The 144,179-nt window shown below is 41.7% G+C and overlaps 3 protein-coding genes across 9 annotated transcripts in view; 2 read left to right on the plus strand and 1 right to left on the minus strand.

Moving 5' to 3' along the window:
• The window catches only part of LOC128690027 (transmembrane protein 242), a 6,073-nt gene extending 2,488 nt beyond the window's left edge, over positions 1–3,585 (plus strand). For both annotated transcript variants that reach the window (XM_053778541.2, XM_053778542.2), the window contains exons 2-3: positions 812–1,050; positions 2,066–3,585. In XM_053778541.2, the coding sequence (XP_053634516.2) occupies positions 812–1,050; positions 2,066–2,239 (413 nt within the window). In that variant the 3' untranslated portion in view covers positions 2,240–3,585. The remainder of the gene's footprint in view (positions 1–811; positions 1,051–2,065) is intronic.
• A 5,768-nt stretch (positions 3,586–9,353) lies between these two features.
• Positions 9,354–38,454, plus strand: myd (stromal cell derived factor mayday). Of its 2 annotated transcripts, none has more exons than XM_070088572.1 (8): positions 9,354–9,524; positions 14,998–15,197; positions 24,103–24,259; positions 26,203–26,342; positions 27,810–27,923; positions 28,628–28,777; positions 29,854–30,017; positions 32,261–38,454. In XM_070088572.1, exons 2-8 carry the CDS (start codon positions 15,032–15,034, stop codon positions 32,435–32,437), a joined length of 1,068 nt encoding a protein of 355 aa, XP_069944673.1. In that variant the 5' UTR covers positions 9,354–9,524; positions 14,998–15,031; the 3' UTR covers positions 32,438–38,454. The 2 variants fall into 2 exon arrangements, with proteins under 2 accessions (XP_069944673.1, XP_069944674.1); XM_070088573.1 differs by lacking the exon at positions 32,261–38,454 and adding an exon at positions 31,074–31,210.
• Positions 31,512–90,126, minus strand: LOC128690026 (uncharacterized). Of its 5 annotated transcripts, none has more exons than XM_070088576.1 (4): positions 89,806–90,126; positions 82,058–82,281; positions 51,736–51,916; positions 31,512–31,641 (listed from the first exon to the last, which is right to left on the minus strand). In XM_070088576.1, exons 2-3 carry the CDS (start codon positions 82,244–82,246, stop codon positions 51,788–51,790), a joined length of 318 nt encoding a protein of 105 aa, XP_069944677.1. In that variant the 5' UTR covers positions 82,247–82,281; positions 89,806–90,126; the 3' UTR covers positions 31,512–31,641; positions 51,736–51,787. The 5 variants fall into 5 exon arrangements, 3 of the variants coding, with proteins under 3 accessions (XP_069944677.1, XP_069944675.1, XP_069944676.1); XM_070088574.1 differs by lacking the exon at positions 31,512–31,641 and adding an exon at positions 43,932–44,395 and having other exon boundaries at positions 89,806–90,124; XM_070088575.1 differs by lacking the exon at positions 31,512–31,641 and adding an exon at positions 45,277–49,589 and having other exon boundaries at positions 89,806–90,125.
• Between the last annotated feature and the right edge of the window lie 54,053 nt (positions 90,127–144,179).

Genomic DNA, 144,179 nt, shown 5'->3' on the forward strand with positions numbered 1-144,179 from the left:
TAAAATAGTACTGTTCGAACCATTATTTGTTATACTGTTATGTGCAGCTACAAGATTCTTATTCTTATAAACCTCCACCTTTGATTACCTTGCATTAGTATTAGGATAAACAAACATTATTAAAAAGATAACCATTCTTATCTTGTCTAGACTTAAGTAGTTTTTAAGTTTTAGGATTAGTTTGGCCAAAATGCCCTGGCATGATAGTGGCTTTCTTTGTACTTAACAAATCAAAATTGTAATTATTCATTGTAAATGCAAAGAAATAAAATTTTTATCTTTATCTTTATATTTTGTTGCTGAAATCTGCCGAGGAGCAACATTCATTTATTATCAAACACAGTGATGGGTGAGTTGAGCATGGACCAATCGGTGTAACCATCTACTGGTGCCTTGGTCAGTGGCTCTTCATCCAAGGAATTGGAAGCTTTCTCCTTTTCCTTGGATCAAACCTAATTGCCAACAATCACCAAGGCATTATATGACCCAAATAGACTTAATCCTCCATGAAATTAATAATAATGTTGATGCTTTCACTGTTATCTACTTCCTGGTTACACAACCATTACACCTTCAAGGAATTAGTTGCCCTAACCATATTACTTCTTATTCCCCAGGCAATGTATTTCCCTTGCGGGTTTAGCGCCCCCACATAGGTTGTGTGGGCTATTCCAGGATTGAACCTGATCATCTCTCATTCCTCAGGCCTATGTGACCCTTACAGGTTTAACACTTTAAAAACTGAAATTAACATATAGCAATTTTATTTTTGGAACATATACATACTACTGTACCATATTTTCTTTTACAGCTGCAGCCTTCCTGACGGGAGTTGCTGGTGTGTCAATGTTGGGAGCATTTGGCATGACCTTGGGAATGGCTAAAAAGAAAGACCCAGAGATGTTTAACAAGGGCATCATGGGAACACGCGAGTTACGTGAAGCTGGTGGAGCACTGGCAATGAGAGCTCTTGGATGGGGCACACTGTATGCTGTCGCTGGATTTTCTATTTTCTGCTTTGGTGTCTGGAAACTTATGGGTGTTAAGGATGTGAGTACAGTATACTGAAATGGTTTATGCAAAATTTGTCAAAATCTTATAATCATTTCATTACAGTTATTTCCTCCAAATTCTTGAGGCTACATTCCTACTGTCAATGTAGCCCCATGTCTGTACAACAAATTTTGTTTTAAAGTACATTTTGTACTTCAGAAACCATATCTCTAATACAGTATATCACTGATTTGATTAATATTCTTTCTTTCTTTCAACACACCGGCCATATCCCACCGAGGCGGGGTGGCCCACAAGAAAAAACCAAAGTTTCTCCTTTCAAATTTAGTAATATATACAGGAGAAGGGGTTACTAGCCCCTTGCTCCCGGCATTTTAGTCGCCTCTTACAACACGCATGGCCTACGGAGGAAGAATTCTGTTCCACTTCCCCATGGAGATAAGAGGAAATAAACAAGAACAAGAAACTAGAAAGAAAATAGAAGAAAACCCAGAGGGGTATGTATATATACGCTTGTACATGCATGTGTAGTGTGACCTGAGTGTAAGTAGAAGTAGCAAGACGTACCTGAAATTTTGCATGTTCATGAGACAGAAAAAAGGACACCAGCAATCCTACCATCATGTAAAACAATTACAGGCTTTCGTTTTACACTCACTTGGCAGGACAGTAGTACCTCCCTGGGCGGTTGCTGTCTACCAACCTACTACCTAGGTTGATTAATATTGACATTCATAAAAAATAATGACCATAATATGAGATTTCATTGTGGGAAAGCCACTGAACAAGATAATTGTTGGATAATTAAAGTGTTTACCTCTTGCTTGTCAAAACAAAATTAATGAATTTAAGTTTGTAAATCAGGAGATAAAATAAGGAAATAAATGTATATACTGTATATAGTACAGTATATACATTTATTTTGTCCACAATAACTCTGATTTGAGAGATATCAAAATGGATTATACTCAGAAACTGGGGGATTGAAATGAGAAGAAATTGATGTAGTTTCATATTCAAAGACTTACTGAAAGAAACTTTTACTTTGCAGCTTCAAGAGTTTCGAATGAAGGCTGGACATATTTTACCTACAATTCCGAAGAACAATCCACCACAAAGCAGGACAGAGTTTGAAGGGCTTAATGACCTACTTCAATATATCATAGACGAAGATGAGAAAAAAAAGTGCAAGATGGCATCAAAATCACTTTCAGATCAAGAATAAGTGTATCTTCAAATTATGCTTCTCAGTTTTGTTGCACAAATAGCTTTTTGTAAATAGTATACGTATTTACTTAAATGAAAGTAAGCATTTGTGAGTTGGTGCAAATTATATCTCTGATATGAAATTCTATTAGATGATTTAACCCTTTCAGGGTCCAAGGCCCAAATCTGGAGTCACGCACCAGTGTCCAAGAATTTAAAAAAAAAAATTGTTATTTTTTCTTATGAAATCGTAGAGAATCTTTTTGTGAAGGTAATAAAACAAAAAGTACGAAATTTGGTGGAAAATTGACGAAATTATGCTCTCGCGAATTTTGATGTGTCAGCGATATTTACGAATCGGCGATTTTGCCGACTTTGACTCCCATTTTAGGCCAATTACATTATTCCAATCAACCAAATTCTTAGCTATTTCACTAGTATTACTTATATTCTATCGATTGAGCACAAGAAATCGCCAAGTCAACTGTTTCAACTACAAAATAAAGTGATCGGAAATTGTTAATTTGTCCAATTTAACACAAAGTTCAAAATATTCCAATTTCAAAATAGGGTCCAGAATGAACAATGTAGGCATTCCTGGCACTAAACTAACATTTCCTCTGTTCATTAGTTATGTTTTGAGGCTTTACAAATAAATTCCATTTTGATTTTTTATTCACATAATGAATTTTTATTCACACCAAAAAATAGAAGATTTACTGTTATGCAATACTGTAATAATTGTATAAATATCATCACCATATTTGTGAATGTATATTAGACCCACCAGCTGACGTTTATTAGACGTGTGAGGTCGTTTGTTTACTCTTGAATATCGGCAAAAATTTAACATTTCCGCTACTTTGAGCTCAGTTTCAAGCCATTTCCAATGCTAAAACCAATCAAAATCATCTCTATTTCTGTAATATGTCTTCCATTCTATCAAATGAGACCAAGAAATCGCAAATACAACTATAAAAAATACGAAAAAACACTGCAAAGTTGCTGTTTTAATCGAAAAATCATGATTTCATTTTTTTTCTCTCATTATACACAGTGTGCTGCAGGATCTGTTTTATGTGGTGCACACATACCACATAGATGTATTCTCTCATATCTAGGCCCAAATGTACCACTCACAGTTTATCAGAGTGAGCTGAGCTCATGGCGTAGATCTACGGTTTGGACCCTGAACGTAAAGCCATAGATCTACGGGACGGACCCTGAAAGGGTTAAGCCTTGTTTATTTTTTCTGTAGCTTTGATTGCCTGTTAGTTTTGTATATAGAGAAAAGAAAACTGATGTGTATTACAGGATTAATATCAAAGTATTTTATTTGTGAAACTAATAAAACTTGTGATTTTGTATCTTAATTTAATTTACTTAATTAAAAATGTCACTTGTAATTACTTCTCCATGGGGAAGTGGAACAGAATTCTTCCTCTGTAAGCCATGCGTGTCGTAAGAGGCGACTAAAATGCCGGGAGCAAGGGGCTAGTAACCCCTTCTCCTGTATATATTACTAAATGTAAAAGGAGAAACTTTCGTTTTTCCTTTTGGGCCACCCCGCCTCGGTGGGATACGGCCGGTGTGTTGAAAGAAAGAACTTGTAATTACTGTAAAAACACTACTCATTCACAAGCATCCAGTGTGTTCCAAGTGTTTGACTGAACAAATATAAAGCTGATAGAGGGGGATGATACACAGTACTTATCTGGTCAGCTATACTACACCAAAGCAGTACACGAAATACAGTATATATAAAGTTCCTGTCTCGCTACTGTATAATTAAATCTACAGTAATTTAATCCATATTTTTACAGTGAAGTTTTGAGATTTGAAAAGCATTTTGACCTGGTAAATCACTCTATGATCTTGGCAGTAAATAAATAAAAATACGTACATAATATCCAAGCTAAAGTTAAGTAACAAAAATAAAGTACAGTGTACTTGTATACTCAAAGTCATGGAGAGCGTATAAATCTGTAGTGGAAGGAAGGCGAGGTAGGATTTGACCTAGGAAAGGTTTTTAAGGGATGGGGTAAAGGAGGTTTTGTGTGTGAGAGGCCTGGACTTACACCAAGAGTGTGTGTTAGAAAGGAGCGAGTGGAAACAAATGATTTTTATGACTTGACATGCTGTTGGAATGTGAGCAAAGTAACATTTATGAAGGGATTCAAGGAAACTGGCAAACTGGACTTGAGTCCTGGAGGTGGGAAGTACCGTGCCTGCACTCTGCAGGAGGGGGTTGATGTTGCAGTTATTTAACTAGTGTAGGTGCACCTCTGTCAAGACAGGGATGGGGTGACTGGTGATGAAAGTGTTTCTTTTTGTTCGGGTCACCCTGCCTTGGTGGGAAATGGACAATATGTTAATAAAAAAAATAAAAAACCTGAACAAAATGCAAAACAAAAATAAGCAATGTTACACTGATTATTATATAAATGGTTTAGAAAACTGACAAGCTGATGAATGAAACTCTTGTTCAGCATTGGATATCCTAATTGTAGAAACATTTTGCCAACCAGTGGCTTTAGCATATCTTTATTGTTTCAACATTTTGCCAGACACTGGCTGGTGAAACTTTTCCACAATAAGGATAACCTAAGTTGCACAAGTCTTATTTATCCACTGTTATACTAACTTGTGCAGTGGGTGGTATTCATACTGATGGCAAGCTAGTCCTGATAGTTCCAGAACTGGCTCGCCATGGGTTTGAATCCCACCTATTTTGTGAGTTATTTAAAATTGTGCCATTATGATTTTGCAAGTCATTATTACATTAAAATAATTGCATTAGATAAAAAAACCATTGAATATGCTATGTATCAGACTAAACTTTCTAGGAATTAATATATGCTACAGCAAACTGTGGGTTTAATGCTTAAGTATGATTATAATAATTACAGCAACCGAGATTTCAACGCTAGTGAACACAAATGGTGTAAACAGTGAGTTATATGGGCACAAATGAATGCCATCTTGGTGGTGTCCCTGCACCTTTAACCTCTAGAGTATGTTTCATTTTACTGTGATTTTCACTTTACAGCAGTAGCCTGGAACCTAACCTGCTGTGTAAGCAGGACCCTTCTGTAATATAAACCAAGCACTAGTCCAAAAGTGATGTCACCGTGGTTGTTTAATATATTTATAGATGGGGTTGTAAGAGAAGTAAATGCGAGGGTCTTGGCAAGAGGCGTGGAGTTAAAAGATAAAGAATCACACACAAAGTGGGAGTTGTCACAGCTGCTCTTTGCTGATGACACTGTGCTCTTGGGAGATTCTGAAGAGAAGTTGCAGAGATTGGTGGATGAATTTGGTAGGGTGTGCAAAAGAAGAAAATTAAAGGTGAATACAGGAAAGAGTAAGGTTATGAGGATAACAAAAAGATTAGGTGATGAAAGATTGAATATCAGATTGGAGGGAGAGAGTATGGAGGAGGTGAACGTATTCAGATATTTGGGAGTGGACGTGTCAGCGGATGGGTCTATGAAAGATGAGGTGAATCATAGAATTGATGAGGGAAAAAGAGTGAGTGGTGCACTTAGGAGTCTGTGGAGACAAAGAACTTTGTCCTTGGAGGCAAAGAGGGGAATGTATGAGAGTATAGTTTTACCAACGCTCTTATATGGGTGTGAAGCGTGGGTGATGAATGTTGCAGCGAGGAGAAGGCTGGAGGCAGTGGAGATGTCATGTCTGAGGGCAATGTGTGGTGTGAATATAATGCAGAGAATTCGTAGTTTGGAAGTTAGGAGGAGGTGCGGGATTACCAAAACTGTTGTCCAGAGGGCTGAGGAAGGGTTGTTGAGGTGGTTCGGACATGTAGAGAGAATGGAGCGAAACAGAATGACTTCAAGAGTGTATCAGTCTGTAGTGGAAGGAAGGCGGGGTAGGGGTCGGCCTAGGAAGGGTTGGAGGGAGGGGGTAAAGGAGGTTTTGTGTGCGAGGGGCTTGGACTTCCAGCAGGCATGCGTGAGCGTGTTTGATAGGAGTGAATGGAGACAAATGGTTTTTAATACTTGACGTGCTGTTGGAGTGTGAGCAAAGTAACATTTATGAAGGGATTCAGGGAAACCGGCAGGCCGGACTTGAGTCCTGGAGATGGGAAGTACAGTGCCTGCACTCTGAAGGAGGGGTGTTAATGTTGCAGTTTAAAAACTGTAGTGTAAAGCACCCTTCTGGCAAGACAGTGATGGAGTGAATGATGGTGAAAGTTTTTCTTTTTCGGGCCACCCTGCCTTGGTGGGAATCGGCCGGTGTGATAAAAAAAAAAAAAAAATAGTCCAAAAGTCATGTCATATAGCACTGCAGGGTGGGATGTACATAATAAAGAAGGAATATGTGGAGGTCTGGCAGAAGTGTGAGAGTAAGGAGTAATTGGGGTAGTGGAAAGTGCTCTAGGTAAAATATGATAAAAGTTGGTGTAATAAGTTAGTTTCTGTTAAAAAGTCCCCCTCAAGGGGGGTTCCTTGATGCTGGTGAGGGGTTCTTGATCTAGGGAATTGGATCTGTGATTTGGTTCCTTGAATTGAGCCTGAATACCTTCCATCCCTCTCCACATGTGCTGTATAATCCTATGGGTTTAGTGCTCCCCTGTGATTATAATAATAATAAAAATAATAATAATAATAATAATAATAATGTTAAAAAGTCCAAAGTGGGACTTTCAGTGAGGAAGTCAAGTAGAGTAAGTACGTTGGGGCCAGTAGAGATGTTAGGAGTTCTGCATGCTTGCTGATGGACAGGACAGTCTGCCTATTAAGGGATGGTGAATGACTACGTTTCTTGGCAATCCTCATACAGCAGTGCTGGGCGTTTTTCCGTAATATGTACGTTTATTTAGGCACAGGTACACGTAAGTATAATTATCGTACATTGTGTAAATTACCTAGGATAACCTCAAAAAATCAAAGTGACTAATTTCCATTGGCAGAAAAGTGCAGTTTCCCAAACACAACTATGGTGGTAAGACTGCCAGGAAACATCTGTCTGCAGTATATAAGCACCATCTCTGCAAATATGATGCATTTGTATCAAAACTGATGGACCGAACACATCTACTTCAGGCTGAGGGACTGATTACTTCTAACTCATCCTCTTCTACTGTTTCTCTGCATTGGCCTCCCTTCAAGGGGAGGTCAATGCATTCCTTGTGCATTCCTTCTGGTTATTTTAATGGCTCCTCTGGGAAGGTTCCTTGTTGCTGGCAAGGAGCTCTTGATCTAGGGAATTGGATCTGTGCTCCAGTTCCTTGAACTGAGTCTGAATACCTTCCATCCCCCCACATGCACTGTATAATCCTATGGGTTTAGCACTCCTTATGATTATTATAATCTGCATTGGCCTGAAGAAGCCATTGATTGCCAAAACATTTCAAGAATAAAACTCACGTGTTGTGAAAGTGCCTTATTTATTAATAGTAAGCAGAAAATGGGTGGCACTAAGAACACATCCATGAGGGATGCCTTCAGCCTGGACAATCAGGGAAAAACATAGTAACCCGGACACCGGTATCTCTCCAACAAGAAATCTGTAAGGAAAAGTAGTAGATTGACATGAAGATCTAAGGAATAATAATAATATATTTACTACAAGTACATGTACAAGGTACACAGGCGTAGCTGACATCAACGACATACTCCTATATAGAAAGCCCCTTTTTATGCAGAGCATTTTGGGCAAATTAGGTCAAGCTTTGTCCCAGGATGCGACCCACACCAGTTAATCAACACCCAGGTACCCATTTTACTGATGAGTGAACACAGACAACCGGTGTAAGGAAACACACCCGATGTTTCCACCCCTTTGCCCATCAAGGAAGGTTCCTTGATGCTGGTGAGAGGCTCTTGATCTAGGGAATTGGATCTGTGCTCCAGTTCCCTGAATTAAGCCTGAATACCTAACACATCCCCCACAGGCGCTGTATAATCCAACGGGTTTAGCACTTCCCCCTTGATTATAATAATAATAATAATAATAATAATAATAATCCATCCCTTCACCGGGAATCGAACCTGGACCCTCACTGTGTGAAGCGAGATTATTATTATTATTATTATTATAATCAAGGGGAAGCGCTAAACCAGTAGGATTACACAGCGCCTGTGGCGGGATGTGGAAGGTATTCTGGCTTAATTCGGGGAACTGAAGCACAGATCCAATTCTTTAGATCAAGAGCCCCTCACCAGCATCAAGGAACTTTCCTTGAGGGGTGTAAAGCAAGAGCTTTTGCCACCTGGCCACGAGATCCAGACCACCCGGCCACGAGGTCCAGACCACCCGGCCACGAGATCCAGACCACCCGGCCACGAGGTCCAGACCACCCGGCCACGAGGTCCAGACCACCCGGCCACGAGGTTCAGACCACCCGGCCACGAGGTCCAAACCACCCGGCCACGAGGTCCAGACCACCCGGCCACGAGGTCCAGACCACCCGGCCACGAGGTCCAGACCACCCGGCCAATAGGTCCAGACCACCCGGCCACGAGGTCCAGACCACTCGGCCACGGGTCAGAGCCAAGAAGATCAAAGGAATGAGCCGAGGCCAAGATGTAGCACCATGGTGGTATAGAAGTGTTAAGATAAGATTTCGTTCGGATTTTTAACCCTGGAGGGTTAGCCACCCAGGATAACCCAAGAAAGTCAGTGCGTCATCGAGGACTGTCTAACTTATTTCTATTGGGGTCCTCAATCTTGTCCCCCAGGATGCGACCCACACCAGTCGACTAACACTCAGGTGCCTATTTGCTGCTAGGTGAACAGGACAACAGGTGTAAGGAAACGTGTCGAAATGTTTCTGCCCCGCCGGGAATCGAACCCGGGCCCTCCATGTGTGAAACGGGAGCTTTAGCCATCAGTAGTGGTAGTAGTAATAGTATTAATAGTAGTAGCAATAACATTGGCAATAGTAATAGTGGTAAGTAAGTTTATTCAGGTATAAATATACATAAATGCAATTACATAAATTATCATACATACCAGCACGTGTGTAGATTACCTACGATAAAAAAAAAGTCAAAGTGACGTATTTCCATTGGGGTCCTAGTAATAATAATAATAATAATAATAATAATAATAATTAATAATTGTAACAATACTACTACTCATAATAATAATAGGTGCGTAGATGGCGTCGTTACCATGGCGACGGCGGTGAGAGTGAAGGTGAAGATGCTCTTCACAGAGTGAAAGTGAAGAGTTACCGTCATGTGTGTCACTGTGAAGAATCACCATCATGTGTGTCACTGTGAGGGTTACTAGGTGCCAGCCAGTGTTGCAGTCCACCACACTACACTACAACACAGGTCACAACTCAAATGTTTTGCTTCTCTCTTCCCTCTAGGCCCCATAAGGGAGGTTCCTTGATAATAATAATAATAATATATTTATTTCTGCAGGTACATGTACAAGATATACAGTCCTAGCTGACATCAGTGAAATACTATAATACAGAAAGCTCCTTGTTATGCCAACTGTTTTCCCAGGCACTTTATGGCCCTTACAGGTTTAGCTTTTACCAGAGGAAAAAAAAATCTTCCCCTCGGTGAAGGTTCCGTGATCAAGGACCCCAATGGAAATGAGTTATTGTCATATTTTAGGGGTTTATCCCAGGTAATTTATGAATATATATCTTGGGATGGAAGACAAATGTTATCCGAAGCTTATGTAATTTGTACTTGTGAAAATTTTACCTAAATAAACTTAAAATTGGACCTATGCTCCCCTTACTTGGATTAAACCTTAAGATTTGTTGGGACTTTTTTAACCTTGAGGGTTAGCCACTCAGGAAAACCCATGAAAGTCAGTGTGCCACCGAGGACTGTCTGTCTTATTTCCATTGGGGTCCTTCTATCTTGTGCCCCAGGATGTGACCCACACCAGTTGGCTAACACTCGGGTACATACCTGGGTACTTGCAAGGTGAATGTGGACAGTAGGTGTAAAGAAACCCGCCCAGTGTTTCCACTGGCGGGGGACCGAACCACAGAGACTCGGTGTGTGAGGCGAGAATGTTGCCTACCAGGCCATGGAACACCATTATGGGAATTCTTTATAGAATGCCCCTCATTATGCAGAGCAATTTTAGCAGCCTTAGTTAATCTTGTCCCCTAGGATGCAACCCACAGCAGTTGGCTAACACCCAGGTACTTATTTATTGCTAGGTGAATAGGGCCAGCAGGTGTAATGAAAAATGGCAAACATTTCACCCATGACAGGGATTGATCTTAAACCCCTCAGAGTGTGAGCTGAGAATGCTGCCACCCAAGCCATGAACACTCGCAAAAGTTTTCACTTTTTTTTTTTTTTATTGTTTGGGACTGTAATCACTTAGGCCTAGATTTTTTGGGCTGACTTTTCACTGAATGTAACTATAAATTCTAAGTGTATACCTCAAAAGTGCAATGCTTTATATATGTAGCTTGATTTAATTTTGGTGAGTTATTTGGGAGGGTGGTACATTGGTGATATAATACTCAAAGCAAGGATGAAATGGGTTTGCGTTGTGAATTTTGTCATCTTTATTTCAGTTTTTTTTCCTTTTAACAGACTGGTTGTATCCCACCAAGGCAGGTATTTTTATTGTTTCATAATATTTAGACCAGAAACATTAGTGCTTCATCTCAATATGATGTCTTATTACAGATTGACGTAATCTAAGAGAGCAAATGCCAGATGCAAAAGACAGCAATGTAAAATGTGGAGTGTGTATTGATTGTGGCAGAAATTAGAATTAGACAGCAAGATAACAAATGCAAATTTCTTATTTAATGTTTTTAGGGCGATAGATCAGCTAGATAGTTTCATTCTCAGAGCTTCCTGTCAAAAATGCTAATAATATTGATTACACTGTAATACATCTATTCATTTGTATTGGTTCTTACATCTTTTGTATCATTTCTTATTTCTTTTTTCCTCTGTAAAAGCTATTGTTGAGTTTCTTTACATTTAAGCTCATTTTGTAGAAGGAAACTAAGTCACTCGAACATAGTTTGCATTTTCAGTACTGTGTGATTTAAATTAAAGTTTTCATTTACAAAAGAAGTCTGCTCATTACGATTAAGGCATGCAGGAACAGAATTAATTTCCATTGGTGGTACTCATTTCTGTTAAGGGGTGCCAGAGTGGAATTTATTTCCATTGGTGGTGCACATTTTCTTAATGGTAATGCATACCATGCATGCCTCAGACCTCTCACTAGGCATTAGACAATTCCATTGTCTTAGCGCTAAGGGGGAGGGTGTGAAGGAGGGTGACAGGATGTAAATGAGCAGCCTCCCACACAGGTCATTGTAACTGGATACACACCGTATGATTTTAATTCAGTGCACATTGCTCAGTTTTCCTTCTATTCATTGCCCCATCTCATGTCTGGATGTTTATCATGGCTTCCAAACAGTGCAAGTGACGCTGGAGAATCAATATGATTAAGTATAAAACAATGCCTGTTACAAAGAAACTGTAGGTAACTGACATGCATACATCATGGAGACAGTATGTGTGTTTTGTTTTAAAGAATCAACAATTTAGTCAATTCTAGACAGTGAGACAAATGTAAGAGCTTGTGCAGTTACTAATCCTCATTGTGACATGACGAAAAGAATGAGGAATAAGACAATACAGTTAAATAAGACAAAGTTTACTAAATATGTGGATTTAGAAAACCCTTGTACTATAAAACAGTGCTTGAGGAGGAAGGACAGCCTGAAAATGAGTGTTTGTTTATTATGGCTTAGACCCTGAGCACTCCACTGGAACAATCGACTACTGAAGCCTCAACATCACAAGAGTCCCAGTAAGTAAGTAAGTAAGTAAGTAAGTAAGCTTTCAGCATCACAAGAATCCCAGCCTTCAACATCACAAGAGCCCCAGCCTTCAACATCACAAGAGCCCCAGCCTTCAACATCACAAGAGCCCCAGCCTTCAACATCACAAGAGCCCCAGCCTTCAACATCACAAGAGCCCCAGCCTTCAACATCACAAGAGCCCCAGGCTTCAACATCACAAGAGCCCCAGGCTTCAACATCACAAGAGCCCCAGGCTTCAACATCACAAGAGCCCCAGCCTTCAACATCACAAGAGCCCCACCCTTCAACATCACAAGAGCCCCAGCCTTCAACATCACAAGAGCCCCAGCCTTCAACATCACAAGAGCCCCAGCCTTCAACATCACAAGAGCCCCAGCCTTCAACATCACAAGAGCCCCAGCCTTCAACATCACAAGAGCCCCAGCCTTCAACATCACAAGAGCCCCACCCTTCAACATCACTAGAGCCCCACCCTTCAACATCACAAGAGCCCCAGCCTTCAACATCACAAGAGCCCCAGCCTTCAACCTCACCCCAGTAGGGCAACATCCACCCTCTCCACTCACTTCAAGATGATAAGAATCCTGAACTTGACTTGAAGGCAGGTACCCAATAATGTACAGTATTGGAGTAACTTTTTTTTTTACTTAATATACTATTACTTTTAACTTTGAGCCTCACTATAGTTCACATATTTCACAGAGCAGTATCATCAACAGTATTAGGCAAGACAAACTATTACTCTTATGATATTAAAAAAAATTATTACAGCTCTCTGAGGTATGAGGAATGCAACCCTATTTTTTCCCTATGTTCTTCAGTCCATAAACTGATATGGATAGAACAGACACCTTCACCTTTGATGAGTTTTGAGTCTTTCTACTCCTGAAGGCTGGCCATGAGCCAGGCTCGACTCCTGAAATAGAAAAATCCTCTTGGTAAATTATACTTTAAACATTTATTTTTAATGGTTATTGCAGCATATCTGTAAATTGTGAGTACAGTACATATTAGGTGGAGTACAGTAGAGTACTTTAGTGCCTTTTTGACAAAATTTTTAACATTTTGATTTAATGGACACTTGGAGAATTGCCCCTATTAGTTTATTTTGTTGAATGTTTATTGCATCTACTCATTAGCAAACCTCTTGAAGCAGTCTCAGCCTTTCTACATGTTCACTAGTGAGCACTGTACTGCATAAAGGCAATCAGTCATCCAGTCATGACTTGAATCCTGCAGGTGGGCCTGCACTTTAACCCTTTCAGGGTCCGTGCCGTAGATCTACGGCTTTACGTTCAGGGTCCAAACCGTAGATCTACGCCATGAGCTCAGCTCACTCTGATAAGCTGAGAGTGGTAAATTTGGGCCTAGATATGAGAGAATACATCTATGTGGTATGTGTGCACCACATAAAACAAATCCTGCAGTGTATAATGAGAGAAAAAACTGAGACCGTGATTTTCGATTAAAACAGCGACTTTGCAGTGTTTTTTCGTATGTTTTTTTATAGTTGTAATTGCGATTTCTTGGTCTCATTTGATAGAATGGAAGACATATAACAGAAATAGAGATGATTTTGATTGGTTTTAGCACTGGAAATGGCGTGAAACTGAGCTCAAAGTATCGGAAATGTTAAATTTTTGCCGATGTTCAAGAGTAAACAAACGACCTCACACGTCTAATACACGCCAGCTGGTGGGTCTAATATATATTCACAAATGTGGTGATGATATTTGTACAATTATTACAATATTGCATAACAGTAAATCTTCTATTTTTTGATTTGAATAAATATTCATTATGTGAATAAAAAATCAAAATGGAATTTATTTGTAAAGCCTCAAAACATAACTAATGAACAGAGGAAATGTTAGTTTAGTGCCAGTAATACCTACATTGTTTATTCTGGACCCTATTTTGAAATTGGAATATTTTGAACTTTGTGTTAAATTGGCCAAATTACCAATTTCCGATCACTTTATTTTGTAGTTGAAACAGTTGACTTGGCGATTTCTTGTATTCAATCGATAGAATAGAAGTAATACTAGTGAAATAGCTAAGAATTTGGTCGACTGGAATAATGTAATTGGCCTAAAATGGGAGTCAAAGTCGGCAAAATTGCCAATTCATAAATATCGCTGACACATCAAAATTCTTGAGAGCATAATTTTGTCAATTTTCCATCAAATTTCGTACTTTTTGTTTTATTACCTTCAGAAAAAGATTCTCTACCATTTCATAAGAAAAATAACAAAATTTTTTTTTGAAAATTCTTGGACCCTGGTGTGCACTTCGAAATTTGGCCTCTGGACCCTGAAAGGGTTAAAGGAGGGGTTTGGGATATTTACTGTTTGGAGTGACATCTTAACTGTCGTGTCTGTGTGCCATTGCAAGGACAATGATTATGTGTGAATGATGGTGAAAGTGTTTCTATTCTGGGTCACCTTGCTCAGTGGGAGACTACCAGTTTGTTGAATTTTTTTTTTTTTTCAATCTCTTAGTTCATGGAGGGAAAGTTTCTAAGGGTAGTACCATATGTACAATTGAAAATAAAGATGAATTACTATTATAACCATCCCTCTTAAGTTCAAGGGCTTCCTTGTTTGTAGGTTTTCATTATCCAGTGACTTTTACTGATGGACAGTTAGCTAATAGATTCAAGTATCCACTGTTTTTCTGGCTCACTTGGTTTACCATGTTCAAGTATTTTAATTTTATTTTGGTTATTATTTGTTATAAATATAAGTATACTATGAACCAGATTAGAAAGTAGGCTCAAGAACTGTAATCTCTGAAATGCAAAATAAACCCAAATCTGAAAGAAAATTGGATGTAGACTTAATTTTGTATTCACTGTTTCCAGTTCCATGGGTCCTTTAGGAACTATATAACCCTCCATGAATTTTGAGGATGACTGTACTGTATTTCTCAAGCTGACTGCCTTGATAGCCTGTGAATAATTTTTTTTTCAGATGGTCTTTATTATTTATCACACTAACATTAAGAATGTCACCATTAATGGTAATACAAGCACTGGTGAGGAGTCTGTCAAGAATCTACAGCAATATGAGGTTACACATGCGACTCAGACTGTGGGTAGGCCTCGCCTTAGCGTATGTGCTTTTCATGGGATTTATACAACTTTTTCATGTCCCTCTGAGGTCCAATGCACGTAAGTTAAAAAGGATTTGAATTTTTTATTTTTATATCTATAAATTTTGTGCAACATTATCATTATTATTTTTATTATTAATATTTTTTAATACTGTATGTATAACAAATCAGCCAACCCCCAATGAGATAGAGTGGCCCCCCAATGCAAGAAATGCATTCACCATCAGTCACTCAGTCACTTATTTCCCAGAAGTGTGCTGACATCACAGTTTTGTTTTTACAAGTAATTTAACTCTGCCAGATTAAATAAGTCAGTTTCATTATGCAGTACTGTACTGAACTAAACAAATGAGAATTCTGTTAAAAATGCAATACTGAATTAAGTTAGAGCTAAGGTCCACTAAGGTACATAACATTTACATCTCTTCTCTCACTAGATAGTATAGCCGTAACATTCATATGCCATTAGGAGAAATGTATTGTACCATAGTGTGAATTCATGCCATTTAGAAATTTTATACATTACATACTTTTTGATTCTTTACTCAAAGCTCGTATTTTGAATGTTGGAGAATGTATTTTCTAAAATAACAATCTATACATTTTCTTTGTGTTTAGATTATATATTAAAGCAGTTTAGGCATCTTTCCAGCTTTAAGGATCTTCCCTGATAGATGGGGGTCAATGTCATTTACCCTTTCATTATCCAGTCCCCTGAAATTAAAAGTGCCCTTAGTGTCTCATATTTAAAAAAAAAAAAGTATATATATATATATATATATATATATATATATATATATATATATATATATATATATATATATATATATATATATATATATATATATGTGTATATATATATATATATGTTGTGTATCTCTATACGTATATGCTTCTAAACTGTTGTATTCTGGGCACCTCTGCAAAAGCAGTGATAATGTGTGAGTGTGGTGAAAGTGTTGAATGATGATGAAAGTATTTTCTTTTTGGGGATTTTCTTTCTTTTTTTGGGTCACCCTGCCTCGGTGGGAGACGACCGACTTGTTGAAAAAAATATATATATATATATATATATATATATATACTATATTATTATTTTTTATTATCACACCGGCCGATTCCCACCAAGGCAGGGTGGCCCGAAAAAGAAAAACTTTCACCATCATTCACTCCATCACTGTCTTGCCAGAAGGGTGCTTTACACTACAGTTTTTAAACTGCAACATTAACACCCCTCCTTCAGAGTGCAGGCACTGTACTTCCCATCTCCAGGACTCAAGTCCGGCCTGCCGGTTTCCCTGAATCCCTTCATAAATGTTACTTTGCTCACACTCCAACAGCACGTCAAGTATTAAAAACCATTTGTCTCCATTCACTCCTATCAAACACGCTCACGCATGCCTGCTGGAAGTCCAAGCCCCTCGCACACAAAACCTCCTTTACCCCCTCCCTCCAACCCTTCCTAGGCCGACCCCTACCCCGCCTTCCTTCCACTACAGACTGATACACTCTTGAAGTCATTCTGTTTCGCTCCATTCTCTCTACATGTCCGAACCACCTCAACAACCCTTCCTCAGCCCTCTGGACAACAGTTTTGGTAATCCCGCACCTCCTCCTAACTTCCAAACTACGAATTCTCTGCATTATATTCACACCACACATTGCCCTCAGACATGACATCTCCACTGCCTCCAGCCTTCTCCTCGCTGCAACATTCATCACCCACGCTTCACACCCATATAAGAGCGTTGGTAAAACTATACTCTCATACATTCCCCTCTTTGCCTCCAAGGACAAAGTTCTTTGTCTCCACAGACTCCTAAGTGCACCACTCACTCTTTTTCCCTCATCAATTCTATGATTCACCTCATCTTTCATAGACCCATCCGCTGACACGTCCACTCCCAAATATCTGAATACGTTCACCTCCTCCATACTCTCTCCCTCCAATCTGATATTCAATCTTTCATCACCTAATCTTTTTGTTATCCTCATAACCTTACTCTTTCCTGTATTCACCTTTAATTTTCTTCTTTTGCACACCCTACCAAATTCATCCACCAATCTCTGCAACTTCTCTTCAGAATCTCCCAAGAGCACAGTGTCATCAGCAAAGAGCAGCTGTGACAACTCCCACTTTGTGTGTGATTCTTTATCTTTTAACTCCACGCCTCTTGCCAAGACCCTCGCATTTACTTCTCTTACAACCCCATCTATAAATATATTAAACAACCACGGTGACATCACACATCCTTGTCTAAGGCCTACTTTTACTGGGAAAAAATTTCCCTCTTTCCTACATACTCTAACTTGAGCCTCACTATCCTCGTAAAAACTCTTCACTGCTTTCAGTAACCTACCTCCTACACCATACACTTGCAACATCTGCCACATTGCCCCCCTATCCACCCTGTCATACGCCTTTTCCAAATCCATAAATGCCACAAAGACCTCTTTAGCCTTATCTAAATACTGTTCACTTATATGTTTCACTGTAAACACCTGGTCCACACACCCCCTACCTTTCCTAAAGCCTCCTTGTTCATCTGCTATCCTATTCTCCGTCTTACTCTTAATTCTTTCAATTATAACTCTACCATACACTTTACCAGGTACACTCAACAGACTTATCCCCCTATAATTTTTGCACTCTCTTTTATCCCCTTTGCCTTTATACAAAGGAACTATGCATGCTCTCTGCCAATCCCTAGGTACCTTACCCTCTTCCATACATTTATTAAATAATTGCACCAACCACTCCAAAACTATATCCCCACCTGCTTTTAACATTTCTATCTTTATCCCATCAATCCCGGCTGCCTTACCCCCTTTCATTTTACCTACTGCCTCACGAACTTCCCCCACACTCACAACTGGCTCTTCCTCACTCCTACAAGATGTTATTCCTCCTTGCCCTATACACGAAATCACAGCTTCCCTATCTTCATCAACATTTAACAATTTCTCAAAATATTCCTTCCATCTTCCCAATACCTCTAACTCTCCATTTAATAACTCTCCTCTCCTATTTTTAACTGACAAATCCATTTTTTCTCTAGGCTTTCTTAACTTGTTAATCTCACTCCAAAACTTTTTCTTATTTTCAACAAAATTTGTTGATAACATCTCACCCACTCTCTCATTTGCTCTCTTTTTACATTGCTTCACCACTCTCTTAACTTCTCTCTTTTTCTCCATATACTCTTCCCTCCTTGCATCACTTCTACTTTGTAAAAACTTCTCATATGCTAACTTTTTCTCCCTTACTACTCTCTTTACATCATCATTCCACCAATCGCTCCTCTTCCCTCCTGCACCCACTTTCCTGTAACCACAAACTTCTGCTGAACACTCTAACACTACATTTTTAAACCTACCCCATACCTCTTCGACCCCATTGCCTATGCTCTCATTAGCCCATCTATCCTCCAATAGCTGTTTATATCTTACCCTAACTGCCTCCTCTTTTAGTTTATAAACCTTCACCTCTCTCTTCCCTGATGCTTCTATTCTCCTTGTATCCCATCTACCTTTTACTCTCAGTGTAGCTACAACTAGAAAGTGATCTGATATATCTGTGGCCCCTCTATAAACATGTACATCCTGAAGTCTACTCAACAGTCTTTTATCTACCAATACATAATCCAACAAACTACTGTCATTTCGCCCTACATCATATCGTGTATACTTATTTATCCTCTTTTTCTTAAAATATGTATTACCTATAACTAAACCCCTTTCTATACAAAGTTCAATCAAAGGGCTCCCATTATCATTTACACCTGGCACCCCAAACTTACCTACCACACCCTCTCTAAAAGTTTCTCCTACTTTAGCATTCAAGTCCCCTACCACAATTACTCTCTCACTTGGTTCAAAGGCTCCTATACATTCACTTAACATCTCCCAAAATCTCTCTCTCTCCTCTGCATTCCTCTCTTCTCCAGGTGCATACACGCTTATTATGACCCACTTCTCGCATCCAACCTTTACTTTAATCCACATAATTCTTGAATTTACACATTCATATTCTCTTTTCTCCTTCCATAACTGATCATTTAACATTACTGCTACCCCTTCCTTTGCTCTAACTCTCTCAGATACTCCAGATTTAATCCCATTTATTTCCCCCCACTGAAACTCTCCTACCCCCTTCAGCTTTGTTTCGCTTAGGGCCAGGACATCCAACTTCTTTTCATTCATAACATCAGCAATCATCTGTTTCTTGTCATCCGCACTACATCCACGCACATTTAAGCAACCCAGTTTTATAAAGTTTTTCTTCTTTTTTTTAGTAATTGTATACAGGAGAAGGGGTTACTAGCCCATTGCTCCCGGCATTTTAGTCGCCTCATACGACACGCATGGCTTACGGAGGAAAGATTCTTTTCCACTTCCCCATGGACAATAGAAGAAATAAAAAAGAACAAGAGCTATTTAGAAAAAGGAGAAAAACCTAGATGTATGTATATATATATATGCATGTGCGTGTCTGTGAAGTGTGACCAAAGTGTAAGTAGGAGTAGCAAGATATCCCTGTTATCTTAGCGTGTTTATGAGACAGAAAAAGAGACCAGCAATCCTACCCTCATGCAAAACAGTTACAGGTTTTTGTTTCACAGTCATCTGGCAGGACGGTAGTACTTCCCTGGGTGGTTGCTGTCTACCAACCTACTACCTACCTATATATATATATATATATATATATATATATAGATATAGATATACGTATATAGATATAAGCGACTGTTGGCAGAAAGGTGGGCTAGTGCAACGATGAGTAGTGGGGGGGGTTGAAGAGGGTTGGAATAGTTTTAAAAATGCAGTATTAGAATGTGGGGCAGAAGTTTGTGGTTATAGGAGGGTGGGGGCAGGTGGAAAGAGGAGTGATTGGTGGAATGATGAAGTAAAGGGTGTGATAAAAGAGAAAAAGTTAGCTTATGAGAGGTTTTTACAAAGCAGAAGTGTTATAAGAAAAGCAGAGTATATGGACAGTAAAAGAAAGGTGAAGAGAGTGGTGAGAGAGTGCAAAAGGAGAGCAGATGATAGAGTGGGAGAGGCACTGTCAAGAAATTTTAATGAAAATAAGAAAAAATTTTGGAAAGCCTAGGGAAAGTATGGATTTGTCAGTTAAAAACAGAGTAGGGGAGTTAGTAGATGGGGAGAGGGAGGTATTAGGTAGATGGCGAGAATATTTTGAGGAACTTTTAAATGTTGAGGAAGAAAGGGTGGTAATTTCATGCACTGGCCAGGGAGGTATACCATCTTTTAGGAGTGAAGAAGAGCAGAATGTAAGTGTGGTGGAGGTACGTGAGGCATTACGTAGAATGAAAGGGGGTAAAGCAGCTGGAACTGATGGGATCATGACAGAAATGTTAAAAGCAGGGGGGGATATAGTGTTGGAGTGGTTGGTACTTTTGTTTAATAAATGTATGAAAGGGGAAGGTACCTAGGGATTGGCGGAGAGCATGTATAGTCCCTTTATATAAAGGGAAAGGGGACAAAAGAGATTGTAAAAATTATAGAGGAATAAGTTTACTGAGTATACCAGGAAAAGTATACGGTAGAGTTATAATTGAAAGAATTAGAGGTAAGACAGAATGTAGAATTGCGGATGAGCAAGGAGGCTTCAGAGTGGGTAGGGGATGTGTAGATCAAGTGTTTACATTGAAGCATATATGTGAACAGTATTTAGATAAAGGTAGGGAAGTTTTTATTGCCTTTATAGATTTAGAGAAGGCATATGATAGAGTGGATAGAGGAGCAATGTGGCAGATGTTGCAAGTATATGGAATAGGTGGTAAGTTACTAAATGCTGTAAAGAGCTTTTATGAGGATAGTGAGGCTCAGGTTAGGATGTGTAGAAGAGAGGGAGAATACGTCCTGGTAAAAGTAGGTCTTAGACAGGGATGTGTAATGTCACCATGGTTGTTTAATATATTTATAGATGGGGTTGTAAAAGAAGTAAATGCTAGGGTGTTCGGGAGAGGGGTGGGATTAAATTATGGGGAATCAAATTCAAAATGGGTATTGACACAGTTACTTTTTGCTGATGATACTGTGCTTATGGGAGATTCTAAAGAAAAATTGCAAAGGTTAGTGGATGAGTTTGAGAATGTGTGTAAAGGTAGAAAGTTGAAAGTGAACATAGAAAAGAGTAAGGTGATGAGGGTATCAAATGATTTAGATAAAGAAAAATTGGATATCAAATTGGGAAGGAGGAGTATGGAAGAAGTAAATGTTTTCAGATACTTGGGAGTTGAAGTGTCGGCAGATGGATTTATGAAGGATGAGGTTAATCATAGAACTGATGAGGGAAAAAAGGTGAGTGGTGCATTGAGGTATAAGTGGAGTCAAAAAACGTTATCTATGGAGGCAAAGAAGGGAATGTATGAAAGTATAGTAGTACCAACACTCTTATATGGATGTGAAGCTTGGGTGGTAAATGCAGCAGCGAGGAGACGGTTGGAGGCAGTGGAGATGTCCTGTCTAAGGGCAATGTGTGGTGTAAATATTATGCAGAAAATTCAGAGTGTGGAAATTAGGAGAAGGTGTGGAGTTAATAAAAGCATTAGTCAGAGGGCAGAAGAGGGGTTGTTGAGGTGGTTTGGTCATTTAGAGAGAATGGATCAAAGTAGAATGACATGGAAAGCATATAAATCTATAGGGGAAGGAAAGAGGGGTAGGGGTCATCCTCAAAAGGGTTGGAAAAAGGGGGTAAAGGAGGTTTTGTGGGCGAGGGGCTTGGACTTCCAGCAAGCGTGCACGAGCGTGTTAGATAGGAGTGAATGGAGACGAATGATACTTGGGACCTGACGATCTGTTGGAGTGTGAGCAGGGTAATATTTAGTGAAGGGATTCAGGGAAACCGGTTATTTTCATATAGTCGGACTTGAGTCCTGGAAATGGGAAGTACAATGCCTGCACTTTAAAGGAGGGGTTTGGGATATTGGCAGTTTGGAGGGATATGTTGTGTATCTTTATACGTATATGCTTCTAAACTGTTGTATTCTGAGCACCTCTGCAAAAGCAGTGATAATGTGTGAGTGTGGTGAAAGTGTTGAATGATGATGAAAGTATTTTCTTTTTGGGGATTTTCTTTCTTTTTGGGGTCACCCTGCCTCGGTGGGAGACGACCGACTTGTTGAAAAAAAAAAAAAAATATATATATGTATATATATTATATTATATGTATATATATTATATATATTATATATGCATGTATATATATTATGTATATTATATATGCATGTATATATATTATATATATTATATATGCATGTATATTATATATATTATATATATAAATATGTATATATAAATATGTATATATAAATATCTATATATAAATATGTATATATAAATATATTCTTTCTTTCAACACACCGGCCGTATCCCACCGAGGTGGGGTGGCCCAAAAGGAAAAACGAAAGTTTCTCCTTTTACATTTAGTAATATATACAGGAGAAGAGGTTACTAGCCCCTTGCTCCCGGCATTTTAGTTGCCTCTTACAACACGCATGGCTTACGGAGGAAGAATTCTGTTCCACTTCCCCATGGAGATAAGAGGAAATAAACAAGAATAAGAACTAGAAAGAAAATAGAAGAAAACCCAGAGGGGTGTGTATATATGTGCTTGTACATGTATGTGTAGTGTGACCTAAGTGTAAGTAGAAGTAGCAAGACGTACCTGAAATCTTGCATGTTCATGAGACAGAAAAAAGGGCACCAGCAATCCTACCATCATGTAAAACAATTACAGGCTTTCGTTTTACACTCACTTGGCTGGACGGTAGTACTTCCCTGGGCGGTTGCTGTCTACCAACCTACTACCTAGGATATATATATATATATATATATATATATATATATATATATATATATATATATATATATATATATACACACACACACACGCACACGCACACACGCATGCACACACTTTTCCTCCTGAGATGGTAGAAAATCTTTTCCTGAAGGTAATGACACCAAAAATACGAAATTTGATAGAAAACTTTCGGAATTATGTAGGCATAAAGTTAAAGGACTGGGAGCATTTTATGCATCAAGATTTTGCTGACTTTTAGTCCTATTTTAAGCCAATTTCATTGCTCCATTTGACTATATTCCTAGCTTTTTCACTAGTATGCTCTCTGTTCTATCATGCCCCCATAAAGTGCACAGCATTCGGTAATTTAGCTAAATTTATGCAGTAGTTCACCCAACTACTATAATTCATTGTACAACTGTGTATCATGTCCAAAATATATTAAAAGAATTCATTTTAAAAACAGAGTCCAAAATAATTACTGTAGACATTCTAGGCACTAAAACATTTTCTCTATGCAATAATCATGTTCTCAAGACTTTCCTATATTACACTTGCCTTCCATTTTGAATTCATCATCACACAAAATTTTGAAGATTTACCCTATTTTTTGGATAATATACAGGAATGATTTTTCATGGTTTACAGCATCCCAGTAATTGAATTAGACATAGGAAAACCTATTAAACAAGACCACGGATGTAGGGAAGACCTTACTCATCCTAAAGAACATCAGCAAAAATTAAATATTTCCTCTGCTTTGAAATTGATTTCAAACTGTGTATGTACTTTCAATCCTGGAACCAACTAAAATCATCTTTATTTCAGTAGTATGTCTTCCATTCTGTTGAATGATACCAAGAAACAGTCAATAAAACAATTAAAAACCTTTGTAGAAAATACCTCAGTCGGTAGTTTAATTTTATAATCAAATAAAGCATTAAACCAACAAGGGTCATGTCGCTAGTTTAAACTAAACACAAGACCAGATTTGGTTCTCCCATCATGCACTGTGTGAGGCAGAATTTTTTTTTAATACTGTGAACACTCACCGTGCAAACCAATTCTTCACATGTCTAGATCATAAGTAAGCAAGTTTTGGTTAATCTCTTACACAAGTTATTTCTTGTTACAGTTCACTCTCACTATGACTTGTCAGCTGAAGGTGTTTTTGCAAAGCATCATGCAGTTGTGAAGAAGGAAGCAGAGAAGTATGCTAAAGCTGCTTTGAAAGATAGCACTGGCTTAGAGACTGCTCAACAGATATCCTTGCTGACAGAAACATTTAAAAAGTTTGTTACCATGTAATTTGTATTCATATGAATATTGTCTGTAGTAATGTACCTCAGTATAATTGGTATATTTTTTTTATTTTTTTCTTCTTAACACATCGGCCGTCTTCCACCAAGATAGGGTGACCTAAAAAAGAAAAACTTTAATCATCATTCACTGCATCACTGTCTTGCCAGAGACATGCTTACACTACAGTTATAAAACTGTAACATTAACACCCCTCCTTCAGAGTGCAGACACTGTACTTCCCATCTCCAGGAGTCAAGTTCGGGCTGCTGGTTTCCCTGAATCCCTTCATATATGTTACCTTGCTCACATTCCAACAGCACGTCAAGTCTTAGAAACCATTTGTCTACATTCGCTCCTATCTAACACACGCATGATTGCTGGAAGTCCAAGCATAACCTTTACCTTCCCCCCCCTCCATCCTTTCCTAGGCTGACCCCTACCCCGCCTTCCTCCACTACAGATTTATACACTCTCAAAGTCATTCTATTTTGTTCCATCCACTCTACATGTCCAAATCACCTCAACAACCCCTCCTCAGCCCTCTGGATAATAGTTTTGGTAATCCCGCACCTCCTCCTAATTTCCATACTACGAATTCTCTGCATTATATTTACACCACACATTGCCCTCAGACATGACGTTTCCACATTCCCCTCTTTGCTTCCATGGACAGAGTTCTTTGTCTCCAGACTCCTAAGTGCACCACTCACCTTTTTTCCCTCATCAGTTCTATGATTCACCTCATCTTTCATAGACCCATCTGCTGATACGTCCACTCCTAATTTTTTTTTTTCCAACAAGTCTGCCATCTCCCACCGAATATATTCATCTCCTCCATACTCTCTCCCTCCAATCTGATATCCAATCTTTCGTTACCTAATTTTTTTGTTATCCTCATCACCTTACCCTTTCCTATATTCACTTTTAATTTTCTTCTTTTACATACCCTACCAAACTCATCCACCAGCCTCTGCAACTTCTCTTCAGAATCTCCCAAAAGCAGAGTGTCATCAGTGTCAGGAATTTAATTTTTGTAATTATCCCAGAGTTCATTAAGACAATTTTCTTGTACTATATGACATATGGTAAAATAAATCTTAGAATGGATGGGGTTTGAACTCGTGGTAATCGTGTTATAATTTTGTGAGTCATGGTATGCCTGTTATGATTTTATGAGTTGTATACCAGGCTGGGGGTCAACGCCCCAGTATATGATGAGTTTGTAAATACTATGCAGTAAATTGTACTGTAATGAATAATTATGTTTGTGCATTCCTTCTGTTTATTTTAATGGCCCCTCAGGGAAGGTTCCTTGATGCTGGTGAGGGGCTCTTGATCAAGGGAATTGAATCTGTGCTTCATTTCCCTGAATTAGATAATACGAATACCACCTGGTGGTTCACACTTACACTCACTCACCCATTTGACCATAAACAGAAATATCAATCTCAATCTCAAAATAATGAATCTTAACTAGTCAAAAGTTGGCCTGTGATACTCCAATACTGAAACTATGTATAGTGCCAAAACAAAAGCATTCACATTGCTAAACTCACAACTAGTATTTAGTCACTTACCCATAATACCAACTTATCTCATAATTCTGTAACATTTTAAACCTAAGATTTAATATAATTCTGCCCGAAATGCCTAGCCATGCTAGGCGTTCTAGTGGTATACTCTGTAATTATTATTTTACTACATGTAAACCACACAATAACCAAATTCTGTAAACTCAGCATTGTAATACTTATAGAGAATAAAGTTTGAATTGAATTGAATTGAATTGAATACCTTCCATCACCCCCTCCCCCCACCCACAGGCACTGTATGATCCCTATGGGTTTAGTGCTCCCCTTGATAATAATAATTATATTAATGGTAATTTAGTAAATTAAATTTTTCAGTTGATTCAGTTTCTTCGTTTTATCAGGGCAGACAGCAACACTGATGGCTTTTTAGAGATGTCAGAGTTGTCTGTGTGGATCACTGCAAAGATCAAAGAACATCTCACCATGGCATTGAAAGAGAACTTCTTCATGTTCACAGCAATAGATCAAGACCCAAGGAATGGTAAGAAGTTTGTTTCTTTAGAGTGAAAGATAAGATATATAGATTATTAAAAAATGTATGCTTAGTATTGTCATGAATTAATTTCATACTTAAACAGTGTTGGTTAATCATATATACAGACAGTATAGGTTTTATTTGATATTAAAGAGTAAAGATATAAGTAGTATCATCACTTCTGCCATTTTCCATCAAGGTAGGGTAACACAAACAAGAAAACACATTTACTGTTCTGTGTGCTCTTAGTATTATTTCCTTCAACTGTACATTATGATCTAGAAACTGTATGATACATAATGTACTACACAATGAACCCTCAATATTATGCACTAAATTATGAAACTGAATTTCCATGATTGTAACAAATGGACAAGAGCCTGAAGAAGTAGACTTGGTCATTTGGATGCCTACACGACACACTACCATTACCTGACTAATCTTTAAAAAGTGGATATTGTCCATTGGATAAAGATACTACCGGACATATTAGGGACAACCTATAATACAGAACAGTAATTTAAAATAATGTGATGCAAAGGAGTTCAAAGTTTTGAACATGTGCGGTACAGGGATTTTCCTTATTTTGTGGTAGATAGTTAAGTTAAATCTTCATGGGGAAGTGGAGCAGAGTTGTTCCTCCGTAAACCATGCATGTCGTAAGAGGCGACTAAAGTGCTGGGATCAAGGGGCTAGTAATCCCTTCTCCTATATAAATTACTAAATTTAAAAAGAGATTTTCATTTTTCTTTTTTAGGTCACTTTGTCTCGGTAGGATATGGCCAGTTTGTTGAAAAGAAAAAAAAAAAAGTTAAATTATACTGTAAGCTTGTGGTATCCAGTGTTGGCTAAGAATAAATTTTAATGCTTGAAGTTCTACATCCATATGCCTTGCTATCCTAATAACCAAGTATATACTGTAAGCTTGTCTTTGATTTTTACAGATATCAGACATTGCTCCTGTACACACTTGCCACTGAGACACTAGTCTCCACCTTCCTCATTAGTTCAAGTTTCTGATTAACACCTCAGATTCACATGCTTCCTTTTGACACCACCACCTGTTATAGAGGCCATTTTTTATAGTGCTGTATGTAATATGTATGTTAATAAAGTAACAAAAAATACTGTAACTCCAGGGAAAAACTGACCTATTGATGACTACATGTGATTGTGAGCTGACAATGCAAACTGAAGTGATATAGGCTATGGTCTCCCTGGGAGCAATGAAAAGGACCAGGATCTGAATGGAGCCACAGTTGGCCATACAGAAATGCCAATGGACTTGGTTTGTTGGATGGGAAGACTTCTAGACACACTACTGCTAATGTACAAATGCATGCAGCTGACTTAGTCTGATAAATCAAGTCTTTGTCTAGCCAAATATTTTGTCTGTTGAATCTGACATCTGTTCAGTAGGGACCCATTAAATCGAGGGTTTACTGTACATGCATTTTCTCATGGTCTGTGTAGGTGTAGTGTCTTGGAATGAGTTCCAGCAGTACTTCCTAAAGCAGCATGGGTATGATGATAAATACATTGAGGAACACAAGAAAAATCATAAAGGAATGCCTAGAGAATTAAAAGGTAAGTGACATGCATTTTAAAGGTTAAGATTCTTATTACAGGACACAATTTAGCAAACCCTACTGAATGTTTGGGATTAGTTCCAAGAAATGTAAACGTGATAGGGGCATCGTTCAAGAAGATATTCGACTTGTGGGGGAAAAATTGCCACATTACCTAGTTATATCCCAACAAGGTGTCAGTTCTCCTTGAAAAATGAAAGTGTTGAAGTGAACTCCAGCATATTTAATACATTTATTGTATAACAAAAATTACATGCTCTAGAAGTCAAACAACAAATCATTGATTTAAGATCTATGGGTCTAAAGGATTAATAAAATGTGAAAGTGATTTATCACTTTCCAGTTAGCCAGTTGCATCTTGAGTAAGATATCATGATGTTGACAATTCATATGTTATAATTAAGCAGGTGGACATTTGGCAGAACAGATTGCCTCCTTGTCTGATTAAGAAGCAAGAGAAAGAAGCCACTTGAGTTGCATGACTTGTCTGAAGTTAAAATATACAAAGGCTTTACTACTTTGATTAATCTCGGGTTTAAAGTTCTGTGCATTGATACCAAACAAGTTTTTCTTAATGCAAAAATATTTTGAAAGGTTTTAATATAGGTTACTATATGCTACTGTTTATGCATATTTGATATTGTTAAACATTCATTACCTGTAGTTAAAATATATGTGGCTGTTTAAATTTCTTACCAACAGAGACCATTATGAGGGATAAGGCAATGTGGTCAGAAGCTGCCAGGGATAATCCTGATCAACTGACCATTGATGAATTTTTGGCATTCAGACATCCAGAATCATCTCATGCAACTATCTTGAGCATAGTTGAAGAAACTATTTCCAGATTGGGTAAGTGTGGCTTTGTAGTAATAATTCCACAATTACTGCATAGAAGATTTAGATAAACCTTCCCTTATTGGACTATGATGGATGGGGGAATAGAGAGCTGAAGATAATGAATATCATTGTATGCACATTATTCATAATTCTTCTTTATCATCTTCAACTTTGCAAGGCCAATTTTGCAGATCACCATTGTGATACTCCGCATCTGCAGTGCTCCTTCTTTTGCTCTGCAAGAGAACGAGATGTACCCAAGCATAGTTGCCAAATATACATTCAACAACTATGAGTTCCAGCCTTCTAAGTATTTTTAAATTAGGGTTAGTTGGAAATTCCTCATATATGTGTATCCCCCCATACTCTTGTTTAGTGACAGCCTTACCTGTCAGTGATGTCAACTGAACAGAGGGAAAGTTCATCTTTTTATTTCTTTTAACTCCTTGAATCTCTTTTAACACCTGGCAGTCTCCCAGCAAGGCTTCATGATCCAAAAACAAGGAGGACACACATTTAGTCAATTATTCAATCGCTGTCTTGCCAGAAGTGTACTGACGTTGAAGTTGAGATGGCCCTCTGAAATGCAACATCCTTACTGCACAGTAGTGTCTCCTTGAAAATATAATTGCTTTTACTGAGTTTATACGATGAAAAACTGTTTGATTTAAATTATAATACTGTACAATAAAGTTATTTTTCATAACTGATTAATATATTTCAGTTAGTCGTAACGAAATGGTTTGATGCCACAAGCGAGATACTGAACAAAGTTAATTTTGTTTTAATTATTTTAATAAGTGTTATTCATTTTCCAATTGATTAAATTTTATATTTTGCTAATTTGTTAACTAATTGCTTGTATTGTTTTGGATATATTTGAGATGCAAACTCTTATTTTCTTCCAGTGTTTTCCATGCTTTAACAGCAAGTTCGCTCCCATAAAACTGAAAAGCAGGGTGTTCGATATGTGCTTAATTTTATTATTAATGGATAATAGACATTTATTGAAAACATTTTACAATTTTACTCAAAATACAGTCAACTCCTTGTTACTAAGTGCAATAAATTATTTTTTTTTTTTACAGATATTGATGGAGACAACAAATTAAGCGAAGATGAATTTTCAGATCCAGATATGAATGAAGTTCCCGATGACTTGACAGTAGAGCAGTACAGGAATGATCGCCAAAGAGAATTTAAAATTGCTGATGAAGACAACAGTGGCAAATTAGATAGAAGAGAACTGTTGGTATGTTATAGTTAACATTAGTTGCTCAGTATTAACCACTACTGCAGTGGTAAATGTTGTTCTGTAGAATGTGTAGTTTTTCTGAGATAAAATGTTAAATTTTTTATATTTCATTTAAGATAAAATAGCTGATGTGCTAACAGATATAATCACTGTGATTCTTGCTGTCATTGTTTCCTTTCATTTTCTCCTTTCCCTTTTTTCATCATTCTGTAGTCTTTCTTATTGTCTCTTCTCTTTCATCATTAGATGTAGATCCATTATGTGTTAAATAACAAAAAAAGGCACAATACCGTGACTGGAACGATACACAAATAACCCGCACATAAAAGAGAGAAGCTTACAACGACGTTTCGGTCCGACTTGGACCATTGACAAAGTCACACTAACCAGAAGTGGAGCAGGACGGCTATATATAGGCAGGAAGAGGTGGTGGTAGTAGTAGTAGTAGTACAAGAATGGTATATAATACCGACAAGATGAAATTAAGACACGCGCAACACCCGGACATCTCTAACGCAGACGTTTCGCCATCCAGCCTATATATAGCCGTCCTGCTCCACTTCTGGTTAGTGTGACTTTGTCAATGGTCCAAGTCGGACTGAAACGTCGTCGTAAGCTTTTCTCTTTTATGTGCGGGTTATTTGTGCATTATGTGTTAAGTTATAAATTTCAAGTATATTCCACAGTTCAGTAATTTGATAAAGAGGTTAAAAATTCTTGTGTAAGTATAACAGAGCCCAAAGCAAATTTTTGCTTGTTTTTATTATACAGTAGTGTGCATATTAATTGGTAGTGATGAAATAGAACATTTATTTGGAATATTAATGTTTATTTGAAAAATACATGGCAATATGACAGATAATTGATTTAATAAGAGATGTGACTACCCTTTGCTTTTATAAGCATTGCTACATGCTTTGGAATAGAATCGACCAATGTTGAACACATTTTGGTAAGTTCTTCATAGCAGCACCAGGTCCTAATAGCAGCATTTAGCTTCTGAACAGTTGTACAGTTCTGTTTTCTAATCCTGCATTTGGTTTTTGCCCATAGATTCTCAATCGGGTTGAAGTTAGGAGAGTTTCCAGGCCAATTTAGAACACCTAGCCCACTCTTTGAAGAATGTCAGCATTTTTCTTTAAGTGTGGCATGGAGCAAGATTCTGCTGGAAAATGCCTTCTCAATCAGGAAAGTCTATCCACAGTGGGAAACAAATGAGTTTCCTTGCTTGCCTTGTATTTGTCACTGTTCATCATTCCCTCAACAATAACAAGCTATTCAGGAGTTTATCAGTAAAACTACCCTAAAACTTCTTAGGTGGATGTTTTGGCGCTTGTTGAATGTGTTCATTCTGAAGAGGTTCTTCTCTGATCCATCTCACTACCACTGATTTGTATCCATGTGCTTCAAAATGTGCCTCATCTGAAAATATAACTTTTCTCTGTTCATCTGTTGTCCATCGCTTGTAATAGAGTACCCACCGCGGCCATTTTTTCTTCATATCAGAAGTCAATAATTTTCTTTACTGCTTTCTGGCAGAACAACAGTTGTTGTAGCACTGACTAGAGTCGCAGGGTAACACCACAGTTGGATGGTTGCTAGAAGTCGGTAGCAAGTTCTTCTGAAAAGAAAAGAACCTAAACTACATTAATTAAGCCAGAGACTAAGACATATTATGAGATGATCACAAAATTTACTTTTTTTTTTTTTTTTTTTTCAACAAGTCGGCCGTCTCCCACTGAGGCAGGGTGACCCAAAAAAGAAAGAAAATCCCCAAAAAGAAAATACTTTCATCATCATTCAACACTTTCACCACACTCGCACATTATCACTGTTTTTGCAGAGGTGCTCAGAATACAACAGTCTAGAAGCATACACATATAAAGATACACAACATATCCCTCCAAACTGCCAATATCCCAAACCCCTCCTTTAAAGTGCAGGCATTGTACTTGTCCCAATTAATTTGCATACTACTGTACTAGTGTATCTTTGTACTGTATTTAGTATGTGTACGGCACTGGCTTTTTCCAGTTTCTTGAATAGTGCTTGAACTCGGCTTATTTGGTACAATATCTATTTCACTTAAAGCTGTTCTTTTGAAATTCATGCACTCTTCATGTTCTTACAAAGCAATTTTATAAGACCTCTAGTCAAAATATAAATCCGTCAGCATCTTTACTGTATATTGTACATGTTTTCCTCTTACAATATTTTAATGATCACCATTGTTCCAACAGCGGTACATTGATCCACGAAACATCCACCATGCAGAGAAAGAGGCTGTCAATCTCTTTAGTGCAGCTGATGCCAACCAAGATGGAGTTTTAACGCTTGTTGAGGTTCTTGCTGAGAGAGAGTTATTCATGAGGAGCAAGATGGTTGACGCTGCTAAAAGCTTCCATGATGAGTTCTAATTGCCTTTTCTTTTACATAAAAACAGTGCAGTAAACCCTCAATTTAATGGGCTAATTGGTGAGGAACCAGTGGCCAGTAATCGCGGTTTAGCAGATAGTAATGAGGTTGCTCTGCTTTGATTGTTACAACTGTGGACACTTTTTTAACCAACAGTGGATTTTGTCCCATATTTCTGAAGTCTGTTAGATTGAGGGTTGACTGTAACTAATGTTGAAAATGTAAATACTGTATTATGCATAGATTTTATGTATATGTACATGTATATATGTATGTATGCAATAAGATCACAGTAAACAAGTGATATTATAATATGCAGAACAACCACTGTGAAAAAGTAGTAAACTTCCAAGCACTTTCATGATTTCTTACGTTATCAAGAAACTGTGATAATGCGAGAAATCACGAAAGCACCTTGAGGTTCACTATTTTCTCACTGGTGCTTCTGCTTATATACGTATATACATTCAGTATTACTTTGTACTTATCGGGTGAATTCCCACTTTTTCCAATACAGCACAGTGTACTTATGCTTGGCTTTAGAGCATTCCATGACTTGTTATAGTTTTATATATAAAAGTTGTTAAATAGCAAATTTTTTTTTTTTTTTTTTTTTTTTTTTTTCAACAAGTCGGCCGTCTCCCACCGAGGCAGGGTGACCCAAAAAAGAAAGAAAATCCCCAAAAAGAAAATACTTTCATCATCATTCAACACTTTCACCACACTCGCACATTATCACTGTTTTTGCAGAGGTGCTCAGAATACAACAGTCTAGAAGCATACACATATAAAGATACACAACATATCCCTCCAAACTGCCAATATCCCAAACCCCTCCTTTAAAGTGCAGGCATTGTACTTCCCATTTCCAGGACTCAAGTCTGACTATATGAAAATAGCAAATATTTTTTTATAATATAAAATATTATTTTGTATGTTTATTGCCCTCCTCACTTGGGGGTTTATGCAGAACCTGCAGACAGCATTATTCCATTACATTATTCTGTATTGATAATAGATTTGGATTAAAAAACCACATATTTTTTTTTTTTCCCCCCAACAAGTCGGCCGTCTCCCACCTCACTCACACATAATCACTGTTTTTGCAGAGGTGCTCAGAACACAACAGTTTAGAAGCATATACGTATAAAGATACACAACATATCCCTCCAAACTGCTAATATCCCGAAACCCCTCCTTTAGAGTGCAGGCATTATACTTCCCATTTCCAGGACTCAAGTCCGGCTATATAAAAATAACCGGTTTCCATGAATCCCTTCACTAAATATTATATATAAGTTATCAAGGTATATACATGTACACCACATTGTTAGTATAAGAAATTAGTATCATATTTTAGCTTTTACTACAAATTTTATTACTGCATAACCTTTAATATGCAGGATGATTATTGTTTCAGGAAAATGTTCATTATATTTAATTGTGCAACTCACTTTTACATATAGTAGGTGAATCAATCATGCTTTATAAAAATATGGTATAGGTTTTGTGTTATACATTATTATTATTATATTATTATTATAATCAAAAAGAAGCGCTAAGCCACAAGGGCTATACAGCTTTGTGTTATACAAAATACATAACATACCCAGTATGGTTAACATTCCTTGTATAATTATTTTATATTTGTTTCGCCGGCTTTATATGTGAGGAGTGTGTTTATGAATGTGCGCAAATGTGACAGCATCAGCCCTTCTCTGTAAGTCTTATTTTTGCTTCCACTATGTGGAGGCTAATTCTCATGGTATTATAATATTGAAATTACACATAATTAATTTTTGTCACTTGTATTGTGTATATCTAGAGCAGATGTTACAAACTCAGAGTATTAAGTGCACAACTGAGTTGTAACTTGTAAACAGATCAATTATATGAAAATGTTATTTTCACTAGTTTGGTCAGGTTTAATGCTTGTTTCCGAATCTAATGAAAATTCACCAGTTTTGGTAGGTAATCCCCAAAAGCTCCCTGATGGAAGGTCCTTTACATGCCTAGTGGGCAACTTTTTGCTGTGGGGGTTTCAGCTCGCTCAGGATGGCCATAACATGTAAAGATCAAACTGTACACTGTCGTTAGCATTTTCTATGCACAGGAACCTGTAAACCTGTTGTCTCTTGCCTGGGATTTGAGCCTGCTGTGGAGCTGCATCCCTCGGGTAGGCAAAAAACTTCAGTAAGGGCATAGGTCAAAAAAAAGAGGTTCATTTCTCACCCTGCTTGAGTCAGTTAGCAGGTCTTGCATCCCTTTCCACTATCTGGTGGGGTAATGTATTCAGCTAGAGGGAGTGTACATCAGTGCACTGGCATTATTTTGGTCCTGTGGCTGCCATTTAGCTAGCTGTTGTTTGCTCCTGTATCTGTTAGCCTGGGGTCATTTTAGTACACAGGTAAACCTTCTCTTATTGGACTATGATGGATGGGGAAATAGAGAGTTGAAGATTATTATTTAGCAGGTAAGTGATTTTACCTACTTTTCAACAATGCCATAAGTGCTATTGTTTTGGACATCCTGCTCTATTTTGTCATTCATATGAAGATTGCCTTAACAGTGCCTTGCTGGTTAATAGTCTTAATAATCATTTCAGGCATTCATTAAGAGGCACCATTAGCATGCATGTTTAATCCAGAGTTTATCTTGCGGTGTACAGGGACAGGGCTCTGGTGGATAAAGCTCTCGCTTCACATGGCGAGGGTCTGGGTTCAGTTCCCAGCTAGGGTAGAAACATTGGGCATGTTTCTTTACACCTGCTGTGTGTTCATCCATCAGGAAAATGGATTACCTTGGTGTTAGTCGACTGGTGTGGGTCACATCCTGGGACACTGACCTAATTTGCCCGAAATGCTGAGCATAACGAGGGGCTTTCTATATAGTAGTGTCATTGATGTCAGCTAGGCCTGTATACCATGTACATGTAGTAAATAGATATTATTATTATAATAATAATAATTACTGCAGTCCAGGACCTGTCCATCTCTTCCAAGGATGTATACCCTATTCAGACTACTGGTGTTGTCCAAGAGCATTTAGGATTAATGGTAATTTCATTGGTCCAAGTTAGAGGACAACAAGCTGCTCTTGATCAAATCTCAGTTGGATTTTTTTGCCTTCTTTTCACTGCTGTTGCATTTGAGAAATAGCTTTTGTACAACTGCATGTTGGCCACAAGAGACTTGCACATAGTTGTCACATGGAGAGGCACCTAGCACTTCCCTATGCAGTTTGTCAGGCCCTGCTGACAGACACCTTTTGATTAATTGTGTGAACACATGGAATTCATGTCCTGTCTGTGGTTCAGCACCTAAGAACTCTCACATTACCTGCTCACTTTTCAGAAACCCTTACTTTAGGTTCAGACGCACTATAAATTTTGGTTGAAAGAGGCTCATTATGCCAACTTCGACTTTCCATGTTAGCTCATAGATTCATTAGTCACGCTGCTCCCTTTTTCCCAGTAGCTTCCTTCAGCCTCATTTGTGAATATTACAATAATAATTAAGAGTGTATAATTTTTATAAAAGGCTATACAGGAGGGCCCCATTTTTTTTTGGTGGTTAGGTTCCTGACCCCTGCCAATAAGCAAAAATTGCTTATTAGCAGGGGTCATTAAAAATGCCTGATAATATATGATAGTAGTGTAAACATGTTAAGTTCTCAAAACAGCTAGGCCTAAAAAGAACAATATGAAAGTAAAGTGAATATACAGTACGTACAATACTCACCTTAAAATATGGTGCCAGACGCCTCTCCCTGATGCAGCTGTTGTGCAAAAATGGTGGAAAAAGTGCTGAACATAATGAACACTGGCTCAGTTGACTTCTGCCAAAATAGTGGGACACTGAAACATGGGGCCTTCCTGTACTGTTTCATGCATGTGAATATTCATTATAAAATGCTATGCAAATCACTCATTTATTGCTTCATTCATAAAATCTCAGCTAACCACAAGTCTTATTTTGTGGGTTGTGCTTCAGGAAGCTGAATAGAAGTACACTGTATATATAAGTATGTATAGCTGTACAGAAGTATTTTGGTATAAAACATTTATACAGTAATTGGCTAAGAGGATATCATGAGGGAGTGAACTGTAAATAATGCTACCCTAATTCCCTTCTCTTAAGTGACTAGCCAGGAGCATGTGCTAGTGGTCCTTTTGCTACTGTATTTCAGGAGTGATATGCATTTTGTTTCTTAGTGTTAGTTTTTGTTTGTCAGTAGGGTAGGAACTAGGCAAGTGTGGTCAGTAGCATGTCTCAGGCTTAGTGGATGGAGGATCAAGTATGTACCACTCCTTGTTTTGATTAGTACCACAGACTTTGATGATTTGTACTGTATCCATGAAGCCTGTGTGATATCTTTAGTATACGTATATCACACAGGCTTCATGGTACATACTTGATCCTTCATCCACTAAGCCTGAGACACGCTACTGACTGCACTTGCCTACTTCCTACCCTACTGACAAACAAATGGCATAGTGAATGCACAAATGGTAGTTTTTTTGCATAATTTGCCACTTTAATTTGATTTAGATACAATTTTTCAGGTTTTTATCATTTTACCCAAATTTGTAAATAACTTGCATATATGTTTCATTTACACAATTTTTAGGCATTTATTTTAAAAATATAAATAACCTATTGGGTTTTCACACATTCTATAAAGCAAACAAAAGCGTTGGTTTTGCATTTCACAGTCCTGGAGTGCAAATTGTTCATGTAAAAGTAGTATTAACTTCTGAAAATGATAGGTACAGGTGCAATATATATGTGATGACATTCAAAACAGTATCAATTCTTAGAACATGTTTAAGCAGAAAATGTGTTGAGAACTATTACCTTCATGGTGGTCAGTATGTGCATGAAAACATGAATAAAATATATTGTTTTATCTATAAAACTTAGCTTTTAATCGTGAATTTGGTCATGCCATAGTATAGTACTTCATTTGGACTGTGTAATGATTAATAATAAGAGAGAATTGTTTTGGGGGGATTTGAGTGTGAGCAAGATAAAGTCTGAAGGAATGAACCATTTGATCTTCATGGGTTTAGTGTTCAGTTTAGTGAAAGTATTGTTTCCACTTATAATAGTTCCATATGCCTAAATATAACCATTTGAATGTAGACAGAATTAAATTAAATATGATAAAGATAGCCATCAATTTTCAAAATCTTAATTATGTACTGAAACTTTAATATACTTAAGGCTTAAAGTCCAGGCACTGTATGACCCTTGTCAGTTTGGCGCTTTCTTTAATTATAATAATAATAATTAGAAGTCCAATTGCTTACTGCCATTTTTATTTTTATCAAAAGATGCTGTACATAAAAACTGTCATTCATTCAGATGTTTATCTGTAAGAGCTATGAACAAGTTACTTATTTTTGTACTTGGGAAATACTTTAAATGAAATTTTGTAAACCTTAACAGCGCTGTATGACCCTGGTGGTTTAGCGCTTAGTTTTAATTATAATAAAAATAATAGTGTAAACCTTAAGGTTTAAGAGGTAATACAGTTTATTAAAGGTTTAGAAACTTATAAATACATTAAAGGTTGATTCTGTATCATCAGTACTCACTAAATCTCAAGTGCAGTAGCGTATGGGACTGGAAATTATGTACCTCAGCATGATTCTTATTTGTTTGTACTATTTGTCTTCAAGAATATTCAAAATTACAACTTAAAACTATGTATACATGTACCTTTCCTCAGTAATGTGAATGTGGAGTATTTTATTCATTGTACTTTATAAAATGTTTTCCACGTACTTCCGTGAGTGATATTAAAAGCATTACTATTTATATTACGAATAGTTTGTTTAAAACAGTTGATCTAAAAGTTTTTTAGTCACTGAATCAAAAGTTGAGATTTTTTTCTGAATGTATTTGACACCTTCTGTGATAAACTACAGTTAAGAAAAAATTATTATATTTGCTGTGATGCAGAGATTATGGAATTACGAATGTAACCTGAATCAATTAAAATATTCAATATCAAGTGTTTGTAGTTACTTTATGTAAATATATTTATCCCTTGAGAATAAAAAAAGCTTTACTTCTTGGTGGGGGGAGCTGCCGTCCAGTACACAAGTTATCCAGTCATCATTAAGTGTAAATTTTCTGCTTAGCACGTGTGTTTTGAGTCCTATTGCTATGCAAGCAAATCTCTAACTGAAGATAGATGCTTTTCCCTAAATGTTATACTGTAATATAATATAGAACTTTCTCAGATATACAGTATTATAATTTATAAAAGTAGCTTTAAGCATTTACTCTTTAAATATGGGAGTCTGAACTGGATATCAAGACAACTTTAAACTTGTATAATGAAAAGAAGTGGGGTTATAATATAAAGCCATGCTGTCCTGCTGAAGTTGGGGTAAAGGAAGAAAGAGGGGTCAGTAAGAGAAAATGGGGGTAATTTCCTCAATGTAACCTACCATCAACTCCTCTTGGTAGTAATAAATTATTATTCTTTCTTTCTTTCAATTCACCAGCTGTATCCTACCAAGGCAGTGTGGCCCAAAAAGAAAAACAAAAGTTCTCTTTAACTTTAGTAATGTATACAGAAGGGATTACTGGCCCCTTGCTTCCAGCATGTTAGTCGCCTCTTGCTTAGCGCTTCTTTTTGACTATAATAATAATAGTCGCCTCTTACAACACGCATGGCTTATGGAGGAAGATTCTGTTCCACTTACCCATGGAGATAGGAAACAAACAGGAACAAGAACTAATAAGAAAATGGAAGAAAACCCAGTGGGGTGTGTGTATATATATATACAGTGGACCCCCGGTTAACGATATTTTTTCACTCCAGAAGTATGTTCAGGTGCCAGTACTGACCGAATATGTTCCCATAAGAAATATTGTGAAGTAGATTAGTCCATTTCAGACCCCCAAACATACACATACAAACGCACTTACATAAATACACTTACATAATTGAGCGTGTTTGATAGGAGTGAATGGAGACAAATGGTTTTTAATACTTGACGTGCTGTTGGAGTGTGAGCAAAGTAACATTTATGAAGGGATTCAGGGAAACCGGCAGGCCGGACTTGAGTCCTGGAGATGGGAAGTACAGTGCCTGCACTCTGAAGGAGGGGTGTTAATGTTGCAGTTTAAAAACTGTAGTGTAAAGCACCCTTCTGGCAAGACAGTGATGGAGTGAATGATGGTGAAAGTTTTTCTTTTTCGGGCCACCCTGCCTTGGTGGGAATCGGCCGGTGTGATAATAAAATAATAAAATAAAATAATTGGTCACATTCGGAGGTAATCGTTATGCGGGGGTCCACTGTACTTGTACATGCATGTGTAGTGTGACCCAAGTGTAAGTAGTAGTAGCAATCCTACCATCATGTTAAACAATTACAGGTTTCCATTTTACACTCAAAATGAAGTGCTAAAAATACAAGGGTAATAAATTAAAAAAAAGAATCTAGCAGAAGGAAGAGACATGACTGGGCTAGATCAAGAAAGACCAATAAGACTTTTAGGCTACAAAGATACTAGTTAAGATAAGGTAAGATTTCGTTTGGATTTTTAACCCCGGAGGGTTAGCCACCCAGGATAAGCCAAGAAAGTCAGTGCGTCATCAAGGACTAACTTATTTCCATTGGGGTCCTCAATCTTGTCCCCCAGGATGCGACCCACACCAGTCAACTAACACCCAGGTATCTATTTGCTGCTAGGTGAACAGGACAACAGGTGTAAGGAAACGTGTCAAAATGTTTCCACCCGTCGGGAATCGAACCCGGGCCCTCCGTGTGTGAAGCGGAAGCTTTAGCCATCAGGCCACCGGGCCTGGCCCTTAGGAAGGAGGAGGCTGGTGGTAGGAGGAAGCACCATATCAGATATCAACTTTTCCCCAATTAAATGATATAGCCTCCCTATATAGCAAATGACCATCTCCACAGATCCTATATGGCTCAAGGGTGAATGAAAAAAGTGCTACAATTTTTACAATTTAAAGAAAAAACTGCTGTATAGCCCTTGTGGCTTAGCGCTTCTTTTTGATTATATTTTTTTTTTTTTTTTATTATCACACCGGCCGATTCCCACCAAGGCAGGGTGGCCCGAAAAAGAAAAACTTTCACCATCATTCACTCCATCACTGTCTTGCCAGAAGGGTGCTTTACACTACAGTTTTTAAACTGCAACATTAACACCCCTCCTTCAGAGTGCAGGCACTGTACTTCCCATCTCCAGGACTCAAGTCCGGCCTGCCGGTTTCCCTGAATCCCTTCATAAATGTTACTTTGCTCACACTCCAACAGCACGTCAAGTATTAAAAACCATTTGTCTCCATTCACTCCTATCAAACACGCTCACGCATGCCTGCTGGAAGTCCAAGCCCCTCGCACACAAAACCTCCTTTACCCCCTCCCTCCAACCCTTCCTAGGCCGACCCCTACCCCGCCTTCCTTCCACTACAGACTGATATACTCTTGAAGTCATTCTGTTTCGCTCCATTCTCTCTACATGTCCGAACCACCTCAACAACCCTTCCTCAGCCCTCTGGACAACAGTTTTGGTAATCCCGCACCTCCTCCTAACTTCCAAACTACGAATTCTCTGCATTATATTCACACCACACATTGCTCTCAGACATGACATCTCCACTGCCTCCAGCCTTCTCCTCGCTGCAACATTCATCACCCACGCTTCACACCCATATAAGAGCGTTGGTAAAACTATACTCTCATACATTCCCCTCTTTGCCTCCAAGGACAAAGTTCTTTGTCTCCACAGACTCCTAAGTGCACCACTCACTCTTTTTCCCTCATCAATTCTATGATTCACCTCATCTTTCATAGATATAATAAAGAAAAAACTCAACATTAAGGGTTAAATTTGGCACGCACACACACACACACACGCAGATGATGTGAAGTTAATGAGGAGAATTAAATCAGAATTTAATCCTGCCAAATGCAAAGTCATGAAGATAGGGGAAGGGCACAGAAGACCACAGACAGAGTATAGGCTAGGTGGCCAAAGACTGCAAACCTCACTCAAGGAGAAAGATCTTGGGGTGAGTATAACACTGAGCATGTCTCCGGAAGCACACATCAATCAGATAACTGCTGCAGCATATGGGCGCCTGGCAAACCTGAGAACAGCATTCCAATACCTTAGTAAGGAATCGTTCAAGACACTGTACACCGTGTATGTCAGGCCCATACTGGAGTATGCAGCACCTGTTTGGAACCCGCAATTGATAAAGCACGTCAAGAAACTAGAGAAAGTACAAAGGTTTGTGACAAGGTTAGTTCCAGAGCTAAGGGGAATGTCCTATGAAGAAAGATTAAGGGAAATCGGCCTGACGACACTGGAGGACAGGAGGGTCAGGGGAGACATGATAACGACATATAAAATTCTGCGTGGAATAGACAAGGTGGACAAAGACAGGATGTTCCAGGGAGGGGACACAGAAACAAGAGGCCACAATTGGAAGTTGAAGACAAATGAGTCAGAGATATATTAGGAAGTATTTCTTCAGTCAGAGTTGTCAGGCAGTGGAATAGCCTAGAAAATGACGTAGTGGAGGCAGGAACCATACACAGTTTTAAGACGAGGTTTGATAAAGCTCATGGAGCGGGGAGAGAGAGGGCCCAGTAGCAACCGGTGAAGAGGCGGGGCCAGGAGCTAAGACTCGACCCCTGCAACCACAAATAGGTGAGTACAAATAGGGGAGTACACACACACAAAAAAAGTAAAAGAATTAATCACAAAGCCATATTCCACCTTGCTAGGTTATATAATCACCTGCATTATACTCCTTAATTCAGCAATGAGAAAATAATTTAAGTCATACAAGGACACAGGGTTAAACACTGACATGTAATATATTAGTCAACCAGTTAGAACATTGTATAAAATCACACCAGAAACCATTTAAAAAACTATAACTCCTCTCTTGACATCAGCTAATACGTTTACCTGGAGTTTACCTGGAGAGAGTTCCGGGGGTCAACACCCCCGCGGCCCGGTCTGTGACCAGGCCTCCTGGTGGATCAGAGCCTGATCAACCAGGCTGTTGCTGCTGGCTGCACGCAAACCAACGTACGAGCCACAGCCCGGCTGATCAGGAACTGACTTTAGGTGCTTGTCCAGTGCCAGCTTGAAGACTGCCAGGGGTCAGTTGGTAATCCCCCTTATGTGTGCTGGGAGGCAGTTGAACAGTCTCGGGCCCCTGACACTTATTGTATGGTCTCTTAACGTGCTAGTGACACCCCTGCTCTTCATTGGGGGGATGGTGCATCGTCTGCCAAGTCTTTTGCTTTCGTAGTGAGTGATTTTTGTGTGCAAGTTCGGTACTAGTCCCTCTAGGATTTTCCAGGTGTATATAATCATGTATCTCTCCCTCCTGCGTTCCAGGGAATACAGGTTTAGGAACCTCAAGCGCTCCCAGTAATTGAGGCGTTTTATCTCCGTTATGCGCGCCGTGAAAGTTCTCTGTACATTTTCTAGGTCGGCAATTTCACCTGCCTTGAAAGGTGCTGTTAGTGTGCAGCAATATTCCAGCCTAGATAGAACAAGTGACCTGAAGAGTGTCATCATGGGCTTGGCCTCCCTAGTTTTGAAGGTTCTCATTATCCATCCTGTCATTTTTCTAGCAGATGCGATTGATACAATGTTATGGTCCTTGAAGGTGAGATCCTCCGACATGATCACTCCCTGGTCTTTGACGTTGGTGTTTCGCTCTATTTTGTGGCCAGAATTTGTTTTGTACTCTGATGAAGATTTAATTTCCTCATGTTTACCATATCTGAGTAATTGAAATTTCTCATCGTTGAACTTCATATTGTTTTCTGCAGCCCACTGAAAGATTTGGTTGATGTCCGCCTGGAGCCTTGCAGTGTCTGCAATGGAAGACACTGTCATGCAGATTCGGGTGTCATCTGCAAAGGAAGACACGGTGCTGTGGCTGACATCCTTGTCTATGTCGGATATGAGGATGAGGAACAAGATGGGAGCGAGTACTGTGCCTTGTGGAACAGAGCTTTTCACCGTAGCTGCCTCGGACTTTACTCTGTTGACGACTACTCTCTGTGTTCTGTTAGTGAGGAAATTATAGATCCATCGACCGACTTTTCCTGTTATTCCTTTAGCACGCATTTTGTGCGCTATTACGCCATGGTCACACTTGTCGAAGGCTTTTGCAAAGTCTGTATATATAACATCTGCATTCTTTTTGTCTTCTAGTGCATTTAGGACCTTGTCGTAGTGATCCAATAGTTGAGACAGACAGGAGCGACCTGTTCTAAACCCATGTTGCCCTGGGTTGTGTAACTGATGGGTTTCTAGATGGGTGGTGATCTTGCTTCTTAGGACCCTTTCAAAGATTTTTATGATATGGGATGTTAGTGCTATTGGTCTGTAGTTCTTTGCTGTTGCTTTACTGCCCCCTTTGTGGAGTGGGGCTATGTCTGTTGTTTTTAGTAACTGTGGGACGACCCCCGTGACCATACGTACTGTATGGTCTCTCACGAGAATTTATCACAAACTTTGGGGTACTTCCCTGACATCCAGTCAACACCAAAGTTCCTTCTGAGTGAGCATCCCCTCGACAATGGTGCTACATCTTCATTCCTGAATGTTACTTGCTCATTTCTCTCATACTTTAAACTCCACATAAACAATTTAATTTCTGGCAGTGCTCCCCTCAAGGAAGGTTCCTTGATGTTGGTGAAGGGCTCTTGATTTAGGGAATTGGATCTGTGCTCCAGTTCCCCAAATTAAGCCTGAATGCCTTCCACATCACCCCCCCCCCCAGGCGCTGTATAATCCTCCGGGTTTAGCGCTTCCCCCTTGATTGTAATAATAATAATAATCTGGCAGTGCTGTAGCTCTCATGAGGAAAACTCCATGAATGCAGCTGGTTTTTTCTTAACACATCACTGACATTTCCCTGGGGCACATAGCTACTGCTAAACCCTAAAAAAAAAAAAAAAAGAAAAAAAAGAAAAAAAAAAAAAAAAAAAAAGGCTGGTTTAGCTACAAAATTCATACCACTACTCAAAACAAATATACCAGATAAAAAAATCTTAACAAGATAAGGTAAGCATATAAATGAGAAAAGACTCTGGTAACACAATTATCAGATACAATATAAAAATGAACATATCAGAGTTAAGTAACATGAAAAATTAGGCAAATATATGAAAAGAAAATACATACATTAGCATGAAAAGGACAAAGGAACAGAAAGACAATTCTCTAATATAGGAAAACAGGTACCAAGTGAGGTTATGTTATCAGACAAATTATGATACACAATGAAAAAAAAAATACAGCAAAAAGTCTAAGGGACTAATGGTAACAGTATTAACATGAAAGATAAGGTATACGTTAGAAATAGAAGGACATACGCTAGAAATTAACAAACAAGTTTACTACACATACTGGGTCATACTACAAATCTAGCAAGACATTAAAAAACACAGATTTAAAGATATCTAGGCTAAGATAGGCTAGACTAAACAAAGTCACTTTGTTAAAAGATAAATGTCCTTTTACATCCTCAAATATTACTTAAGAAGAATTGGTGCTAAATGTAAGATAAAAATTGCTGACTGTATTATATTAACATGAATACACTAAAAGACAACACAATAAGTGTCAGGGGCCCAAGATTGTTCAACGGCCTCCCAGCATACATAAGGGGGATTACCAATAGACCCCTGGCTGTCCTCAATAAGGCGTTGAACAGGCACCTAAAGTCAGTACCTGACCAGCAGGGCTGTGGTTCGTACGTCAGTTTGCGTGCGACCAGCAGTAGCAGCCTGGTTGATCAGGCTCTGATCCACTGCGAGGCCTGGTCAGAGACCGGGCAGCGGGGGTGTTGGCCCACGAAACCCTCTCCAGGTATACACACGTCACATATATTTAACACACACCAATTACTATGTATGATAATTATACTTAGTGTATCTGTGCCTAAATAAACTTAATTACTGAACCAACACTTCAAGTTTTTTTTGTGTGTGTGTGGGACTGGCACACGGGTTAATAGGGTTATTAAAGCTTATTCTTTGGGTAGTAAAAATTTATTTAGACACAGACAATTATCATATATAGTGTAAATTACCTAGGATAACCCAAAAAAAAGTCAGACAAAACGACATAGTAACACTGAGGTTGGGCAAATATTTTTGTTAGTGGATTTGATAAGATAGTATGGGCCAATAGGCCTGCTGCACTGTTCCTCCTTTCTTCTGCTGTTATTACAGTTCATACAGTAATCGGAGGAGCAGAACCTCTCTAAGCAAATTTTACCTACTTACTAGCTGAATTAAAATAAAATATACAGCATATGCCCCCCCAATACGTAGTCAACAATTTTCTCTAAATGTATATTTCGTCCGTTTTCTTCGCTTTACATTACTTTGAGTGATTAGAATAGTAAAGTAATTTTTTTTCAGGTATACACAAATACAGTTACACAGATTATCATACATAGCAGCATATGTGTAGTGGAGCTAGGATAACCCAATAAAGTGAAAGTGACTTTCTATTGGGGTCCCGAGTACCGTCATAGAAGCTAAGACGTTGTGTAGTTTTAAAAATAGGTTAGATAAATACATGAGTGGGCGTGGGTGGGTGTGAGTTGGACCTGACTAGAGACTCTCTGACCGCGGGTTCAATCCCGGCCGGGGTATGGTTTGTTTGCAATCGTGTCATTACGATTTCGTGAGTCATCCTGACTAGCTGATGCTACTGGGTCAGATGCCGTGCTCCTTCCTTAAGTGAAGGTGACCTGACTGGGTGGGCCATTGGTCTAAGCCGGGGGTTGACATGGACGTGCTCCGCATGGGCCAGTAGTCCTGCTGCAGTGTTCCTTCTTTCTTATATTCTTATGTTGATAACTAAACAGAACACACAGCCATAATACGAGACAAACCACTCTTCGGTGTCCCTCGTGTCCATCTCTCCCTATGCAAAAATGCTATGCACGTAAGATAAGATTTCGTTCGGATTTTTAACCCCGGAGGGTTAGCCACCCAGGATAACCCAAGAAAGTCAGTGCGTCATCGAGGACTGTCTAACTTATTTCCATTGGGGTCCTCAATCTTGTCCCCCAGGATGCGACCCACGCCAGTCGACTAACACCCAGGTACCTATTTGCTGCTAGGTGAACAGGACAATAGGTGTAAGGAAACGTGTCGAAATGTTTCCACCCGCCGCGAATCGAACCCGGGCCCTCCGTGTGTGAAGCGGGAGCTTTAGCCACCAGGCCACCGGGCCCGAAGATCTGGAAGTCATTGCCAGAACACACTAAAGGACCACTGTCTCCAAATCAGTTTAAGGCCCTAATAAGAAATCACCTAATCACCCAAAACTAACCAGACAAACTGTACCTAATCACTACCAGCTACTCAAATGCTACTCATATTGTGCTGAGGATTTCTCAACCACTTACTACGACAAAATTAGGATGTCTGTTTTTTTTCATTGTTTTAAATAGTAGTATATTATAATACAGTACATCATAATGTAAAATGTTTCATTGTAATGCCAAATTTCATTGTTTTAAATAATACTAAAGTGTAATACATCATACTGTAAATTGTTTTAAATTGTTACATTGTAATACTGTAATCTTCATTAAATAATTCAGTAGTGTAATAAGTCTCTACTAGACTTATTAAAACCATGTAGCATTACCTAATATAATATGTATGTATTATTGCCTCGCTACGATACTATGTACCGCAAACTGCCCTTCTCACACTATACCATTCACTTACATATCCATACCTCACCTATGCTATCTGTGCTTGGGGTTCAACTGCAGCAACACACCTAAAGCCAATAATAACCCAACAAAAAGCCGCAGTAAGAATAATCACTAAATCCCATCCCTGGCAACACACCCCACTCTTCATAGATCTAAACATCCACACTTACTACTGTGCAATCTATATCTACAGGACCTTAAATTCCAATATTAACCTTGACCTAAAACGCTTTCTTGATAGTTGTGACAGGATCCACAGGCATAACACCAGACACAAACATCTCTATGACATTCCCCGTGTTCGACTAAACCTTTACAAAAATTCAATGTATTTCAAAGGACCTAAAATCTGGAACACCCTACCTGAAAACTCTAGAACTGCAGACACATTCATCACTTTCAAAACTACAGTTAGAAAACATCTTATCTCCCTGATACACCCCGACAACTAGCTACATGATAACCACCTGGTGGTTCACAATTACACTCACTCACCCACTGACTATAAACCCAGAAATACTAATCTTAAAATAATAAATCCTAACTAGTCATAAGTTTGCTTATGATACTCCAATATAGACACTTTGTATTGTGCCAAAACAAAAGCATTCACATTGCTAAACTCACAAATTATGATGTAGTCACTTAGCCTTAATACCATAATCTGTAAGGATTTAATGTTAAGATTTAATCTAAGTCTGCGCGAAATGCCTAACCATGCTAGGTGTCCTAGTGGCCCCCTCTGTAATTAGTATTTCATAACATGTAAACCACACAATACCCAAAACCTGTAAACCCCACATTGTAACCCTTATAGAGAATAAACTTGAATTGAATTGAACTAAAAGTTTGCCAGAAATGCTCTGCATACTATGGGGGTTTTGGTATGTACGCCCAACTATTATATTCCTCTGTACAACCATGTAATTTATCAAAATAAAAATCTTAATCTTAAGTACCAGCTACTAAGTATACATATATTCAGTTATTAACGTTTAAGGCGTCATCGTGAAAATTAAGGATCCAAGTGGAACCAAGTCGGATTTTGGTTCACATCTGAATGTTCTGGGTTCGATTCCAGCACAAATGACATCATTGGGTATGTTTCCTTACACCTGATTTCCCTGTCCACCCAACAGTAAGTAGGTACTTGGGGATGAGCCGACTGTTGTAGGTTGCATCTTGACCGGAAACAGGTCGACTTAGGTGGCTTCTGAATTTGATCTAGATTAACCCCCTCTTAATTTGGAAAAACCTAAATTTGTACAATGGTTCTTAAGACATAGATGTCTGCATAATTTACATATATACGCACAATAAATATTACGCATATTATATATTACAGACACCCACCCCAATACCCACACATGTAATTGGTCATTTAAATGAAGCCAGGTGTGAGGAAGTACTTGCTCTATTTCCAGACGAATAAGCACACACACACACACAACGGTCAATGAAGAGGCGGGGCCAGGAGCTAAGTCTCGACCCCTGCAACCACAAATAGGAGAATAAAAAATAGGCGAGTACACACACACACACGTATGTGTAATAGGATCACAAGATGCAATTTACCCACAGTGAGAAGCAGTAGTATTGTAACGCCTTTCGTGATCTCTCACATTGTCAAGACACAGTTCCTTGATGATGTGAGAGCTCACGAAAGCACTTGAAATAAAAACACTCCACTGTAGTTATATTTCATATTAGATTGTCACTTACTTCCTGTGATTTTAGTGCATGTGTGTATTCAAGACTTACATTCACAACGAGTCTATCAACTGAGGATTATATACATTAAGGAATATTTGGGATTATCGTGTGCTATCTACGAGTATAAAAGGATAAAAAGTAGAAGGCGCTCTTCCTATCCTCCACTTCCTCCAGCCTCTGACGGCGTGAATAACTGAGAAATATATACAGCACCATATAGAAACATATGGAGTGGAATTTACATGAGTGATGGAGCTGGATGAGAGACGCAGATTGAAACTGCTTCAACTGAAGCAATATTATCTATCTTACGCTTATTTTACTGCCATTCACAGCTGTGTGTACCAGTAGTTCCCCTTACCTGAAGAGGATTTCGGGGGTCAGTGCCTCCGCGGCCCGATCTGTGACCAGGCCTCAGGGTGATCAGGGCCTGATCAACCAGGCTGTTATTGTTGGCCGTACGCAACCCGACGTACGAACCACTGCTAGTTGTCTTGCTATCTGTTGACTTTATATTATCTCTGTTGTTCCCCTATGCCATCTGCTTTTGTTTTGGCCATCAATCTTCGACGTTTCGGTCCTTCTTAGTCCAAGACGGACAGAAACGTCGTAAGTTTTTCTCTTCCCTATAGTACCAGTCACGATATTGTGCCCTTTTTGTCCTTTGTCGAAGACCTTCTGTAAATCCAAATATATTACATCTGTTTGGATTTTCATCCCAATGACTTGTTAGAAGCACAAGGTACGTAACACTTAATAAGGACTAAAGCAAAGTAATGAGAACTCTCAACACTTTTATACAACACTGGCACGTATACCAGTATATGCAACACTGGCACGTACACCAGTATATACAATGGCACATATATCAGTATATACAACACTGGCACGTACACCAGTATATGCAACACTGGCACGTACACCAGTATATACAATGGCACATATATCAGTATATACAACACTGGCACGTACACCAGTATATACAACACTGGCACGTACACCAGTATATACAATGGCACATACATCAGTATATACAACACTGGCACGTACACCAGTATATACAACACTGGCACGTACACCAGTATATACAACACTGGCACGTACACCAGTATATACAACACTGGCACGTACACCAGTATATACAACACTGGCACGTACACCAGTATATGCAACACTGGCACGTACACCAGTATATGCAACACTGGCACGTACACCAGTATATGCAACACTGGCACGTACACCAGTATATACAACACTGGCACGTACACCAGTATATACAACACTGGCACGTACACCAGTATATACAACACTGGCACGTACACCAGTATATGCAACACTGGCACGTACACCAGTATATGCAACACTGGCACGTACACCAGTATAAACAACACTGGCACGTACACCAGTATATACAACACTGGCACGTACACCAGTATATACAACACTGGCACGTACACCAGTATATACAACACTGGCACGTACACCAGTATATACAACACTGGCACGTACACCAGTATATACAACACTGGCACGTACACCAGTATATACAACACTGGCACGTACACTAGTATATACAACACTGGCACGTACACTAGTGTATACAACACTGGCACGTACACAAGTATATACAACACTGGCACGTACACCAGTATATACAACACTGGCACGTACACTAGTATATATAACACTGGCACGTACACTAGTGTATACAACACTGGCACGTACAAGTATATACAACACTGGCACGTACACCAGTATATACAACACTGGCACGTACATCAGTATATACAACACTGGCACGTACACCAGTATATACAACACTGGCACGTACACTAGTATATACAACACTGGCACGTACACTAGTGTATACAACACTGGCACGTACAAGTATATACAACACTGGCACGTACACCAGTATATACAACACTGGCACGTACATCAGTATATACAACACTGGCACGTACACCAGTATATACAACACTGGCACGTACATCAGTATATACAACACTGGCACGTATACAACACTGGAATCAAGGTTCACTGAACTATGAACTTTAATTTTAAGGCCTTAATCGTATTCTGCTAATTAAAAAGAATTTTGATGCTAACTTGATAAAAGTCGGAATAATTACTAAGTGATGATATAGGCATCATTATACTAATAACACTTATATATACAAATATTAGTCGTGCCGTATAGGTAAAAACTTGCCATTTTGGCTTAAACAGCAACGCTCTTTTTGCCGAATAAAGCAAGCAAAAATTTGTGTATGCAATAATTTCGCAAAAATCATTCTGAAACTAACGAAAACAATATATTTCACTGTGTTTGTTTATTAAATTATTGCAAACGTATCTAAAATATATTTAGTTGGATTAGGCTAAATTAAATTACACTTTATAAGGTTAGGCAAGTTTTCTAAGATTCTTTTGGTACAAAATTAAAATTTTTTGCACTAACATTAATGAAAAAAAATATATCTTTAAACGTATAAGAGAAAATTTTAGAAAGGACTTAATTTTAAATGAATTCTTGTTAATTGACCAGTTTTACCTATTAGGCACGACAATATATATATATATATATATATATATATATATATATATATATATATATATATATATATATATATATAATATAATATATAATTATTTGTATATACACTGAATACTGGAGAATTTACATAACCTAATTTTAAGGTGAATAACTCTAATGGGAAACCACTGAGATCCTGCCTTTATCTGCTTGTTGTACAGCACCTAATTGCCATAATAAGTGAATACCCAACATCTACATTCCATCTGAAATCCCAATTTAACATACCAATAACTGTGGCCCCAGCAGCAGAACTCCCTAGTCGCGTTTCTTTGTACTTTTAGAGTGACTCGTCTTCAGTGTCCTTGTTCAACATCTCCAACGTCCTCTCTGGTGGGGGTTTGTAGTTTGTTAGTTCATCCTCTTCAGTCACTGGCTCAATTTCCACATCTTCGTCCTCGGCCATTGTCTGTTAAGGGTGTAACTTTAATTTCAGAATTTCCAAAAACTAACATTATAGGTACAATATTTATTAGTGAATATTAAATGGAGAACAGTAATACACCGATAAACAATAGGTTTATATAAAACTAGGAGGGTGTGTAAATCTGGGATGGAAGGAAGGAGGGTTAAGGGTCATCCCAGAAAAGGTTGGGAGTAAAAGTGGTTTTGAGTGCTAGGGGCTTGGACATCCAACAAGTTTGGATTTTCAACTGTATGGGGGGGGGGGGGACAGCGGCAACTAGTTTCCTGCTTCTCCATATTTCCCTTCCACCACTTAGTAGGCCATCACAGCGTGATGGCCTACTTGTATATACTTGTGATGTATATACTTGTAATGACACGATTGCAAACAAACCATACCCCCGGCCGGGATTGAACCCGCGACGGGCTGGAGTTTTGAGACTATGACCGCGGGTTCAATCCCGGCCGGGGGTATGGTTTGTTTGCAATCGTGTCATTACGATTTCTTGAGTCATGTTGACGGCAGTGAAGGGACTTGAGCTAGAGTTCGTCACGGCCACGCTAGCTGGAGATTCGTCTGTAAAAACTTGCATTTGTGGTCACAGAGGTGCCTGTGCTAACCTTCCTATGGTGTAGAAATATACCTAGTTGGATGAATCTTATTGTGGCTAGCTGGTCTAGTGGCTAACACGACGGGCTGGAGTTTTGAGACTATGACCGCGGGTTCAATCCCGGCCGGGGGTATGGTTTGAAGACACCATATAGTCATGTGTAAAAGTCAATATGATAATGTTGATGATAATGATAATGTTGACAATCCTGACACAACAGTAGCTAATGTAAAAATTGCTACTAATGTTAATAATGATGGTTTTGCTGAAGTAGCCTTACCTGTGTTACAGGTAAAAATTGATGATAAAAGGCATAAATCAAAAAATGTAACTGCATTATTGGACCAGGGATCCCAGCGTACTTTCATAAAACGTAAATGTCTTGATGGTATGAAAGTAAAGATGGGAGATCCCACAACTTTAAAATTATCTGGTTTTCTCTCGGACAAAAGGGCTCAACTGTATGACACTGTTTATGTAACTGTCAGGTTGGGCAATGAGAAAAAACGTGTTAATGCAGTAATTGTAGATAGACTTCCAGAGAAAATATCTACAGTAGGGCTTAGTAAAGCTACAGAAAGACTCTCACATAATGTAAATTTAGCACCTTCTGGTGTAAGTGATGATTCTGTAGGTCCAATAAATATTTTGATAGGTAGTGACTATTATGCCTCCTTTGTAAAGGGTATGGTAAAGAAATGTGGTGTCACCCTTTTGAAGACTGCAGGAGGCCATGTAATGTATGGTAGGATTCCTCGTAATAATAATTCATGACTAGAGGAAACTACATATACCATAACTGTGTGTCTTACTCATGAAATCGTACCCCAGTATAATTCTTTCATAGAGGATGGTGTTGAGCCAGTGCATAAATTGTGGGAATTAGACAGCATTGGAATAAATGTAAATGAAGAAAGTCCAGACGATTCTTTTACTCAGGAGCAATACCTGAGAGATGTAAAATTTGAATCTGGACAATACTGGGTACGACTTCCGTGAAGACTGAACCATCCAGAATTGCCCACTAATTACAGAATGGCATATGGGCAGTTAAAGGCTCAGCTCCGCGAACTGAATAAGACACCAGAATTGTTAACTGCCTATAATGATATAATTGCTGAGCAGTTAATTAATAAATTTATAGAAGAGGTACCTCCTGAGCAAGCCAAAATTTATGGTCACTATTTGCCACATCACGGAGTGAAGAAGGATTCTAAGACCACTCCTCTGAGGATTGTGTTTAATTGTAGTGCCAGGAATAACAAAAATGTACCTAGTTTAAATGACTGTTTGATGACAGGTCCGTCGTTGACGGAAAAATTAGGAGATATCTTATTAAATTTCAGGATGAAAAATTATGCCTTTACGGCTGACATAAGTAAAGCTTTCCTAAGAGTGGGTTTACAAGAGGCTGACTGGGATTGTACCTGCTTCTTATGGCCTGAGAATCCTAGTGACCCACTTAGCCCTCTGAAAACCTTTCACTTTAGGAGCGTATTATTTGGTGCTACATCCAGTCCGTTCCTACTTCAAGCGACGATAAATGCACACCTTAAACGTATGGAAAGTCCATTGAGTAAAGTAATGAGCAAACAATTTTATGTGGACAATTTCCTGGGTGTGACGTCAACTGAAGAGGAACTGTTAATGACTTATGGAGAGGCTAATAAAATAATGCAAAGTGCAAATATGCCTCTGAGGGAATGGAATAGTAATTCGTCCAAATTAAAGGACAAAATAAGTAAAGATTACCCTGGAGATGAAATGCCAAAATGTAGTAATGTATTGGGTTTAACTTGGGATACTGAGAGAGATTTGTTAATGTTAAAACCTAACATTTACAGTATGCCCAATAAGTTAACAGAGAGTTTTACTTGAAGTTTCCAAATGTTTTGATCCACTAAGTTTAGTGTCACCCCTTACTATAAGAGGGAAATTATTAATTCAGGGAGCATGGAAACTTAAATGTGCTTGGGATGAAATTCTACCTGAGGAATTCATTAACAGGTGGGATGAATTAATTGGTGATTATGAAAAAATTCCAATGTTGGAGTTCCCACACCAGGTGGCCAATCCAAATGGGAAAAATGTACTCCACATTTTTTGTGATGCTTCAAAATTGGCATATGGAGCAGTTGCTTACCTTCAATGTAATATTGTTATTTCTCTTGTTATGTCTAAGGCTAAAGTGTCTCCAATTAAATCACGTACCTTGCCTCAGTTGGAATTAACAGCCATTTATGTAGGTGTCAAATTAGCTAATTATATAAGAAATAAGTTGCAGGAGATAAACATTAGCGACACTGTAATTTGGTCTGATAATGAGGTATCCTTACAATGGATTCGTAATGGAAACAGTAAAATTGTGTACGTACAAAACAGAGTCGCTGAAATTAATCATATGCAAGAGAAGTATAATAGTTTGGGTCAGCATGTGTTAACATTTAATCATATACCTGGTGAGGAGAATCCAGCTGATTTCTTGTCTCGAGGTTTACCTCATGCTAAATTTATAAATGCTGTATAATGGTTTAAAGGACTGAGCTGGTTGGTAAATAAAGCTAATTGGCCTGTACAAAAGGCGTATATTGCTTCTGTTGAAATTACCGTGACCACCACTCCAATAGTTTGTCCTTCCTTAGCCATTGACATAAATAGGTATTCTTCTTTGCCCAAACTAATCAATGTAACTAAGTTGGTGTTTAAATTTCTAAAGAAGATGAATATTTCATATAAGTTTTCACATCCTCTTGAATATTGGATAAAGAGGGTACAAGAAGAAATCTATGGAAATGAGATTAAATTGATGATGGAAAGAAAAATTGTGAAAGGTTCCATAATAGAGAAATTGGGGCTGTATTTAGAGAACAATGTAATTAGGTGCAGAGGTAGGTTACAAAATGATGAATTGGGTGATTATGCTAAACACCCTATCTTACTGCCCAAAACTCATCATCTAACAAATTTGATTGTTCTAAATGCCCATAAAAATGTAATGCATGGTGGGGTACAAGATACCTTAAATTGTATTAGGGAAACTTTGTGGATTCCACAAGGACGGCAAAGTGTAAAAAGGGTGATTAAATCTTGTGTAATATGTCGCCGTGTGGATGCCAGATCCTATATGTACCCAGATCCTCCATTGCCAAAGTAGCATGTACAATCAGTGAAACCATTTGATGTAACAGGTGTAGACTATAGTGGTCCAATAATTTTAACAGGTACTTCAGATGGTGTTCCACTGAAAGTGTATGTTTGTTTGTTCACCTGTACTGCTACTAGGGCAGTTCATTTAGAAGTGGCACAGGACTTGTCTGCAGAACAGTTTATACAGCTGTTTCGAAAATTTGCAGCTAGGAGATCCTGTCCGCGATTGATGATTTCGGATAATGCCACAAATTTTGTAGCAGGTGCTCAACATTTGATAGAATTAAATAACAGTAACGATGTTCAATCTCTGTTATCCCAACGAGGGTGTACCTGGAAATTTATTACTCCTAGAGCCCCTTGGCAGGGAACGCTGTACGAAAGACTGATAGGCACAGTGAAGAGGTGTCTCCGTAAAGTACTACACCGGAAGAGAATTAATTTAGAAGAATTCCGTGCAGTGTTAGTGGAGGCGGAGAATCGTATAAATAATAGGCCTCTCTCGTACATGAGTGACACACCTGATGCAGATGTATTAACACCTCACCTAATATGTGGAAGGAAATTGGAAGCTGCCCCTGTCTATAGAGATAATCCAGAAGAAAGTGATGAAGATTACAATGATGCGGCAGTGTTGTGTAATAAATTTAAAATGTTAAATAAAGTAATTGATCATTGGTCTAATGTGTGGCATAAGGAATATTTTCATACACTACGTGAACACTTATGGTGCGACAGAGGCAGTAAATCGACAGACCATTCAACCAGGTGACATTGTGTTAATTGACACTGAACAACATCGAACATTGTGGCCTCTGGGCAAAGTATTGACATTGTACCCAGATGCACAAGGTGTTGTCAGGAATGTCAGTGTTGTGTCGTGGCCAGGAAAGTTTACGCACAATTAATAAATTGATTCCCTTGGAATTAGGTGTTCAATCAAACGTAAATGAAAATCTGAGGGAAAGTGACACGAGTGATAAGGAAGATAACGCAGACCAAGTGATGCTGGAAGATGAAATCGTAGTAAGACCTACTAGGAGAACAGCCACTTAAGCCAGAACCGGCTGGAATCGTCTCCTAAAGGAAGGAGTAATTTGAGTCGTTTAGCAACGAACTCCGGACGGCCGCAGTGTGGAAAATACCGTATATATTTTCCAGAAATACAGTAGTTATATGTAAATAGATGGCCATACTGTATTTAATAAAATTTATGTCATTAAAAATGGGAAATTTTCTGCACCTGGGCAGAAGGAGGGTCGCCATTGTTAATTTGAATTGGATACAACGTTAGTGTAATGGGAAGGAATTTTCGTGCTCTAGAGGTTAAAATTGGGTTGACACCTCTCAAATAGGAGGCGAAATTGTTGGATGTGCATTCCTGCATAACTTGAGATATCAGGCGACTGGACAAGGCAGCTCCAGGAACCCCAGCTAAGTCATGTCTATATTATGTTTATAGTTCTGGCCAGTATTATTATCATGAATGTAGACAGGGTGGTTTTCTGAGTATGATACACCTTAATCTCCAGTCAAATTGGTGAGTGATATTAAGATATATTTTCCTTCTGTTATGTAATTGTGTATATATATAACTATTTATTTTTAATATACAGTCAAATTTATATATTTGCCAGTATTCCTGGTGATGTATTTTTCATTTATAATAGGTCCAGAGCAACTTATGGATATGACAGTGGTAGGTATCGAAGGGGGACATTTTTTGCGACCTAGGTGTCCCAAATTCCTACTTGTCTAAATGATAAATAATAATTATCTTTATTCATTTACTGTTATGTACATAATGATACATTCAGATAAATGCAATTTTCCACAGTATGAATTAATAACAATAATGTGTAAATAGTTTGAGTTTAGCTAGGCACAGTTAGGCCAATGTGGTTAGTTACATAAATAATCCTAATCTAACTTATAATTGTTGCCTTAAATTGGCCTATAATTCGCTGTATATAGTTGAATTTACAAGCTAACTAGCCTACCTGGCCTGCCTGTAAATCACTGGTACGTCACTGTGGTCTAAGACCTGTCTACTACTGCTGTTGTAGCACATCTGGGTTCTGAAGGATCAATATGAAAATTCCTGTACGAACTGCCTTTAGGTAAGCGGCAAACGTAGCCGGTGCTGCTAATTACTGTATCTACATGTCATGGACTCTGCGCGATACGGGTGCTCTGGAATTAATTCACACGATGGCTGGGACGTTTTATAGGACAAAATGCAGAAATCGTATGGTCATGGGTGCGAAATGGGACGCGAGTTTTACGAGATTTGCGCGTTTTGATGGCAGGGAGTGATATGTAGGCTGGAAACCTTAGGAGGGTGTGTGTTTTTGTGTGCAGTGTTTGGAATGCATGAGTTGTGTGCGGATGGTGTGCATGTCTATAAGGAATCAGTCACGGAACTTTTGTGGTATGGTCTTGGTGTTCAGGATGTTTAATGCTGCAATACTTTGTAGTTGTGCGTGATGCGTGTGGTTGCTGGATGTGGTTTTCTTTTTATCTGACCATATTTGTATGGTATACCTGGTGCTTCGGGTATACCAGTGCCGTCTTTTGTGTACTGCTGCAGGTGCATTCATATACTATGTAGTGTGTGTGTGTGTGTGTGTGTGTGTGTGTGTGTGTGTGTTGTTTTCGTGAGCCTAGAGCTGTGTTCTGTTTACAATACTACTTTATATTTTTGAGGCAAATGTACAGTTCTTGAAACATGTTTCGTGTGTATAACGGGAGATGATTGATATTGTCTTGTTGAGTTATCCTGGCGTACCATGTACCTGCATGGTGATGGCAATTATACATTATGACGCCTTTCAAGTGTGCGCGTGGGTGTGGTGGGTGTATAGTGTGACTGATACTATTGGAAAAAAAAAATTGGCGCTATTTACGTGTAATATGTATAGCTGGATATTCAACCTGTATATTTCTGGCTTTGAAGTGTGACACATACGGACCGACTTTTGTTAGTCATCCTGTTATTTAGAGACTAATGGTGCCATGTATATTTTTTTTTGTTCTTCTGCCTCTGTGATGAAGGGGCGCTTATGTTTGTATGTTTTGTGTACTAAGCCTTTGTTTTAAAAAAATAACCCACACCTAGGTACCTGCTTACTGCTAGGTGAGCAAGGGTAGCATGTGTAACATGCCCAACGTTTCCACTCGTCCGGGGATTGAATCCCAAGTCCCGTGTACAAGCTTAATCCTCTACCAATTGAACCACGAGCATCCTTATGTACACCTTGTGCTTCTTTTGGGTGTGTAATTTACCATCATGGCCCCTTGTTCCTTTGTTCTTACTGCTTTTCTGGTAACGAGGTTACCCTTGTCTACTGGAGTACCACAAGGAAGTGTCCTTGGTCCTTTGCTCTTCCTCTTATACATCAATGATCCACCTACTGTTTCACAACACCTGACGATACAACATATGTCATCTCCCACCCTAATCTTGCCACACTTAACACTATGGTTAATGAAGAACCAGTAAAAATATCGACCTGGATGACTGCTAATACTGTTGCATATAGTTGCATATACTGGTGTACGTGCCAGTGTTGCATATACTGGTGTACGTGCCAGTGTTGCATATACTGGTGTATGTGCCGGTGTTGTATATACTGGTGTACGTGCCAGTGTTGTATATACTGGTGTATGTGCCAGTGTTGTATATACTGGTGTACGTGCCAGTGTTGTATATACTGGTGTATGTGCCAGTGTTGTATATACTGGTGTACGTGCCAGTGTTGTATATACTGGTGTATGTGCCGGTGTTGTATATACTGGTGTATGTGCCGGTGTTGTATATACTGGTGTACGTGCCAGTGTTGTATATACTGGTGTATGTGCCAGTGTTGTATATACTGGTGTACGTGCCAGTGTTGTATATACTGGTGTATGTGCCAGTGTTGTATATACTGGTGTACGTGCCAATGTTGTATATACTGGTGTACGTGCCAGTGTTGTATATACTGATATATGTGCCAGTGTTGTATATACTGGTGTACGTGCCAGTGTTGCATATACTGGTGTACGTGCCAGTGGTGTTGCATAAAAGTGTTGAGAGTTCTCATTACTTTGCTATAGTCCTTATTAAGTGTTACGTACCTTGTGCCTCTAACACAAGTCATTGGGATGAAAATCCAAACAGATGTAATATATTTGGATTTACAGAAGGTCTTCGACAAAGGACAAAAAGGGCACAATATCGTGACTGGTATTATAGAGAAGAGAAAAACTTACGACGTTTCTGTCCGTCTTGGACTAAGAAGGACCGAAACGTCGAAGATTGATGGCCAAAACAAAAGCTGATGGCATAGGGGAACAACAAGGATAATATAAAGTCAACAGATAGCAAGACAACTAGCAGTGGTTCGTTCGTCGGGTTGCGTACGGCCAACAATAACAGCCTGTCTGATCAGGCCCTGATCACCCTGAGGCCTGGTCACAGACCGGGCCGCGGAGGCACTGACCCCCGAAATCCTTTTCAGGTAAGGGGAACTACTGGTACACACAGCTGTGAATGGCAGTAAAATAAGCGTAAGATAGATACTATTGCTTCAGTAGAAGCAGTTTCAGTCTGCGTCTCTCATCCAGCTTCACCACTCATGTAAATTCCACTCCATATGTTTCTATATGGTGCTGTATACATTTCTCGGTTCACGCCGTCAGAGGCTGGAGGAAGTGGAGGATAGGAAGAGCGCCTTCTACTTTTTATCCTTTTATACTCGTAGATAACACACGATAATCCCAAATATTCCTTAATGTATATAATCCTCAGTTGATAGACTCAGTGTGAATGTCAGTCCTGAATTTTCAGAGATAATGATTTTTCATCTAAAAAAAATCACTGGACTAGAGTTCAGCATTTTTATCCATTTTGGGGCAGATTTTCAAAATTGCTAAAAAAATCACGCCAGGGATAGTTTTGTATACTGATTAATAATATACATTAGCATTATCTATTAGTGTTTCACAAAATTACAATGCCTCATATCATGTTAAAATTCTATGATTTTAACTAAGTATATTTTTAGTACCCCTGGCGCTTTTTTAATGAATTTTGAATATCCGCCCCAAAATTATTAAAAATGGAGAAGTATAGCCCAGTTATTTTTTTAGGTGAAAAGTCTTTCTCTCTGAAAATGGAAATTAGGCATGATAAAACAGTTGGTTGGATTAATTCCCACAAATGTTAAAAAATCCTGTATATATAGCTTTCGTGTAAGGTTACAAAAGGGGTTTCAGAAATCGAAGAAACCCAATGGAAAAAACAGCCTTGTATTATATTAAAACTGTCTTTGTATGTTTTAAATTATGTGAGGAAGAGATAAGGTTTACGTGGAGAGGGTTTCGAGGATCAACGCCCCCGTGGCTCTATCTGAGACCAGGTCTCATGGTGGATCATTGTCTGATCAACCAGAGTGTTACTGCCGGCCGCATGCAAACTGACGTACGAACCACAGCCCGGTTGGTCAGGTACTGACTTTATAGGTGCCTATCCATTGCCTTGAAGACAACCAGGGGTCTATTGGTAATCCCTCTTATATATGCTGGGAGGCAGTTGAACAGTCTTGGGCCCCGGACACTTATTGTGTTCTCTCAAAGTACTCGTGGCACTCCTGCTTTTCATCGGGGGAATGTTGCATCTTCTGCCGAGTCTTTTGCTTTGATATGGAGTGAATTTCGTCTGCAGGTTTGGTACCAATCCCTCCAGGACCTTCCAAGTGTATATTATCATGTATCTCTCTCGCCTGAGTTCCAGAGAATACCGTTCAAGGACCTTCAACCGTTCCCAGTAATTTAGGTGCATTATTGCACTTGTGTACTGTGAAAGTCCTTTGTACGCTCTCCAGGTCTGCAATGTCGCCAACCTTGAAGGGGGCCGTTAATGTACAGCAGTATTCCAGCCTAGAGAGAACAAGCGATTTGAATAGTGTCATCATGGGCTTGGCGTCCCTAGTTTTGAAGGTCCTTATTATCCATCCTATCATTTTCCTAGCCGATGAGGTTGATACATTGTTGTGGTCTTTGAAGGCGAGATCCTCTGACATTATCACTCCCAGGTCCTTTTTTTTTCCACTGTATTGTATGGTTAGAATTTGTCGTATACTCTGATACATTTTTAATTTCCTCAAGTTTTCCATATCTGAGTAATTGAAATTTCTCTTCGTTGAACTTCAATTGTTTTGCGTGGCCGTTTGAAGATTTGGTTGATGTCCGCTTGGAATCCTGCAGTGTTTTCGATGGAGGTCACTGCCACGGCAATCCGGGTGTCTCACGAAATCGTAATGACACGATTGTAAACAAACCATACGCGACGGTCTGGAGTTTTGAGGCTCTCTGACCGCGGGTTCAATCCCGCCCGTGGTATGGTTTAATCCGGGTGTCATCTGCAAAGGAAGACACGGAGCTATGGCTGACATCTGTCTATGTCAGAAGAAAACCTAGAAGACAGGTCAGAGAGAGAGAACATGGACTAAAAACTCATTTGTGGTTCTCTGAAAATTATGGGTTATGTGTGAATTGCTCCATAAATGATATAATAAATTTTGTCAAAGTTAATTTAATTATTGCATTATGGACTGAATTGCAGAACCAGAAATTTAAGTATAACAATAGTCCAGTTACTCTTTTTACCGTTTTGTTCAACTTACGAGCAGAATAAGTAATATGACCCATATAAAAAAAAAATTGTACAGTAGGACCCCCGTATCCGTGGGGAATACGTTCCAAGGACCTGCCGTAGATACAGAAACTGTGGATAGTGGCAAACCCTATATACAAGTCCTATACGTACCCATTATAAAGTTTAATTGATAAATTATGCATTTTTTCAGTGATGGGAAGCTCCTGGGGAGAGAGTGTGGAGGAAGTGAATGTATTCAGATATTTGGGAGTGAACGTGTCAGCAGATGGGTCTATGAAGTGAATCACAGAATTGATGAGGGGGAAACGTGAGTGGTACACTTAGGAGTCTCTGGAGATAAAGAACTTTGTCCAGGGAAGCAAAGAGGGAAATGTAAGAGAGTATAGTTATAACAACGCTTTTAATATGTGTGAAACATGGGTGGTGTATGTTGTAACAAGGAGAAGGTTGGAGACAGTGGAGATGACATGTCTAAAGGCAATGTGTGGTGTGAATGTAGTTTGGAAATTAGGAGATGCGGAATTACGGCTTTGTCAAGCCGTAACGGCTTGATAAAGCTCCTGGAGAGCGAAACGTTGCCACAATAAAATGTTACATTTGTGTCCTTTTACTTAACATGTTGTCGGCAATTCGACCAATATTGATACAACGTATTTCCTCCTGGAAAGTGGTTATAGATTGCCAGTTTATAGTTCATGTCTTGAGTACCAGATTATAACTAGTACCCCTCGACCAGTACCCCTCGACCAGTACCCCTCGACCAGTACACCTCGACCAGTACCCCTCGACCAGTACCCCTCGACCAGTACCCCTCGACCAGTACACCTCGACCAGTACCCCTCGACCAGTACCCCTCGACCAGTACCCCTCGACCAGTACACCTCGACCAGTACCCCTCGACCAGTACCCCTCGACCAATACCCCTCGACCAGTACCCCTCGACCAGTACACCTCGACCAGTACACCTCGACCAGTACCCCTCGACCAGTACCCCTCGACCAGTACCCCTCGACCAGTACCCCTCGACCAGTACACCTCGACCAGTACCCCTCGACCAGTACCCCTCGACCAGTACACCTCGACCAGTACACCTCGACCAGTACACCTCGACCAGTACACCTCGACCAGTACACCTCGACCAGTACACCTCGACCAGTACCCCTCGACCAGTACCCCTCGACCAGTACACCTCGACCAGTACACCTCGACCAGTACACCTCGACCAGTACACCTCGCCCTCACCAGATCAATAGTTTTGTCTCCTAGTAAAGACTAATACCAGCTAAAGGTCATTAAGACAATTTACGTATTACGTGTTAAGTTAACCCGTGTAATTTTTACATTAAACTTGAAAGGGATACAAAACTTCTCGTCTTTTAAGCAAAAAAAACAAAAATATTAATGACTGCAGAAATGGAATTACTTTTAGGTAGAGCCAAGTATTATAAATTATTTGAGAGAAATTGTCCCACTCAAGAGAAGTATTGCTATAAATGGAAGGGACTCCAAATTTGTGATGGCACGGGATGAGGCTCTCATATCTGCACTCACCACATGTTAAATCCCATTACAGCCTCCAGATCCGTCCCGTTGCTAGGAGACCGACGATTCGTCCTAATGTTGGCATTGGCTTTGGCTTACGAGTTATGTATGAATTTTCATCGAGAAAGAACTTAATGTGCTTTCTGCAGATTATTTATACACCGATAACTTATTTATTCAAGAATTTCTCGCTGTTACTTGTAAGAAATTTGTTATACCTTACTAATTTACTGAGGTTCAGTAACTGCATGCGGACAATATTGGAAACAAAAGACAATCGGTTGGAAGTAACTGGATTAGATTACGTCTGAAGAGTTTTGAAAGAAGTTGCGATGCACGTAAGGCGATCAGAACCTCTCAATCAGCGCGAGAACTCTATGATCCCACTTACCTCGGACAATATTTCGTATCTGCTGAGGACAGAAATTGAGTTATGTCAGATCCGCTGCCAACCCGTAGATAATGAGACGCAGCGGCGCGACGGATCCTGAGGAAGATGGCGATTTTGTGGTAATTTGGGAGGGTTTATATTTGGGGATAAAATTTACTGTCCGTGCACCTGTAACTTAGTGACACTTGATACCACTTCACACACACACATTCTTCAGATACCAATGGTAAAGGTATATAAGACTAACAAAAAATATACATTACTTACATGAACGTTATTGGTGTTTAACAAGAGTCTCTTCATATACGATAACATATGGCAAATAATGCAGCAATAGGTATATTGAAGGTAGCGAGAATCACCTAATACGCGCTTCAAAACATGTACGCGCGCGCGCACATAAAACAGGCCAAGTGTCTATCAATATGTGCCTTTGACAACTAGTAACTACACATGCAGACGAGAACTGGACAAATCATACAAGTGGTGAAGGTATGTACGATAGTTCCTCTTGGCTACAAGCCTGTCAGGTGGCAAGAAGCCGGGCCAGGAGCCGAGAATCCATCCCGGCAAATGCAAATAAGATACTACACAAACACACCAAATGTATATATACTCGGTAGACACGTCCTAAAAATGATCACTAATTATTAACAGCATCTCATGGAAATATGAAGAGTAACTCCTGGCATCTTTAGCCAAGCATCAAATGTTGCTTAAAATATAAGCAGGAAAAATTTAGTGTGTGTGTGTGTGTGTGTGTGTGTGTGTGTGTGTGTGTGTGTGTGTGTGTGTGTGTGTGTGTGTGTGTGTGTGTGTGTGTGTCGCTTAGTAATAGTGACTATTGTAATAAAAAAGAAGCGCTAAACGGCAAGGGTTATACAGGGCTTAGTAATAGTGAATAAAATAATTTAAACAAATATGTCAGAGAGAGAGAGAGAGAGAGAGAGAGAGAGAGAGAGAGAGAGAGAGAGAGAATTATGGAGTTACCTTTTGGCCAGAACTATAAAGGCTTGGCAGAGCAACACACTGAGCTGGAAAACACCAGTCACTAGATGCATTAAGGTCCAACAGGAGGCAACAAGGACTCACTCCACAAGATGACTGGGAACTCGTAAAAGATCGGCAGTAAGACTCTGATTCTCCCCCAATGGAAATAACTAAGAATCCCAATGGAAATAAGTCACTGACTTTTCTAGGTTATCTCCTAGGTTCTGTACACATATGCTGCTATGTATGATAATTTATGTAACTGTATTTGTGTATACCTGAATAAACTAACTTACTATTCCAGCATCTTGCAGTAGTAGTAGTAGTTATTGTGGCAGTGGTGACATTTACGTGGGAACACTTCGACCAGTACTTGCCACAGTGACCTAAATCATGGGGAGATTACGTAAATCAACCGAGCTAGCACATGACACCAACAGAACCAGTACATCACACCAACAGACCAGCAAGTAGACGAACGAACAGTTGGGGAGGGGGTGCCACTGAGAGTGCCGGTGCCTCCACCTCTCATATACACCAGGAAAAAGAAATTTATCGTCATACCCTCGAGGAAGCGCTATACCCACCAGGGGGGTCATAAAGCGCACTGGAAATTGGACGTCAATCGGGTTTGACCCGACAAACTGGAGTATAGCACCGGTTCCTTCACCAGCATCAACGCATCTCCCCTCCTTGAAGGACCAACACAGAACTCGTCTCAGAGTGAGCAGCTCGGCCCTATGCGTCTTCACCTTTTGTTGACACTTACACAGAATTAATCCTGCTGACGCAGCTCCACGGGTGCAGTCTGCGTCTGCTCTCAGGGCAGCTATTTCCATGGCGCAGCTGCGGGATATCGACCTACCTGTCAGGGGAAAGTTAGCTTCCTCTTGCACCCTGCTACTTAATTGGCCGAGGTACACTACATTGGCCCGGGGAGGAAATTCTTTTTAATCCCATTTGAAGGGGGGAAAAATAAAGGAAAAAAAAATGTGATCTGCTCTTTGCATACCTTTCATGCGACGGTCGTGGGCCGGGCAGGCATACTGGAACCAGTTCTGATACTCCTACTAGATATGATAAAAAACAAGGTCTACTTCATTCTCTAAATATTCACTCACTCCTACTCCTGGGAAGCATCCCAATTATTAGCTAACTAATACGCAAAGTGACGAAGGCCACTGATACTCGTCCGCCGGGATAACTTTAAGTCAGGCAAGTTGTGGTCCAGATACAGTTTTCATTAAAGTTATGATCAAACAAACCGGGGAGACTTGAAACATTCTTTGATGTTGGAGCGGCGCGCCGGCTCGGATGGTCGAAAATTAATAGCCATTACACCTAACCCAGTGAAGCGATGCGCCCAGTTGGGAGGCAGCCAACGACATTTCAGAACGGCTGTCAATTTGCGTTCTGATTGGTTATTAAGCTAGTTGGTTTTGACGGGGCTACACTGCGCGTTTAAAGAACCAAAGCGGCTATACTGATGACTGGCTTGTGTCCGCTAATGGACCAATGGAACACTTTTTTTTTACGGGATAACATTTGTAGTTACGCGGTGAGTAATGCTTTACTGATGTAGTTTATATTGAATACATGTTGCAGGGTTTAATGTATATGTACAGGAGAGGCACGTACTGCGTGTATGTACTCACCTAATTGTGGTTGCAGGGGTCGAGACAGCTCCTGGCCTCGCCTCTTCACTGATCGCTACTAGGTCCTCTCTCTCCCTGCTCCGTGTGGGTGTATGTGTGTGTGTGTGTGTGTGTGTGTGAAGGATCCTTATACAGTGCAAATTATGAAGACAATCTCTGAGAAATAAATAAAGTGACTAAAACTAAAGATTTCTCCTAGAACGTTTCATTATTTTTTCCATCTACTTCCACCTCATTACTTCAGGCATAATAAAAGTTTTGCTGAGAACGTCACAGAAACACGCACATATATATATATATATATTACCAAGGATGCAGCAGGCATTCCTCCTCTGGATCGCCACTATCGTGCTGGTAGAGGAAGGTAGCTATCCAAGTATCTAGTAGTTTCTATGAGCTTGTAATCTAGTTCTTTCAGGAAAATTTTGACACTCCCCCGTCTCCCCAGGGACAATGGGTCTCCGATCAGGTTGAGAGAAAACATTACTGTGTTAATGCGACAAGTCTCCATACTTGCTGAGCTTGTGACGGTCCTTGGGATCAGAAGCACCACCCAGTAACTGTACCTAGGCTTTTCAGTCAGTTCAATCTAAACTTTGGTTTAGCTTATTATAATCAAAACCAAGCGTTAAACCCACAAGGGTCATGGTTTAAATTATGGCAGTGTTATTTTCAATACATCAGATACACAAATTTACACAAACAGAATATTGTAATTAAATGGCGACTAAAACTGTATTAATTATATGGACTAGAAAGAATGAGAGGATAAAATACATTTTTTAAGACAATTAACAGATCAGTTACAGAGGGTTCTGCTAATATTCGAAGGGACCGGGGTTCAATTACCAGCTGAACGAAGGTAGAGACAGGTATCCTTTAACGATCTAGCCCTTTGACCTGCAAGTAACTAGGTACCTGGGTATTAGTCGACTGTTGTGGAAGGCATCCTGAGGCGTGGTAGCATACTTGACCAAAAGTATTTAAGATGAACCGAGGCAAGATAACAGATCTAAGCTTGTAAATTAAACTATTAAACATAATTTAGTAGTACCGCTTTAGGAAAAGTCTGCGGTCACCGTCGCCAGGATTTCACTACAGGGTTCAGAACAGACACTGAGACGGGAAGGTGGCTCGCGTGTCCTGCTCCTAGCGAACGGAGGCTGGAGCCTTCACCATTCCCTGTGCAGAGTAACCCGGACGGGTCTTGCTAATACACACCTAGAGGCACACTGTTGAATTCACTACCACCATCTACCCACCCCTCTCATAAATGGTTAATCCAAGTGCCTGCTTCAATACTGACGCTATGCTCAACCTTCTCCCTCTCCTTTGCTCTCTCTGCTAATGGTGTTTGGCTTGATTTTATATTCCTGTAGGATCTGCTCTACTCCCACTCTGTCTAGGTTTGCCCTTCACTTAGCCTGGGTCTTCCAGATCCTACCCAACCGCCGGAGTCTCACCCTCTCAAAACCAACTTTTCCCATTAAGGAATCGCAAGGACCTGAAAGCCAGGAGAGTTAAAGTCTCCTCAATAGTGCAGTTAGGAAAGTGGATAACAGAAGTCAGTATACATAAGGCACAACTTGGTAAAATATAATGACGTTTATATACCATACAAAGCAGTGTGTGTGTGTGTGTGTGTGTGTGTGTGTGTGTGTGTGTGTGTGTGTGTGTGTGTGTGTGTGTGTAAGGAGAGAGAATTGTTCCGAATGTTGAATGCGTAGAGAATCTTTTCAAGGTGACGATTCCTACTGAAAGAGGAAGGCTCAACTGGCTATCCATATCAATTCCCCGAGCTGATTAGAGTAAAACAGGCCAAAAGTTATCAATATAGCGTCCTTCGCACTGGCTTCATTAGCCGGGACCCATAGTCCAGGTACTATGAAAACCGCAGGTCCTCACTGGTGTAGTAGTAGTGCTGCAATGATGCTGTGGGCGGGAAGTAGTGGGTTCGATTGGCAGAGGGGGAGGGGGTAATGGTGGGGGTGATGGCGGGAGGTGATGGTGGGAGGTGATGGTAATTAGGGGTTATGGTGGTGAGACAGGAGTTATGGTGCAGTTGGTTTCTGCAATATACGCAATCACTCTTAGAATTTTTTATCCTCTGAGCAACAGAATTTCACTCGAGAAAGGCTTACATTACTGCGACTGGATGTGGCTGCAAAAATCCCCCCATGTTGCTGTGGGTAGACGCAGGCGGGCGTAAATGTCTGTGGGTTGCAATGGGTGGCCGTGAATAGCCGTGGGTAGCCATGGGCGGCCGTGCGTAAAGTGACAGAACAAGCGACACTGAGCTCCTGCGAGACAGCAGTAATGTGTTGCCAGGAGAGACTTAAGTAATTTTGGCGTTTCGAATATATTAAGCCCAACACACACATCTAGTCGAAAGTTCTCTCAAATCAAGAAAACACCGAAAACAACTAAGAAATTCTAATGTTATACGCTGTTAGACATGCATACAACTTTATATCTATTGGTTTTAACATGTCGACTGTTTCGTACTAATGAAGGGTGACTTCAAAGAAGAGAATACAGTCACCATCACTCGCTCCTTAACTGTCTTGCCAAAAGTGCAGGGACAGGTATTCCAGCGACCCTCTGAAGCGTTTCAAGCCACCAATCCTTGAGAGTGCAAGCAATACACTTCCCACCTCCACAACGGCGTTCCCACTACTGTGAGCACAAGTATCGTGTTCCCCCTCCCACTCCAAGAGAGAGATACTCAACCATGTAACAGAAAGCAGACATTCTACTTTCCACCTCCAGAAGAGTCCTGCTGACATATTAATAATAAAATATACTATAACAGATTAAAAAATAATACCTCCAGGCTAGTAAAATATACTGGAAACACCTCTCGTTTCTAACCTTTGAAAGAGAAAATACTTTGCCGTAATCAATCGAAGTTTTTGCTAGACCTAATATACAGTAATGTGTGATTATAAAGGGATTTATGAATATTATTACAGATATAAAGTGTTTGGTGTATTATTATAATCAAAAGTAAGTGCTGAACTCACAAGGGTCTGGTGGTAGGTGTAGAACACTCAGGTACTCAAAATGCAAGAAAGGGAAGATGAACATATTGAGAAAATGAAAAATTACAGAAAACGACAAGGGAGAAGAATACAAGAAAAAGAATGCGAGGATGAATATAAAAGATGTAAATGTTGATGTACGAGTCTCTCAAACTGTTGTTGTTGTGGTTCCCGCGGCTGTTATTGAAGCTATTGTTACCGAGGCTGTTATCGCTGTGTCTGCTGGATGCTGTCTTTCTTGCCTGTCTGCTGTTTGGCCACTGCTTCAGCAGCTGGGTTTGGCCCATACGTCACCCCTAAAACTTCATGGGTGGCGTAGGGCCCCCAACCAGCTGCTGAAGGGTTGATTCCTTCCTGTAGCTCTCAACCCCCTCCCCTCCTTTCCCCTCAGCCTTAAGCCCCTTCCCCTCATCCTGTACCCCTTCCACCCTTCACCCCCTCACCCTTTCCATTATTACAAACCAAACAGTGGCTACATGCGTCATTTTTACAGATCACATGCATTTTTAAACTCTCATCAAGGAAGTCGTAATTAACTAATGGTACAGCAAGAAACGCCTGGGCATATTTCTTCATTGCCTTGCATCTGTGGGCGTGCGCAGGCCGGCGCCCACCGGGGTAACACAGGCGTATGTGGCCCCTCAACTCTCCCACCTTCCTTGGCAGGCCAACACTGAGGCTTAAGATACCTACCTGTCGCCTGTGGTTAAACCACCTCGTACCAAGAACTGCAGCCAGGCACCCTTGGAATACTGCCATGGTTCTTGCGTTTGTTACAAGAGCCTAGCAGGGACGTGGTTATAATAAGAGTGGGACTCTTTGAAGAGTGTTGGGAGGTGGTGTTTAAGGCTCTTTAACCACCTCTCACTCTGCTGTCGTTTACGCCCTTCCTGCTACCGGTGTCGTGGGGTACTTATAAAAACTTAATATTCACAAAATGCAAATGAGTCTAGTCTCCGTGTCCCAAGCGATTACTCTGAGGCAGCGTTCCTCAACCCACTCCCAGCGAAATTAGGTTATAAAAATGAGACTGCCTGTTTTAATAATGCGGCGAGCGGTGGTGTTCGCCCGCCGCTACTCTCAGCCCGAGGCGCTGCTGACGGAGAGGCCAAAGTCGCTGCCATGGAAGGCAGCACCGTCTGTCTCTCTTGCTCGGGCGGTGCAGATGAGTCGCTAGAGTAGGACGCGGTTAAAAATTACAACCATCGCGGCGTGTACCAGTGTCGCCCCGGATGAATATTCAAGCCAGGCGTAATCACGAGTAAAATAACGTCCGTTCAGCCCGCCCGGAAAAAAATTACTCATCTTGAAATATCGCTAAGCGGGCCTCCTGTGGTGGTGCGTAGGCCTAGCTACGGCCTACGTCAGGATTCCACCCCCCCCACACCTACCTCCAACACAACAATGCCTTGCTCGCTACCTAGGAAAGTAATCACGTTTGCATTCGGTATGATAACGTCAAAGTGAAAAAAAAATAGAATGTTGTTGGAAGTGAGTTTAGGGAGTGATCCGGGGCTTAACGAGGGGCCAGGAGAATGATTTTCTTGCTGGGATTTAATGTATGCTCGAGTGGGCCAGCTGTGGTGGTGACTGTGCTCACGCTGGGCAGGAGGGAGGGGAAGAAGGTTTAATGTTGCATGATATTAAGGTAGCCTGGCAGCAGCACTCTTGTCTTACTCTCCCCACGCATCTTCCTCCTAAGTTTCCACTTCAGGTTTTTCGCCTCCAAATAAAGACAATGTTGCTGTTCGGTGGGTCATGTGAACTGTGATATCGGCTCACTTCTGGCATGACAGCTATTGAATGAATAATGGTGAATGAGTTGTTTTTTTTGTGGTCTCCCTGCCTCGGTCAGCAACCACCCAGGGAGGTACTACCGTCCTGTGGTTGTAGGTTGGTAGACAGCAACCACCCAGGGAGGTACTACCGTCCTGTGGTAGTAGGTTGGTAGACAGCAGCCACCCAGGGAGGTACTACCGTCCTGTGGTAGTAGGTTGGTAGACAGCAACCACCCAGGGTGGTACTACCGTCCTGTGGTAGTAGGTTGGTAGACAGCAGCCACCCAGGGAGGTACTACCGTCCTGTGGTAGTAGGTTGGTAGACAGCAGCCACCCAGGGAGGTACTACCGTCCTGTGGTAGTAGGTTGGTAGACAGCAGCCACCCAGGGAGGTACTACCGTCCTGTGGTAGTAGGTTGGTATAGTAGGTTGGTTAATATAGCAACAAAAGCTGCAAAGGTCGCTTATATTACACATTTAAGGTGAAATTACCACTTCAGAATATTAAATTTGTATGTCTGAAGATGGAATAAGAGATACACATATCAATAAGTGAAGAGGATGACTGTGGAAAAAATCATGAACAAAGCTTTTAAATTAAATGCATTGTCCACAATTACGTTAAAAGGACTTTGGAAAATAAATGATTTAGCTGTGTGTAGATACACGTGGCACTTATTAGAGCAGGTGTTAGTGCAGATGCTGTTGTTAGGGTGAGTGATAGTGCAGGTATTTTTTTTGTTTACTTTTAATAATGTTAAGAGCTAAACCCATGTGGGTCAGTCAGCGCAATAGGTGGTGGAGGTTTGACCCTCCGTCTACTGAACACCGGACAGACGAGCTTCCTCTTTGTACTCACGTTGTACGTGATGGTATACTGCAGGTGTTGATGTATTTTAGATGTGTGTGTTACTGCACATGTATTAAAAAAAGAATCAAGATGAATGGGATTGTGGAGGAGGATTGAGGAGGCGGAAGGCCACTACTAAGTCTCCATCACCCAGGATTAGTGAGGGGGGAGGGACGGTGACACACACAGACGACACTTTCACACCCACCGCCAGCAGTCCCTCTTGCTGCAGTAAACAGGAGAAGAGTTCTCCGTACCGGCATTCCCCTACCACTTCCACAGACGCCACTCTGTGCCCCTCGATGATTTTTAACCAGATGTTATAATTAACTTTATTACAGTATGCCATACAGATTGCGGAGGTAAACACTGCGTGGTCTATGCCATCAGGAGAAGAGTGTGGGTGGTCAGGTAGTAGGTGATGATTGTGCGGTACGTTGGCCACCACACGCGCCGTCGGCAAATGACTTTTTACCAACTTAACCTCCCTGACAGCCAGTGGGCCGAATGCTGGGTTGACAACCACTGTAGAAGCCAGCTGCTCATCATCGACCAATGTCACATAAGGGTGCCGAGAGAGGGCATCTTTTAGGAAATGTGAGCTGGGTTCCTCCTTCACGGCCACCGTCACCGTTTTATTGATGCCGTAATGTTGACTTTTACCTTCAGCCGCGGCCACGCTCTCAGGAGAGAACTTTTCCCACAATTCTTCTGAATCAGATTTCAAGAGAATCAATGTAGTGTTCTCGGGAATCATATCGCGATGGAACAACTTAGTCTGGTTATCTGACAAGTACCCTAGGAGAAGCTCTCCGTGCTCGTAATAGCATTCCTTGGCTGCAGTGATGTAATCTAATTCTGGGTGCTCACCAGCTGAGCACACCAGTTCATAACTCTCACCCCTTGTATATAAAATGTCAAGCTTCTGGGACGTGTGGAGGGAGCCGGACTTGGTGTTGAAGGGAAGAGCGATGTTGGCTAGAATAGAAGCAGCACCAGGTGCCACTGTCTCCTGCACCAGGAGATCTGCACTGATCTCCTGCATGCACACTGCACAGTCATCGGGTGTCCATTCATCAACACATTTCATCGCCCACTGGTACTCCTCCGACATCGCCCAGACGATGACCCTGGCGTAAGGGACCACCATCTTGGCTCTGAAGAGTAATAGAAAACCGAGATCTGGAGTCTCGACCGACAGATTGTTTCCCAGAATGAGGAGGACATCGTCACGGGAAGGCTCAGGTAACAATTGCTGTAAATCACTTTCCAGATTTAATGTAGGAACCACGAATATATTTAGACCCATGACAATTTTTTTAACATTCCTTAATACCGATTTGTCAACCAGTAGGATCACCTGAGACTTGTCGAACTTTGTTTTGTTTTTCTGAAAGTCCGAAATGAAATGTTCCATCGTGTGGAGGCAATGGTCACCGAGGATGATGAGCCGTTGACGTGAGGTGAGTGGAGGGAGGAACCGCATACCGAACAGCAGACCTCTCAACCACTGGCTGACTTCCGTCGCTAGAGTAACGAAGTATATCATACATGTAACGCAAGTGAAGAGTGCTAATAAGCGTCCGGCGTAGGTGGTGGGCACCAGGTCCCCGAAGCCAACGGTCGAGATACTTACTACCATCATGTACACATATTGCCAGAACCCACGGGATGGTTGCAGTTGCCCGTGAATGTCCGGATGCCGGCCGTTTATGGTTTCCCACTCTTCTGCCGTCTGCATTGCCCCCGCTGCCAGAGCCGCAAACACCAGTAACGCGCACAGTCTCCCGTACCAAGTGCGCAGGAATAGTCGCCATTCTGGGTAAAGGAACCGCAGAAAAGTTAGAAACTTGAAACCGTGGAATCCGGCGCCTGAGGCTAAGGAGAAGACGGCCTGGGTGAAGAGGCTGCCATCGACGAGGCATACTAAGAGGGACGGGCGATAGGTGGCCAGGAACAACACAGACATTCTTAACAGGAACGTGAGGTTGACCACAAACTCTATGACCAACAGCCAGCCAGGAGAGTAAGTGACCAAGCTGGAACCCAGCCTGGTGGCCTCCACCATGAACACGAAGACGGCCCACAGCATGGCCCCTACGGTCACCATCCAACACTTAACGTAGTAGTAGTTCTCACAAAAAACGGGTTGGACCCTACGGTGTTGCAGGAGCTTTCCCACCAACACGAGACCCACATACGCCAGCAACCCAACCCCCAACGACATCAAGCAGGCATGCTGGCTCGCAGTGCGCATCTCTTCCAGCGTTTCCTCCATAATTTTCTTATTTTTTTCAATCGAATTATATTATTAAATTAAACTCTTTTACAATTAACTACTGCAAGTGTAATTGTTGCTTTACTGCAGTTGTTGAGCTGCAGGTGCTGCGCTTCAGGTGTTGTTGTGCAGAACTGAAAGTGTAGTATCTCCCCCCCCCCCTTTAAGGGAGGTGCGTTTATGCCGGCGAGGGGCTCTTGATCCATCGAATTAGATTCAGCCTCCCCCTTCTTTGTATTAAACCTGAATACCTATTCCCCAGGTGTCAGACGACTCTTACGGGCTTGGTGCTTCCTCCAAATTGAAATAGTGGCGTTGGCATTGTGTTCAAGATGTGATGGAAGTGTTCTTATTGCAGATGTTCTGGTGCACACACTGACCTTCCAGCCTTCACACTGTACTATGATGGAGGTAGTGCTAGGTTGCAAGTGCTGAGATGCCATTGAAATACTGCTACTATTGTCAAGTTGCTGCGGGTATGTTGAAAGTGCTGTTACTGGTGTGTGTGTGTTGCACCGTGGCTGCCGAGGCACTTGCGCTACATATGCTGTTGAAATGAAGCTGAGAAGCATTGAGATGTTTCTGGTGTTGTGTATCCAGGTGAGAGGTAGGTGAAGTAGCCAGGTGAGGGAGGGGGATGGGGGGTAAGGGGTAGGCGAGGAAGCAATAAGTAGATGGTGGTGGAATCGGTAAGAAAGTCTACGGTTCCTGCCAAAATGATTTCAGTACCTTGAGTCCCTGTCAAACATCTGAGAAGACAGGACTGTGATACCACCGTACATATCCGAGGACAACAACGGCAGCGTGTTGCTATATTAATTTAGTCAGGGGGAAGCTCTAAACACACAGGGGTGATACAGATTTTGTGTAATGGCTTATAGTCACAAGGAAAAGTACCGAATGACGTCATGTATATCTCTTGTTATTATCAGACTAAATATTCAATGTTTACTTAATCTATTAATGTAGTCAGCACCATCCATTACCATGGGTCAGCGAATCGTCTGAACAAACAATTAGAAATATAAACAAACTCGGTAAGTGTTATAAAAATAAAATTATATTCACGGGGAAGCTCTTAAATATGTACGAGTTATGTATGGATTAAAACAAATAAATTTTGAGAACCCATGAGTCAATCTCCAATGAAAGAAAGCAAAAATATAGAAAAGGAAAAGCATGGAACATTTGTATAAAGAACAGAATATAGGAAATTTAAAACTATGGACATTGTAATTGTACAGTTGAGCTCCTAGAGAACAGGTTGTGTTCTATTGTAATATAATTAAGCGCTAAACTCTAACGTTATATAACAAGTTTACACTATCAATACCAAGTTGCTGCTGACGTGACCATTTCACTCATATCACAGATAATCACAGCTCAAGTTAAGCTACTTACACTATTTCTTATACATTCCACAATCTATGTCCGTTAAACATTCCGCGTCATTGGCCAAGTGTGAGCAAATTAAGACGAAGGGGGAAATAACCCCCCCCCACCCCATTTATGCCAAAAGAGATGCTGGGTGGTTAGGCAAGCATCCTGTGCAGAGGCTGCACCTGTCTCAGAACACCCCTTCCCCAGCACTCTTAAAAAGTGGGAGGGGTAAAATTAGCAACTTTGGTGATGTCGGAATCAGAGATCAACCTTTTCACACAAGTGGGCCACATTTAATGGTTACATGTGTGTTTAGGTCCGGAAGGTTTTGTTGACACTCTGCAGTGTCGAACCTACGTAAAAGTGAATTCATAATTTCATGCGAGGGCAGCAGGTTGGGGAACCCTGGCCAGAAATGTTTGATTTTCGTACTGAAAGCCCAGAAAAAAAAAGCCAAAGGATCGTATCCTAGAAGTTTAATGAAGATTGCCTTAAAAATAAGATGAAAGCAGATATAAATAAGACGACATTTACGACGTACTGAAGCAAAGTTGGCAATAACAAAAGTGTTTTAGGCGAGAGTACAGGATGACCTGAAGAGTCTTCTTCCAGAATCTAGATCCAGCTTTCGAGTGTTACATTGCTATCGTACATAAACATTTTGGTTTATTACCAACTGTTAAATTTTCAATCCTGGTTAACTATAATTAGGAAAAGTTTCATGGGGGAAAAATTAGCAGGGTGAAGTGCTCTCTGCTCGATTCTATATTAACAATTCCCACTTTTGGTTTCTAGGCGATAAATTTAAAAATCCTCCTCTGATCAGCTTTTAAAGTTCCACCTCTGATATATTTTTTGATAAAAGTTGCTAATGACAGTGGAGTAGACGCCATGTTGCCAATGTTCATTTTTCCAAGTATTATTATTTTGACTTAAATAACTAGAGTTTGTCTTCATGTTGGTGTGGGAGTCTCTTGATCCAAGGAACTAGACTTCTCCTCCTCTTTGACAGAACGTAAATGACAGACGAGTTCAGTGCTTGTCTAAAAAAAAAAAAAAAAAAAAAAAAAAAAAAAAAAAAAAAAAATGGCTGATGTACCATATTATAACAACTAAGCGCTAAACCCACAAGCGTTATATAACTCTGATGTACCATATGAAATGGATGAAACTGGTTTAGACTGAAGGTGAAAAATTCCTTAGTAACATAGTTAATAAAACTGTATTAGAGAATTTTACGCAATAACTGGAGAATGCATCTTTTGGTCGGCTTGAAACTTTAAGTGCTTATGTGTTATGTTCAAGTAAGCTTTCCCGTGATCTTAAGTCTCGTCAATGTGAGGGAAACCTTTAAACTTATTTTGTCCCGGGTGGGTCTCAATCGGGAGAAATCGGGATACCAGTTTTATCGCGATAATATCTAATAACTTGATAATGTAGTTTCAGAGAGGCTTCAAACTTAATATGCTGGCTGTGTTTTAGAATATCGATCTGAGGCAAGAGAATGTCTCAGACTCTCAGCTTTCAAAGATCACCTTTTTTTTTTCCCTGAAGAATTTGGAAGATTAGTTGCCCTGGGAAAGCTTGTGCTTCCCTTTTCTGTTCTGCTTCGGATCTTAGTGCTAATACTCAAATGCATTAGAAAATTATACGGCACTCTGCACTATTCCTTTCGCACGGATTGAGGTACAGGGGACTGGGGTTGTGCAATACTGGGATGCTTTTCTTGCATCGTGCAGCGACCGAAATACATCTTTTATTTATTTATTTATTTAGTAATTTTAGCATACATACAGAGGTACAAAAAAATACAGGTAAGAGCAGCATGCCAAAGTCACTTATATGCATAGCATTACGGGCTGGCTTAAAATTAACTTAAAATTAACTAAGCAATGATGTAATCAGTGATAATTATTATTATTATTATTACAATCAAGGGGAAGCGCTAAACCCGGAGGATTATACAGCGCCTGGGGGGGGATGTGGAAGGCATTCAGGCTTAATTTAGGGAACTGGAGCACAGATCCAATTCCCTAAATCAAGAGCCCCTCACCAACATCAAGGAACCTTCCTTGAGGGGCTAATCAGTGATAAAACATTAATTGTAAACAGATAACAAAGCACAAATGAGTATTACAAAGACAGGTCATATGGTTGCATGCATTGCTGTACATTCAGTAGAATGGAGTATTCTGTTAGGTAGTGTATTTAAAAAAAAGTTAGATTGGGTCCTAGGTTTAACATTTGTGTGATATAATTGTGAGTAACATTTAGGATATACAATTTATATGGTTCAGTTATTCAGTATTTATTTGGTTTTGAGTGAGTAAGTGATCTTTGAGAAGAGACTTGAATTTATAAACAGGTAGTGTTTCTTTTATATTTACAGGTAATGAATTCCAGATTTTAGGGCCTTTTATGTGCATTGAGTTTTTGCATAGCGTGAGATGGACACGAGGAACATCAAAAGAGTGATCTGTGCCTTGTGTTATGGTCATGTGTTCTGTTGAGGTTGGCAAGGAGATGTTTGAGGAGAGGGTTAATATCAGAGTTAAGTGTTCTATGTATGTAATAGGTGCAGTAATAAGTATGGATGTTTTGTATGGTGAGTAGGTTGAGTGTTTTGAATATTGGTGGAGTGTGCTGCCTGTAGTGAGAATTTGTTATTCTAACTGCAGCCTTTTGTTGGGTAATTAGTGGTCTGAGATGGTTAATTGTTGTTGAGCCCCATGCACAAATTCCATAGGTGAGATAGGTGTAAATAAGAGAGTGATATAGGGCCAGGAGGGCTGACTGTGGAACATAGTACCGTATCTTCGATAGTATGCCTACAGTCTTGGAAATTTTCTTAGAAATTTGTTATATATGTGTATGAAATTTGAGTCTATTATCAAGGTGGATTCCTAAGAATTTTCCCTCTGTTAGCTTTGTGATAGGTGATCCGTTTATCGTTATGTTAAGAGGTACATCTGTAGCTCTGCTACCAAACTGAATGAAGTAGGTTTTGTCAATGTTTAGTGTAAGTTTGTTAGTCCTCATCCAGGTAGATATTTTCTGTAATTCGGTATTTACAGTATTGGCTAGCGTGACTGGGCTCGGGTGAGAGAAGACGTATGTAGTGTCATCTGCAAAAAGTGTGGGTTTGAGTAATTGGGAAGCATTTGGTAGGTCATTTATGTATAGGAGAAAGAGAAGAGGGCCAAGGACACTTCCCTGTGGGACACCAACTGTAATGGTTTAGCGGAAGAGCTTGCCCCATTTGCGTACACATATTGGCTTCTGTTGCTGAGGTATGACTTGAGGTAGTTGAGGGAGTGCCCTCTCATACCATAGTGTGACAATTTTACGTGGAGCAAGTCATCGTCAACTGTATCAAAAGCTTTACGTAAGTCAATGAAGATCCCCAGTGGAACTTCTTTTTTCTCTATTGCAGTGTATATATGTTCTAGCGTGTGTATAATAGCATCATTAGTATTTTTATTAGGCCTGAATCCAAATTGGCAGGGGTTGAGAATGTTTTGGGAGATGAGGTAGGAGTAGATTCGTTTATGAATTAATTTTTCGAAGATTTTTGAGGGTGTAAATTGGATATTGGCCTATAGTTATTCAACTCTGTTTGGTCTCCTCCTTTATGGATCGGGGTGACTCTTGCTATTTTGAGAGCTGTAGGGAAGGTGGAGGATTCAATGGATTTGTTAAAGAGTGTTGCAATGATTGGTGATAGTACTTGTGACACTTTTTTGTATATAAAGGGTGGTAAGGTATTTAAATCTCCTGCCTTGTTTTTTAGTGCGTTGATAATAAGGGAGACTTCGTATGGGTTAGTCGGAGCTAGGAACAGTGTGTTCGGGTAGTTGCCAGTGAGGTAGTCATTTGGTGGGGTATCTGAGCTTGGGATTTTATTGGCAAGGTTTTGTCCTATAGTGGAGAAGAAATCATTGAGTCTGTTTGCTGTTTCTGTTGGTGGGAGTTGGGGTTCATCTGATTTTGCTAATTTTATTTCGCTATTTCGTGATATCTTTTTTGTTCCCAGAATTTCTGATAGGATCTTCCAGGTCTTTTTTATATCACCTCGTAAGTTGGATAATCTGTTCTCATAATACAATTTTTTTGCCCTTCTTATCAAGCTGGTTAGGATTGACGAGTAACGTTTTGTTTGGTCTCTGGTTATGTGACCCATTCTGTACTGTTTTTCATATCGGTGTTTTGTATTTATGGATTTGAGAATGCTGGGTGTTAGCCAGGGACTATTCAGTCTCTTAGCTGTCATCTGTTTAGTTTTTTTAGGGCAGTGCTTGTTATAGAGGTATTGGGTCTTTTTCAGAAAATTATTAAAACATTCGTCAATATCTGTATAGATTTCTAGCTCAGTGTGCCAGTCAATGTTTGTTACTGCTGTTAAGTTATTAATGGCTGCTTCATTGTGAAGTCTGAAGGTGACTTCACTAGTGTCTTGGGGTATTTTACCAAGAGTTGTTATGAGGAAAGTAGGGTAGTGGTCTGTGGTATTATCTGTAATTATGCCTGATTTTAAAGGGGATATGGTGTTGGTCCAGATGTGGTCAAGTAGGGAAACACTAGTCTCTAACTCTTGTAGGTTTTGTTACTGTTGGTAGTAACATACAGTTACTCATTGTGTTTGTGAATTCAGATTTATGTTTCCACAAACGAACAAAAGAGTAATAGATGAGATAAATAAAATAGGACAATCAATTACTGAAACGACTCAAGAGGCGGCGAGGGTCGTGATGGTAGTTGGTACCCAAGACAGCAGACCCAGATGGAACACGAATTTTAAGAGGATCAGAAGAACTTTTCAAGGCACTCTGATCTTTAACACTATTTCTTAGACATTAGTTGTGTACAGCCTTCACTTCTAAAGTCATCCTCTTCAAGAAACAGAAAACTATTGTTCAAATGTCTTCTGGATTTATTTTTCAAATAATTTGCAAGCGACGCTTGCTACTGACGCTGGTCTGTAGTTTTGCACTTCTTTCCTCTCACCTTCTTCCTTGATTATTATAACTTTTGGTAATATTCAAGCAAGAAGGTGAGAGGCAGGAAGACCTCAACCAAAGACTCGTGTTTCTAACAAGCGTAACATGTAAATTATTGGAAAAAAATCGAGACATTTGAATATACAGAAGAGTACTAAGTTACACAAGGATGACCTCAGAAATGAAGGTTATGCTTAACTAACCTCTTTTTTGAGATAAATTATTTCTTAACAGAGGTACTTCAGTTAGGAAAGAGGGACGGGTGGACTGCATGTTCCTAGACTTCAAGAAGACTTTGGATGCAGAGCTACATAGGAGATTTAGAACACTGGAAAAGGCGGGTAAAAAGGCAAAGCATAAACTGAATAGGGAAATATGCAGTAGAAAACGGTCATGTAAATTCTCGTGTAATTACAAATGAGTCACTACAGCACCTTTCTGATGGTATTGTTGGCTCTCTTGTCCTCGTCTCCACTGTGTTATTCTCATCAACTCTTTTTTTTCTGTGTTGTAATTTGTTGCCTTTAAGAATGAATAATTTAAGAGTAGCTCTCAAGAATAACAAAATGACGTATAAACGTATATGGTTTATTTGCAATCGTGTCATTATGATTTCTTGAGTCAAAATGACGTATACTGGGCAGTGAATCATATATGTCAGGAGCATCTTGGAGTATGAATCACCAGCTTGGAGCCCCCACCTGATGAAGTACATTAAGAAACTGGATAAAGTCCAGAGATATGTAACGAGACTAGTCTCACTGCTTAGGGATATAACAGAACAGAACCAGGGTAGACTTGATAATTTCATACAAAATACTTACAGGACTTAGTATGGTGGAAAGGGACAGACTGTTTGAGAAGCGGGAAATAGGAACAAGAGGGGCACAGTAGGAAGTCAAACGGATGTCACAAAGTATTTCTTCAGCCTCCGAGTTGTCAGGAAGTGGATTAGAAGCACTGGAGGCAGGCTCCATAAGAGGCCAAGATGATGAAAGTTTGGCAAGCGGCATGTTAGAGGCAGGACCAAGAGCTGAGACCTCGACCCCTGCAACCAGAAATAGGACATTACAAATAGATGAGCGCAGTACACACACACACACACACACACACACACACACACACACACACACACACACACACACAGTAGGTACAGTTCAGTCTGCGGGACATAAGGTAGTCATTGCAGTGACGTATAAGCTGTCATAGAACTGCAGGAGGCCAAGAGAAGAATATGAAGAGAGCAAGAGAACAATGGTGGACACTGGCTGAGGTACCCAGAAGAGCTCACACGGGTGGAGCAAAGTTACTAGTTATGGACGATTTCAATCACATGGAAAATGATTGGGAAAAGCTGGAGCCATATGGGGGTCCCGAAACATGGAAAGCCAAGATGAAGGATGGATGTAGTATTGGAAAAACCTCGTGCATCAACATGTTAGGGACACTACCAGAGAAAGAGGTGAGGATGAACCAGGAAGACTGGACCTCGCGTTCACCCTGAGTAGCTCGGACGTTGACATCACATATGAAAGGCCCCTTGGAGCTAGTGATCACGTGGTTCTGAGCTTTGAATGCAAATAGAGTTACAAGTAGAGAGAGTAAAATGAATAGGATGGGAAAAGCCAAACTACAAAGGGGGGGGGATTACACATGTATGAGGAACTTCCTGTGGGAGGTTCAGTGGGAACGAGAATTGGTAGGAAAGTCGGTAAATGAAATGGACTATGTAACAACAAAATGCAAGGAGGCAGCGGGAAGGTTTGTTCCCAAGAGCAACAGAAATAAGGGGAAGACCAGAACGAGCCCTTCGTTTACCCAAATGAGTAGGGAGGCAAAAACTAAGTGCACTAGAGAATGGAAAAAGTACAGAAGACAAAGGACCCAGGAAAACAGAGAGAGATTAGTCGAAGAGCCAGAAACGAGTATGCACAGATAAAGAGGGAGGCCCAGCGACAGTACGAAAACGACAAAGCATCGAAAGTCAAGTCTGACCTGACGCTGTTGTGTAGCCACATCAGGAGGAAGACAACAGTTAAGGACCAGGTAATCAGGCTGAGGAAAGATGTGGATCTCACAAGAAACGACAAAGAATTATGCGAGGAACTCAACATGAAATTTAAGGAAGTATTTACAGTGGAGAAGTCAGAACAGAGGGTGGGGGGTACACCAACAAAGGATATACACACCCAGAAAGGTGAAGCTGCTTAGTGATCTTGATACCTCAAAGGCGGCGGGACCGGACATCATCTCTCCGTGGGTCCTTAGAGAGGGGGCAGAGATGCTGTGTGTGTGTGTGCCACTAACAACAATTTTCAACACATCCATTGAAACTGGGCAACTACCTGAGGAATGGAAGATGGCAAATGTAGTCCCCATTTTTAAGTAAGGAGACAGACACGAGACACTAAGCTACAGACCAGCGTCACTGACATGTATAGTATACAAAGTCATGGAGAAGATTATCAGGAAGAGAGTGGTGGAGCACCTAGAACGGAACAAGTGTATAAACGACAACCAGCACGATTCATGGAAGACAAATCCTGTGTCACAAACCTATTGGAGTTTTATGACAAGGTAACGGAAGACACGAGAGAGAGGGGTGGGTAGATTGCATTTTCTTGGACTGAAAGAAGGCTTTCGACAGTTCCTAACAAGAGATTATTGCAAAAGCTAGAGGATCAGGCACATATAACAGGAAGGGCACTGCACTGGATAAGAGAATATCTGACAGTGAGGCAATTAGTCATGGTACATGACAAGGTATCAGAGTGGGCGTCTGTGACAAGTGGGGTTCCATAGGGGTCAGTCCTAGGACCAATGCTATTTTTGGTATATGTGAAAGACATGACGGAAGGGATAGACTCAGAAGTGACCCTGTTTGCAGAAGATGTGAAGTTAATGAGAATTAAATCGGATGAAGATCAGGCAGGACTACAAAGAGCCCTGGACAGGCTGGAAGCTTGGTCCAGCAACTGGCTCCTCGAATTTAACCCCGCCAAATGCAAAGGTCATGAAGATCGGGGAAGGGCAAAGAAGGTCGCAGACAGAGTATAGGCTAGGTGGCCAAAAGCTGTAAACCTCACTGAAGGAAAAGGATCTTGGAGCTAGTATAATACCGAGCACATCTGAGGCGCACGTCAACCAGCTAACTGCTGCAGCATATGGGCGCATGGCAAACCTGAGAAGAGCGTTCCGATACCTCAGTAAGGAATCGTTCAAGACTCCGTACACCGTGTACATCAGGCTCATACTGGAGTACGCAGCACTAGTTTGGAACCCACACGTCAAGAAAGTGCAAAGATATGTAACAAGGATAGTTCCAGAGCTAAAGGGAATGTCCTACGAAGAAAGGTTAAAGGAAATCGGCCTGACGACACTGGAGGACAGGGGGTTAGGGGAGACATGATAATGACATACAAAATATTGCGAGGAATTGACAAAGTGGACAGACAGTATGTTCCAGAGATGGGACACAGAACCATGGGGTCAGAATTGGAAGCCGAAAACTCAGACGAGTCAAAGAGATGTTAGGAAGTATTTCCTTAGAGTTGTCAGGAAGTGGAATAGTCTGGCAAGTGGGGTACTGGAGGCAGGAGACCATAGTTTTAAGACGAGGTATGATAAAGCTCACGGAGCAGGGAAAGAGGACCTAGTAGCGATCAGTGAAGTGTTGGGGCCAGAAGCTATGTCTCGACCCCTGCAACCATAAATAGGCGAGTACACACACACACACACACACACACACACACACACACACACACACACACACACACACACAACCATGCAAGAACAGACGTCCAGGCATTCATAAGGTTCTTGTACTGGCACTCTAGCATGCTGCAAGTGTGTCAAACATGCACTTCTCTCCACTCGCAGCCATACACACACCAGGATAAAAAAAAAAGAAAAAAAATGTGTTGAGAACACGCCAAACACGCACATAAGACGAAGGAGCGCAGCCACACCACCTCCTCCGCCACCATAAACAGCACTAAGACAAAGCTAAGCCCCCAGGATGAGGGTGTAGCAGTGCTAGCGGCCCCAGCAAGAGCTCGGGGCTTCCCTTAAAACCCCTAAAATGTTGATCTTGGAGCGCGGGTAAGTTGGCTCCTACACCACTGAGAATGACACGCAGTTCTGTGGCTAAACTTATGGTCACTGCCCGCACTCCGCTATACAGGCGCAAGTTCACCTCTGAGAGCACGCCACTAGTGCCACTACCAGCTAGTTACCCAAGGAGCAAAACTGCATGCATCCCAGGAGGTGGAGTGACACTAATGATTCCGGATGATTTTTTGCCCTGCCAGTTCGTAAAGGAGAGGACTCTGGGGGTTCAGGCACTCAGGGTTCGTCCTTGCGTCAGGGATGATCAAGGGTCATAGTGGTACGCTGGTGCTGGGCGGCTTGTGACTCTTCCAGCGAGAGGGATTTTTATCACTGATCCTTTTAGCTGCCTCCGAAGTGGGCATGTTTATGATGCTGACAAAACTCTTCTCTTTCCTCCACCAATTTTATTATTTCTTCATTTCCAGAAGCATTAATTAGTGGGGCTGACTTTCCCGTAATTGATAAAGTGAACCTCTAACGCATTATTATCACGATAAAGATTATATATATATATATATATATATATATATATATATATATATATATATATATATATATATATATATATATATATATAAACAATGGTAAACCAATAGAATTATGAATGCAGTTTTAGCAGTAATGAACTAATTCCTATGAGAAAAAGAAAGGTGTTAGAGGTGCAGGTCTCGCACTGTACTAACGAGTCACAGTGTCACAGTGAATATTCCTGCCACAGTAAATCACCGTGGCTGAGTGGCACAGTGTAGAGCCTGTTACCTGCAGGACCTCTGTTCGATCCCTCTATTTTTTCTGATAAATCGTATATTTCGTTCTTTTCTCTGGTTTTATTCACAATACAGCTTTCAAATGAGCTGATGTAGGTAACAGCTCTTAGCTTGTCAACAAAGTTAGGAATCCTTAACCTGTAAATAGCTTGTCAATAAAACTAGGGATCCTTAACCTTGTCAAACCCTGTGTAAAAAAAACAATCTACCCTTGCTTCCTTATGCTCTTTTTATAGTTCTTAGTAACGTTAGCTTTCTAGTTTTCTCGGGAAAATAGGCTAAGAGTTTCGTTGTCCTGAGCGACGTAGAAGGGACTTAACGGCTGCTTGTCCCCTTTTTTTCAGAATGAAAAAGTTGGGGTGATTAAATATCCGCAGATGTAGTGAGAATACTAAAAACCGGGTCTTAAGAGTAGGAGAGTACGAATGGTAGGACTGGCGAGGAGTGTCTCGTATATACTAAGTCAGGTACTGACAGTGTCTTAGTACATACCAGGTAAGTCAGGTACGTCGGAGAATGAGAGCTAAACGAATAGCAACAACAGGAAATGACCAATCGTGTACCGGAAGATGTGGGGAAATTTATGTAAATTAAAGATTGTGTGATATATGAACCCGGGTTATTAGAGGTTTTAGCTCGGCAAGTCTTCAAATACCTGGAAATGACGGGTTGGGGGGAGGGGGAATGTAGAGAGGTTGTAGAGATCTTGAGCAAGGTGAAGGGTGTTTTAATCTGCAGTAGATGGGAACAGGTGCAGTGGACTTCCCGGGGAGGTGTGAAGGAGGTTTAGATAGAAGTGGGCTTGAGCATCCTTCACGTATGCGTCACAATGTCGCACTGAAGCGAATGGAAACAAATGATTTGTGATTTGATATACTGTTGAAGTCTGATAATGGTAATATCTAAGATTAATTGAAACTAGTTATTCGGGCCACTTAGCTATTAACAAGTAAATTAACCTAAGGCAGGATAATAGCTCTTAAAAAGTAAAATGAAGTGAAGGAGCTCTTACCTAGTAACTCTTTAAAGCTCGAGAGAGAGAGAGAGAGAGAGAGAGAGAGAGAGAGGGGGGGGGACTAAAGCGGAGTTGGTGATTCAGTACTGGAACGAGGAAGCTAGCCAGACCCTATATTTAAGCGAGGCTCGTCCTTTGTTAAACGAGCATGCTCCAGTGTTTAACGAGCCAGTGCTAGGGCTCAGTGGGTCATGTCCTGTGGTATATGAACCAGGACCTGCGTTAAGCGAGCCACGGCCTGCGTTAAGCGAATCCGGGTTTTCGTTAAGCGAACCAAATCCCGCGATGAACGAAGCAGACTGTGTTAAACGCGGTAAACAATGGCCAAAAACCATCAAGTGGAAATAAAAGTCGTTTCGCTCAAAGACTGGACTTCATCGAAGTATGATCTGGCCCATCCTTGGGCGAAACGTGTCATTAAAATGAGGAATATCAAACTATAACTGAATACTAGCCAACGTGAAATATTTTTGTATGTAAACTCTATAACCACCGACCCCCCACCCTTGAGGCTAGTGAATGGCTCTTGATCCAAGGAACTTGAGCTACCCCTCTAATTCCTCAGATCAAGTCCCCTTCACTACCATCAAGGTGGGACCCCTTCCCTCCCTCACCACAACCTTCCCGAAGTCACAGAAGGGTCTAAAGGATTGAAATTTAGGGTCGTATTCCCCCTATAATTATATAATTATCACCAGTAATTGCCGATATCTATAAGTACATGCAGGTCTCCTATAATTAGCCGTCTCATATTTACCTATATCTTCTATAATGACCGATATCTATAATTGCTTACATCTCCTATAATTATATAAATTATGTATATCCTCCATAATTACCTATAATTATCTCAATTACCTATATCTTCTATAATTACTATCCATAATTACACGTTTTCTATAATTATACTGAAGCTCAGTTGTTTACTGAAAAGAAGCAATGCATTTATTATTATTACTAATTATCATGTGGAGGCTCTAAACCCGTAATAATCATGCAACGTCTGGGAAGCGAAAGATAATCTGGTTTGATCCTAGGAAGGAAAGGTTCCTCTTGCGTGGTGGTGTTACCCTGGCTGGTGTTGGTCAGGGGGGACGGGTTAACCTCCTCGTCCTCCTCTCTTCCTTACTAAATATTTCAGAGAGAGAAAGAGAGAGAGAATAAGCCCGGGTGGCTTGGCTTGTGGCACCCCAAGAGCGACGCCGGCGCACCACAGGTCGGCAGTAGTGCCACTTGCCCGCTCTGGAAGTATCTCTCACACGCGGCACTGAGAGGGGGGCGCTGGCCCCCTTACCTCACTACTGCCAGACGTACAAAGCACAAGAAATTACTTTTAAAATGCACCGTAACACGTTTTTTAAAAAACCGTACTTCACCCTGTACATCCAAAGCATTATCGACCACCGTCACCTGCTGGTTGTAAACAAATACTTTACGTAATTAAAACACACACACAGAGGAGCAAGGAGAGCGCAGTATTAAACATTTAGACTGTGGGAGGTGGTATGTTTGTATGTGTTGATGAAGAGGTCACTAGCTGAGGTAATGTTCTGTAATATCGTAGCTCCCTCAGGTATGCTTCTCATTCCTCCCGTTCTTATTGCACTAGGAATTATCATTGGTAAAATTTTACGATGAAAAATTGTTGAATAGTAATGGAATACAGAATTCTTGCTCTTTAGATAATGTAATGATAGTCAGAATTACTTCACTTTAGATTTCCGTATGTGTATGAATTTGCATCGCTGTGTGTATAAACGACCAAACTGAGGTAAGTGTAGGGGTGTAAGGGAGGTTGGTGTATGTGTGTATGTGTGTGCGGTATTACATATATCATTCTACTCGACTCACGAAATCGTAATGACAATTGCAAACAAACCATACTACGGGCGGGATTTGAACCCGCGGTCTAGAGTTTTGAGACTCTCTGACCGCGGGTTCAAATCCCGCCCGTGGTATGGATCATTCTACTCCCCCACAGGAGGAGTAGGCCTTTCGTGTTGCAATTAACACATCAGGAGCTTGCAAAATTGCAGAAAAGAGGATGATGTCCAAGCAAGTACGTTCCCAGACGACCGTCTTTACTGGAGTGAACTGAAAAAAAAAAAAAAACCGTACGGTCTTCTCTAGAAAGCTAACTCCTCAACGCGGAAAGCACGGTTTTCTCTCACAATTCCCCCTCTTAATTATATTTTGCAGAGAGAACGTAGCTATCAGAAGAGAAGCAAGTTATTCCGAGAGTGATAGACGCAAGGCGAGCCTCTGACCTCGCTTGTATTTATAGTGTCATTTCAATCTACTCACATTACTATCACACGATAACAACCAACACGCCCAATATAACTCCTCTCAGAAAATTCATTAATCCAACATACCAACACAAGTTCCACAAGATTAAAAATTAGGCAGCGAGCACAACTTGGCTCAAATGTTTTATCTGATGAATATAAAGCGAATATCAATGAGGCAAAGTTAAAAAAAAGAATAATATAATTATAACGCAAACTATACAAATGTATAATAAAAGATTATTCTCCGTCATTCCCGGTCAAGCGCATGGATGACTTCACAAAAAAAAAAAGTTACACTGGTACTTGTAGAATGGTAATTTCAAAGATGGTTTAAAATTACCACTTGTCGGCTTAGGCTATCGTCTTAGAGTATATACGCTGTTACTTACAGTTATTGCTGGCCAAGTGCACGGATGGCTATTGACAATAATATTCCTTATACTGAGATAATAACGGTTGAGTACTGCCTCCAGTGAGGACGATGACTGCAGCTGCCTCCAGTGAGGACGATGACTGCAGCTGCCTCCAGTGAGGACGATGACTGAAACTGCCTCCAGTGAGGACGATGACTGCAGCATAACAACATGAAGTGTCAGTACTCCCACGCTGACTACCTCTTCAACAACTTATCACAACTGGCTAAAAAAAATGTATTTAAAAATACCATTGAAATTATCTATAATGTGTTAGAAATGATCGTGTGTTGCGTTAATAAAGCTTGCGTAAGCATACACTTTGTATACACACCTATGTTTTATTCATACAAGAAGGAATATTGTTATTCCCTGGTGTTGTAAACAGCGCGTGATAACTCAGCTATGTTGAGAGCTACGCCATCTAGGAGCTAGAGGAAACATCTACTACCCGTCAGGATACTTGGAAGAGACTGGGTATACATACACTGCCAAGTATGTCTCTCAGCGTATATATGATGAGAGCTTACTTTAATCCTTATTGTAAGGTTTAATGTATTTCTGACTGATGGTGAGCAGGTGACACGCAGCCTTCATGACTCCAGGAACTCTCTCTGGTACTACTCGTCTTCATGGTCCCAGGAACTCTCTCTGGTACAACTCGTCTTCATGACCCCAGGAACTCTCTCTGGTACAACTCGTCTTCATGACCCCAGGAACTCTCTCTGGTACAACTCGTCTTCATGACCCCAGGAACTCTCTCTGGTACAACTCGTCTTTATGACCCCAGGAAATCTCTCTGGTACATCGCGTCTTCATGACCCCAGGAACTCTGGTACAACGCGTCTTCATGACCCCAGGAACTCTCTCTGGTACAACTCGTCTTCATGACCCCAGGAACTCTCTCTGGTACAACTCGTCTTCATGACCCCAGGAACTCTCTCTGGTACAACTCGTCTTCATGACCCCAGGAACTCTCTCTGGTACAACTCGTCTTCATGACCCCCAGGAACTCTCTCTGGTACAACTCGTCTTCATGACCCCAGGAACTCTCTCTGGTACAACTCGTCTTCATGACCCCAGGAACTCTCTCTGGTACAACTCGTCTTTATGACCCCAGGAAATCTCTCTGGTACATCGCGTCTTCATGACCCCAGGAACTCTGGTACAACGCGTCTTCATGACCCCAGGAACTCTGGTACATCGCGTCTTCATGACCCCAGGAACTCTGGTACAACGCGTCTTCATGACCCCAGGAACTCTGGTACATCGCGTCTTCATGACCCCAGGAACTCTGGTACAACGCGTCTTCATGACCCCAGGAACTCTGGTACATCGCGTCTTCATGACCCCAGGAACTCTGGTACAACTCGTCTTCATGACCCCAGGAACTCTGGTACAACGCGTCTTCATGACCCCAGGAACTCTGGTACAACGCGTCTTCATGACCCCAGGAACTCTGGTACATCGCGTCTTCATGACCCCAGGAACTCTGGTACAACGCGTCTTCATGACCCCAGGAACTCTGGTACAACGCGTCTTCATGACCCCAGGAACTCTGGTACAACTCGTCTTCATGACCCCAGGAACTCTGGTACATCGCGTCTTCATGACCCCAGGAACTCTGGTACAACTCGTCTTCATGGCCCCAGGAACTCTGGTACAACGCGTCTTCATGACCCCAGGAACTCTGGTACAACGCGTCTTCATGACCCCAGGAACTCTGGTACATCGCGTCTTCATGACCCCAGGAACTCTGGTACATCGCGTCTTCATGACCCCAGGAACTCTGGTACAACGCGTCTTCATGACCCCAGGAACTCTGGTACAACGCGTCTTCATGACCCCAGGAACTCTGGTACATCGCGTCTTCATGACCCCAGGAACTCTGGTACAACGCGTCTTCATGACCCCAGGAACTCTGGTACAACGCGTCTTCATGACCCCAGGAACTTTCTCTGGTACAACTTTGTGATTTACCATATTCCATTTCATATTTGGGAGGTTGAAATCTTCGCAGAGAATATTATTTAGTGTGGGCTTTTCGTACTTATCTGGTCCGTGAATTCCTCAGCCGTTGCTAAAGGTGTTGGTATACAAAGACATTAAAATATTATAAAAATGTGCTGCCAACATCTGTAGGCATGTATTGCTAACACATGTAAGCATGTGCTCCCAACATATGTAAGCGTGTTTCCAACACATTCACGCATGTGCTTCCAAAGCTACACAGACAATTATATATATATATATATATATATATATATATATATATATATATATATATATATATATATATATATATATATATATTTCAACAAGTCGGCCGTCTCCCACCGAGGCAGGGTGACCCAAAAAAGAAAGAAAATCCCCAAAAAGAAAATACTTTCATCATCATTCAACACTTTCACCACACTCGCACATTATCACTGTTTTTGCAGAGGTGCTCAGAATACAACAGCTTAGAAGCATACACATATAAAGATACACAACATATCCCTCCAAACTGCCAACATCCCAAACCCCTCCTTTAAAGTGCAGGCATTGTACTTCCCATTTCCAGGACTCAAGTCCGACTATATGAAAATAACCGGTTTCCCTGAATCCCTTCACTAAATATTACCCTGCTCACACTCCAACAGATCGTCAGGTCCCAAGTACCATTCGTCTCAATTCATTCCTATCTAACACGCTCACACACGCTTGCTGGAAGTCCAAGCCCCTTGCCCACAAAACCTCTTTTACCCCCTCTCTCCAACCCTTTCGAGGACTACCCCTACCCCGCCTTCCTTCCCCTATAGATTTATATGCTTTCCATGTCATTCTACTTTGATCCATTCTCTCTAAATGACCAAACCACCTCAACAACCCCTCTTCTGCCCTCTGACTAATACTTTTATTAACTCCACACCTTTTCCTAATTTCCACGCTCCGAATTTTCTGCATAATATTTACATCACACATTGCCCTTAAACAGGACATCTCCACTGCCTCCAACCGTCTCCTCGCTGCTGCATTTACCACCCAAGCTTCACACCCATATAAGAGTGTTGGTACTACTATACTTTCATACATTCCCTTCTTTGCCTCCATAGATAACGTTTTTTGACTCCACATATACCTCAACGCACCACTCACCTTTTTTCCCTCATCAATTCTATGATTAACCTCATCCTTCATAAATCCATCCGCCGACACGTCAACTCCCAAGTATCTGAAAACATTCACTTCTTCCATACTCCTCCTCCCCAATTTGATATCCAATTTTTCTTTATCTAAATCATTTGACACCCTCATCACCTTACTCTTTTCTATGTTCACTTTCAACTTTCTACCTTTACACACATTCCTAAACTCATCCACTAATCTTTGCAATTTTTCTTTAGAATCTCCCATAAGCACAGTATCATCAGCAAAAAGCAACTGTGTCAATTCCCATTTTGAATTTGATTCCCCAAAATTTAATCCCACCCCTCTCCCGAACACCCTAGCATTTACTTCCTTTACAACCCCATCTATAAATATATTAAACAACCATGGTGACATTACACATCCCTGTCTAAGACCTACTTTTACCGGGAAGTATTCTCCCTCTCTTCTACACACCCTAACCTGAGCCTCACTATCCTCATAAAAGCTCTTTACAGCATTTAGTAACTTACCACCTATTCCATATACTTGCAACATCTGCCACATTGCTCCTCTATCCACTCTATCATATGCCTTTTCTAAATCCATAAATGCAATAAAAACTTCCCTACCTTTATCTAAACACTGTTCACATATATGCTTCAATGTAAACACTTGATCTACACATCCCTCACCCACTCTGAAACCTCCTTGCTCATCCGCAATCCTACATTCTGTCTTACCTCTAATTCTTTCAATTATAACCCTTCCGTACACTTTTCCTGGTATACTCAGTAAACTTATTCCTCTATAATTTTTACAGTCTCTTTTGTCCCCTTTCCCTTTATATAAAGGGACTATACATGCTCTCCGCCAATCCCTAGGTACCTTCCCCTCTTTCATACATTTATTAAACAAAAGTACCAACCACTCCAACACTATATCCCACCCTGCTTTTAACATTTCTGTCATGATCCCATCAGTTCCAGCTGCTTTACCCCCTTTCATTTTACGTAATGCCTCACGTACCTCCACCACACTTACATTCTGCTCTTCTTCACTCCTAAAAGATGTTATACCTCCCTGACCAGTGCATGAAATTACTGCCTCTGTTTCTTCCTTAACATTTAAAAGTTCCTCAAAATATTCTCGCCATCTACCTAATACCTCCCTCTCCCCATCTACTAACTCCCCTACTCTGTTTTTAACTGACAAATCCATACTTTCCCTAGGCTTTCTTAACTTGTTTAACTCACTCCAAAATTTTTTCTTATTTTCATTAAAATTTCTTGACAGTGCCTCTCCCACTCTATCATCTGCTCTCCTTTTGCACTCTCTCACCACTCTCTTTACCTTTCTTTTACTCTCCATATACTCTGCTCTTCTTATAACACTTCTGCTTTGTAAAAACCTCTCATAAGCTACCTTTATATATATATATATATATATATATATATATATATATATATATATATATATATATATATATATATATATATATATATATAGATATTGGACGCGGCACATAAAAATCATGGCGTTTTCTTGGTCGGCCATTTTGTTGCCTACTAATTGGCCCCAAAGGTCGAGCCCAGCAATAGGCATGCGAGGGTGAAGGTTGTCGAATAGCCTACTCATTTGCATATACCATCTGGAGGTGTTGAACTTCTCCTGAGTGACACACAGGCCAGCACTCAGCTACCCACCTCTCCCACTTGCCTCGTCTCTGTGTTACACCAACCAGCGTTTACCAACAACAGTAATATTACGGCTAAATCATTGATCGGGATCGTCAGCATTGCAGTAGAGGTCGTGGGATCGATAGACCTTTTCACCTCAGCCACTCAGAGGTCGCTACGGCCGTGACGTCACCAGTGTGGGTTAGGGTGCCACCCACAGCTATCAAGATATGGTGGGCCAGCGCTCCCTCCCGTCCCACTAGTGGCCCCACCCATTGTCGAAACTATATGGGAAAGGCATAGTTTCTCAAAACGGTTACAGAAATGCCAAAAATACTTACGAAATCCGTCAAATTGGACTTGAAGTTTAAATGAGAGGATAGAGTAACATTATCCAGGCTGTGGTGAAAATTACTCTGGAATGGTGGATATCGTAGCTCTGATGGGGGATATACTGGTAAACCTCAGTGTCACCGCCTTTGTCTCTCTTATGTGTGTTCCCCTGAGCTTATCTATGTGGATACTTCAAAAATATTCGTATGAATGTTGAGACTTACTATAAGACATTTTCCAGCACAAGACGAAAACCATGCTGGTGGCTCCCCGTCTTCAGTAAGTAACATGGTACATCTAAAAACCGTAGTAGATGTAGCATATACAACTTCCCCATGATCCTGTTTGCCATTTGTAAATATTTAGTTTCTAATAACCATCAGGCAAAGTGGTTTTTTTTTTTTTTTACTGAAATTTCAGCCTTTCTTGATAACTCATGTGTCATAACCCTGGCAGCCATTTTGTATCGTGTCTTAGGAATGATGTTCCTTTGGATCTTATGTTTGGTAGGAACGCAACACTACAGCTGCATATTGCAAGTTTGTTCTAACTTATGTTGCTAAAAATTTTGGCATCATGCCACCATTCATGTATACATGAACTCTTATGTGCAACACTTGGGTGTCTTTGCTGAGGAAACGTTTGGCCAGTCAGAGGCTGATGGACTGAACACGTCAGACTTTTCTACGCTGAGAGAAGGATTACCCCAGACTCCCTCTTTACATCTCCCTACGTTTCTCTCTCTCTGTATTGTATCCATACAGCCACTAACTGGCGATACGTTCCCACAATAAAGATACACAAATGTCTGACAAGTGTCTGACAAGTGTCTAACAAGTGTCTCGCAAGTGTCTCGTGCCTCTACTTGTCTTCTTTCCAATGTTTACACAAACACTCAGATAATCACGTGTGGAGAGACTTTCCAATTATATCTGGTCTCTTCATGTACAGAAAATCATAATGACATTACTAAATATCCAACCCCTGGGTGTACAGAAACCGTACTAACATACAAGGAAATATCCAACACCTAGGTGTACAGAGACCGTACTAACATATATGGAAATATCCAACACCTAGGAGTCCAGAAACCGTACTAACATATAAGAAAATATCCAACACCTAGGTGTACAGAGACCGTACTAACATACAAGGAAATATCCAACACCTAGGTGTACAGAAACCAGGATGTCTGTTTCTCTATTGAGAAAATTTAGCTAAGATATATGCATATAAATAACAGTAGTGATGTTATAATTTACATTAATTTAGGTAGTTTACGCTATTTTTTTCACTATCATAATAATTTTCAACGTTTTTGTCCGTATATTGACAGATATTACTAATATACTAACAATCCATTTTATCCATACGTCAGTAATGTTCTTGAAAGTTATCTATGTCTAAATATACGAAGGAGAACCCCAGGTAAGTCGTAATGTTCTGTCAAATACATAAACAGAAGAATGGACTGACTTGAACCTTGGTACTGGGCCTACCACACCCATGAACTGGTTTGGATTTTACGACTCGCTTGCCGTGAGTTCGATCCATTCGTGTTATTACAATTTCGTGAGGCATGAACGACGATTCGAATTCCCGTCACCCTCACGTTTATTCGTGGGGAGTAAAGAGTGCTTATAAATAACAAAAAATGATGTTATGCTTGTAGAAACATGTTTTATAATAATTTTAAGACAAGTTTCCGCTCCAAACGGTATTTCAAGGAGAAATTTTTATTAAAATCTTAATATTCATACTGTGTGAAGACAACTTGGCACTGACACCAGGTTTTAGCATGGCACAACACGAGGAGCAACACGTCTACCAGCGGTGCTAAACTCTCTCTCGTACCGTGTGCAGAGAAACGCTTCTCCGTGCTGTGAGGACCGTAAGTGGCACCCTTCTCCCCGTGCTCCGTGGACCGGAATTGGCACTCACGTGTTCCGTGGATCGGGAATGATCCTCGGCTCTCTCTGGATCCTGGACCAGTCTCATCCAAGAGCTATAAAATATTTTATACCTCTTGGGCAAAGAGGTCGAGAAGGGAGGTTTATTACCTATATCAAGGAGGTAAGGAGGCAGCATGATGAAGTGAGGGGAGCGGCAGTATGAGGTGAGGGGAGCGGCAAGAAAGCCCTTCAGCACCAGCACTGCCCTTCCTTACGTTTGAAGGGCCATACAACACTCTGAAGACGACCATACACTCACATACTGAAAGTGTATAATATATCTATTAGTGTGTGTGTGTGTGTGTGTGTGTGTGTGTGTGTGTGTGTGTGTGTGTATGCTTGTGTGCGCGCGCGCGTGTGTGTGTTGATCCTACACTTTGACCTCTTGACCCTGAAGGCTACATTAGGATTGACAACTTTATTCCTGGTAATATCTACAAGTTTCCTCTCATGTGTGTGTAGTCCAGCTGATATACCACTGAGCTTCTCTCTTGCAGGAGTGGGTGTTGTTGGTCTTGCAGGCGCACACAGCACATGCATTGTTGCATGTCCTGCATTTAATTTTATGATGGTGCCCAAATTTCTGGCAAGGGAACATACAACTTCAACTCGAAGTCACACTAACGAAGGTCGGTAGTTATAGAAAGTTCTGATATGTCAAAAGCAAGGACTAAAGAAGTTGCTCAAAGAATGCCCTTCGACGTCCTCTTAATCCACGGAGAAAGCACAGTTTTAACCTTTCGTGTTCATGAAGTCAGCGAGTCACGACCTTAGCACTTACTGAGGTCTTGTGCTGAAGTAATGTCACAACCAGCTCCACCCAGGACATCAACTCTGTCTTTATTCACCAGATTTCCATTGGCGGTCCTCCAGATAAGCCTTTGAACAGTGCCATAGCCCTATACCAGTTAGTACGTGAGAATTATCAATTTTGTATCCTGTCGTGTTAGTGACTATACGGCTATCGTAATGGAAAAAAGAAGATACAGTTTACTGGGATTCTTTATTGACAACGTTTCGTCCACACAGTGGGCAAAAAGTTGCCAATAAAGACTTACATTAAACTGCACTGGTGTTTCTTTTTTCCATTATGGGAACCGTATAGTCACTCAAATGACAGGACAGTATGTTGCTAATGACAGCAAGGCGATAACTTATTTTGTGTTCTATAAAGTTGCTGGGAAGAGGAACTCCAATGTGAGGGAAAGAAGCCAGAAACAGAGTAAAGATCCGAAACGTCGATGGCACGATGATAAACAGTATGATTCAGATTGCTTTGAAGTGTATGAGTCTTGCAAAATATAAGCATATATATATATATATACCATTAATGCAGTGAAACAAATGGCTACTGGAACTGAACTCCATCAAAAGGGATGCGATCAGGCTTGATCCTAGGAAGAGAAGGTTTAGTTCCTTGAATCAAGAGGCCTTCGCCGGCATCAAGATGCCCCTTGAACGACGGCGATTTCAAAAGCTCGAATGCCATTGACTCGGGCCGGAGATGGATCCTCCCTGCGGGAATACCACCATCCCTCTTTCTAGCCTAAAAATCCCGCATCAAAATTACAAATTGCATTATGCGCTTTTCCGCCCGGAACGCCCCGACAGTCGCTGCCACTTTTGCCACGAAATCATTCCCCGCTGAATCTGAATTTCAAATTCGTCGCCAGAAGCAAACGTTGCGAGACAAGGAGGCGGCGCTGAAGCGTCTCTAGAGAGCAGAGGAGCAGCACTGCCGTACTTCCCTCCGTCAGGCGTTACGATGACCTCCTGATGTATTGGAGATTATACAGCAGGAATGGTCGTCATGCGAGGGTCATTTTGTGGGTTTATGGAGGAGGCCCGAGAGGTTATGTCGAGCGAGGTCGGTCATGGGGGGGAGGAGAGGTACTGGTGGAAAGGGTAGAGGGAGGAGAAAGGAACGGCGCTGGTGGAAGGGAAGAGAGGAAGGAGAAACGTCGGTAGAAGAGTAAAAGAAAAAGGGATGGAACGAAACTGGTAAAGAGTAGCGAGAGGAGAAAAAAGGACCGATGCTCTAGGGAAGAATAACGAGACAAGGCGAGGGAAATGAGATAAGGAAGAGGAATGAGCAGAGGAGGAATGAGATGAGAAGGATAAATGAGAAGTGTATTGAGAATGAGAAGGGCTGAGCGGCGCTGGTGGGAAGGCTAGAGCAAGTGGATAAAAAAGAGCGGCGTTGATGGAAGGAGAGTGAGAGGAGAGAAGAAGAAAGCTTCTGAACTGCTACTTCCACAGCTTTATAGACAGACAGAAAAACCTTCACATACAATAACGAGACTATCAGTGCATTAAAAAATGTAATGCTTTCAGAGAATAAAATATGGAGTACCAACAGAAACAAGTGAGTATCTTTTCCTGATGATCCAATACCTTGAGAAAGTGGTTCTGAAATACATCATATATATATATATATATATATATATATATATATATATATATATATATATATATATATATATATATATATATATATATATATATATATATATATATATATATATATATATATATATCAGCGTTATTAACGATTGTTTTTATTACAGAATATCTGGAACTTGTGTGGAACTCCAGGGATGTGTGGAACCCAGAGTGAGGAGCACCGTCTTAGAGCGAGGGAGAGAGAGCGAAGTTCGAAAGCGATGTAGCAGCCAAAACAAACACAAAGGCAAAGCTAATACACAGCTCCATCTATAGAAGAAAAGACATTAAGATGCCATGTGATAAGGAGGAAGATGTTGTGGGATTTACAGTGTGCTGGTGCACACACACACACACACACACACACACACACACACACACACACACACACACACACACACATTTGTAATATAGTGTGCAGGTGAACTGTAAAAGTTCCAAGGGTTAATATGCAAAGTGCAACGAAGTTAATGACATGACTAATTTGCGTCACAGACGAGCACCAGCTGAGGAAGAATCTTGAGACATACCTGAAGGACGTTTTCCGGGTTCACTACCTCTGCAGCAGGCTACTGTTGTGGGACTATTGGTGTATATCTACGTTGGTCAATACTTACGTTCATTTTAGCGCGTATCACAAGGGCTGCGTTGCCGAAAATAGGAAAAAACTAAATGTAGCGCGTATAGCGCACCTGAGTCATAAGTATCACTTCCCCCTAGAAGCTGGACAAGATCCACAATGAGAAGGAGTTTGAGGCTATCAGTCCCTTAGCCCTGACTCCGCCTCCTGTTGCTTCAACTCACCTGGCTACAGTATACAAGACACTTTACAAGTATATGCTGTACTTTTCTCAAGATCGATGGACTGAACACATAGACTCAAGGCTGAGGGACTTGTTACCTCAACCTCCTTCTCACTTCAACCATTCATCTCAGAGCCACAGTCCATAATATATTTTAACAGTAAATGAATGTAACAGCTCAGTAGAGTGTCGAGTCGCTAACCTGCGCTCTGGCGGTCCTCAGATTAGCAGACCAATGTTGTACCACTGGCCTACAGACCAGTTCTGTACCACTAACCTACATACCAGTGCTGTACCACTGACCTACATACCAGTGCTGTACCACTGACCTACATACCAGTGCTGTACCACTGACCTACAAAGGTTCTTAAATAGTATTTAGACCAGGAAGGTGTTTTACCCTGGAGAGGTCGGTGTCAGCCACACCTAGTACTCGAAACACGGGGATCGGTGGAGTGTTACTCGACTTCACTAGCGGATAGTGATGGCTCTAGCTCCTGTCGCTTTTAAGGCGATAGCTAATTCCTTGCTAGATTTCGTCCCAGTCATTGCCATTAGCAACCATCAGTGGCGCATGGTAGTGCACTTACAGCAGAGCAGCCATCATTTTGTGTAGCGTTTCTCTCATAGGTAAGTGAAACCTGTGTTTCCTGCGCCACCAAATCTGTAGGCATCTTTTGCGCCTTTCAAATCAACCATCAACCCGACCATTACCACCTCACCTTCCCCAGTGAACTTCCCCAACTACAAGCAACCCCACAACCACCACCATCAGCCCCACCACCAAAAAGCCCCCTCCCGCACCACCTACTTTTCTATGCGAGGAAACACAACAAAGACTATATATTTTTCCATTTACTAAACTGAACCCAGACAAAGAGGAAAGAGACGCGAGGCTTCTGCCGGATATAAGATGACTCCAGCGCTGCCAAGATACGACAGGACTCCGGCTTCTGCCAGATATGAGAGGACTCTAGCCCCTGTGGGTCTGGCTTTAAGACCTCAGATGTTCTGTGGGTGGCGGGCAGCCAAGGTCAGCTGAGAGAAGAGTTAGTATTCACCTCATGGCCAAGGAGGTCAGCTAGGGGTGAGGACGATGCTGAGATCATGCAGTGGAGGAGCAGGAGGAGGAGGAGGAGGAAGAGGAGGAGCAGGAGGAGGAGGAGGAGGAGGAGGAAGAGGAGGACTGTCATACCGGGGGCGAACCAGCGTGACACCCACCTACAGAAGAGTTAGCTAGCAGATAAAACTTGATATTCAACTTAGCCATCTTCATTTAAGTGGCCACTTTCAGACTGACACTTAAATTACCAAGGAATGGGAAAAAAACCTCCTTACCACTTAGTAATCATACAGATTTCCGCTTACAATTAAGCCTTTCTTTGGAATAACTCCAAACCACAATAAAAGAGAATTAAAAAATATTTATTGATACCAAGATTCACGTGAATTTAGTACCCAAATTATATAGTCTTACTTAATATTGGGTACTTGGATATCAACCCTAAAGTAATCTATGAGTGGGAAAACTTGGTTGATCACTGAGTACGAAGAAATGCACTTACAAGGTTATGTTGATTCACCAAGTGATGAAATACTCTGCCACAGGTCTCTGGGTTTCTGTTTCTTTATTTCGCACCAAGAGATGTGCATGAGTTGTGTTGCTGTGGTGGTGAAATAGGACAGAACCGCAGTGGTGAAGGGCCAGATGTCTTGAATCGTGAAGGAGTGCTACCCACTGGAGATGGGTTCCAAAGATAATTCAGCCTCTGCAAGAGACTGCGGTCCCAATGTTTACTTAGCGATGGGTAGACCAGTTTCTGGTAACCCACTTCTAGTAAGAGAGGAACCTGGAATTGGGGAGAGTTTTAGATTAACCTTAGGAAGCTAGCTTAAGGAGGTGCTGATTTCTAGAGTAACTTAACGAAGAATTAGACACATGTGCAATATCTGGAGTATCTATTTGTAGACGTTTCATCCAGTGGCTTTATCGATACAAATTTAAGGGTATAACGGGAAGAGTATAATACAAAAGATGAGGTAATCAGTGTCTCAGCCCTGGAACTGGTGAAGAGCACTGTAGTCTTCAGAGCTACGTTACTCTTCAACAACTCCAAGACTGAGGGACTGACTACCTGTCCTTGAATTTGCACTGATAAACCCACTGGATAGTGAAACGTCTATATATAAAGATATCCAGATGTTTCACATGTGTCTAATTCTTCATGTTGTCGGTATTGTATACCAGTGATGCACAACCAGAGTACCCTGTCTGCTGCCTCCCTTGTGTTGTCCTTCGGCTGTTGAGGCTACTGGTGGCCTCTTGTGTTGAAGGAGCTGGCAGATGGGCGTATGTGTGTGTACGAGACTTGGGGGATTGGAAAGAGAATTTTATGTATCAGGGAATAGAAAAGAATATTGAGTGAAGAAAGGAGACAATGTTTAGATAAATATTGATCAGGAAGACGAATTATTTTATTTTTTGTAATGGAATAAAATGAGATGGAAGGTAATTTTAATTCATATATTTTTCAAAGTTTAAAGCTTAGTAATCTTTGCTGTATATTTAGAATTTTCTAGTTATGCTTTTCCAAATAGTGACTAGTGAATTATTTACAAAGATTTTTTTATTCCATATATTGTTTATTTCTGAATTTCATATTTTAAATGTGTATGTTTAGAGTCGTTGAAATGTTATGGGCAAAACGTAGTGAAAATTTAGGATAATTGTAACCATTGAAATACCACTATCGGTGTTTAAATGGTCATAACAAAGTGAAAATGATAATGAAATTGGAGTGGATACTGGAAATAAAGGTTAGGACTGGTTAGTGTGGTCATGCATGAAGATATTGATGGGCAATCTGGCCCTGTATGGCCCAGTAGGCTTGCTGCAGTGTTCCTTCATTCTCGTGTTCTTATGTTTTGTGATACCAAGCGACCCCAGGAAGGTTCATACGAAGCCTAGTCTCACTAATCTTAAGAGTACTTAAGTCCAGTGGGTCTACCTGCCTGGAGTATACGTGGAGGGTATTCCGGGGATCAACGCCCCCGCGGCCTGGTCCATGACCAGGCCTCCCGGTGGATCAGGGCTTAATCAACGAGACTGTTACTGCTGGCCACACGTAGTCCAACGAACGAACGACAGCCCGGCTGATCCGGCACTGACTTTAGGTATCTGTCCAACTCCCTCCTGAAGACAGCCAGGGGTCTATTGGTTATTCCCCTTATGGCTGGTGGGAGGCTATTGAACAATCTTGGGCCCCGGACACTTATTGTGTTTTCTCTTAGTGTACTAATGGCGCCCCTACTTTTCACTGGAGGTATGTCGCATCGCCTGCCAAGTCTTTTGCTTTCGTAGGGAGCGATTTCTGTGTGCTGATTAAGGACCAGTCCCTCCAGAATCTTCCAGGTGTAGATTATGATGTATCTCTCTCGCCTGCGCTCCAGTGAGTACAAGTAAAATGCTTTCAAGCGTTTCCAGTAGTTAAGGTGTTTGATGGAACTTATATGTTCAGTAAAGGTTCTTTATACATTCTCTAGATTTGCAATTTTACCTGCCTTGTCCTTTAACTTGAACTCAATATTTTCCACTTCTCTGGTTAGCACTTCCTTCCTTGTTTCAGATAATGTAGCATTCCTGAGGAGCTCAGTGATTCTTCGCCTTCTACTGTAGAGGGAGCGTCTCTCTCTCTCCAGTTTAATTCTTCTCTTCTTGTTTCATAGTGGAATATGCCTTGAACTTACTTAAGCTACCAGAAAGTTGATCTTCTCAAGGCACTGGTTAGGGTCCATGATATTTAAGATATCTTCCCAACATGTTTCATTTACGGCATAGTTTACCTGGTCCCAGTTGATGTTCTTGTTTTCGAAATTGAATTTGGCGAAGGTACCCTCATGGCTGCACGTATTTTGCTGATCAGGACCCATGTGCGTGTAAGTCTGGACTTCTATTAGACTTTGACCAGAATTAGTTGTTGTTGATGTTATGTTTCTTACCAGGTCCTCATTATTTGTGTGAGGTGGACCTGCCTAGCACGGGCCAGTAGGCTCCATGCAGTGCTCCTCAGTTATTGGAAAAAATCTGCGGTGCTGGAGTCATGGTGTCAACACTTCTCTGAGTCAAGTCAGAGTTCTGGTCACTATAAAAAAAAAAAAAATCCCAGAGTTCCAGTTATCACTGTGGGTGACTTCCGCAAACCCACCACATCCACTCTCACACCCACCACATCCACTATCTCACCCACTACATCCATTATCTCACCCACCACATCCACTCTCACACCCACCACATCCACTTTCTCACCAACAACATCCACTCTCTCACCCATCACATCCACTCACCCACCACATCCACTCTCTCACCCACCACATCCATTCTCTCACCCACCACATCCACTCTCACACCCACCACATCCACTCACCCACCCCATCCACTATCTCACCCACCCCATCCACTATCTCACCCACCCCATCCACTATCTCACCCACCCCATCCACTGTCTCACCCACCACATCCACTCATCCACCCCATCCACTATCTCACCCACCCCATCCACTGTCTCACCCACTACATACACTCTCTCACCCACTACATACACTGCCTCACCCACTACATACACTGCCTCACCCACTACATACACTGTCTCACCCACTACATACACTGCCTCACCCACTACATACACTGCCTCACCCACCCTATCCACTATCTCACCCACCACATCCACACTCTCACCCACCCCATCCACTATCTCACCCACTACATTCACTAACTCACCCACCACATCCACTATCTCACCCACCCTATCCACTATCTCACCCACCACATCCACACTCTCACCCACCCCATCCACTATCTCACCCACCACATCCACTATCTCACCCACCACATCCACTATCACACCCACCACATCCACTATCTAACCCACCACATCTGCACTCACCCACCACATCCACTATCACACCCACCACATCCACTATCTAACCCACCACATCTGCACTCACCCACCACATCCACTATCTCACCCACCACATCCACACTCACACACCACATCCACACTCTCACCCACCACATCCACTATCACCCACCTCATCCACTATCTCACCCACCACATCCACACTCACCCACCACATCCAGTATCTCACCCACAACATCCACTATCTCACCCACCACATCCACTATCTCACCCACCACATCCACTATCTCACCCACAACATCCACTATCTCACCCACAACATCCACTATCTCACCCACAACATCCACTATCTCACCCACCACATCCACTATCTCACCCACCACATCCACTATCTCACCCACCACATCCACTATCTCACCCACCACATCCACTATCTCACCCACAACATCCACTATCTCACCCACAACATCCACTATCTCACCCACCACATCCACTATCTCACCCACCACATCCACTATCTCACCCACCACATCCACTATCTCACCCACAACATCCACTATCTCACCCACAACATCCACTATCTCACCCACAACATCCACTATCTCACCCACAACATCCACTATCTCACCCACAACATCCACTATCTCACCCACAACATCCACTATCTCACCCACCACATCCACTATCTCACCCACCACATCCACTATCTCACCCACAACATCCACTATCTCACCCACAACATCCACTATCTCACCCACAACATCCACTATCTCACCCACAACATCCACTATCTCACCCACCACATCCACTATCTCACCCACCACATCCACTATCTCACCCACCACATCCACTATCTCACCCACCACATCCACTATCTCACCCACCATATCCACTATCTCACCCACCACATCCACTATCTCACCCACAACATCCACTATCTCACCCACCACATCCACTATCTCACCCACCACATCCACTATCTCACCCACCACATCCACTATCTCACCAACCACATCCACTATCTCACCCACAACATCCACTATCTCACCCACCACATCCACTATCTCACCCACAACATCCACTATCTCACCCACAACATCCACTATCTCACCCACAACATCCACTATCTCACCCACAACATCCACTATCTCACCCACCACATCCACTATCTCACCCACAACATCCACTATCTCACCCACCACATCCACTATCTCACCCACCACATCCACTATCTCACCCACAACATCCACTATCTCACCCACCACATCCACTATCTCACCCACCACATCCACTATCTCACCCACCACATCCACTATCTCACCCACCACATCCACTATCTCACCCACCACATCCACTATCTCACCCACAACATCCACTATCTCACCCACCACATCCACTATCTCACCCACCACATCCACTATCTCACCCACCACATCCACTATCTCACCCACCACATCCACTATCTCACCCACCACATCCACTATCTCACCCACAACATCCACTATCTCACCCACAACATCCACTATCTCACCCACAACATCCACTATCTCACCCACCACATCCACTATCTCACCCACCACATCCACTATCTCACCCACAACATCCACTATCTCACCCACAACATCCACTATCTCACCCACCACATCCACTATCTCACCCACCACATCCACTATCTCACCCACCACATCCACTATCTCACCCACAACATCCACTATCTCACCCACCACATCCACTATCTCACCCACAACATCCACTATCTCACCCACCACATCCACTATCTCACCCACCACATCCACTATCTCACCCACCACATCCACTATCTCACCCACAACATCCACTATCTCACCCACCACATCCACTATCTCACCCACCACATCCACTATCTCACCCACCACATCCACTATCTCACCCACTACATCCACTATCTCACCCACAACATCCACACTCTCACCCACCCCATCCACTATCTCACCCACAACATCCACTATCTCACCCACCACATCCACTATCTCACCCACAACATCCACTATCTCACCCACAACATCCACTATCTCACCCACAACATCCACTATCTCACCCACCACATCCACTATCTCACCCACAACATCCACTATCTCACCCACAACATCCACTATCTCACCCACAACATCCACTATCTCACCCACAACATCCACTATCTCACCCACCACATCCACTATCTCACCCACCACATCCACTATCTCACCCACAACATCCACTATCTCACCCACAACATCCACTATCTCACCCACAACATCCACTATCTCACCCACAACATCCACTATCTCACCCACCACATCCACTATCTCACCCACCACATCCACTATCTCACCCACAACATCCACTATCTCACCCACAACATCCACTATCTCACCCACAACATCCACTATCTCACCCACCACATCCACTATCTCACCCACAACATCCACTATCTCACCCACAACATCCACTATCTCACCCACAACATCCACTATCTCACCCACCACATCCACTATCTCACCCACAACATCCACTATCTCACCCACAACATCCACTATCTCACCCACAACATCCACTATCTCACCCACAACATCCACTATCTCACCCACAACATCCACTATCTCACCCACAACATCCACTATCTCACCCACAACATCCACTATCTCACCCACAACATCCACTATCTCACCCACAACATCCACTATCTCACCCACAACATCCACTATCTCACCCACAACATCCACTATCTCACCCACCACATCCACTATCTCACCCACAACATCCACTATCTCACCCACAACATCCACTATCTCACCCACCACATCCACTATCTCACCCACAACATCCACTATCTCACCCACAACATCCACTATCTCACCCACAACATCCACTATCTCACCCACAACATCCACTATCTCACCCACAACATCCACTATCTCACCCACAACATCCACTATCTCACCCACCACATCCACTATCTCACCCACAACATCCACTATCTCACCCACAACATCCACTATCTCACCCACCACATCCACTATCTCACCCACAACATCCACTATCTCACCCACAACATCCACTATCTCACCCACAACATCCACTATCTCACCCACAACATCCACTATCTCACCCACAACATCCACTATCTCACCCACCACATCCACTATCTCACCCACCACATCCACTATCTCACCCACAACATCCACTATCTCACCCACAACATCCACTATCTCACCCACCACATCCACTATCTCACCCACCACATCCACACTCTTTTGAATAAGAGTTTCTGTGTTGTGAACAAAAGACACACCCAGCGGTACCAGCTTTTGTTAAGACAATGTATCGCTGTGCTGAGCTACATCAAGTTACATCAAGATACATCAAGATACATCAAGATACATCAGGATACATCAGGATGTGGTATGGTTGTACACAACACAGGACGTATCTTATCATAGTTATTACCGGCAGTAAGATACACACAGAAGAATCTGTGATCTTAAATTTCCCGTCTCTGTATATTGTGTTGAACTCAATCTTTTACAATGCTATTCTATTTTTCTGCACATCTGGCGATATGTTGGGTGTGATGTTCACTCCCAGATCCTTCTCCTTGACCGATAGTTACATTTTCTTTTCACTCTGACCGTATTCCGTATCTGGTCGACTTCCTCTGTCGTTTAAAAAAAAAAAAAGAGAGATTTGTTATCGCATATTCAATACTGTGGAGGGCAGCGGTATGATCCAGTGATCTATCACTTCTGGCAAAGAGCATATATAAACACCTGAATGACATATTTTTCGTAATCTATTCAAGATTTTTTGAGAGTCCAAACAGTCATTATTCCAACGTTTACTGATAATCTGTTTTCATATCGTACTTTCATATATATATATATATATATATATATATATATATATATATATATATATATATATATATATATATATATATATATATATATATATATATATATATATAGAATACATGTGTATAGAGAACAGAGGTGAAAAATTTCATCATGGCGTGAGAGCAATTTTTTTTGGGGGGGGAAGAATGAACATGAAACAAAAAAGTTTTATGGAAATGTTAAGCGTAGGGAGAGAGGGAGGGAGGGTGGGAGGGAGGGAGGGTGGGAGGGAGGGTGGGAGGGAGGGAGGGTGGAGGTGGATGGCAACTCCCTCTCCTGCATGACCTCTGACCTCCAGGGCGTCGTCGACACTACAGTACGCTCGTTGACCAAGTACCAGGTAGGTGTAGTTCCCAGGTAGGTGCACCTCACAGCCACCTGTACCTCCCAGCCACTTGTACCTTTCAGCTACTTGTACCTTCCAGCCACTTATACCTTCCAGCCACTTGTACCTTCCAGCTACTTGTACCTTCCAGCCACTTGTACCTTCCAGCTACTTGTACCTTCCAGCCACTTGTACCTTCCAGCCACTTGTACCTTCCAGCCACTTGTACCTTCCAGCCACTTATACCTTCCAGCCACTTGTACCTTCCAGCCACTTGTACCTTCCAGCCACTTGTACCTTCCAGCCACTTGTACCTCTCACCACTTACACTTCACTTCCTTGAACTGGATGAAAAGCTGGCCGATGAATGATACAAACGGAGATTTAAGAATAGGTATGATATGCCTCACGAAGCTAGGAATGATTTTTCTCAGCTAAGTGGTGTGGTTTGTACCTAAGACAACTACAAATAGGTGAAAACAAAGTAAACACACACACACACACACACACACACACACACACACACACACACACACACACACACACACACACACACACACACACACACACACACACACAGGGCTTATAAACAACGATAAAATATAAGAAATACTGAGAATCTTATTCCCTAAGAATAGAGGACAGTATAGCCTACATCAAGCCAGTCACCCAGCCAGCCAGCCAGCCAGTCAGTCAGTCAGTCACCCAGCCAGCCAGCCAGCCAGTCAGTCAGTCACCCAGCCAGCCAGCCAGCCAGTCAGTCAGTCACCCAGCCAGCCAGCCAGTCAGTCAGTCACCCAGCCAGCCAGCCAGCCAGTCAGTCAGCCAGCCAGCCAGCCAGTCAGCCAGCCAGCCACTCAGTCAGCCAGCCAGCCAGCCAGCCAGCCAGCCAGTCAGCCAGCCAGCCACTCAGTCAGCCAGCCAGTCAGCCAGCCAGCCAGCCAACCAATCAGCTTCCTAGTAAACCAGCCAGAAATCCGGTCAGCCTGCCAGCCAAGCAGCCAATCAGCCAGACAGCCAGTCAGTCGGTCTACCAATCGGTCTGCCAGTCATCCAGACAAGAGGCATCAAAGACAAGTTAGGCTGCAGTTCCTCGAGACTCCGAGATAAACTCTCTCAATTCTGCTCTCCTCACTTAAGGGAATTGTTGGCCTCGCTTCATGGGGTCGTTAAAATTGTCGGAGTTGTATGTGAAGTCTGCGTCCCTTGCTGCCATCGTCCCTTGGTGCCAGGCGTCCCTTGCTGCCAGCGTCCCTTGGTGCCAGGCGTCCCTTGCTGCTAGCGTTCCTTGCTGCCAGCGTCCCTTAATGCCAGCGTCCTTTGCCAGCAGGCCGCAAGACAGACGTAGAGACAAGGAGAAGAGGGAAAAAAAAGAGATGGCAGACAGTGAATGATTGGTAAGAGAGAGATGTTAGAGGAGCCAGAACTTCATTCATCCGTCAGGCATCCACCACTTCACTATTCATCTTCCAGCATCCACCACGCCGCTATTCAGCCCTCCAACATCCACCCCTGTACCATTATCCCCTTCCACCATCCACACTGCCCCCTCCCCTTCCACCTCCCCTGCAACCACCCCTGCCACCTCCCCTGCCACATCCCCTGCTACCTCCCCTGTCACCACCCCTTCCACCACCACCCCTGCCACCTCCCCTTCCACCTCTCCTTCCATCTCCCCTGCCACTTTCCCTGCCCACACGGCATCAGTTCCAGTTGTGAGCCATCTGGCCCCGTGGCCTCGCAAATCATCCATCATCAAATATCCATTACTGCCAACTTTCTGCATATACTGCCTCGTGTGATCCATCTTTTCTTCAGATATAATATAACTATTTTCTGGTGATACACATTTCAACCTCAAATATATAATATATATATATATATATATATATATATATATATATATATATATATATATATATATATATATATATATATATATATATATATATATATATAATGTCGTGCCGAATATGTAAAACTGGTCAATTAGCAAGAACTCATTTAAAATTAAGTCCGTTCTAAAATTTTCTCTTATACGTTTAAAGATATATTTTTTTCATTAATGTTAATGTAAAAAAATTTAATTTTGGACCAAAAAATATCTTAGAAAACTTACCTAACCTTATTATAACAAGAACAATTTATTTTAGCCTAACCCAACTAAATATATTTTAGATTTGTTTACAGTAATTTAATACTAAACAAACACAGTGAAATATATTTTTTTCGTTAGGTTCAGAAAGATTTTGGCGAAATTATTGCATACACAAATTTTCACTTGTCCTATATGGCAAGATGAGCGTTGCTATTTAAGCCAAGATCGCAAGTTCTGCCTATTCGGCACGACATTATATATATATATATATATATATATATATATATATATATATATATATATATATATATATATATATATATATATATATATATATATATATATATATATACATGTTTATTTTATTTACATAAAAGTCTTATTTTAAGCAATATATTGCCAATAACTGAGACCTAAGTCATTATATGGTACGGATATCTTTACTCTCAAGAAAGATGGTGGGTTATCCTTCCTGGATACACACGCAATTATGGAAATTCCATTATATGGATTTACTGTGTACATTCTAGTTATAAATTTAGTTATATACCTCTCAGCCATTATTCTGACCATAATGGGCATGTTACAGGTCTGGAAATTGTTTCTACTGCTCCTCAGACTGTACAATCAACAACTCGTATACCAACACAATCACTCGACATTTCAGAAAGATTCAGGTGTCAGGAATAAAATATACGTAAGATCCAAGAGAGCCAATGCTAGTTGACGGCTTTGAGGGGACTTGAGCTAGAGTTCGTCACGGTCACGCTAGCGGGAAATTCGTTTGTAAAAACTTGCATTTGTGGTCACAGTGGTGCCTATGCTAATCTTTCTATGGTGTGTCAATATACCTAGTTGGATGAATCTTATTGAAGCCAGCTGGTCCAGTGGCTAACGCGTCGGTCTGGAGTTTTGTGGCTCTCTGATCGCGGGTTCTAACCCCACCCGTGGTATGGTTTGTTTGCAATCGTGTCTTTACAGTTTCGCCTGCTGAGTCTAGTTGTTATAGAACCAATGTGAATAAAATGAAAGTTCTCTAAAATGTCAATACTTTACGTGCGGCCAGCAGGAACAGCCTAGATGATCAGGCCCTGATCCAGGATTTTTCACGAAGACTGATCGTACGCAGGACATTTCGAAAGAAAATTAGTCATAACAGTCACTACGCGGTTCAGCATTTTCCAACATGTTAGGATTTACAACTATGATAGTAACTGCGAAGCGACAGCCATTACATAATATCGACCACAGTGTTCCAATGCACAGTAACTGAGACGATAATGAAAGCGAGACGGAGTCACGATTCAGATTCAGCATCTTACCACAAGGCTAGTGGAAACCTGACGCTATCTCCATCCTTGCCCAGAGGTCACATGCTCCTACCCCTGACATACGTGACCTGATATTATTCTCCGAGGTCAGAGACAAACACGTAGCAACTAGTCTTGATTCCAGAGTGATGACTCGAGTTTCAACACGAGTGTTGCACAGAGAGTGGCATGACCCAGTGGCATGGCGAAGCCTGGTCTCAGACCGGGTCACGGGGGCGTTGACCCCCGAAACCCTCTCCAGGTAATCTCCAGATAAACCCAGGCCCAGGCACAGCGTTATTATTATTATTATTATTATTATTATTATTATTATTATTATTATTATTATTATTATTATTATTATTAAGGATATAATGATTCTGGATCACTATTAGTTTACATCAGCTGTGATTCATCACTCACGAAATCGTAAACACACGATTACAAACAAATCACTGAACGGTTGTGAGTTGTAGTACTTACCACGGGTTCAAACCTCACCCGTTCCGTGGTTTCATTGGCTGTGATTCAGTAATGGACCCGAACGGACCAGGACGTCGTGGAATTTCCGGTCCAAAGAGCGAATTGTTTGTAAGTTGTTCCAGCCACGGTGTAACTATTACAAGAAAGTTCTGAAATTAAAAGAGTTTTTTAAGCTATGATATCACTCAGAACTCTTGGCATATATATATATATATATATATATATATATATATATATATATATATATATATATATATATATATATATATATATATATATATATATATATGTGTGTGTGTGTGTGTGTGTGTGTGTGTGTGTGTGTGTGTGTGTGTGTGTGTGTGTGTGTGTGTGTGTGTGTGTGTGTGTGTGTGTGTGTGTGTGTGTGCGCGCGCGCGTGAGTAGGAGGTGCTAGAAGAAAATATTCAAACAGCTTCGGGGAGAACCTTGAGTTTTCCCTGAGGTACGTTTATTGTCTTCTCTGAGGATGAGGGTCCCCAGTACAGTTATAAAGGTGGTACCTCCCCTATATTTTATTGAAAAAAGTATATACATACATACACACACACACACACACACACACACACATACACACACACACACACACACACACACATACACACACATACACACACACACACACACACACACACACACACACACACACACACACACACACACACACACACACACACACACACACACACACACACAGGACCCTGTACACCGTGTACGTTAGGCCCATACTGGAGTATGCGGCACCAGTTTGGAACCCACACCTAGCCAAGCACGTAAAGAAACTAGAGAAAGTGCAAAGGTTTGCAACAAGACTAGTCCCAGAGCTAAGAGGTATGTCCTACGAGGAGAGGTTAAGGGAAATCAACCTGACGACACTGGAGGACAGGAGAGATAGGGGGGACATGATAACGACATACAAAATACTGAGAGGAATTGAAAAGGTGGACAAAGACAGGATGTTCCAGAGATTGGACACAGTAACAAGGGGACACAGTTGGAAGTTGAAGACACAGATGAATCACAGGGATGTTAGGAAGTATTTCTTCAGCCACAGAGTAGTCAGTAAGTGGAATAGTTTGGGAAGCGATGTAGTGGAGGCAAGATCCATACATAGCTTTAAGCAGAGGTATGATAAAGGTCACGGTTCAGGGAGAGTGACCTAGTAGCGATCAGTGAAGAGGCGGAGCCAGGAGCTCGGACTCGACCCCCGCAATCTTAACTAGGTGAGTACAACTAGGTGAGTACACACACACACACATCTATATATATATATATATATATATATATATATATATATAGATATATATATATATATATATATATATATATATATATATAAAGACAACAGACCTTGACAAAACATTCACAAAAATACAATAGAAAGTAAAACAACATAGATAACAACTCAGAGCTACATCTCGAATACTTCGTCCAGCTCCCCGGCGGTGAGCCGCGTGCCAAGAATGCTGTAGGCATTTCCTCTCTGGATCGCAACACTGAGTTTCTGAAACAACTATAGAAAGGACTCGCAACTCAAGTATATATAAACAGAGATAAAATAGCCTCTGTCAGTTGAAAACGTTAAATTGATAGCGTCGGAAGAGTGTATTGAAAATTTTGTGAGATTTGTAAAGGTGCTTTTCAAGGAGGACGAGAAAATAGAGTGAAATGTTTGATGTCTCTCCAGAAGAATCAGCAAGTGAGCTGGATCCCTAATTAGCAATGTATGACTAATGTCTTACCAGAAGAATTAGCAGAAAATCAACAAGGTTCCTAACTAGCAGTGGATGACTGTTGGTTGATAATTATAACAAAATATACATTTCTCCAACTGTTTTTTTAGTTTCATCTTAATTATCACTATTCTTCCCATCTCCTGCATTATTATAAAACCCGTCACAATATTTATCCCATTCCTATCTCACTGGATCCTCCATTATCCTCTGTGATGCTTTCGTTTCATCTCATCTCCTTTCCCTCCCTACCTCCAGCATCATCCTCACTCCACCATCCTCCCTGGCCGAGAGCATGACCTCTGACCCAGGTCACTGCGGCCTCTGGAGAGATTGTGACCAAAATCACCGCCATTCACACGTCCACAAAAGACGAGGTATTGACCACTGTGAACCACACGTTCATAATACCAGCGACTCCCATCGTCCGTGACCGACCTTAATTTGCACTAAAATTTGAGTCTTTCCTTATTTAAATAAGCCGACAAACGTCTAATATTAGGAAGTGACTTAAATAATTTTTTTAACGTATATTGATGGTGACATTGAGGAAAACTGAAGACAAGTGAATTTTCATTAAGGCCATTTTTAATTGATGCATTTCTGCTCCACTGCTTTTGCCACTCGTATGTCGGTTTGCGTGCGGCTAGCAGTGACAGTCTGGTTGATTAGGTCCTGATCCACCGCGAGGTCTGGTGACGGACCGGACCGCGGGGGCGCTGACCCCCGGAACACCCTCCAGATATACTCAACACGTGAAGTGACCATCGATCCCAGTATCTGTCAGGTCAACAACCCGAAAGTTCATTACTGCAGTGGTTTAAGGTTAGTTAGATAAATTTCGTGTTTTTTTTTTATGATAGTGATGGATGTACACCTCCCCCTTCCTTCTGAAATGGTTGAGGAGGATTGAAGGAACATCACGTGGGGAATGGGAGGAGTGGAGAGGAAGGGAGGGGAAGGGGATGATGGAGTTGGGGTGAAGGTTTTAACTCTTACATCTATATTATTCTCTGGGTGAATAGGTGAGCACTGCTTCCACGGTGTGGAACAAGAGAGAGAGAGAGAGAGAGAATGATAAGATGTAAAATGTGCTTTTGCGTACTGAGACCTGGGTGGGCGGTGCCTCACCTGGCTACCCCCAGCTTGGTCACTCCTCACCTGGCTACCCCCAGCTTGGTCACTCCTCACCTGGCTACCCCCAGCTTGGTCACTCCTCACCTGGCTACCCCCAGCTTGGTCACTCCTCACCTGGCTACCCCCAGCTTGGTCACTCCTCACCTGGCTACCCCCAGCTTGGTCACTCCTCACCTGGCTACCCCCAGCTTGGTCACTCCTCACCTGGCTACCCCCAGCTTGGTCACTCCTCACCTGGCTACCCCCAGCTTGGTCACTCCTCACCTGGCTACCCCCAGCTTGGTCACTCCTCACCTGGCTACCCCCAGCTTGGTCACTCCTCACCTGGCTACCCCCAGCTTGGTCACTCCTCACCTGGCTACCCCCAGCTTGGCCACTCCTCACCTGGCTACCCCCAGCTTGGTCACTCCTCACCTGGCTACCCCCAGCTTGGTCACTCCTCACCTGGCTACCCCCAGCTTGGTCACTCCTCACCTGGCTACCCCCAGCTTGGTCACTCCTCACCTGGCTACCCCCAGCTTGGTCACTCCTCACCTGGCTACCCCCAGCTTGGTCACTCCTCACCTGGCTACCCCCAGCTTGGTCACTCCTCACCTGGCTACCCCCAGCTTGGTCACTCCTCACCTGGCTACCCCCAGCTTGGTCACTCCTCACCTGGCTACCCCCAGCTTGGTCACTCCTCACCTGGCTACCCCCAGCTTGGTCACTCCTCACCTGGCTACCCCCAGCTTGGTCACTCCTCACCTGGCTACCCCCAGCTTGGTCACTCCTCACCTGGCTACCCCCAGCTTGGTCACTCCTCACCTGGCTACCCCCAGCTTGGTCACTCCTCACCTGGCTACCCCCAGCTTGGTCACTCCTCACCTGGCTACCCCCAGCTTGGTCACTCCTCACCTGGCTACCCCCAGCTTGGTCACTCCTCACCTGGCTACCCCCAGCTTGGTCACTCCTCACCTGGCTACCCCCAGCTTGGTCACTCCTCACCTGGCTACCCCCAGCTTGGTCACTCCTCACCTGGCTACCCCCAGCTTGGTCACTCCTCACCTGGCTACCCCCAGCTTGGTCACTCCTCACCTGGCTACCCCCAGCTTGGTCACTCCTCACCTGGCTACCCCCAGCTTGGTCACTCCTCACCTGGCTACCCCCAGCTTGGTCACTCCTCACCTGGCTACCCCCAGCTTGGTCACTCCTCACCTGGCTACCCCCAGCTTGGTCACTCCTCACCTGGCTACCCCCAGCTTGGCCACTCCTCACCTGGCTACCCCCAGCTTGGTCACTCCTCACCTGGCTACCCCCAGCTTGGTCACTCCTCACCTGGCTACCCCCAGCTTGGTCACTCCTCACCTGGCTACCCCCAGCTTGGTCACTCCTCACCTGGCTACCCCCAGCTTGGTCACTCCTCACCTGGCTACCCCCAGCTTGGTCACTCCTCACCTGGCTACCCCCAGCTTGGTCACTCCTCACCTGGCTACCCCCAGCTTGGTCACTCCTCACCTGGCTACCCCCAGCTTGGTCACTCCTCACCTGGCTACCCCCAGCTTGGTCACTCCTCACCTGGCTACCCCCAGCTTGGTCACTCCTCACCTGGCTACCCCCAGCTTGGTCACTCCTCACCTGGCTACCCCCAGCTTGGTCACTCCTCACCTGGCTACCCCCAGCTTGGTCACTCCTCACCTGGCTACCCCCAGCTTGGTCACTCCTCACCTGGCTACCCCCAGCTTGGTCACTCCTCACCTGGCTACCCCCAGCTTGGTCACTCCTCACCTGGCTACCCCCAGCTTGGTCACTCCTCACCTGGCTACCCCCAGCTTGGTCACTCCTCACCTGGCTACCCCCAGCTTGGTCACTCCTCACCTGGCTACCCCCACCTTGGCCACTCCTCACCTGGCTACCCCCAGCTTGGTCACTCCTCACCTGGCTACCCCCAGCTTGGTCACTCCTCACCTGGCTACCCCCAGCTTGGTCACTCCTCACCTGGCTACCCCCAGCTTGGTCACTCCTCACCTGGCTACCCCCAGCTTGGTCACTCCTCACCTGGCTACCCCCAGCTTGGTCACTCCTCACCTGGCTACCCCCAGCTTGGTCACTCCTCACCTGGCTACCCCCACCTTGGCCACTCCTCACCTGGCTACCCCCAGCTTGGTCACTCCTCACCTGGCTACCCCCAGCTTGGTCACTCCTCACCTGGCTACCCCCAGCTTGGTCACTCCTCACCTGGCTACCCCCAGCTTGGTCACTCCTCACCTGGCTACCCCCAGCTTGGTCACTCCTCACCTGGCTACCCCCAGCTTGGTCACTCCTCACCTGGCTACCCCCAGCTTGGTCACTCCTCACCTGGCTACCCCCAGCTTGGTCACTCCTCACCTGGCTACCCCCAGCTTGGTCACTCCTCACCTGGCTACCCCGAGCTTGGTCACTCCTCACCTGGCTACCCCCAGCTTGGTCACTCCTCACCTGGCTACCCCCAGCTTGGTCACTCCTCACCTGGCTACCCCCAGCTTGGTCACTCCTCACCTGGCTACCCCCAGCTTGGTCACTTCTCACCTGGCTACCCCCAACTTGGTCACTCACCTGGCTACCCCCAGCTTGGCCACTCCTCACCTGGCTACCCCCAGCTTGGCCACTCCTCACCTGGCTACCCCCAGCTTGGCCACTCCTCACCTGGCTACCCCCAGCTTTGTCACTCCTCACCTGGCTACCCCGAGCTTGGCCACTCCTCACCTGGCTACCCCCAGCTTGGTCACTCCTCACCTGGCTACCCCCAGATTGGCCACTCCTCACCTGGCTACCCCCAGCTTGGTCACTCCTCACCTGGCTACCCCCAGCTTGGCCACTCCTCACCTGGCTACCCCTAGCTTGGCCACTCCTCACCTGGCTACCCCCAGCTTGGCCACTCCTCACCTGGCTACCCCCAGCTTGGTCACTCCTCACCTGGCTACCCCCAGCTTGGCCACTCCTCACCTGGCTACCCCCAGCTTGGCCACTCCTCACCTGGCTACCCCCAGCTTGGCCACTCCTCACCTGGCTACCCCCAACTTGACCACTCCTCATCTGACCACCCCCAGCTTGGCCACTCCTCACCTGGTTACCCCCAGCTTGGCCACTCCTCACCTGGCTACCCCCAGCTTGGCCACTCCTCACCTAGCTACCCCCAGCTTGGCCACTCCTCACCTGGCTACCCCCAGCTTGGCCACTCCTCACGTGGCTACCCCCAGCTTGGCCACTCCTCACGTGGCTACCCCCAGCTTGGCCACTCCTCACCTGGCTACCCCCAACTTGGCCACTCCTCACCTGGCTACCCCCAGCTTGGCCAATCCTCACCTAGCTACCCCCAGCTTGGCCACTCCTCACCTGGCTACCCCCAGCTTGGCCACTCCTCACCTGGCTACCCCCAGCTTGGCCACTCCTCACCTGGCTACCCCCAGCTTGGCCACTCCTCACCTGGCTACCCCAGCTTGGCCACTCCTTACCTGGCTACCCCCAGCTTGGCCACTCCTCAATTGACAACCGCCAGCTTGGTCACTCCTCACGTCGCTACCCCCAGCTTGGCCACTCCTCACCTGGCTACCCCCAACTTGGCCACTCCTCACCTGGCTACCCCCAGCTTGGCCAATCCTCACCTAGCTACCCCCAGCTTGGCCACTCCTCACCTGGCTACCCCCAGCTTGGCCACTCCTCACCTGGCTACCCCCAGCTTGGCCACTCCTCACCTGGCTACCCCCAGCTTGGCCACTCCTCACCTGGCTACCCCAGCTTGGCCACTCCTTACCTGGCTACCCCCAGCTTGGCCACTCCTCAATTGACCACCGCCAGCTTGGTCACTCCTCACCTGGCTACCCCCAGTTTGGCCACTCCTCACCTGGCTACCCCCAGCTTGGCCACTACTCACGTGGCTACCCCCAGCTTGGCCACTCCTCACCTGGCTACCCCCAGCTTGGCCACTCCTCACCTGGCTACCCCCAGCTTGGCCACTCTTCACCTGGCTACCCCCACCTTGGCCACTCCTCACCTGGTTACCCCCAGCTTGGCCACTCCTCACCTGGCTACCCCGAGCTTGGCCACTCCTCACCTGGCCACCTCAGCTTGGCCACTCCTCACCTGGCTATCCCCACCTAGACCACTCCTCACCTGACCATCCCCAGCTTGGCCACTCCTCACCTGGCCACCCCAGCTTGGCCACTCCTCGCCTGGCCAATTGACAGTGCTCACAATAATTCCACAACATATAATCTACAACATAAAACTGCACAACTTGATCTCATAAATGTATAAGCAAATCCGCTTAATATATTGTTGTGTCCTACTTTTATGCAAATTTCTCTCTGCAACTGGAACCTCCCGGCTCAGCCTTATCATCAGGAATTGTCTTAGCATGATATATATATATATATATATATATATATATATATATATATATATATATATATATATATATATATATATATATATATATATACACACTTTACCTTTCACATACCTTTCATAAGGTTAAAGAGTTTTTCTACTCACGGAGCCTTGTCATGGGCCAGGATCGTCTGGTGCTTGCCTGGTCAACCAGGCTGCTGCTGTTGTTGGCCCGCTGCCCCGCATATCCATCACAGCCTGCTTGATCTGGTACCTGGTAAAGATACTTGTCCAGTTTCCTCGTGAAGACTTCTGCACTTGTCCAGCAGTGTTTCTGGTATCTTCTGGTAAGATACTCAATAATCTGAGACCACGAATGTTGATATAGTGTTCCCTTGTTGTGCTCACTGCACCCTTGCTTTTCAATGGTTTTATCTTCCTCCAATATCTCTCGCTCCAGTATGTTGTTATGACGAGTACATATTTAAGACTATAAGCGCCCACTATTTAAAAACTTAACTGAAATACTTGAAACAACGAGACTAAAATCTTGTGGGTCTGAAACAGCCATTTTGGCTGAAACATCGGCAATGTAGCGTAGTATATAGTGGACAGGCGGCGGCCCTCCCACATGATCAAGAATGTAAGAACACAGAACACCGAGGCTTAGAGGCTAATAAAAGTCATTTATGAGGTGGCCGCCTGGTAAAGGTGCGCCTTTTACTTCCTGCGAGTTTTATATGCGAGGGCGCGGCGCTGTCTTGTTAAATGAGCCCTTCCTCAAGCACTCGATATATAATTACGGCAGAGAATGCTGATATTGTATTACGATGTTCTGATCTTATTTTCTGTGAGCTCCAATGTTGTACCCAGAGTCTGGGAGAGAGAGATACATAGACTGGGTATGAGGGCATGATTTGCGAGGTTTCATCGGGACTTTTGTTTCGCTCAGGGTGGAGCTCTTGTTGCGACTACGTTTCGCTCAGGCAAGAGTGCTACCAAGTTTACTTTTGTCTCTTTATAGCCATACCTAGTGACATTAAGCTCTGATATCCTGAGTCACGAAAAAAGCGTTGGGCCCAGCATGTTACCATGGGGAGGAACTAGCCAGCTCTCCATGATAGGGACTACCTAGCCCCTCGTAGCTGGGACTAGCAGTGCGTGTTGACCCCCCGGCAGGAGGTAACATCTGACCTATGCCCCCCCCATCCCTCACCCGCTGCCTAGGTGACCCTTGACCCAACACACAGCCCCCCTCCCACCACCTCTGACCCCGTCACCACCTGCCCGGGGACGCACACACACACACACACTCCCGGAATTCAATTATTATGCCATTGTGGCCGAGGTATGGCGGCCGCGCAGATCTAAATACGGAAATAGGTTACGTAGTGCAGAATATGGCGCGTCATTGTGATGCTGTAGCTTCAACGGTGATTTTTATTGTACATTCAGAAACAACCACCGCATTTCGACATTTCCAAATTTCGACATTGACGCGCTTTTAAGGCGAAACAATCACATATACATGGCGTTTCAAAATGATATACCTAATTTCAAAGCAGTGTGCTCTGAAACTAGGTCCATCTATTTGAAACCCACTGTATATGGGCCCATAAAAGCATTTTTGGATTTTTTTATGCGCCGTTGTGAGCATTTTGAGTGAAAAGAGCGTTAACAAAAGTAAATTATGTATTGTAACACTAACTTGAAATATAAAAAGATCGAACTGATTTTAAGTGAACATGGGAAAGAGGTGATAGATGAAACGTGTGTGGCAGAGGTTGACTGCAAGCAACACTGTATCACTGTCGTTATTGCACGAGCCTGTCTGCAGGTAACAACACTGTTGTTTCAACACCTACCACTACAATACTTACCATTGATCAACACAACATCTCCCGCAACACCCGCCACCGAGAGACAACCACAACACACTCCTGCTTACCCTTCCCAGCATCCCAAGCATCACCAAGTATCATCTCAGAGATGTCAAAACAATTATTCGATCTACAGAACATTACAATAAATTCTTTGGGTTCAGCGCTTGTTTTTTTTAATAATAATAATAATAATAATAATAATAATAATAATAATAATAATAATAATAATAATAATAATAATAATAATAATAATAATAATAAATTCCTCACAGCAGTGAGATATATCATAGATAACTATCTATGATATATCTCACTATTGTGAATGTTATCTTAACCACGTGTCTGTTGAAAACTTTAATATTATTAAGTACATTAACTGAATGCTGGTGAATGTGTGTTTCTTTTTTTGGGGTCACCCTATCTTAGTGGAAGACAACCAGTGGGTTAAAAAAAAAAACTCCGTGGTCCTATATAATTTTAATAACATAACGTATGTTACCTACATGTGCAACATGTGATACTACCTACATGTGGAACATGTGATACTACCTACATGTGCAACATGTGATACTACCTACATGTGCAACATGTGATACTACCTACATGTGCAACATGTGATACTACCTACATGTGCAACATGTGATACTACCTACATGTGCAACATGTGATACTACCTACATGTGCAACATGTGATACTACCTACATGTGCAACATGTGATACTACCCACATGTGCAACATGTGATACTACCTACATGTGAAACATGTGATACTACCTACATGTGCAACACGGGATACTACCTACAAGTGCAACATGCATGTGATACTAACTACATGTGCAACATAACATGTGATACTATCTACATGTGCAACATGTGATACTACCTACATGTACAACATAACATGTGATACTACCTACATGTGCAACATAACATGTGATACTACCTACATGTGCAACATAACATGTGATACTACCTACATGTCCAACATAACATGTGATACTACCTACATGTGTAACATGTGATACTACCTACATGTGCAACATAACATGTGATACTACTTAGATGTGCAACATAACATGTGATACTACCTACATGTGTAACATGTGATACTACCTACATGTGTAACATGTGATACTGCCTACATGTGTAACATGTGATACTACCTACATGTGCAACATAACATGTGATACTACCTGCATGTGCAACATAACATGTGATACTACCTACAAGTGCAACATAACATGTGATACTACCTACATGTGCAACATACATGTGATACTACCTACATGAACAACATAACATGTGATACTACCTACATGTGCAACATAACATGTGATACTACCTACATGTGCAACATACATGTGATACTACCTACATGTGCAACATAACATGTGATACTACCTACATGTGCAACATACATGTGATACTACCTACATGTGCAACATGTGATACTACCTACAAGTGCAACATAACATGTGATACTACCTTCATGTGCAGCATACATGTGATACTACCTACATGTGCAACATAACATGTGATACTACCTACAAGTGCAACATAACATGTGATACTACCTACATGTGCAACATAACATGTGATACTACCTACAAGTGCAACATAACATGTGATACTACCTACATGTGCAACATAACATGTGATACTACCTACATGTGCAGCATAACATGTGATACTACCTACATGTGCAACATAACATGTGATACTACCTACATGTGCAACATAACATGTGATACTACCTACAAGTGCAACATAACATGTGATACTACCTACATGTGCAACATAACATGTGATACTACCTACATGTGCAAAATGTGATACTACCTACATGTGCAACATAACACGTGATACTACCTACATGTGCAGCATAACATGTGATACTACCTACATGTGCAACATAACATGTGATACTACCTACATGTGTAACATGTGATACTACCTACATGTACAACATGTGACACTACCTACATGTGCAACATGTGATACTACCTACATGTGCAACATAACATGTGATACTACCTACATGTGCAACATGTGATACTACCTACATGTGCAACATGTGATACTACCTACATGTGCAACATAACATGTGATGCTACCTACATGTGCAACATAACATGTGATACTACCTACATGTACAACATAACATGTCATACAACCTACATGTGCAACATAACATGTGATACTACCTACATGTGCAACATAACATGTGATACAACCTACACGTGCAACATAACATGTGATACTACCTACATGTGCAACATAACATGTGATACTACGTACATGTACAACATAACATGTGATACAACCTACATGTGCAACATAACATGTGATACTACCTACATGTGCAACATAACATGTGATACTACCTACATGCACATCATAACATGTGATACAACCTACACGTGCAACATGTGATACTACCTACATGTGCAACATAGCATGTGATACAACCTACATGTGCAACATGTGATACTACCTACATGTGCAACGTAACATGTGATACTACCTACACGTGCAACATAACATGTGATACTACCTACATGTGCAACATGTGATACTACCTACATGTACAACATAGCATGTGATACTACCTAGATGTGGAACATAACATGTGATACTACCTACATGTGCAACACAACATGTGATACTACCTACATGTGCAACATGTGATACTACCTACATGTGCAACATAACATGTGATACTACCTACAAGTGCAACATAACATGTGATACTACCTTCATGTGCAGCATACATGTGATACTACCTATATATGCAACATAACATGTGATACTACCTACATGTGCAACATGTGATACTACCTACATGTGCAACGTAACATGTGATACTACCTACATGTGCAACGTAACATGTGATACTACCTACATGTGCAACATAACATGTGATACTACCTACATGTACAACATAACATGTGATACTACCTACATGTACAACATAACATGTGATACTACCTACATGTACAACATAACATGTGATACTACCTACATGTACAACATAACATGTGATACTACCTACATGTGCAACATAACATGTGATACTACCTACATGTACAACATAACATGTGATACTACCTACATGTACAACATAACATGTGATACTACCTACATGTACAACATAACATGTGATACTACCTACATGTGCAACATAACATGTGATACTACCTACATGAACAACATAACATGTGATACTACCTACATTTGCAACATAACATGTGATACTACCTACATGAACAACATAACATGTGATACTACCTACATTTGCAACATAACATGTGATACTACCTACATGAACAACATAACATGTGATACTACCTACATGTGCAACATAACATGTGATACTACCTACATGAACAACATAACATGTGATACTACCTACATTTGCAACATAACATGTGATACTACCTACATGAACAACATAACATGTGATACTACCTACATTTGCAACATAACATGTGATACTACCTACATGTACAACATAACATGTGATACTACCTACATGTGCAACATAACATGTGATACTACGTACATGTACAACATAACATGTGATACAACCTACATGTGCAACATAACATGTGATACTACCTACATGTGCAACATAACATGTGATACTACCTACATGTGCAACATAACATGTGATACTACCTACATGTGCAACATGTGATACTACCTACATGTACAACATAACATGTGATACTACCTACAAGTGCAACATAACATGTGATACTACCTACATATGCAACATAACATGTGATACTACCTACATGTGCAACATATGATACTACCTACATGTGCAACATAACATGTGATACTACCTACATGTACAACATGTGATACTACCTACATGTGCAACATATGATACTACCTTCATGTGCAACATAACATGTGATACTACCTACATGTGCAATATAACATGTGATACTACCTACATGTGCAACATGTGATACTACCTACATGTACAACATAACATGTGATACTACCTACATGTGCAACATAACATGTGATACTACCTACATGTGCAACATATGATACTACCTACATGTGCAACATAACATGTGATACTACCTACATGTACAACATGTGTTACTACCTACATGTGCAACATATGATACTACCTTCATGTGCAACATAACATGTGATACTACCTACATGTGCAACATAACATATACGATGTAACATGAGAGTGTAGCTCGTGCAACACCAGGTACACCAACAATGTACAGTAAGCGTACTAATTCGTGCTTAAAAAAAGTTTTGTGGTGCAGAAGCTTGGTGTGTCAGAGGATGGGCTTGGTCACTGCTGGAACAACACTTTGGAACTAATCCCAAGATTGGCCTTTTCCCTAGTCACGCCGGCTGCCCACCTCCCGTGAGCACGCCCACTCCCACACCAGCTGCTGCTGGTCGCTACACGCCCACTCCCACACCAGCTGCTGATACTGGCCTCTGTGAAGCACTCCAACACCAGCTGGTGCCGCCGGATGCTATGCCCACTCCCTCATATTTCAACATCCTCCCCCGCCCCCCCTCCACACACACTGACAAACTTGCCTGCCTTCATATAAGCCCAAACCTGTCCGATAACTACCCACAGACATCATTCACACGATAACGCTTTCTAAATGTCCATCTCACACACACACACACACACACACACACACACACACACACACACACACACACACACACACACACACTATGACTCGCTATGACTCGACCCCTGCAACCACATATAGGGGAGTACACACACACACACACACGCACACACACACACACACAGGGATCAACATGGGCCGTGACATTTAAACAAACAGAAAGGGCGGATCCCAATAACCTCCTGGACCAGACCGCCTGCTACTCAATTTTTCATCCAGGACTGTTTAAAAACTTTATATACCATCGGGAGTAGTCTGTTCCAGGGCTACCCTCCCGGTAGCCCCACAACGTGCGTTGCTACTTCGAATGGAAGCACCATATTGTTCATTGGATCACTGTACCGTTGTTAGTGGATCACTGTGTCGTTGTTAGTGGACCATTGTACTGTTAGGAGTTTACCACGCAACTGTTGTCCAACCAGGATCCTGTCGATAAACTGCTAACAGTTCATTTGGTAATCTTTCCCTGTTCTGCTGGCAGTTTAATACATTTGTGTTGTCAGTCATTAGTGTTGTTAGTCTTCCTAGGATATTGTTGTCAGTCTTTCTAGGTCACTGCTGCTAGTCTAACAAGGTTAGTGTTGTCAGTCTCCCTAGATGAATGTTAGTAGTCGTCCTAGACGACTGGTGGCACTTGACTAAGTCATTCCTGGAAGTCAGCTGGAGTACTAACTGACCAAAGGGTGTAACACGGACATATTCCTGGACAAATTCACGATTACACGAACAAAAGGACAAATACGTGGACACGTATACAAGTACACGGACCAAAATACTACTATTCAGAGCATGCTTTCATCCAGAGAACGTTTCGCTCATGGCTTTAAGAAAAAAACAGCAGTACCTCGAGCAAAACGCTTTGCAAATCTCATGCTCAAAGGTAATCATAGTTTAAACTTTGGTTATCAAAGCTAGTTGGGTTATCAAAAACTAGTTGGGTTATCAAAGGCTAGTTGGGTTATCAAAGGCTAGTTGGGTTATCAAAGCTAACTCGAGCACAGGTTAGGCAAATATCTCAGTTTGCGTGTAAGAAGAACCTGCCTAGTATGGGTCAATGGACCTACCGAAGTATTCCTCCATTTTGATTTACGTTCCTGTGTTCAAATAAAGATTTCTTTATTTTTATTCTGAAGACTTGTGACTTTGTCCACTTAGCTACGACACAGTTGGTGCCTGTGAGCACCTTTGTCACAACTCTCACCTCTATATGAACGACGTACTTTCATAATTCCAGAAACTTGAAGAGCAGTTAACTATGGTGAGTTTTGGATATTTTAGATGATTGTAGGTTGATAATCAGTCAGTATTGTAGGTGATTGTAGGTTGATAATCAGTAAGTATTGTGGGTGATTGTAGGTTGATAATCAGTCAGTATTGTGGGTGATTGTAGGTTGATAATCAGTCAGTATTGTGGGTGATTGTAGGTTGATAATCAGTCAGTATTGTAGGTGATTGTAGGTTGATAATCAGTCAGTATTGTGGGTGATTGTAAGTTGATAATCAGTCAGTATTGTGGGTGATTGTAGGTTGATAATCAGTCAGTGTTGTGGGTGATTGTAGGTTGATAATCAGTCAGTATTGTAGGTGATTGTAGGTTGATAATCAGTCAGTATTGTAGGTGATTGTAGGTTGATAATCAGTCAGTATTGTGGGTGATTGTAGGTTGATAATCAGTCAGTATTGTGGGTGATTGTAGGTTGATAATCAGTCAGTATTGTAGGTGATTGTAGGTTGATAATCAGTCAGTATTGTGGGTGATTGTAGGTTGATAATCGGTCAGTATTGTAGAATGATAATCCTATTTCACATATGTTGTATGATCCCTAAGGGTTTAGTGCTTCCCTGCGAAAAGAATAATTCCTATAATTTGAATTAGTAGTAGAAGTAATAGTAGTAGCTATTAGTATTAGTAGTATTAGTAGTAGTAGTAATAGTAGCAGTGGCAATAATAATAATAATAATAATAATAATAATAATAATAATAATAATAATAATAATAATAATAATAATAATAATAATACTTGTTTTTGTAGTAATAACAGTATTATAATCACAAATATTGAATATATTTGGGATATTTGATCCACTGAATATATTCAGGGTACTTAATCCACTGGAAGTATGAAGAAGGTGCGAACCACTGAATATATCAAGCCGTAAACTCACCTATCATGCAAGATCAACTTTCAACTGCCGTCATTCAACTTTCTAGTGTAAGGGTTGACCAGGTATTAGATTTTTTTTTCTGTGAAGAGAGATTGAAAAGAAATTTTTTCATCATTTCGAGTCTTTTTGAATGATACGGAAAAAAAAATCGATTCCCAAATGCAACACCTGGGGAAAAATTCCCAAGTGTTGAGTGTCTTATTTGTCTTCGTGAAAGGTGTTGCTTATGGTATTGTCGCACACGCAACACGACTCAGCTGGAAAGGTCGAAGTATCGAATAAAGTCACATTTCGTGAAGCACGTTTTGTCCTCTTTAAAATGGCTACATCCATTAACAGGTTAAACGAAAACTTGATGTCAGTCAACAAAATGGGTTCAACGAGTGACTGTTTATGGGAAAAATCAGCTCTAGACGCAGGTGATGGGTGACGCTAATGACGGTCTCCCCTCCGTCTCCCACCCCATCTCTCTCCCCTCCCATTCCCTCCCTTCCAATATGTAATTGGTGTGTTGGCAGATTAAACCAATCCATCACAGCTTTTCCAGCTTCCTCTGTGCTCTTTGTGGCCATCAGTAATGGATGGCGAGCATCACTCACCAAAGCCACGAAAACAAACGTAACGAAACTCCAGTATATTTATTTCCCCCATATACTCCGCAGAAATATACAACACAACCCATTACGCTGGAATAATAGTTTACTCGGTGTATGCACCCAATGTATTATAATTTATTACTGTGGTTTTTATTAGTATTTATTTGCAAGTGTTCACACGGCGTTGAGCCGACCGCGTCACTGTTCCATTTTGCTATCGAAATTAGCGCATAGCATTGGGCTACCCTAATCTATATATCTTTTGCAAAGTTAGGACAAGAACTGTGTTTATCTAACACCTGTCACACAGGAGTGGTTTTCCCTGTCATATTCCAACACACAGCAATATGACAGGTAAATGAAATGTGTCAACCTGGGCTCGGAGACACAGCAAAGGTAACATTTATTATTATTATTATTATTATTATTATTATTATTATTATTATTATTATTATTATTATTATTATTATTATTATTATAGGGAAGGTACATGACTGGTTTACTAATGCATGATACAAGAAAAAAGATTTTAGAAGGTTGGTACTGAAAGGAGAGGAGGAGAGCGAGGCTCAGGTTACCATAAGAAAACAAAGATAATTTCTTGAATCGAGAACTTTGGGTCGTTTTAAATATAGTCTGGAAGGGTGTACGAGTGGTGTGGTAGGCTGTGAGATGGACCTACCAGGCATGTCCTACCTGTTGCAACTCTGGTAACAATGCATAGCTCCTGATGAAGCATGGAAAAGCGAAAGGCCTAATGCCAGTGTTGTCCATCCCTTAGTGGCTTGTTTATCATTGTTGAAATTACCATAGTATTACTGGCTAATTTTCACTCTATTATATATATACCAGTGACCACAAAAACACGATAGCTTAAGAAATTTCACACACACTAGAAAAAATTAAAATTATGGTCGAAGAAAAGATATATCCTTCATTTAGCGTCTTACGATTTCGTAAGATTCCCAAACTGAAATCCCGGCTGCGTTTCTGGCTGATATGCACACCACTGAGCAGTCGATAGGCTTTAAACCTAACAAAAACTGATAAATGAAACGCATTCAGAGTGTTTATATACACTTACACATCTTTCTTCTTCTTTCAACGCACCGGCCGCATCCCACCGAGGCAGGGTGGCCCAAAAAGAAAAAAAAAGTTCCTAACCCCTTCCTCCTGGCATTTTAGTCGCCTCCTACGACACGTATGGCTTATGGAGGAAGAATTCTGTTCCACTTCTCCATGGAGAATACTTACACATATGCATACATATTTATATATTTTACACATATGCATACATAGATATTTTACTGAATTGTATTGTTTCCTTAGCGTTCATTGAGGTAGAGGGGGCTGGGCTTATGGAATGAAGGGGCACCCTTGTTGAATCACGCAGCGACCGAAATGCATCCATTATTATTATTATTATTATTATTATTATTATTATTATTATTATTACTATTATTATTATTATTATTATTATTATTATTATTATTATTATTATTATCATTGGGAAGCGCTAGACTCGTAGGGATTATACAGCGCCTGTGGAAGAGGGGGGGGGCATGATGGAGGACGTTCAGGCTCAGTGCAGGAAACTGGAGCACAGATCCAATTCCCTGGATCAAGAGCCCCTCACCAGCATCAAGGAACCTCCCTATAAGGGCGAAATGTAAATTTTCCACCAAGGTAATGTGACCCAAAAGAAAGAAAACACGTTAACCATCATTCACTCCCCAGCTATCTCTCCAGCAGGGCACCGACATCATCCGAAGGTGAACCAATGATCCTCAACACGTCTCCCAGATGACATTTAAAAGTACAGGCCTTGTACGCCCTACTTTCCAGTCTGGTTCACGGCCATTTAGACGTGTAGAATTTTGCCTCGATTTTATGAACGTCGTTATATGCTTTAAAAAAATCATTTTATTTTCATATTTACTAAATACACATAAATATTATGTTAATTTATCAAGTAAAAACTGATGAAGAAAAGCATTTATGGCTGGAAGACAGTGTGCTGATATGCCTGGCTGATCTAGACACTTGGACCACAACAGACATCGTCTCACTCGTAGAAGATAAACTTCAAGCGAAACGTTGTCTTATTTAAGGCTTTCCCTGCCCGAAATGTCGCTTCATCAACTGAAACTTATTCTCTAGATTACATTTTGACGGTAAAAGCGAGACAAACTTTTATTATATCATAAAAAAATAAAAAAAAATAGATGGTATACCTGGCCTCAGCTGTACCGTAAGTGAGGATAAAGAGATTAATCCCGTCTTATTACTTATTACTTATTTATTTACGTCTTCCTTCCGAGGATACAGAATTTATTTACGTCTTCCTTCCGAGGATACAGTATTTATTTACGTCTTCCTTCCGAGGATACAGCATTTATTTACGTCTTACCCACGAGGACACAGTATTGATGTAGGTCAAGCAACACTCACGTCATCACTGACATTTGGGCTGACATTCGTCTCCATCTATCATATCTATCAACTAATATGATCGTGCTTTTCATGTATTGATAGATTCGCTCTAGTGACGTTTAAAGGTTAATGGAGGAGCTTTCTCTCTCTCTCTCTCTCTCTCTCTCTCTCTCTCTCTCTCTCTCTCTCTCTCTCTCTCTCTCTCTCTCTCTCTCTCTCTAACAAAAAAACCACAAGTGAAAAATTCAATCCGTCAGGAACACAACAGGAAGAGTGCAGGAACATACTAAACAAGAACACGAGTGAAGTAAAAGGACACAAGTGCAACTAATGTGACATTTATTGTGGCAACGTTTCGCTCTCCAGGAGCTTTATCAAGCCATTACAAACATGTACGAATTATTTGCTTCTCCATATTGTATTATTTTTGTTACTACTACTACTACTACTACTACTACTACCACTAGTGAACATCGAAATGTTACCTCACTAGTATTGCACCTCACTCAGAGCCTTTATATACCCTCTGTGTCCATGTATTGTTTGTAATGGCTTGATAAAGCTCCTGGAGAGCGAAACGTTGCCACAATAAATGTCACATTAGTTGCACTTGTGTCCTTTTACTTTACATATTGTCAGTAATTCTACCAACTTTATTACAACACGAGTGAAAAATAACACAGGAGAACAATAACACAAAGCAAGAGAACAAGGATATGAGTGAAAAAGACGAGTGAACTAAAGCACAGAACAAGCACACGGAAAGTAAGTGAACAAATTCACATTCAGTAGAACATTCAGACTAACAGTGACGTGGAGAGTATAAGTATCAGTATCAGTAATATTAGTATCAGTGAATATCAATATCAGTGATTATCAGTATCAGTGAATATTAGTATCAGTGAATATCAGTAATATTAGTAACAGTGAATATCAGTAATATTAGTATCAGTGAATATCAATATCAGTGAATATCAGTATCAGTGAATATAATTACCAGTGAATATCAGTATCAGTGAGTACCAGTATCAGTAAGCATGAGTATCAGTGAATGAGTAAGGATGGAAAGAAGGAGGATCGAAGAGTAAATGAGGCACTGCGATAAAAACGGGATGGTGATGAAAGTGAGTTGGCAGAAAACAAAAATAAGTTAGTGATGAATGAAGGAAAGTGAGCTAACAGTGAGTGCATGAGAGTTAGCAGTGAATGTATGAGAGTTAGCAGTGAATGTATGAGAGTTAGCAGCGAATGTATGAGAGTTAGCAGTGAATGTATGAGAGTTAGCAGCGAATGTATGAGAGTTAGCAGTGAATGTATGAGAGTTAGCAGTGAATGTATGAGAGTTAGCAGTGAATGTATGAGAGTTAGCAGTGAATGTATGAGAGTTAGCAGCGAATGTATGAGAGTTAGCAGCGAATGTATGAGAGTTAGCAGTGAATGTATGAGAGTTAGCAGTGAATGTATGAGAGTTAGCAGCGAATGTATGAGAGTTAGCAGTGAATGTATGAGAGTTAGCAGCGAATGTATGAGAGTTAGCAGTGAATGTATGAGAGTTAGCAGTGAATGTATGAGAGTTAGCAGTGAATGTATGAGAGTTAGCAGTGAATGTATGAGAGTTAGCAGCGAATGTATGAGAGTTAGCAGCGAATGTATGAGAGTTAGCAGTGAATGTATGAGAGTTAGCAGTGAATGTATGAGAGTTAGCAGTGAATGTATGAGAGTTAGCAGTGAATGTATGAGAGTTAGCAGTGAATGTATGAGAGTTAGCAGTGAATGTATGAGAGTTAGCAGTGAATGTATGAGAGTTAGCAGTGAATGTATGAGAGTTAGCAGTGAATGTATGAGAGTTAGCAGTGAATGTATGAGAGTTAGCAGCGAATGTATGAGAGTTAGCAGTGAATGTATGAGAGTTAGCAGTGAATGTATGAGAGTTAGCAGTGAATGCATGAGAGTTAGCAGTGAATGTATGAGAGTTAGCAGTGAATGTATGAGAGTTAGCAGTGAATGTATGAGAGTTAGCAGTGAATGTATGAGAGTTAGCAGTGAATGTATGAGAGTTAGCAGTGAATGTATGAGACTTAGCAGTGAATGTATGAGAGTTAGCAGCGAATGTATGAGAGTTAGCAGCGAATGTATGAGAGTTAGCAGCGAATGTATGAGAGTTAGCAGTGAATGTATGAGAGTTAGCAGCGAATGTATGAGAGTTAGCAGCGAATGTATGAGAGTTAGCAGCGAATGTATGAGAGTTAGCAGTGAATGTATGAGAGTTAGCAGTGAATGTATGAGAGTTAGCAGTGAATGTATGAGAGTTAGCAGCGAATGTATGAGAGTTAGCAGCGAATGTATGAGAGTTAGAAGTGAATGCATGAGAGTTAGCAGTGAATGTATGAGAGTTAGCAGTGAATGTATGAGAGTTAGCAGTGAATGTATGAGAGTTAGCAGCGAATGTATGAGAGTTAGCAGCGAATGTATGAGAGTTAGCAGCGAATGTATGAGAGTTAGCAGTGAATGTATGAGAGTTAGCAGTGAATGTATGAGAGTTAGCAGTGAATGTATGAGAGTTAGCAGCGAATGTATGAGAGTTAGCAGCGAATGTATGAGAGTTAGCAGCGAATGTATGAGAGTTAGCAGCGAATGTATGAGAGTTAGCAGCGAATGTATGAGAGTTAGCAGTGAATGTATGAGAGTTAGCAGTGAATGTATGAGAGTTAGCAGCGAATGTATGAGAGTTAGCAGCGAATGTATGAGAGTTAGAAGTGAATGCATGAGAGTTAGCAGTGAATGTATGAGAGTTAGCAGTGAATGTATGAGAGTTAGCAGCGAATGTATGAGAGTTAGCAGCGAATGTATGAGAGTTAGCAGCGAATGTATGAGAGTTAGAAGTGAATGCATGAGAGTTAGCAGTGAATGTATGAGAGTTAGCAGTGAATGTATGAGAGTTAGCAGCGAATGTATGAGAGTTAGCAGCGAATGTATGAGAGTTAGCAGCGAATGTATGAGAGTTAGCAGCGAATGTATGAGAGTTAGCAGCGAATGTATGAGAGTTAGCAGCGAATGTATGAGAGTTAGCAGCGAATGTATGAGAGTTAGCAGTGAATGTATGAGAGTTAGCAGCGAATGTATGAGAGTTAGCAGCGAATGTATGAGAGTTAGCAGCGAATGTATGAGAGTTAGCAGTGAATGTATGAGAGTTAGCAGCGAATGTATGAGAGTTAGCAGTGAATGTATGAGAGTTAGCAGCGAATGTATGAGAGTTAGCAGTGAATGTATGAGAGTTAGCAGTGAATGAGGTTTAGTGAATTAGCAGTGAATGTCACTCGTTTCTAAAAAACAATTGCATCCACAGTCTTAATTCTCAGTATTTTATCCACTAGATCATAAACTAGTGGAATTCTCACGTGAACTTCATAACTCACACACTTAAATTTTTATCTATATTAAACCTCAACTGAAGGTCTGTATTGTCATTTACAGCAAACACTTCAAACTGTTTCATTGTACCTTCCTTAACAGCCACTCACTTCCCATTTTTAAGTCTCCCAAAACAACTAGTGTCTCACTGTATGCTCTAAGGCGGACGAGCAGAAATACGAAACAATGCTACTCAAACCTGCGGAGGATCGAAGCTCAGGCATCTGAGCAGACGTCAAGTGTTTCGGTGATACAAAATACATATTCTTAAATTTCGACCCGAGTGCAGACAAACGTAAGAAATCACTGCATTACTTTTGTGGCATCACTGACGCTAGTTCACCTAAATTCTGTTAACTCAGACGCAGGAGCTACAGCAACTGGGAAGCATCTGCATATCATACACAGTATAAAGGATAGCGATCATGCGCTCTCATTTTCCTGAAGAACTTCCCAATACTCTCCTAGACACCAAAAGAAATTCCTTTCACATTTCGCAGCATTGTGTTGCACCCACAACCTCTTCACCTTTCAAGAGTTTCCTCAGACTCCCACCAAGCAGCTTGCCTCTCAGTTTGCTATCAAGTATCCCGAGGTACGTTCCGCCTTCCTACCAAGAATGTTGCAAGGGAAATTGATATCGTGGAGCCTCAGCAAGCAGGCACTACCCAGCCTCACCTCCCACTAACTTCCCTTGTTTGTGGCACCAATATATTTCACTCGCAGACATTTCCTCTCTTCTCCTTACTGACATATTAAAATACGTACACATTGTGTTGTAAACTTTCTTTCTCTTTGCTCTCTTATATATATATATATATATATATATATATATATATATATATATATATATATATATATATATATATATATATATATATATATATATAAATAAATAAATATATATATATATATATATATATATATATATACATGTATATATATTATATATATATATATATACATGTATATATATTATATATATATATATATTTGGTAGGGTGTGCAAAAGAAGAAAATTAAAGGTGAATACAGGAAAGAGTAAGGTTATGAGGATAACAAAAAGATTAGGTGATGAAAAGATTGGATATCAGATTGGAGGGAGAGAGTATGGAGGAGGTGAATGTATTCAGATATTTGGGAGTGGACGTGTCAGCGGATGGGTCTATGAAAGATGAGGTGAATCATAGAATTGATGAGGGGAAAAGGGTGAATGGTGCACTTAGGAGTCTGTGGAGACAAAGAACTTTGTCCTTGGAGGCAAAGAGGGGAATGTATGAGAGTATAGTTTTACCAACGCTCTTATATGGGTGTGAAGCATGGGTGATGAATGTTGCAGCGAGGAGAAGGCTGGAGGCAGTGGAGATGTCATGTCTGAGGGCAATGTGTGGTGTGAATATAATGCAGAGAATTCGTAGTTTGGAAGTTAGGAGGATGTGCGGGATTACCAAAACTGTTGTCCACAGGGCTGAGGAAGGGTTGTTGAGGTGGTTCGGACATGTAGAGAGAATGGAGAAAAACAGAATGACTTCAAGAGTGTATCAGTCTGTAGTGGAAGGAAGGCGGGGTAGGGGTCGGCCTAGGAAAGGTTGGAGGGAGGGGGTAAAGGAGGTTTTGTGTGCGAGGGGCTTGGACTTCCAGCAGGCATGCGTGAGCGTGTTTGATAGGAGTGAATGGAGACAAATGGTTTTTAATACTTGACGTGCTGTTGGAGTGTGAACAAAGTAACATTTATGAAGGGATTCAGGGAAACCGGCAGGCCGGACTTGAGTCCTGGGGATGGGAAGTACAGTGCCTGCACTCTGAAGGAGGGGTGTTAATGTTGCAGTTTAAAAACTGTAGTGTAAAGCACCCTTCTGGCAAGACAGTGATGGAGTGAATGATGGTGAAAGTTTTTCTTTTTCGGGCCACCCTGCCTTGGTGGGAATCGGCCAGTGTAATAATAAATATATATATATATATATATATATATATATATATATATATATATATATATATATATATATATATATATATATATATATACACACACACACACAGGATGTGAGTGTGGGGGAGGTGCGTGAGGCATTACGTAGAATGAAAGGGGGTAAAGCAGGTGGAACTGGCGGGATCATGACAGAAATGTTAAAAGCAGGGGGGGATATAGTGTTGGAGTGGTTGGTATTTTTGTTTAATAAATGTATGAAAGAGGGGTCATACGTTTCTCAAACTTTAGTATTTTACATGTTATGTGAATCACCAACTTGCATCATAAATGTATCCTGTAAACCTGTGTACTATTTTGCATAATAAAGCAGATATGTATGTATAAAAGTTGGGGTGGTTGTTGTAGAATATTTAAACAGCCTCAAGGAGAAATTTCAGTACTTTACCTTAAAGACTTTACTTAAAGACTTTACTTTAAAGACTTTCTCGTCTACTTTTCCGAGGCTGTGGCTCCCCAGTCCTGCACCTGGAGGAGGACGCTGTCTATATTATATATATTAATATACACAAAATATAAGGTATATATTTGTAAAGGTAGATGGATAGCCGGGGCTAGGTGGGTGAGCCGTCCCACCTCATCCATCAGTGGGGCCGCTAAGTGAGGACGTAAAAGCTAGCCGCGGGCGAGGACAAGTCCGGCTACTCCAGCAGCCATTGTCCGCCACACCAATATACGAGAGCAGTAAACCACGGGGGAGGCTTCACCAAGACTAAACTGCTCGTAAAGCACACTTGCCTACACTCCTCTCTCTCTCTCTCTCTGACTCTTTCTCTCTCTCTGACTTTCTCTCTCTCTGACTCTCTCTCTCTCTCACACACACAATTTACACCAGAGGTGGACCCCATCCTATATATATGTATATATCAATAACACTGCGACTAGCCAAGGACTCGAACCCATGCTGCTTTGGCCTGCCTCATGGTGGGCGAAAACACATGACGCCCTTATCCACTGAACCATACGATCCTTGGATAAGGGCGTCATATGTTTTCACCCACCATGAGGCAGGCAAAAGCAGCATGGGTTCGAGTCCTTGGCTAGTGCAGTGTTGTTATTGATCACAATACCACTCGTTCGTGGTCATAACAATATATATATATATATATATATATATATATATATATATATATATATATATATATATATATATATATATATATATATATATATATATATATATATATATTCTTCCTACCCCTCTCCTCGTCTGGGTTCTTTCCTCTTCTTCCTATCCTTTCCCTCCTTCCTGCTCTATCCCATAGACCATCCCCGCTCTCCCTCGCACTAAGTCTTCTTCATCTTGTCTTTTTCTTTCCTAAAGTCTAATGCCTCTCCTCTCCTACCATGCCAAGCTTCTCTTCCCAGGCCTAATGCTCCTCCTCTCTCAGACAACACACTCTCCTCTCCCCTTTCTCCTTCCCTTCCTCCCTCCCATTCTCTTCACGCACCCGATGTTTATTATTATTAAACTAAATTGGGTTCACTGAGTCTAGGGTTCGGAGGGAGGGGGGCGAGGTGCATCACTGGACCAGCAAGCCCGACTGGGCAGCCTAACATTGAACCGGGCAGCCTAACATCACTTTCCTGGTGTTTGTCAACAGTTTTGTCTGCAACACTGCACGCCCGTTGTTGCTTCTTACCGTACCTCCCTCACAGACCCAGCGACAACACTGAATATTATACGACAAAGATCCAGGTCAGATATTTACCCCTTCCCCCCGATTAATGTAGTTATTACAACTACAGACATGACACACATTGTCACTTCCCAGAGTGGAAGGTCCACGATCACTCTCATGAAGACTCCCAGGCACATGAGCAACAGCTTGGTATCTTTATTAAGCAGACGTTTAGCCCACCAGTGGCTTTATCACTACGATACAGAAAACTGAAGACGTAGAAGAGGATTATTATAATCACAACTAAGCGCTAAATTCCACACTCACTTAAAACGACGGATATAACCCCACTCTATAAAGGTGGCAGCAAAGCATTAGCTAAGAACTATAGAGCAATAGCTCTGACGTCCCACATTATAAAAATCTTTGAAAGAGTGCTAAGAAGCAGGATTGCAAATCACCTGGATTCCCAAAATCTGCACAATCCAGGGCAACATGGGTTCAGGGCAGGTCGCTCCTGCCTCTCACAACTACTGGATCACTATGACATGGCCTTGGATGCGCTGGAAGAAAATCAGAATGCAGATGTAATATACACAGACTTTGCAAAAGCATTTGACAAATGCGATCATGGCGTAATAGCCCATAAAATACGTGATACAGGAATAACTGGGAAAGTGGGGAGATGGATCTTCAACTTCCTAACAAATCGAACACAAAGAGTAGTGGTCAACAGAGTTAAATCGGAGGCTGCCATAGTGAAGAGCTCTGTTCCACAAGGCACAGTACTCGCCCCCATCTTATTCCTTATCCTCATATCAGACATAGACAGAGATATACACCACAGCACCGTATCATCCTTTGCGGATGATACTAGGATCTGCATGAGGCTGTCATCTGCTGAGGACGCGGTTAACCTCCAAGAAGATATAAACAAAGTTTTCCAGTGGGCAACGGTAAACAATATAATGTTCAATGAGGACAAATTCCAACTACTCCGTTATGGAAAACTGGAGGAGATAATAACTAGAACAGAGTATACTACTGACTCCGGCCATACAATAGAGCGGAAAAATAATGTAAGGGACCTGGGAGTAGTAATGTCTGAGGATCTCACTTTCAAGGATCACAACAGTGCCACGATCGCACGTGCAAAGAAAATGATAGGATGGATAATGAGAACTTTCAAAACGAGAGATGCCAAGCCAATGATGATCCTTTTCAAATCACTTGTTCTCTCTAGGCTGGAATACTGCTGTACATTAACATCTCCATTCAAAGCAGGTGAAATTGCAGATCTAGAGAGTGTACAGAGATTCTTTACTGCACATATAAGTTCTGTCAAACACCTTAACTACTGGGAACGCTTGGAAGCACTTGACTTGTACTCGTTGGAACGCAGGAGGGAGAGATATATCATAATCTACACTTGGAAAATCCTGGAAGGAATGGTCCCAAATCTGCACATAGAAATCACTTCCTACGAACGCAAAAGACTGGGCAGGCGATGCAAAATGCCCCCAGTTAAAAGTAGGAGCGCCATTGGTACACTAAGAGAAAACACCATAAGTGTCCGGGGCCCAAGACTGTTGAACAGCCTCCCATCAAGCATTAGGGGAATTGCCAATAAGCCCCTGGCTGCCTTCAAGAGAGAGCTGGACAGATACCTAAAGTCAGTGCCGGATCAGCCGGGCTGTGGCTCGTACGTTGGACTGCGTGCGGCCAGCAGTAACAGCCTAGTTGATCAGGCCCTGATCCACCGGGAGGCCTGGTCATGGACTGGGCCGCGGGGGCGTTGATCCCCGGAATGACCTCCAGGTAACCTCCAGGTAGGATAGAAGATGAGGTAATGAGTCCCTCAGTACTAATCTCGATTACATACCATCGTTGTTTAGTAGCCTCCAGACACCTGAACCTCCAATCAGGACACATGTCGCCCTTAACCTCCAGGGCGAGTTTGGGACAGATGCTTCTTAGTGGATGATTGAGCAGTCTTTCCCAGAGTACCTGGGAAACAGACCCAAGTCTTCCTAAATGGGCACGCGACAACTGGTCCACTGACCTGGACTTTAAGTTTTTACAATACCCGAGAGCGGGCAACCCCCACCTCCCCCCATCCAGCGGGTGAACACGATTGTTATTAATACTATATTTACGGGGAAGCGGTAACTCGGGTGCAGATCGAATAATGCCAGGGGAATGTGAGGCAGCCAGGGGTGATCTGACGGAGGAAAATTTCATAGATCTTTCCTGCATGAAGTGAGAATGAACAGTGAAAAAAGGAAAGTCAATTTGCTTCCCCTGGCAGGAACAGTGGGATGGAACTCTAACATTAACTGCGTCTGCCGTAATTTCTTTACCATAACCTTAATTTATTCAAAGCATCCTCCTCCCTGTTTATCTGCCATCCTGTTGCACCATTAACGTGCCATTGAGAGTGGGAATCCTACAGGAGACAACGAGGAAAAATGATCTGTGGATTTACTCATTGATCAGCGTTCATTTCACTTTGTTGCACTCACTTGCTTATGTTTAATTGTACTCTAGCCAGTATTGACTTTAATAAAGAAAGAGTAGAAAAAATTTAACAGTGGAATATATTTGTAGCCTACTGTTATGTGTGTGTATGTGTGTGTATGTGTGTGTGTGTGTGTGTGTGTAAGATAACAATAACTGTGAAAGAGGGAGGGACTAACTTACGGCTGTAGTTTTCATATCTTTATTGTTTGCAAACAATGGCTTCAGTGAACCGTAAAAACGGTGTGCAGAGGAGAGGGCAACACTGAACCAGGTGAAGAACAAGGTACAAGTGACGAGGAAGGAGGTACAAGCAGGTGAAGAACAAGGTATGTTTAATAGTGTGTTTAATAGTATGTTTAATACTTTCCACAGCAAGACATGCTAGTCTGCCACTCTCCTTCTCCCTCCCCTCACCGACATACTGCCTATCCCCTCTCTTCCTCTCACCAATACACTGCCTCTCTTCTCTCCCCACACTGCCTCTTACCTCACCTCTCACGAACACACCGCTCCTCAGTATCTCGCTGTTCCAAATTTCCGGTTAAAGACACTGTTTTTATGTCCGCTTTTCTGTCGTGCCTTAACTTACACACACACACACACACACACACACACACACACACACACACACACACACACACACACACACACACACACACACACACACACACACACACATTCCAACAGTAACAAGGGGACACAGTTGGAAGCTGAAGACACAGATGAATCACAGGGATGTTAGGAAGTATTTCTTCAGCCACAGAGTAGTCAGTAAGTGGAATAGTTTGGGAAGCGATGTAGTGGAGGCAGGATCCATACATAGCTTTAAGCAGAGGTATGATAAAGCTCACGGCTCAGGGAGAGTGACCTAGTAGCGATCAGTGAAGAGGCGGGGCCAGGAGCTCGGACTCGACCCCCGCAACCTCAACTAGGTGAGTACAACTAGGTGAGTACACATTCCAACAGCCTCACTCTTACACTCACAATCGTTCTCACTTTCACTCGTGTTTTCTCTTCCTTTCTTCTGCCAAACATTTCACTTCTCCCTCCTATTCTTTTTTCGCTTTCTCTCCCCTATTCTATTCTTCAACTCTCTTTTGTAGCACTCTTGTTTTTGTGTCAGTTTCTCCTTTTTTGTGTCACCGTTTCTTTTCTGTCTGTACCTGTACTGTGTGTGTGTGTGTGTGTGTGTGTGTGTGTGTGTGTGTGTGCTGTATACTTCACTTTACAACATTCACAGTCAGCCACACACACACACACACACACAAACACACAGTGTCTGACTCTTTCCTCTCCTCTTGCCTATTTCTGGTTTCCCTCTCCTCTCTTCCCTTCCCTTGGTCATTGCCTGGGAAGTCTGAGGGGAGATCTGATGTGCTACTTCCCTCAGTCACTACCCTTTCTCTTTCTCTCTCTCTCTGGTTGTTTGATGGGATGTACATCTTCATGCCTCCCCACAATGCAGCTTTTCCTTCTGTGTCGTAATCAATCACCATGTCCCATTTTTTTCTCTCTCACAGCGCCCCTCTCTCTTACCCTCTTCAAAAACTCTACGTTCCTTTCTTTCAACACCTCTCCCTCCTCCCATGTCTTCCATTCTTCCTCCCGCTCTGCCACATTGTCTTTTTAAAACACTGAGACTAAATGAGTATCCTCACAGTGCTCCATTCAAAACTACTCTAAGAGATCGCCCTTAAAGATGGTCGCTCAGGGTCGTGAAGACGCTCAAAAAGTTTTAACCTGGTACCTTCCAGAGAGAACCTTCAAAAGCCTTTTTGCCGCAGCAGTGAGCGGTCGTAAACGAATTTGCTTCCAGTTGTGTCCAGAAGAATGTGTACCATTCAGATTAGCGCACAATGCGGTACATCATCGTGTACACTGTACTAGCGCTGCTGTTCACCATAAGCCCGCCTGGATGTGCTCTTCGGCCAGCTTCACCGGAACATCTCCAGTCGTATAGTGTCGTTGCAGTTGTGTTTACTCTACGAGACAGAAATAAGATCCCTCAACAAAGAAGTCTCGACACCAATAACGTCTAGCTATACAATGGTATCCTTCACGCTCAACCCAGGACCCCATCCCCTCCTACCCAGTGTATTCAGAGTCAGAGATGCTACCATGATCTTCACTACTGCTGGTGTCTGACTGTGATGACTGCTGGAGCCTGGCCGAGATGATTGCCAGAAACCTGCCTGGCAGTAATCACCTCTAGTTCTTGGCAATAATCGAACAAAATAGAATCAAGCTCCGTAAGAAAAATAGGACCGATTGCAATTAAAACGCAAGTCCACTACTACATAAACTAGATTCGTCCATAGCAAATAAAATGCGTCAGAAATACAACTAGCCATTATAAGCAGAATATATATTAATGCAGCCACGACCAAGTGATTTTTAAGCAATAACACACTGCGGCTACGCGGGGATCGAA

This window comes from Cherax quadricarinatus, chromosome 25, assembly GCF_038502225.1.
Source record: "Cherax quadricarinatus isolate ZL_2023a chromosome 25, ASM3850222v1, whole genome shotgun sequence".
NCBI lineage: Eukaryota > Metazoa > Arthropoda > Malacostraca > Decapoda > Parastacidae > Cherax > Cherax quadricarinatus.

What these genes read in the sequence shown, in the direction of transcription:
- LOC128690026 (XM_070088576.1), bottom strand. Translation starts at nt 82,246, where the DNA reads ATGCCGCTTGCCAAACTTTCATCATCTTGGCCTCTTATGGAGCCTGCC. An exon ending in TTTCCACCATACTAAGTCCT is followed by an intron (nt 51,917 to 82,057) that starts GTAAGTATTTTG and finishes CACCCTTAACAG; the next exon opens with ACAATGGCCGAGGACGAAGA.
- myd (XM_070088572.1), top strand. Translation starts at nt 15,032, where the DNA reads ATGTCACCATTAATGGTAATACAAGCACTGGTGAGGAGTCTGTCAAGA. An exon ending in AATGCCTAGAGAATTAAAAG is followed by an intron (nt 27,924 to 28,627) that starts GTAAGTGACATG and finishes TCTTACCAACAG; the next exon opens with AGACCATTATGAGGGATAAG. An exon ending in AGAAACTATTTCCAGATTGG is followed by an intron (nt 28,778 to 29,853) that starts GTAAGTGTGGCT and finishes TTTTTTTTACAG; the next exon opens with ATATTGATGGAGACAACAAA.